Consider the following 144,179-nt stretch of genomic DNA (forward strand, 5'->3'; position numbering starts at 1 on the left):
AAGAAAGAACTGCGTGGGTTGTTGCAAGTCATCATCTGGTAGATCAGTTTGCGCACTTGACCCCGTCTTGTTGATCGTGACCTCAAGCGTGTTCCTCGTTGATTCATGTTTCCAGTCAAAGCTCAAAGTTCGTCTAATCACCAAGTGTCAGTTTGTCATAGCTCAGCAAAACCCCAGGCAGTTAGTTTGAGATGATGACATCGTGTTGGCCACTTTAAAGTTCCGATTAGAGGAAAAATTGATATAAAACGTGCGCTGACAAAGTATGAAGCAAAAGTGCAAGCTAGGCAGAGACAAAGGATTACTGTCACACATGCGCAGTGTGGGAAACCGGAGGTGATGTATATAAATGCTATAAATAGATGGGCATGTGCGTACTGTCTCTGCATAAACAACATTTTAACATAAATGATAAACTTACAATAAATGTTGAAATGACGGGCAACACCTTGGACAGACTCTCCAGCTTCCAAACGTCCGATAGCCTGGTTTCTCTGAATTTGAGTTAAGCGTGGCATTGAAATGGTGCGTTTTGGCGATTCGTTTTTTATGTTGCGTTTTTACTCGGGGCTTCCAAAATGCAACCAAAAAAATTTATTGCACTATCAGGCTTCACTACATGCTAAAACTCGTATCAATTTATGGTTCCGTGTTTGTTACCTATTTGCTTAAAACCACTTGTGTTTCTCTTGCGTGTGAGTATATGATTGGTTATTGAGATTGCTTTAAGATGTTACATCTGATTGCTTATTGAGATTTCTTAGAAATAAGATGTTACATCTGATTGCTCATTGAGATTTCTATAAGATGTTACATCTGATTGCTTATTGAGATTTCTATAAGATGTTACATCTGATTGCTTATTGAGATTTCTCTATGATGAGCCATTTGCTGGGTTACCAAGACGCTTCTAAGATGGTACATTTGATTGGTTACTGAGACCGCCCTAAGTTGATAACATCTGATTTGTTACTGAGATCTGTGCAAGACAATACATCTGATTGGATGGAACTAATTGTCTCCTTTGAGGATAGCACATGGAGCACACACTTATCTGCAGAGATACATATAGCAATAATTAAAGAGTTCAAAATTCTCCATGAAGATATGTTTGATTTCCAAAATAATTTAACTTACAAATTTTCTTCAACAACTTCAACGTGTTGTTTGAATTAAACCTTTATTGCAATAGTTCATTTCATATACTCTTAAAATATACTTGTACATTTTTCAAGATAATATGATATTACTAAGATGATACATCTTAACATGCTGGTATTTTGACAACACAAGTTTGTATAACAGCACTTGGATATCGTTCAAACAGAATGAGAACCAAGTGTCACAACTCTCACAAATATGCATAGCAGCACTTTCTTGTTGTGATAATTTAGTTACGGCTTCAAATAAAGATAATGTTTTAATATTCATAAAACATTCAACAAAGGCATTGCCCAACAAAATACCTTGTCATTCTCTTGCAGCCTTTGCGTTGACTCATAACCAGACTACCGGGTATGTGAAACTTTGCATCGGATTTTTGAGAACACAAATGTGTCAAATAATTCATTGATTGGACTTTTGACATGATGCAGAAGAGAAATTGTAACCCTATCAACACAGATAAAGACCCCTGTCAAATAAGATATTGTGACTGGATCATGTGAATTCCCTTTCATCCTGATTTTGTGCAAACAATACAGGTACATATGATAGGGCTGAGTACCCCAAGTGTATGACATGCAAACTGGGAGACTTAGCCGTGTCATAAGTAACATTGAAACAGTACAATGGCATGAGAGAGAGATACTACCACAGCGATAAGCAATGTTTGGCTTACCCTCACATTTTTTTTGCTAGCAGAAGACTTTAAGTTTATTACAGTACTGAACTGTCACATGTCCATTATGACCTATGACTTATACATGTTTAAGTACTATCCTCTCTTAACAGTGGGCAGCCTAGATCAAGTAATTGAACATAACACAACACCGCAGTCTCCTGTTGCCAGTGAGCCCAGTTGGTAAGAGGGGAGGTAACTCCTGTTGTATTTCTGTACACACAAGTGTTGGAGAGTGTTAAGAACTACCACAGCACTGTGTATTCTTCGTTACACAGGTTAAAGTTAGTCTCTATTATAACAATTAACAAATCTTTGTTACATTTTCATGTTCCTGTTTTCCAAATTCAAAGATACCCCAAATTGTTTCAGATTTTGTTGTTGTTACACAAGGGCACATACACAAGAATACAGATGTGAGTTGGTTGCATTACATAATGGACTTGGCCCTTAAACCTCCTGTACAATGCAACACATGCATTCCATGTGGTGACATGAAGCAAGGTGGCTAGAGCTGGCCGCTCCCTCACAGCAGGTCATGAAGGAGGATAGTTTACCCCTGCTGCTACATGGTGTAGGCCCTGAAGGAGGATAGTTTACCCCTGCTGCTACATGGTGTAGGCCCTGAAGGAGGATAGTTTACCCCTGCTGCTACATGGTGTAGGCCCTGAAGGAGGATAGTCTACCCTATCCCCACTCCACAACATGACATGCTGCTACATGGTGTAGGCCCTGAAGGAGGATAGTCTACCCTATCCTCACTCCACAACATTACATGCTGCTACATGGTGTAGGCCCTGAAGGAGGATAGTCTACCCTATCCCCACTCCACAACATGACATGCTGCTACATGGTGTAGGCCCTGAAGGAGGATAGTCTACCCTATCCCCACTCCACAACATGACATGCTGCTACATGGTGTAGGCCCTGAAGGAGGATAGTCTACCCTATCCCCACTCCACAACATGACATGCTGCTACATGGTGTAGGCCCTGAACACCTGGCAGCATGTTCTCCCTTGGCCATCTGCTTGTGACAACAACAGCCATTGCTTGAACCAAGGGGCATTCTCTTTTAGTTTTACATAATAAATATCATTTGAAAGGAAAGGAGACCTTATGATCCTACCAACTGGTGTACAGTAGATGGTTATCTGTAGGCAGTTGTTTACAGGAACTGAAATAATATCTCAAATAAACTAACAAATCTCACAAGATTTAAGTGTGACACAACTGGACAAATGCTGGTGTTCAAATTAGATAAGCAATATCAAACAGGTTTACAACAGTGTACTGCAATGAGACAGTTGTCTAATGACCTTGGTTTCAGAGCTTTCATTAGAATGCAAAGTCATCATTGTTAGGCATGATGTTATGAAGCAAACTCACTGTTTCCCCACATCCAGCTCTGTTGTAGCCACAGGCACAGTCTGTATCACTACAACTTGTACCATGAAGCATGCTAGGACTTGATGATCAACACAGTGGGATCATGTAAGCAAAAGTACTTGTTCATAGGTCAATTAGTACACATGTCTTAACTGTCAACTTGTGTAGAAAGGGACATAGCCCGACATCTATGTTCCTATCAAGTTATTATCAACATTGCTTGAAGAATGCTGTGTTGCTGTTGAGCCTTGTGAGGCAAGCTCTAAAAGAACTTGACCCCCTCACTGCCATCAATAAGCTCTGCCTTGCCTTGACTTTGTAGGGTCTTCAGCGCCCGTAGTAGCAACCAGTTCTCCAAACCATGGAACTCTGCGGCCAGATAGAAATACATTCAATCAATAATGATTGCAGACTTAAACTGGAAATATACATGTAATTATATAGGCTTTTATTGTAAACATTATACTACAGCATGTATATACATCACTTTGCAAAAGCCATATCATAATACAATGTTGTCAATATGATTCATCACTTTACAAGAGCCATATCATGGTACAAGCAGAGCTCCAGATAAGCTTTTGGTGTTGTAGGTATTTTACCCATGCATTTTAAAATCATTGGGTATCAGTAATTCTATCTGCGTATTCAAATTTCTGTTACCCACTAGTTTTTACACATGTGGGTATTTCAGTTAAATATTTAAAAACACTATTCATCTAGTCCCTGCAAACTGGTGTCGTGTGGGTTTGAGAGCTTTATAGGACTAAAAAATACCACGATACTTCCACACGAAAGTGTGATGGCAAATGATCATGATGTAACTGTCAACGTGGAGTTTGGCAAGGTTGTCAGAATGCCTGTTTATAATTTCAAAATAAGTTGCTGATTTGCTAATCGAATACGCAGGGTTACTTCACAATATTTTGATGATACGCACAAATTTTATTTTTGTAGCGTATCTGTAATGTTCGTTGCGTATTTGATACGCTTGGATTATATTTTACTGCGTATTTCTGCATTTCTGATGCGTATTTCACGCAGATACGCAGCTTATCTGGAGCTCTGTACAAGGCTGTCAATATGATTCATCACTTTACAAGAGCCATATCATGGTAAAAGAGCCATATCATGGTACAAGGCGATTCATCACTTTACAAGAGCCATATCATGGTACGAGGCTGTCTATATAATTCAACACTTTACAAGAGCCATATCATGGTACAAGGCTGTCTATATAATTCAACACTTTACAAGAGCCATATCATGGTACAAGGCTGTCTATATAATTCAACACTTTACAAGAGCCATATCATGGTACAAGGCTGTCTATATAATTCAACACTTTACAAGAGCAATATCATGGTACAAGGCTGTCTATATAATTCAACACTTTACAAGAGCCATATCATGGTACAAGGCTGTCTATATAATTCAACACTTTACAAGAGCCATATCATGGTACAAGGCTGTCTATATAATTCATCACTTTACAAGAGCCATATCATGGTACAAGGCTGTCAAAATGATTCATCACTTTACAAGAGCCATGTCACTATACAAGGCTGTAGGATACCTCACTTTACAAGAGCCACGTTATAATACAAGACTATCTATGTGACACACTTTTGCAAAAGTTTGCACAACAGTTGTTCCTACTGGTACTTGCAGCTGTACTAGGACTCTAGTTTGAAAACAGAAAATCCTGTTTCCAAAAATGTATCCATTCCTCTATCATGATAAATCATCTGTAATGCTCTAATGCAAAACAAAGTGACAGGACTGTAAATCTATCCACTGAGTTCTCTCACATATTCGAAGCTGTGGTTGGTTTTACTAACAGTGTATCTACTAAGGTTTAAAACAGGACCTCTAAGCACCATTGAGAGATGAATCTACTTACCTTGTGATGAGCTATCATCACCCTCACTTAGTTCATAAAATGTGCACACTGTATTTGTCATACTTCGGTCGCATATCTGCCAAAATAGAAAAAAAGACAAAAAATATATTAATATTATTATTTGAGAAACTATGATCATGCACTCTCTGTTTCTATAACTACCACCAGTCACTGTCTGTGTTGCTATAACCACCTCTTTGCACTGTCTGTGTTGCTATAATTCCCACCTTGCACTGTCTGTGTTGCTATAATTCCCACCTTGCACTGTCTGTGTTGCTTCAGCTACCATGATGCACTGTCTGTGTTGCTGAATCTACCACCTTGCACTGTCTGTGTTGCTACAGCTACCACCTTGCACTGTCTGTGTTGCTACACCTACCATGATGCTCTGTCTGTGTTGCTACACCTACCACCTTGCACTGTCTGTGTTGCTACAGCTACCACCTTGCACTGTCTGTGTTGCTACAGCTACCACCTTGCACTGTCTGTGTTACTACAGCTACCACCTTGCAATGTCTGTGTTGCTACACCTACCATGATGCTCTGTCTGTGTTGCTACACCAACCATGATGCACTGTCTGTGTTGCTACAGCTACCACCTTGCACTGTCTGTGTTGCTACACCGACCATGAAGCTCTGTCTGTGTTGCTACAGCTACCACCTTGCACTGTCTGTGTTGCTACAGCTACCACCTTGCACTGTCTGTGTTGCTACAGCTACCACTTTGCACTGTCTGTGTTGCTACAGCTACCACCTTGCACTGTCTGTGTTGCTACAGCTACCACCTTGCACTGTCTGTGTTGCTACAGCTACCACCTTGCACTGTCTGTGTTGCTACAGCTACCACCTTGCACTGTCTGTGTTGCTACACCTACCATGATGCTCTGTCTGTGTTGCTACACCTACCACCTTGCACTGTCTGTGTTGCTACACCTACCACCTTGCACTGTCTGTGTTGCTACACCTACCACCTTGCACTGTCTGTGTTGCTACAGCTACCACGTTGCACTGTCTGTGTTGCTTCAGCTACCATGATGCAAAGTCTGTGTTGCTTCAGCTACCACCTTGCACTGTCTGTGTTGCTACAGCTACCACCTTGCACTGTCTGTGTTGCTACAGCTACCACCTTGCACTGTCTGTGTTGCTACAGCTACCACCTTGCACTGTCTGTGTTGCTACAGCTACCACCTTGCACTGTCTGTGTTGCTACACCTACCATGATGCTCTGTCTGTGTTGCTACAGCTACCACCTTGCACTGTCTGTGTTGCTACACCTACCATGATGCTCTGTCTGTGTTGCTACACCTACCATGATGCACTGTCTGTGTTGCTGAATCTACCACCTTGCACTGTCTGTGTTGCTACACCTACAATGAAGCTCTGTCTGTGTTGCTTCAGCTACCACCTTGCACTGTCTGTGTTGCTACAGCTACCACTTTGCACTGTCTGTGTTGCTACAGCTACCACCTTGCACTGTCTGTGTTGCTACAGCTACCACCTTGCACTGTCTGTGTTGCTACAGCTACCACCTTGCACTGTCTGTGTTGCTACAGCTACCACCTTGCACTGTCTGTGTTGCTACACCTACCATGATGCTCTGTCTGTGTTGCTACACCTACCACCTTGCACTGTCTGTGTTGCTACAGCTACCACCTTGCACTGTCTGTGTTGCTACAGCTACCACCTTGCACTGTCTGTGTTGCTACAGCTACCACCTTGCACTGTCTGTGTTGCTACAGCTACCACCTTGCACTGTCTGTGTTTCTACACCTACCATGATGCTCTGTCTGTGTTGCTACACCTACCACCTTGCACTGTCTGTGTTGCTACACCTACCACCTTGCACTGTCTGTGTTGCTACACCTACCATGATGCTCTGTCTGTGTTGCTTCAGCTACCATGATGCACTGTCTGTGTTGCTGAATCTACCACCTTGCACTGTCTGTGTTGCTACAGCTACCATGATGCTCTGTCTGTGTTGTTACACCTACCATGAAGCTCTGTCTGTGTTGCTTCAGCTACCACCTTGCACTGTCTGTGTTGCTACAGCTACCACCTTGCACTGTCTGTGTTGCTACAGCTACCACCTTGCACTGTCTGTGTTGCTACACCTACCACCTTGCACTGTCTGTGTTGCTACAGCTACCACCTTGCACTGTCTGTGTTGCTACACCTACCACCTTGCACTGTCTGTGTTGCTACAGCTACCATAATTCACTGTCTGTGTTGCTATAACTCCAACCAACCTGTCTGTGTTGCTATAACCACCTCCTTGCACTGTCTGTGTTGCTATAACTCCCACCTTGCACTGTCTGTGTTTCTACACCTACCACCTTGCACTGTCTGTGTTGCTACAGCTACCATAATTCACTGTCTGTGTTGCTATAACTCCAACCAACCTGTCTGTGTTTCTATAACCACCTCCTTGCACTGTCTGTGTTGCTATAACTCCCACTTGCACTGTCTGTGTTGCTGCACCTACCACCATGCGCTGTCCGTGTTGCTATAACTCCCACCTTGCACTGTCTGTGTTGCTGCACCTACCACCATGCGCTGTCTGTGTTGCTATAACCACCTCCTTGCACTGTCTGTGTTGCTACAACTACCATGATGCATTGTCTGTGTTGCTACAGCTACCATAATTCACTGTCTGTGTTGCTATAACTCCCACCAACCTGTCTGTGTTGCTATAACCACCTCCTTGCACTGTCTGTGTTGCTATAACTCCCACCTTGCACTGTCTGTGTTGCTACACCTACCACCTTGCACTGTCTGTGTTGCTATAACTCCCACCTTGCACTGTCTGTGTTGCTGCACCTACCACCATGCGCTGTCTGTGTTGCTATAACCACCTCCTTGCACTGTCTGTGTTGCTATAACTCCCACCTTGCACTGTCTGTGTTGCTACACCTACCACCTTGCACTGTCTGTGTTGCTATAACTCCCACCAACCTGTCTGTGTTGCTATAACCACCTCCTTGCACTGTCTGTGTTGCTATAACTCCGACCTTGCACTGTCGGTGTTGCTACACCTACCATGTACACTGTCTGTGTTGCTACACCTACCACCTTGCACTGTCTGTGTTGCTATAACTCCGACCTTGCACTGTCTGTATTGCTACACCTACCATGATGCACTGTCTGTGTTGCTACACCTACCATGATGCACTGTCTGTGTTGCTACACCTACCATGATGCACTGTCTGTGTTGCTACACCTACCATGATGCACTGTCTGTGTTGCTACAGCCACCATAATTCACTGTCTGTGTTGCTACACCTACCACCTTGCACTGTCTGTGTTGCTATAACTCCCACCAACCTGTCTGTGTTGCTATAACTCCCACCATGCACTGTCTGTGTTGCTATAACTCCCACCAACCTGTCTGTGTTGCTATAACTCCCACCATGCACTGTCTGTGTTGCTGCACCTACCACCATGCACTGTCTCTGTTTCTACAGCCACCATAATTCACTGTCTGTGTTGCTATAACTCCCACCAACCTGTCTGTGTTGCTATAACCACCACCTTGCACTGTCTGTGTTGCTTTAACTCCCACCTCGCACTGTCTGTGTTGCTATAACTCCCACCATGCACTGTCTGTGTTGCTGCACCTACCACCATGCACTGTCTGTGTTGCTATAACTCCCACCTTGCACTGTCTGTGTTGCTTTAACTCCCACCAACCTGTCTGTGTTGCTATAACTCCCACCTTGCACTGTCTGTGTTGCTATAACTCCCACCTTGCACTGTCTGTGTTGCTGCACCTACCACCATGCACTGTCTGTGTTGCTATAACCACCATCTTGCACTGTCTGTGTTGCTACACCTACCATGATGCTCTGTCTGTGTTGCTACACCTACCATGATGCACTGTCTGTGTTGCTGAATCTACCACCTTGCACTGTCTGTGTTGCTACACCTACAATGAAGCTCTGTCTGTGTTGCTTCAGCTACCACCTTGCACTGTCTGTGTTGCTACAGCTACCACTTTGCACTGTCTGTGTTGCTACAGCTACCACCTTGCACTGTCTGTGTTGCTACAGCTACCACCTTGCACTGTCTGTGTTGCTACAGCTACCACCTTGCACTGTCTGTGTTGCTACAGCTACCACCTTGCACTGTCTGTGTTGCTACACCTACCATGATGCTCTGTCTGTGTTGCTACACCTACCACCTTGCACTGTCTGTGTTGCTACAGCTACCACCTTGCACTGTCTGTGTTGCTACAGCTACCACCTTGCACTGTCTGTGTTGCTACAGCTACCACCTTGCACTGTCTGTGTTGCTACAGCTACCACCTTGCACTGTCTGTGTTTCTACACCTACCATGATGCTCTGTCTGTGTTGCTACACCTACCACCTTGCACTGTCTGTGTTGCTACACCTACCACCTTGCACTGTCTGTGTTGCTACACCTACCATGATGCTCTGTCTGTGTTGCTTCAGCTACCATGATGCACTGTCTGTGTTGCTGAATCTACCACCTTGCACTGTCTGTGTTGCTACAGCTACCATGATGCTCTGTCTGTGTTGTTACACCTACCATGAAGCTCTGTCTGTGTTGCTTCAGCTACCACCTTGCACTGTCTGTGTTGCTACAGCTACCACCTTGCACTGTCTGTGTTGCTACAGCTACCACCTTGCACTGTCTGTGTTGCTACACCTACCACCTTGCACTGTCTGTGTTGCTACAGCTACCACCTTGCACTGTCTGTGTTGCTACACCTACCACCTTGCACTGTCTGTGTTGCTACAGCTACCATAATTCACTGTCTGTGTTGCTATAACTCCAACCAACCTGTCTGTGTTGCTATAACCACCTCCTTGCACTGTCTGTGTTGCTATAACTCCCACCTTGCACTGTCTGTGTTTCTACACCTACCACCTTGCACTGTCTGTGTTGCTACAGCTACCATAATTCACTGTCTGTGTTGCTATAACTCCAACCAACCTGTCTGTGTTTCTATAACCACCTCCTTGCACTGTCTGTGTTGCTATAACTCCCACTTGCACTGTCTGTGTTGCTGCACCTACCACCATGCACTGTCTGTGTTGCTATAACTCCCACCTTGCACTGTCTGTGTTGCTGCACCTACCACCATGCGCTGTCTGTGTTGCTATAACCACCTCCTTGCACTGTCTGTGTTGCTACAACTACCATGATGCATTGTCTGTGTTGCTACAGCTACCATAATTCACTGTCTGTGTTGCTATAACTCCCACCAACCTGTCTGTGTTGCTATAACCACCTCCTTGCACTGTCTGTGTTGCTATAACTCCCACCTTGCACTGTCTGTGTTGCTACACCTACCACCTTGCACTGTCTGTGTTGCTATAACTCCCACCTTGCACTGTCTGTGTTGCTGCACCTACCACCATGCGCTGTCTGTGTTGCTATAACCACCTCCTTGCACTGTCTGTGTTGCTATAACTCCCACCTTGCACTGTCTGTGTTGCTACACCTACCACCTTGCACTGTCTGTGTTGCTATAACTCCCACCAACCTGTCTGTGTTGCTATAACCACCTCCTTGCACTGTCTGTGTTGCTATAACTCCGACCTTGCACTGTCGGTGTTGCTACACCTACCATGATGCACTGTCTGTGTTGCTACACCTACCACCTTGCACTGTCTGTGTTGCTATAACTCCGACCTTGCACTGTCTGTATTGCTACACCTACCATGATGCACTGTCTGTGTTGCTACACCTACCATGATGCACTGTCTGTGTTGCTACACCTACCATGATGCACTGTCTGTGTTGCTACACCTACCATGATGCACTGTCTGTGTTGCTACAGCCACCATAATTCACTGTCTGTGTTGCTACACCTACCACCTTGCACTGTCTGTGTTGCTATAACTCCCACCAACCTGTCTGTGTTGCTATAACTCCCACCATGCACTGTCTGTGTTGCTATAACTCCCACCAACCTGTCTGTGTTGCTATAACTCCCACCATGCACTGTCTGTGTTGCTGCACCTACCACCATGCACTGTCTCTGTTTCTACAGCCACCATAATTCACTGTCTGTGTTGCTATAACTCCCACCAACCTGTCTGTGTTGCTATAACCACCACCTCGCACTGTCTGTGTTGCTATAACTCCCACCATGCACTGTCTGTGTTGCTGCACCTACCACCATGCACTGTCTGTGTTGCTATAACTCCCACCTTGCACTGTCTGTGTTGCTTTAACTCCCACCAACCTGTCTGTGTTGCTATAACTCCCACCTTGCACTGTCTGTGTTGCTATAACTCCCACCTTGCACTGTCTGTGTTGCTGCACCTACCACCATGCACTGTCTGTGTTGCTATAACCACCATCTTGCACTGTCTGTGTTGCTATACCTACCACCTTGCACTGTCTGTGTTGCTGAACCTACCACCTTGCACTGTCTGTGTTGCTGAACCTACCACCTTGCACTGTCTGTGTTGCTCAACCTACCACCTTGCACTGTCTGTATTGCTGAACCTACCACCTTGCACTGTCTGTGTTGCTGAACCTACCACCTTGCACTGTCTGTGTTGCTCAACCTACCACCTTGCACTGTCTGTGTTGCTGAACCTACCACCTTGCACTGTCTGTGTTGCTGAACCTACCACCTTGCACTGTCTGTGTTGCTCAACCTACCACCTTGCACTGTCTGTGTTGCTGAACCTACCACCTTGCACTGTCTGTGTTGCTGAACCTACCACCTTGCACTGTCTGTGTTGCTCAACCTACCACCTTGCACTGTCTGTGTTGCTCAACCTACCACCTTGCACTGTCTGTGTTGCTCAACCTACCACCTTGCACTGTCTGTGTTGCTCAACCTACCACCTTGCACTGTCTGTGTTGGTGGTGAATGTTGCAGCCAACACCAGTGAACATGGCCAGGCTCTGATCTAGTATGGGAAAGCATTTGACACACTATCATCCCCATGTTTTCATCCCAGACTTATTATATAAACAGACTAAGAAAGCATGAGTGCCATACCATCTATTCACCATCATGGACAAGGTATTACTTCATGCCATCATACACAAATGGGCGTCACCTACCCATCTATAGATAAGCTTTCCCCACTCCTCTGGTGTCCTCCACATTATTAAACACTGTTTCCGTGCTTTGTCTTTCCATTCTATATGACCTGTACAGAGAGAATATAGCAGACAATCAAACTTCTTTACAGAGTGCTATATACTCACAAAACCATAGTAACATATCATAGCATAGGAAGATTTTACTGATAGAATATACAGAAGGAAATGAATGTTAAAATATTCTATTGGTCACAAAACAAACATATTGTTCAAAAGATTTGTGATGAAAAGTTACATAGTTGCTTTCTAATAAGCATAGTTGTTCTTGAGGATACATAGATACATTGCCTTATGTGTGACTCTGCATATGTGGTCTTTTTTTTAACGAAAACAAAGGACACTACAATGATTAAATTGGTTTGGGAGACAGGTTGAATCAAGATTCACCATACTGGTAATAGTAACTTTGGTGCCATGTGCAGAGAAGTAATTCCATTGTGACATAATTAGGTCATGTATTACTTATTAATATTATATATGTCTTCAAGCCTTTTGGAATAAGTAGATGCTGAGGTTTAATTAATCCTTTGATACCTCATTACACCCTTACTCATTTGACACCTCATACAAATCTTTCTGGTTTTAAATGAAATATATCAAAATTGTGATAAATGATGATAACATGGGGTGCCATGATTCACTGGAGCATCAGTGCAACGTCAGTTTACACCTCACAATATGATATGTGATAAACCCATACAATCATGTTTTAGTTGTGCATTGATGCACAAAAAGTCAAATCTACTGCTTGTTGCGACAACCCAGAATGTTTGCTGCTGGTGTGCACATTACTGCATGACACATAATACTGATCCATATATGAGAACAAGTCTAAATCAACCAGTTGTGCATGTTATACACAAACTGGCTGATATCTACAACCTGTTGTTGAGCAAAACATCCTGCCTGAAGTAATGCAGTATGTATTAACAGCTACATGTAACATGACACCCCTAATGATAACATACAGCCAACATGCCTGAGGTTGTACAGTCACAGTCAATTATTCTCCATACTTATATTCCTTACCTCGCTTACTAAGTTCATCTAAGACGGTGTAAATACCATCAGTTGAAAGCTTCCCTGGGATTATGTTAAGGATGTCAAAATAAACAACAACATCAGAATTAAATGGCTGTGCTTTTATCCTGGCTGATAAATGTCTTGTAATGCTTTCAACACAGGACATTTCTTACACTTTCCAATGGCTACTGAGAACATGACAAAGAAATGGGTAAACATGTACTAACTGATTCCCGGCCCATCCTTCTTGAAGACTTGGTGCAGGCAGGCTGTCTACATCTATAATTAATGTGAGGACATATCACCTTCCACAAATAAAGATAGATGCTATACCCACACATTAATTTCTAATGTAAGAAAACATAAAACCGAAAGTTCCATGCCTGTATCTACATTAATAAGAAAGTTATATGCACTTCCTGTATAATGACACAGACCATCAATTTCAGCGAATCACATAGAGAGTGAGTGAGTTAATATTTAACGTCACATCGGCAATATTTCAGCCATGTTGTGATGAGAATACATATATTGAGATTCTATAAAAACCTGTCATCGATGGACAGTAAGGATATCACAGATGAATATTTAAAATTAGCATACAACCATAAAAAGATATCATTATATGTAACAATACATAATAAAAAAGGGCTATAGATCGCCAGTAGCTGAAGGTGGATCAACATGTTAGGGTCCATGGGGTCTTACAGTACCTTTGCTACCTGCATGGACCCAAGCCGGATTTACATCATCCCTTTAGGTTTTGGCAATTATTGTCACATTTAGCCAAGTTAAATGAACACATATTCTACGGTTAAAAATGTGGCAAAAAAATATTACTTTGAATGACGTGGTCTTACATACCCTCTCTGGGGGACAATCATTTTACATTACTTCAACCCCAATCAAGGGTACAGCCACTAACAATCCAACTTAACTTATTTCCTTCTACAAAATCTAAAAAGATCATTGATTAATTACAAAACATATGGTTCAAAATTTATTAAATAATTCTAGTTCTTTTAACAAACAATAATTAAATGGGAATTAATACAATTAATAAGAACCTTGACAAGCTTGACTGTGATTCTCTCATAACAAGGGATACAAAATGGAGGATCCTCACCTTTCAATAAATAAAGTGGCCAATACGATGCATTACAACCTCTGGACTGACAACCCAAGTAGGCCGAGTAACTGAAAGCTGGTTTAATTTGATGTAATTTATTGATACCTACTTGGGTGTCTATCTTGGAAATGTCTATCTGTTAAAAAATGAGATACAAAATTAGGCAAATGCCCTATCAATCCCATTTCTTGAAGATCTCTTAAAATTCCATGTTTCCAGGTCGTTTAATACGCTTTCTCTAAAACGAAGAATATTGATACCGTATGTTGTTTATTAAGGATAGCATTTTTTACAAATGAAAGTCTAACCAAGTGGTCAATGGTACTTCTATTTTTCTTAATCCACATTGAATATTTGTTAAAAGATTATTTGTTTCTGAATACCATATAAGTCTATTATTTACCATTCTGGTAAGTGATATTGGTCTATAATTTGCAGTATGATCATGGCCAGGTTTTGGTACTGGAATTATGACAGCATTTCGCCATGATGAGGGGATATTACCCGTTGTCCAGATATTACCAAGTAAAGTAAAATGTCTCTAAACAGTAATCAGCTAAATGTTTAAGTAATTGATAATGGATATCATCAGAACCTGTAGCAGTATCATGACCTTGCCATAAGGCGGTATGCAACTTATGAATGGAAAAGATTTCATTATAATCCTCACCATTATCAGAATTAAAATTATTTTTCTTTCTTTCTTCTTTCTAACTTTCTGAAATTTTGGGGTATAATTCGATGAGGATGAATGTTTAGCTGAAGTTTCTCCTAATTTATTTGCTAAATCAGATTTAGCAGGTAATAATGTGTCACTATCCTTAAGATGGTGAACACTAGATTTAGAACCTTTACCTTTAATCCTTTGCACCACATTCCAAACCTTAGACATAGGTGTTCTGGATTTGTTTTTCGAAATAGTTTCGCCAAGATTGGCGTTTATTCTGATTAAATGTACGACAAGCTTTTGCGTTTAATATTTTCAATTTATTTAAGTAATGGACAGTTGGGTGGTTTCAGAAATATTTTTCTGCCTTTTTCCTTGCTTTCCTAGCTTGTTTACAATCAGTGTTGAACCATGGTTTACGAACATGTGGATTTGTAGAGTACTTTGGAATACATTCTTGGCAATTTCATTTAAAACATCAGAAAAAAGCTGAATAGGATCAGCCACATCACTGCAACAATCAGGATTTATTTTGTTTGTGCATAATGTTTGAAATAAAGGCCAGTTAGCCTTTGTAAAATTCCGTATCGTTGAAGGTGGAATATCAGATGGATTTGTTTTAATGATAGTTGGGAAATGGTCACTTCCACAAATTCATTGAGAAGGTCAGAATCAGTTAGTGACAAATCAAGAGAAGAGTAGGTAGGTCCCAGTTGTAGGATGCTGATAAGTGCTTGAGTCATCATTAAATATACATAGGCCAGTATTAGAGATGAAATCTTCAAGTATATTACCTTTAGTGTTAGTGTTAGTACCACCCCAGAGTGGGTTGTGGCCATTTAGATCACCCATGATTATACAAGGTTTGGGGAGTTGATCATAGAGAGCTTGAAGATCAGACAGCTGAAGAGCTGATGAAGGCAGAATATACAGTGAGCACAAAGTAAAAACAACCTTCAAAGTAAGTCGCACTGCAGCGGCTTGGAGGTTGGTGTTAAGTATAACAGGGCTTTGGTCGACAATAATGCAACAAGCTGTGTGTCCTACGATGACGATGATTACTGTTGTCAGTCACCTCCATATCCTCAAGGGATCCATACTTAATAATAAGCTGGACCTGGTTATCTGCTCTTTTCGAGGCTCTGCCACTTTGATACTTTTTGGATGATTCTGTTTTTGGTTTGGGTTTGTTTTTTGCAACTTGTTTCACTTTAGTTTCTGAGTTAGAGTTAGCTGATAGAGATGATGATAGTTTCTGAGATAAAGATGAATGTTTATCACAAGAAGCCTGTGATTGAATGATTGTTTGTGAACTAGAGTTCTCTTGTTGAGGCCTAACCTCGACTGCTCATAAGTATTCAGTCTGGCAACCGACTGAATTCCATGAAACTGTCTTTGAAATGATAACAGGAGATGGCCTTAAAACAGAAACAGCATAACTTGGGCCTGACTTTTCTTGAGCAAGAACAATTTTCTTTGCATCCAGAAAAGATGTGTTACACTCATGCTTCATACATGAAATTCGATTGTAGCTTCCACGTAGGGCAATCTTTGGAAGATGAGGGATGATTGCAAGAGCAGTGTACTCAGGAAGGAGGTTTGTCACATAGTCTGCTATCCTCACATTTTCCACCACATCGATGACAGGCAGCTGGGTCGTAGCATGATTTTAAGCCATGGCCATACTTAAGGCAACAGTAACACCTCAGGGGATTTGGGATGTAAACATCCATCCTTAAGTTACAGCAGCCAGGATTAACCACTGTGTTCAGTTGTTACCGAAAAATCTACACACAAGTGATTAATATGCCACAATTAGAACAAGGCTTTGCCGAGATCTAATCGTGGCAGATTAATCACAAGTCATTTCAATAGTTATACAAATAGTTATACAAATAGTTATACAAATATTTACATTATTTTAATACCCTTGTAACATTATGTTGTTATTTTACTGCTACAGTTACATCCAAACTTTATTTTTTTCTTATTTTATCAGATTAGAAATTAAGAATTTCTGATCATAGGTAATTAAATTTTAACCTGACTCATACTAAATATATATTTTAGTGACCCGATCATATATGAATTTTTTGTAAAAAGCATTGAAATTAAAATTTGACATTGCTTATGTTGAGAAATGAGGTGAATGGTAAATGTTATAAGATGACCTCTTGTTGGTTGTTTCTTCATCATCCATAAATTCTTTACTTACCAAGTTCTGAAAATTTACACATTACACATTTGAATAATTTAAGGTGTCTGATTAAAATAGCGACACAGCTTTCCACTCTCAGGCAGCCAATTAGATTGTGTGAAAGAAAGAAACCACTGTACACCTTGTAATGGGAGAATGATACAGAAAAATTACATACCTTATTTTTTCATATGTCCAGTTTATCATCAAAAGAAATGCTGAATAATTATCTTTAAAATTAAGCTAGCTATGCATATTGGGGCTCTTTATCTGCTATGATAATATAACAGTTGCATTATTAAAGAAATGTGTTTTTTTCAGTAAACATGGTAAATAATTTAAAAAATCTTTGGTTTAAAGTATATACATGAGACAAACATAATTCTACATTTCTTTAATACTTTGTATTGACTGTTAATTCTGAAAATAATTAACTGTGATATTGAGTTTATACCTAAAAATGATAATATGAAATAAATTTGAGATGATCTCATCCTATCCAAAATACCAAATATATTTTAAGATGCATAAATGTAAATCATTATTGAAAAATAAAAAAGATTATTGTTTTTGAAAAAAACACCTAATAAGGTTGATTGGTGCCCACCATCTTTATCTTCATCATTTTGTCTGCTCCCTTTAAGAAATCAAAAAATATAAATACATAGATCTAGGTACTTCAACAAAACATTCAAGTTTAAATGTGGTAATATTTTTTTAAAAAAAAGAGTTTCTTAATTGGCCTCAAATAGTATGTTTAAATAATTGAAGTTAAGTTAAAAAAAAGAAACAAATAATTATAGGCCAAAATCAATGAATTATATTGATATAGATAAACTCGTACTGTTGAAAGGGGAAACAACTGCTGTGGTTACATCTTAGTCATGAGATGATCGGTCCGGCAAAGTTGATCGTTAAATGCATTACAATTGAGTATGTCTTTTGATACAAATTATTTAAGGTGTTTATTTTCTTAAAATATGAAATATAAGTCTCGATTATTTTAATATAACTATAAAATATGTTTTTGACGCTGGGTTACACAAATAATCGATCAGTTCTAGATCAACACTTCAAAATAACGTCACATTTCTTATGTGGTTGATGGTTATTTTTTAAAATTACCAAAAAACAATATGACTATTTTATTATTTTTTTTCAAGAATTAATTATCTGTTTCATTAGCTGTTTTATTAGTCTTGAAAACTCCCAGTAAAGAATTTCCCGGAGTGGCTCACCTGGTCCCGTAATATCGAAGCGGTATCTCACTTCAGTTACCATCTTCTCATTCTGCAACTGAATCTGGTACACTGGGAAGCCGAAATTCTCGATATATCTCCACATATCACATCTCTTCCACCTCCACAAATTTTCTCTTGGTCACCAACTTTCGGAGATGGAAACATTGTCACTATGGTAATGTTTTGACAGCTGGGGATTTCCTGTACTAGACAACCTTGGGTATCCCGATCCGAAAATAGTGCCGTCAATTTATTTTAGCTAGCCAATCAAAATGCGAAGACACAGCTCTCCACTCTCATCCAGCCATTCAGATTGGATAAATAAAAATAAAAACTATGAATAAACCACTGCTGGCGATTGGACAACATTGTAACGACTACATGAAAGTAGGTCAGTGCTACCTGGCACCACTTGTCATACATGCATACTCACATTCACATGTAACAACTACATGAAAAGAATTACACATATACATAGGAAAACGCATATTTGTGAAACACTTTAGGAACAACATTCCCAGTGTCCTTTACAGGAAGACATTACTAAGTTTCACTGACCTACAGTAAATCCTTTGAATGTTGGACAGCAAACAAACTGTAAGGGGGTGCTATGACCTTGAAGATGACCCTGACACTTACACTTGGCATGACATAATGATCAGTCATCAAAATTCCCAAGGCTATAAAAGAGGTTAACCGGTACATGACAGGATATCCCTGAGATGTCTAAGCATCATCTAAAACAAACAAACACTGAAAACACATAACCACTAAAGTAGGAACAGTTCTGCAACATGTTCTCAGACAATATTCTTGTGACTCCTTTGTTTTTACCCAACAAAGCAGATCTAGAAGTATTGTACTTCTTGACAATGTCTCAAGGATTCATATAATTAACCTGACCGTGTATAATGATCAGGGTCCACTTGCACAGAACAATCTTAGCACTACAATTACTGTAAATCCTTAAGATCGCAATCTTAGGCTACGGCTACAATCACCATCCACTTGCACAAAGTGATTGTAGGCTAAGATCATTACAGTGTATTCATGTTGTAGAATCTACCTTGCCCAGTGTATTCATGTTGTAGAATCTACCTTGCCTAGTGTATTCATGTTGTGGAATCTACCTTGCCCAGTGTATTCATGTTGTAGAATCTACTTTGCCCAGTGTATTCATATTGTAGAATCTACCTTGCCCAGTGTATTCATGTTGTAGAATCTACCTTGCCCAGTGTATTCATGTTGTAGAATCTACCTTGCCAAGTGTATACATGTTTTAGAATCTACCTTGCCCAGTGTATTCATGTTGTAGAATCTACCTTGCCCAGTGTATTCATGTTGTAGAATCTACCTTGCCTAGAGCATTCATGTTGTAGAATCTACCTTGCCCAGTGCATTCATGTTGTAGAATTTACCTTGCCCAGTGCATTCATGTTGTAGAATTTACCTTGCCCAGTGCATTCATGTTGTAGAATCTACTTTGCCCAGTGTATTCATGTTGTAAATCTACCTTGCCCGGTGTATTCATGTTGTAGAATCTACCTTGCCCAGTGTATTCATGTTGTAGAATCTACCTTGCCTAGTGTATTCATGTTGTAGAATCTAACTTGCCCAGTGTATTCATGTTGTAGAATTTACCTTGCCCAGTGTATTCATGTTGTAGAATCTACCTTGCCCAGTGTATTCATGTTGTAGAATCTACTTTGCCCAGTGTATTCATGTTGTGGAATCTACTTTGCCCAGTGTATTCATGTTGTAGAATCTACTTTGCCCAGTGTATTCATGTTGTGGAATCTACTTTGCCCAGTGTATTCATGTTGTAGAATCTACTTTGCCCAGTGTATTCATGTTGTGGAATCTACCTTGCCCAGTGCATTCATGTTGTAGAATCTATCTTGCCTAGTGTATTCTTGTTGTGGAATCTACCTTGCCCAGTGTATTCATGCTGTGGAATCTACCTTGCCCAGTGTATTCATGTTGTAGAATCTACCTTGCCCAGTGTATTCATGTTGTAGAATCTACCTTGCCCAGTGTATTCATGTTGTAGAATCTACTTTGCCTAGTGTATTCATGTTTTAGAATCTACCTTGCCCAGTGTATTCATGTTGTAGAATTTACCTTACCCAGTGTATTCATGTTGTAGAATCTACCTTGTCTAGTGTATTCATGTTGTAGAATCTACCTTGCACAGTGTATTCATGTTGTAGAATTTACCTTGCCCAGTGTATTCATGTTTTAGAATCTACCTTGCCCAGTGTATTCATGTTGTGGAATCTACTTTTCCCAGTGCATTCATGTTGTAGAATCTACCTTGCCCAGTGCATTCATGTTGTAGAATCTACCTTGCCCAGTGTATTCATGTTGTAAATCTACCTTGCCCAGTGTATTCATGTTGTGGAATCTACCTTGCCCAGTGTATTCATGTTGTAGAATCTACCTTGCCCAGTGTATTCATGTTGTAGAATCTACTTTGCCTAGTGTATTCATGTTGTGGAATCTACTTTGCCCAGTGTATTCATGTTGTAGAATCTACTTTGCCCAGTGTATTCATGTTGTGGAATCTACTTTGCCCAGTGTATTCATGTTGTAGAATCTACCTTGCCCAGTGTATTCATGTTGTGGAATCTACCTTGCCCAGTGCATTCATGTTGTAGAATCTATCTTGCCCAGTGTATTCTTGTTGTGGAATCTACCTTGCCCAGTGTATTCATGCTGTGGAATGTACCTTGCCCAGTGTATTCATGTTGTAGAATCTACCTTGCCCAGTGTATTCATGTTGTAGAATCTACCTTGCCCAGTGTATTCATGTTTTAGAATCTACCTTGCCCAGTGTATTCATGTTGTAGAATTTACCTTACCCAGTGTATTCATGTTGTAGAATCTACCTTGCCCAGTGCATTCATGTTGTAGAATCTACCTTGCCCAGTATATTCATGTTGTAGAATCTACTTTGCCCGGTGTATTCATGTTGTAGAATTTACCTTGCCCAGTGCATTCATGTTGTAGAATTTACCTTGCCCAGTGCATTCTTGTTGTAGAATTTACCTTGCCCCAGTGCATTCATGTTGTAGAATCTACCTTGCCCAGTGTATTCATGTTGTAAATCTACATTGCCCGGTGTATTCATGTTGTAGAATCTACTTTGCCCAGTGTATTCATGTTGTAGAATCTACTTTGCCCAGTGTATTCATGTTGTGGAATCTACTTTGCCCAGTGTATTCATGTTGTAGAATCTACCTTTCCCAGTGTATTCATGTTGTAGAATCTACCTTGCCCATTGTATTCATGTTGTAGAATCTACCATGCCCAGTGTATTCATGTTTTAGAATCTACCTTTCCCAGTGTATTCATGTTGTAGAATTTACCTTACCCAGTGTATTCATGTTGTAGAATCTACCTTGCCCAGAGTATTTATGTTGTAGAATCTACCTTGCCTAGTGTATTCATGTTGTAGAATCTACCTTGCCCAGTGTATTCATTCTGTAGAATCTACCTTGCCTAGTGTATTCATGTTGTAGAATCTACCTTGCCCAGTGTATTCATGTTGTAGAATCTACTTTGCCCAGTGTATTCATCTTGTAGAATCTACCTTGCCCAGTGTATTCATGTTGTAGAATCTACTTTGCAAAGTGTATTCATATTGTAGAATCTACCTTGCCCAGTGTATTCATGTTGTGGAATCTACCTTGCCCAGTGTATTCATGTTGTGGAATCTACCTTGCCCAGTGTATTCATGTTGTAGAATCTACCTTGCCCAGTGTATTCATGTTGTAGAATCTACTTTGCCCAAAGTATTCATGTTGTGGAATCTACTTTGCCTAGTGTATTCATGTTGTAGAATCTACCTTGCCCAGTGTATTCATGTTGTAGAATTTACCTTACCCGGTGTATTCATGTTGTAGAATCTACCTTGCCCAGTGTATTCATGTTGTAGAATTTACCTTGCCCAGTGTATTCATGTTGTAGAATCTACCTTGCCCAGTGTATTCATGTTTTAGAATCTACTTTGCCCAGTGTATTCATGTTGTGGAATCTACTTTTCCCAGTGCATTCATGTTGTAGAATCTACCTTGCCCAGTGCATTCATGTTGTAGAATCTACCTTGCCCAGTATATTCATGTTGTAGAATCTACTTTGCCCAGTGTATTCATGTTGTAGAATTTACCTTGCCCAGTGCATTCAAGTTGTAGAATTTACCTTGCCCAGTGCATTCTTGTTGTAGAATTTACCTTGCCCCAGTGCATTCATGTTGTAGAATCTACCTTGCCCAGTGTATTCATGTTGTAAATCTACTTTGCCCGGTGTATTCATGTTGTGGAATCTACTTTGCCCAGTGTATTCATGTTGTAGAATCTACCTTGCCCAGTGTATTCATGTTGTAGAATCTACTTTGCCCAGTGTATTCATGTTGTAGAATCTCCTTTGCAAAGTGTATTCATGTTGTGGAATCTACTTTGCCCAGTGTTTTCATGTTGTAGAATCTACCTTGCCTAGTGTATTCATGTTGTAGAATCTACCTTGCCCGGTGTATTCATGTTGTAGAATCTACATTGCCCGGTGTATTCATGTTGTAGAATCTACTTTGCCCAGTGTATTCATGTTGTAGAATCTACTTTGCCAAGTGTATTCATGTTGTGGAATCTACTTTGCCCAGTGTATTCATGTTGTAGAATCTACCTTTCCCAGTGTATTCATGTTGTAGAATCTACCTTGCCCATTGTATTCATGTTGTAGAATCTACCATGCCCAGTGTATTCATGTTTTAGAATCTACCTTTCCCAGTGTATTCATGTTGTAGAATTTACCTTACCCAGTGTATTCATGTTGTAGAATCTACCTTGCCCAGAGTATTTATGTTGTAGAATCTACCTTGCCTAGTGTATTCATGTTGTAGAATCTACGTTGCCCAGTGTATTCATTCTGTAGAATCTACCTTGCCTAGTGTATTCATGTTGTAGAATCTACCTTGCCCAGTGTATTCATCTTGTAGAATCTACCTTGCCCAGTGTATTCATGTTGTAGAATCTACTTTGCAAAGTGTATTCATATTGTAGAATCTACCTTGCCCAGTGTATTCATGTTGTGGAATCTACCTTGCCCAGTGTATTCATGTTGTGGAATCTACCTTGCCCAGTGTATTCATGTTGTAGAATCTACCTTGCCCAGTGTATTCATGTTGTAGAATCTACTTTGCCCAAAGTATTCATGTTGTGGAATCTACTTTGCCTAGTGTATTCATGTTGTAGAATCTACCTTGCCCAGTGTATTCATGTTGTAGAATTTACCTTACCCAGTGTATTCATGTTGTAGAATCTACCTTGCCCAGTGTATTCATGTTGTAGAATTTACCTTGCCCAGTGTATTCATGTTGTAGAATCTACCTTGCCCAGTGTATTCATGTTTTAGAATCTACTTTGCCCAGTGTATTCATGTTGTGGAATCTACTTTTCCCAGTGCATTCATGTTGTAGAATCTACCTTGCCCAGTGCATTCATGTTGTAGAATCTACCTTGCCCAGTATATTCATGTTGTAGAATCTACTTTGCCCAGTGTATTCATGTTGTAGAATTTACCTTGCCCAGTGCATTCAAGTTGTAGAATTTACCTTGCCCAGTGCATTCTTGTTGTAGAATTTACCTTGCCCCAGTGCATTCATGTTGTAGAATCTACCTTGCCCAGTGTATTCATGTTGTAAATCTACTTTGCCCGGTGTATTCATGTTGTGGAATCTACTTTGCCCAGTGTATTCATGTTGTAGAATCTACCTTGCCCAGTGTATTCATGTTGTAGAATCTACTTTGCCCAGTGTATTCATGTTGTAGAATCTCCTTTGCAAAGTGTATTCATGTTGTGGAATCTACTTTGCCCAGTGTATTCATGTTGTAGAATCTACCTTGCCCAGTGTATTCATGTTGTAGAATCTACCTTGCCCGGTGTATTCATGTTGTAGAATCTACCTTGCCTAGTGTATTCATGTTGTAGAATCTACGTTGCCCAGTGCATTCATGTTGCAGAATCTACCTTGCCCAGTGTATTCATGTTGTGGAATCTACTTTGCCTAGTGTATTCATGTTGTAGAATCTACCTTCCCCAGTGTATTCATGTTGTAGAATCTACTTTGCCCAGTGTATTCATGTTTTAGAATCTACTTTGCCCAGTGTATTCATGTTGTGGAATCTACTTTTCCCAGTGCATTCATGTTGTAGAATCTACCTTGCCCAGTGCATTCATGTTGTAGAATCTACCTTGCCCAGTATATTCATGTTGTAGAATCTACCTTGACCAGTATATTCATGTTGTAGAATCTACTTTGCCCAGTGTATTCATGTTGTAGAATTTACCTTGCCCAGTGCATTCATGTTGTAGAATTTACCTTGCCCAGTGCATTCTTGTTGTAGAATCTACCTTGCCCAGTATATTCATGTTGTAGAATCTACCTTTCCCAGTGTATTCATGTTGTAGAATCTACCTTGCCCATTGTATTCATGTTGTAGAATCTACCATGCCCAGTGTATTCATGTTTTAGAATCTACCTTTCCCAGTGTATTCATGTTGTAGAATTTACCTTACCCAGTGTATTCATGTTGTAGAATCTACCTTGCCCAGAGTATTTATGTTGTAGAATCTACCTTGCCTAGTGTATTCATGTTGTAGAATCTACGTTGCCCAGTGTATTCATTCTGTAGAATCTACCTTGCCTAGTGTATTCATGTTGTAGAATCTACCTTGCCCAGTGTATTCATCTTGTAGAATCTACCTTGCCCAGTGTATTCATGTTGTAGAATCTACTTTGCAAAGTGTATTCATATTGTAGAATCTACCTTGCCCAGTGTATTCATGTTGTGGAATCTACCTTGCCCAGTATGTTGTGGAATCTACCTTGCCCAGTGTATTCATGTTGTAGAATCTACCTTGCCCAGTGTATTCATGTTGTAGAATCTACTTTGCCCAAAGTATTCATGTTGTGGAATCTACTTTGCCTAGTGTATTCATGTTGTAGAATCTACCTTGCCCAGTGTATTCATGTTGTAGAATTTACCTTACCCAGTGTATTCATGTTGTAGAATCTACCTTGCCCAGTGTATTCATGTTGTAGAATTTACCTTGCCCAGTGTATTCATGTTGTAGAATCTACCTTGCCCAGTGTATTCATGTTTTAGAATCTACTTTGCCCAGTGTATTCATGTTGTGGAATCTACTTTTCCCAGTGCATTCATGTTGTAGAATCTACCTTGCCCAGTGCATTCATGTTGTAGAATCTACCTTGCCCAGTATATTCATGTTGTAGAATCTACTTTGCCCAGTGTATTCATGTTGTAGAATTTACCTTACCCAGTGCATTCAAGTTGTAGAATTTACCTTGCCCAGTGCATTCTTGTTGTAGAATTTACCTTGCCCCAGTGCATTCATGTTGTAGAATCTACCTTGCCCAGTGTATTCATGTTGTAAATCTACTTTGCCCGGTGTATTCATGTTGTGGAATCTACTTTGCCCAGTGTATTCATGTTGTAGAATCTACCTTGCCCAGTGTATTCATGTTGTAGAATCTACTTTGCCCAGTGTATTCATGTTGTAGAATCTCCTTTGCAAAGTGTATTCATGTTGTGGAATCTACTTTGCCCAGTGTATTCATGTTGTAGAATCTACCTTGCCCAGTGTATTCATGTTGTAGAATCTACCTTGCCCGGTGTATTCATGTTGTAGAATCTACCTTGCCTAGTGTATTCATGTTGTAGAATCTACGTTGCCCAGTGCATTCATGTTGCAGAATCTACCTTGCCCAGTGTATTCATGTTGTGGAATCTACTTTGCCTAGTGTATTCATGTTGTAGAATCTACCTTGCCCAGTGTATTCATGTTGTAGAATCTACTTTGCCCAGTGTATTCATGTTTTAGAATCTACTTTGCCCAGTGTATTCATGTTGTGGAATCTACTTTTCCCAGTGCATTCATGTTGTAGAATCTACCTTGCCCAGTGCATTCATGTTGTAGAATCTACCTTGCCCAGTATATTCATGTTGTAGAATCTACCTTGCCCAGTATATTCATGTTGTAGAATCTACTTTGCCCAGTGTATTCATGTTGTAGAATTTACCTTGCCCAGTGCATTCATGTTGTAGAATTTACCTTGCCCAGTGCATTCTTGTTGTAGAATTTACCTTGCCCCAGTGCATTCATGTTGTAGAATCTACCTTGCCCAGTGTATTCATGTTGTAAATCTACTTTGCCCGGTGTATTCATGTTGTGGAATCTACCTTGCCCAGTGTATTCATGTTGTAGAATCTACTTTGCCCAGTGTATTCATGTTGTAGAATCTCCTTTGCAAAGTGTATTCATGTTGTGGAATCTACTTTGCCCAGTGTATTCATGTTGTAGAATCTACCTTGCCTAGTGTATTCATGTTGTAGAATCTACGTTGCCCAGTGTATTCATGTTGTAGAATCTACCTTGCCCAGTGTATTCATGTTGTAGAATCTACCTTGCCCGGTGTATTCATGTTGTGGAATCTACCTTGCCTAGTGTATTCATGTTGTAGAATCTACGTTGCCCAGTGTATTCATTCTGTAGAATCTACCTTGCCTAGTGTATTCATGTTGTAGAATCTACCTTGCCCCGTGTATTAATGTTGTAGAATCTACCTTGCCTAGTGTATTCATTCTGTAGAATCTACCTTGCCTAGTGTATTCATTCTGTAGAATCTACTTTGCCCAGTGTATTCATGTTGTAGAATCTACCTTGCCCAGTGTATTCATGTTGTAGAATCTACTTTGCCCAGTGTATTCATGTTGTAGAATCTACCTTGCCCGGTGTATTCATGTTGTAGAATCTACGTTGGCCAGAGTATTCATTCTGTAGAATCTACTTTGCCCAGTGTATTCATGTTGTAGAATCTACTTTGCCCAGTGTATTCATCTTGTAGAATCTACCTTGCCCAGTGTATTCATGTTGTAGAATCTACTTTGCAAAGTGTATTCATATTGTAGAATCTACCTTGCCCAGTGTATTCATGTTGTGGAATCTACCTTGCCCAGTGCATTCATGCTGTAGAATCTACCTTGCCCAGTGCATTCATGCTGTAGAATCTACCTTGCCCAGGGGATTCATGTTGTAGAATCTACCTTGCCCAGTGTATTCATATTGTAGAATGTACCTTGCCCAGTGCATTCATGCTGTAGAATCTATCTTGCCCAGGGGATTCATGTTGTAGAATCTACCTTGCCCAGTGTATTCATGTTGTAAAATCTACCTTGCCCAGTGCATTCATGTTGTAGAATCTACCTTGCCCAGTGTATTCATGTTGGGGAATCTACCTTTGCCCAGTGCATTCATGTTGCAGAATCTACCTTGCCCAGTGTATTCATGTTGTAGAATCTACTTTGCCCAGTGTATTCATGTTGTAGAATCTACCTTGCCCAAAGTATTCATGTTGTGGAATCTACTTTGCCTAGTGTATTCATGTTGTAGAATCTACCTTGCCCAGTGTATTCATGTTGTAGAATTTACCTTACCCGGTGTATTCATGTTGTAGAATCTACCTTGCCCAGTGTATTCATGTTGTAGAATCTACTTTGCCCAGTGTATTCATGTTTTAGAATCTACTTTGCCCAGTGTATTCATGTTGTGGAATCTACTTTTCCCAGTGCATTCATGTTGTAGAATCTACCTTGCCCAGTGCATTCATGTTGTAGAATCTACCTTGCCCAGTATATTCATGTTGTAGAATCTACCTTGCCCAGTATATTCATGTTGTAGAATCTACTTTGCCCAGTGTATTCATGTTGTAGAATTTACCTTGCCCAGTGCATTCATGTTGTAGAATTTACCTTGCCCAGTGCATTCTTGTTGTAGAATTTACCTTGCCCCAGTGCATTCATGTTGTAGAATCTACCTTGCCCAGTGTATTCATATTGTAAATCTACTTTGCCCGGTGTATTCATGTTGTGGAATCTACCTTGCCCAGTGTATTCATGTTGTAGAATCTACTTTGCCCAGTGTATTCATGTTGTAGAATCTCCTTTGCAAAGTGTATTCATGTTGTGGAATCTACTTTGCCCAGTGTATTCATGTTGTAGAATCTACCTTGCCCAGTGTATTCATGTTGTAGAATCTACCTTGCCCGGTGTATTCATGTTGTAGAATCTACCTTGCCCGGTGTATTCATGTTGTAGAATCTACCTTGGCTAGTGTATTCATGTTTTAGAATCTACCTTTCCCAGTGTATTCATGTTGTAGAATTTACCTTACCCAGTGTATTCATGTTGTAGAATCTACCTTGCCCAGAGTATTTATGTTGTAGAATCTTCCTTGCCTAGTGTATTCATGTTGTAGAATCTACGTTGCCCAGTGTATTCATTCTGTAGAATCTACCTTGCCTAGTGTATTCATGTTGTGGAATCTACCTTGTCTAGTGTATTCATGTTGTAGAATCTACTTTGCCCAGTGTATTCATGTTGTAGAATCTACTTTGCCCAGTGTATTCTGCTTGTAGAATCTACTTTGCCCAGTATATTCATGTTGTAGAATCTACCTTGCACAATGTATTCATGTTGTAGAATTTACCTTTCCCAGTGTATTCATGTTGTAGAATCTACCTTGCCCAGTGTATTCATGTTGTAAATCTACCTTGCCCGGTGTATTCATGTTGTGGAATCTACCTTGCCCAGTGTATTCATGTTGTAGAATCTACCGTATATGACCGCGGATAAGCCGACCCCGTAGATAAGCCGAGGTGTTAATTTGACCATTGAAATACGAAAGAAAATGATATGACCCGCAGATAAGCCGAATCAGGAATTGAAAGACAAAAAACACTGCGAAGTCGGACTGCAAGACATGTGCCGGTACTCGCAGATATTCAAAAATATAAGATGAAAAACGTTGTAATTATATTGAAAAAGTCATTATTATTTCTAATAAAGATTTAACAAACCAGTCATCCACTTTCATAATGTGGGAAGCTGTTTCTCGTGGGGTTTTTTAATCTCATAATGATCGTTATAGTTGCCATCAACAACCAAGTGCCATTTTGTGAATCGGTGTATATAGAATTCTGAACCCGTGAGAAAATATATCAGCTGGAGCGAAAACTCGCAGTTTGAATTCAGCATCGTAAGCATGGCGTTTTCGTTTAAAACTCATGATGAAAATGTCAGTCAGTAAAAATATACCAACTTTTATAACCCCCTTTACACCACTATTGTATGTTAATCCAATTGAATTAAATAAACTATCATACTATGAACACATTGAATGACCATCACTTACTCACAGGCTTTTCCAGTTTATTAAACTAATCTCTCGAAAACAAAGGAATTAAGCCCCTACTCCCAACACGATCGCTAAGCACCCACAACTTGAAAATGTTTGTGTAAACAACATGACAATAGCAATCGGCCCGTTATTATCAATGCTGATTTCCTTGTGTACCGTGTTGCTTTAAACAACAGGAAGCAATCACAGTGGTCACCGTTTGTGACGTCACAGGAAACAGCTGATCACATGTTTTTGCAAATGGCGAACGGAATAACTCGCCAATACAGTTGTTTATTTGCCCCTTTCAATAAAGGTAGACACTTGTTCACTATCAATTTATAAACTTTGCAAAACGTACGTAATAGCTATTGGCGATTTTATCTCGGGATTATATATTATAGCTGTGAATTACGTATATTGTTACATGTAAAGATTGTGGAGTTGACGAAGAACGATAAACTTTGAACATTCAATTGAAAACTTATTATCGGAAGTAGTAACATGCATAACATTTTTTTAATAATGACAACATTGGTGTATAATAATAACTTTATTGATAATTTATAACAATAATGGCTCTAGTTGTGGCAACTTCCAAACTTTCGGGAAGTTGTAATCTATCGGACCGTCATTCAGGCGATGTTTCTGACAGATCACGATCTGAAAAATACTATCATGAAAGTGTATCCCGTGGATAAGCCGACCCCTTTCTACAGAATCTTTTTTCTGGTCCTCAAAATTCGGCTTATACGCGGTCATATACGGTACCTTGCCCAGTGTATTCATGTTGTAGAATCTACTTTGCCCAGTGTATTCATGTTGTGGAATCTACCTTGCCCAGTGTATTCATGTTGTAGAATCTACCTTGCCCAGTGTATTCATGTTGTAGAATCTACCTTGCCCAGTGTATTCATGTTGTAGAATCTACCTTGGCTAGTGTATTCATGTTGTAGAATCTACCTTTCCCAGTGTATTCATGTTGTAGAATTTACCTTACCCAGTGTATTCATGTTGTAGAATCTACCTTGTCTAGTGTATTCATGTTGTAGAATTTACCTTGCCCAGTGTATTCATGTTGTAGGTTCTACCTTGCCTAGTGTATTCATGTTGTAGAATCTATGTTGCCCAGTGTATTCATTCTGTAGAATCTACCTTGCCCAGTGTATTCATGTTGTGGAATCTACCTTGCCCAGTGTATTCATGTTGTAGAATCTACTTTGCCCAGTGTATTCATGTTGTAGAATCTACTTTGCCCAGTGTATTCATGTTGTAGAATCTACTTTGCCCAGTATATTCATGTTGTAGAATCTACCTTGCCCAGTGTATCAACGAAACCTGAACAAAGTATGATGCATACTACAGCGTTGCTGTGAAAGTGGACGACAATAATTGCGAACTCCTAGAGATTTCTCGTATGTATTGTCCTGTAGACAGCTTTGATGCAACATCATGGAGAACCGACAAATCACCGACCCACTTGACTGTGATATTCTGCGAGAACTTGATGAACTACTTGGTGAGTACGATAGACAAACATGTCAACAAAAACTATGTGTTGCGTACAAAAATGACGAGGGACTCCTAAATGATATTAGACTATCAATATACAATGTTGCGAAAGATAAATGTGAAGATTTTCCTGACGGGATGCTCATCAAACGAGTTAAGCGATCTGGACAATTGAAAACTGTTCTAGAAAAGTATGCTTCTGATGTGTACCTGCTGTATAGATACATACATGGATCCGTGCCAGCTCATGTGATACAGAGTGAAGTCATGAGTAAACAGAAAACTCGATCAGACGATCATGCAGATATAGAAAGTTCAGACAATAGTCTGAATAATAAGGACACTATGGCTCGTATGTTCACTAAATTGATGTGTTTTCATGAAGATATGTGCGAAAAATTCATGGATGTAAATGAGAACCTGCAAGATTTCAAATCTAAATATGAGAGTGACATGCGGGATATGATAAGTGCACTTGAACAAAAGAATGATGAAATCAAAATATATTACAGTGAAGTCCAGAAGCTCAAGTGTAATGTAGACAAAATGAAATCTGAAATCACTACGTTAAAAAGTGAAATCCAGAGGAAGGATGTTGACATTAAGGACATGAAAGACACTCTGAACACAACAATAAATGGGATAAATAAAACAGCCTGTGCAATTGATGGCAAGATTGACTGCATGAATACCAGGAACAAGCTACTCTATTCAGAGGCAGTTAACAACCCAAGCTGTGGCGAGACCAGGCCTCCAGTTCGGCCTAACTCAAGGCCATTCACTGCTGAAGGTAACTTCAGTCCAGGGTATGATGTAACACATCATGCTGTACAAAACAGCACAGTCACAACCTGCGCTGATATCCATCCACTACCAAGCCCAGAGGACAGCTTACTCTTTCTGGATGATAGCCAACCCCACGAGCACGTGCCCGACAAGATGAAACAAGCTGAAAACATGAGAGACAAGCCAACGTCAACCCAAGACAATGTATCTAGCCATCCTAAGGAACACCAACATTTAAGATCTGTGCAGTTTGGTAATCAGTGGAGACGATCTTTCACAGGTGTTGCTAAGTACAAGAACAGGAGACTCGTGATGTCATATGTGAGAGCAGACGAATCATTTGACATAGTGAAAGATGCTATCGTCGACTACGCCAAAGAACGGGGTGTGACAATTACAAATATAATTCTCCTACGACACTGGGAAGGCTCGAACCCAACCTATACCATCCGCATAGCAGTTCCTGTACAGTGTGCCAAGATAATATTGGACGACAACACATTCTGGCCCGAGAACGTGAACTGTAGAGAATGGGTTCCCCGTAACTCATGGTACTCTAATGATAAGCAAGGCGAGAGTGAGTATTAACTGTGATGCCTGATCATCCTGCAACTCTAGCCATCAACGTATGTACACTGATAACCCTACTCAACCTAGCTACATGGAACATTCGTGGGATCAAACATGGAACGGCTGAGCTGTGCAATAAACTCGACATATGTGACGTCGTGCTTGTTACAGAGCACTGGCTAGACAGGGAAAACTTACAGTTTCTGGAAACATTCCACGACAATTTTAATGTGTATTCGAAATCCAGCTGTGACTCTAACCAGCATCAGCGAGGTTCTGGAGGTGTAGCCATGTTTGTACGGAAAGGTGACTGGTGCAAAGTTACTCTAATTGACACCCACTACAGCCGCCACGTACTGTGCATTAAACTACACATCGGCACTAGCCATGTGTATGTACTGGGGACTAGACTGCCATCAACAAATGTCCTAGACAGTGTGTACTATGAAGAACTGTACTATGTTATGGAACTTTATGATATTCTCTCTCAAGAATATCCAACCTACCTTCTAGGAGACTTTAATACTGACATCAGTCATGATATCAATATGAAACCCAGGGCTAGGTGCCTATTACGACTGCTTTGCGAACGTCACCTTTATTCGGTGGTTCCACTTGATGAATACAGGTACACTTTCCATAGTAAATGTAACAAAGTAAAAACATTAATTGACTACGTCTTTATAGATATTGATTCACTAAGCAGTGTTACTGGATATGCCATAGACACTAGCATTCCGTATAACATCTCAGATCACCTACCAATACTCGTTTGTATTCGTCTCCCTGTAAATATTGGGAATTATCATGGAGAGAACCTAAACTGGACTAAGGCTAGTGAAATTGACCTAATGCTATATCGATACGAAACGGAAAACTACTTCCGCGACACTCAAATTAACAACGCTCACTTTGATAGCAATGCAGAATATATTGAATACTACTGTGACTTTATCACAGGTTCTCTACATGCCTCTGCCGCCGGTAGTATTCCATCCACACGCTTTAGACCCTATCTCAAACCTTACTGGAAGAAAGATGGTCTTAATAATTTACATAAAGAAATGCGAAATTATCGCCGACAATGGGTTACGAGTGGTAAAGTTAGAGACAAAAACGATGCTGCCTATGCAAAATATAAAGAAAGTAAACGTCTCTTCCGTAAGAAACATCGCCATGCTAAACACCAGTTATCTAAAGATAAATTTAATGAAATATACGCGGCAGCAGAAGTAGATGTCAAAGAATTCTACAAAACGACAAAACGCTACAAACGCTATAAAGGTAATACTGAAAAGCTTGTCTATGGCACTCAAACTTGTTACGAGGGAAAGGATATTTGCAACCTGTTTGGACTGTATTTTCATACACTAGCTACTCCTTGCCCTGATGTTAAATGTGACTATGCACATGCTCAGAATGTTAAAGAGCGAGTTGCTAATATTGAAACGATAGACGATATAGATAACGACACCAGATCTCCACTGCATTATCCATTCACTAAAGATGAAATCCATTGTGCAGTAAAACGACTTAAAGCTCGAAAGTCGCCTGGTCCTGACGGTATTGTAAATGAGCATATAAAGAAGGCTGGTAGATCTCTGATGTATCATATTGCCTTACTATTCAATGCCATGATCAACTTTGAATACATTCCAAAATCATTTTCTATAGGTCAAATTCTACCTATACACAAAGGCCATGGTAAACCAAAATATGACCCTGCCAATTATAGAGGAATAACAATGACGCCTGTATTAAGTAAACTCTTTGAAAGACTTCTTCTCAACAGAATAGAGTCGTGGGTAGATAATAACATAGAATTTCCCCATCCTTTGCAATTTGGATTTAGACGTCACTATGGTGCTGAAACGGCTGTACTTACGCTAACAGAAAATATTGCATATTACAATGAAAGGATGTCGCCCGTATACTGTGCATTCTTAGATAACGAAAAAGCATTTGATCGGGTATGGCTTGATGGATTATTTATTAAACTGTATGATATAGGAATAACGGGTAAACTATGGAGAATATTAAGGCTCTCCTACAGCTCTATGAAATCATTTGTATGTTTTGAAGGATTTAAGTCGGATGCCTTCCCCGTGAATCAAGGAGTAGGTCAAGGTAGAGTAATGTCCGCCTGGCTTTTCACGCTATTTATTAATGACCTCCTATATGAACTTGAAAACTCAGATTCTGGCTTAATTCTCCCATGGGGTAAATGCCCTGGGATCCTTCTTGCTGACGACACTACTTTATTGAGTATCTCAAATAAAGGCCTGCAAAATCTTCTTGATGTCGTTCAAAACTATGCTCACATGTGGCAGCTAAAATATAATGTAAGCAAGAGTGCAGTTCTATACTTTGGATGCCCAAACAATAAGGTTCAAACCACTAATGTATCAATTGGCGATATGCATGTTCCACAAATGAAATCTATTAAATATGCAGGTGTATATCTTAGTACAGATAAATCATCACTTGAACGTACAAAATCTGCATGTGAAAAGTTACGTGTACTCATCAACACTAACCATGACAATGGGCTGTACTTTGGTGGCCTGAATCCTTTATCTGCAGCACGTATCTGGGAGAGGGTAATCTTGTCATGTGGCCTCTATGGATGCAGCGTATGGGGTAAACTTCCTCTTAGAGTGTATGAAATGCTTGAAGTCGTACAACGTCAATTTTGTAAAAAAGTTCAGGGACTACACAGGCGCACTCCCAGTATTGTTGTATTGGATGCTATCGGCATCTTGCCACTACAGTATTACATAGATAAAAGAGCACTCAACTTCTTAGGAAAGCTATGCAATACAAAGTGTAACTGTGTTTTTAAAGTTATGTTTCTAGTTCGCCTGGGTCAATTTATGTGTACAGATAGTTTTACATGCAATGTATGGAGTAGAAAATCTCCGATATATAATATGCTACAACTTGTACAGAAGTATAACCTAAGTAATACACTTGTTAACTATGTCAATAATTGTCAATTTATTAAAAAGAAATGCTGGTCCAAGGCCGTGAATGATGCTATTAAATCTCATCGAGATGATGTATTTTATGTCCATCTTAATTCAAGACTCAGTCTGTCAAGATATGTTAGAATAAGATCAAGTACTGAACACTATCTCTGGAAACTAGCCCTGGAGAAGTATGACCATTTAACTAATATTGCAAGGCTTGTATTCTATGGATCAGCTGAAATTGTCTCTAGAGAATGCTATTGTAAAACTGTTGCCAATGATATTGTAAAGCACGTGTTTATGTCCTGCACGATCAATATGAATGACCGAAATTTACTTTTTAACACCATATGTGATATCATGGATGTAAATGTTTTTGTTAAGATTTGGGAGAAAGATGATGATATTATTCTTGCGTTCTTACTTGGTGGGTGTCCAATAGAATGTATTATGGAGCTAGAAAGAGATGTGTGGGCAGAAGTAATAATTAATGTAAGCCGCTTTATAAGGAAATGGCAACACCTGCTAGAAAACTTGTATGTTTATGCACATGTGTAAATATACTCCCAATTCATGTTAAACATGTAACATAACCATACCTGCATATTGTAATCTTCATTCAATTGGAGGAAATAAAGAATATCTATCTATCTGTTGTAGAATTTACCTTGCCGAGTGTATTCATGTTGAAGAATCTACCTTGCCCAGTGCATTCATGTTGTAGAATCTACCTTGCCCAGTATATTCATGTTGTAGAATCTACTTTGCCCAGTGTATTCATGTTGTAGAATTTACCTTGCCCAGTGCATTCATGTTGTAGAATTTACCTTGCCCAGTGCATTCATATTGTAGAATCTACCTTGCCCAGTGTATTCATGTGGTAAATCTACCTTGCCCAGTGTATTCATGTTGTGGAATCTACTTTGCCCAGTGCATTCATGCTGTAGAATCTACCTTGCCCAGTGTATTCATGTTGTGGAATCTACCTTGCCCAGTGTATTCATGTTGTAGAATCTACCTTGCCCAGTGTTTTCATGTTGTAGAATCTACGTTGCCCATTGTATTCTTGTTGTAGAATCGCTGAGATCCACCTTTCTTTTGGGTCACATTCGTGTCAGTTATTTTGTCTTCAGTTTATCATTTAATTAATCTTCAAATAAATACAAGATACTGAAGATAGAGTGCAAAATCATACGTTTGAATCTAAAAATCGAGTTGGACGAGGACACGCAGTTTTCATATATGAAATGAAAAGAAAATAATATTCATCAAACAAGCAAATACCCGTGACAAGACATTTGAAATTTGTGTAAAATATCCCATGATTAGCAAAAGTAAAATTCACACTTAAAAATAAATATCAATATCATTAATATGCAGTGAATATATATTAAACAACTGCTTTTTCAAAATATTATTTATTATTCTTATTTCCCATCCATGCTTTCTTGAAGCCCCCCTTCTTTCTGTGTTTTGAAAAGGTAGTCATAACATCCTTTGTAATGGTAGAAAAACAAAAATATGAAGGATACATTTAGGATTTTACAAAAAGCTCCCATAAATATATGTGTGTGAGTGAGTTGGGTTTAACAACGCTTTTAACAGTTTTCCAGTTATATCGCAGCGTGTCAGCTTAATGTGGGAGGACTGCCCCAAGTGATGCAGGTCTCAGACATTTACCACTTCGGTGAAACCCACGAGCATGGGTATGGCGCTGACAAACCTAGAAACATAGTCGGGGCGAACCGGGATTCGAACCCACAATCATAGGTTTCGGGCGTGCCCAATAGACATAACCCTGCACAGCGAATCACGGCGCCTTAGACGACTGGGCCACCTGTGCCCCCCCCTAAATATATGAAGACCATACATTGACGTGTTATGTCATAAGGGAATATTATATTTTTTTATCTTAATTTTCATAATAACTATGTCACTAAATCTGGAGCCAAGTTTATGAATGTAATTTCTTGTATTTCAATACCTTAAAAAACATAAGTAGGTATTTCTCTAGGTGCAATATCAAACAATTCCTAAATCATGACAGTATCAAGTCTGACAAAAATATATACCACCATTCTGGTAATCGTACCTTCAAATAATGTGGACCTTTCTTAAAACTTGCAAGGTGTGTGTTGTGTGTTGTAACCGGTCCACTTATTGTATGCGCAGCAAGCTTGCAAACAACTGTAGATAGGAGTCGAGTTTAACATATTGAAGGTTTTAATCTAAGCTAATATCGCAGTCTTAAATCCAAGCCGTCTTACAATCTCACTAAAATCAGTTTGTGCAAGTGGAATAGGACAATTGTATGGTGATTGTAGAGTTGATTGTAGGCGCCTAAGATTGATTGATACTAAGATTGTTCTGTGCAATTGGACCTAGGTGTTAAATAAGTGAGTGATTGAGTGAGTATGGGTTTACGTTGCTTTTAGCAATATTACAGCAATATCACTGCGGGGGACACCAGAAATGGGTCTCACACATTGTACCCATGTTGGGAATCGAACCAACACGTCTAGGCTACCCGACCGCCCCAGGTGTTAAATAAGGCAACAAAGGATACTGTCAATGGACTTGTTATAGAAGAGTGGAGAATTCTGTGCCTCTGTGACATCTAGACTGTAATTCTTGATGTGGCGATGGTAGCTTAGGATAAGGGTACACCATGCTTCCAGCTGTTTCTTCCTTGTTTCCTGATTGGGCTGAATGCTGGAACACCAAAGAGATAAACAAATTCAGGTATATATTGAAATGAACACAAAATGCCTCATTGAAAGGCTAGGTTATTTATCCCTATTGTGTCTGCACCTATTATGAATGACAAGAATAACAAGCATGAACAAGTGACAGAAACTGTGGACCATTCTTGAACCAATGAACAGGCGCATGGTGCTGACAGACCAAAGAACAAATTTAGGGCAAACTGGATCCCATCACCAGATCAAAACACATCTCCTGGATCCAACAACACTGATACATGAATACACTGGGCAAGGTAGATTCTACAACATGAATACACTGGGCAAGGTAGATTCTACAACATGAATACACTGGGCAAGGTAGATTCTACAACATGAATACACTGGGCAAGGTAGATTCTACAGCATGAATACACTGGGCAAGGTAGATTCTACAACATGAATACACTGGGCATGGTAGATTCTACAACATGAATACACTTGGCAAGGTAGATTCTACAACATGAATACACTGGGCAAGGTAGATTCTACAACATGAATGCACTGGGCAAGGTAGATTCTACAACATGACTACACTGGGCAAGGTAGATTCTACAGCATGAATACACTGGGCAAGGTAGATTCTACAAAATGAATACACTGGGCAAGGTAGATTCCACAACATGAATACACAGGGGTAAGGTAAATTCTACAACATGAATACACTGGGCAAGGTAGATTCTACAACAAGAATACACTGGGCAAGGTAGATTCTACAAAATGAATCCCCTGGGCAAGGTAGATTCCACAACATGAATACACTGGGCAAGGTAGATTCTACAACATGAATACACTGGGCAAAGTAGATTCCACAACATGAATACACTGGGCAAGGTAGATTCCACAACATGAATACACTGGGCAAGGTAGATTCTACAACATGAATACACTGGGCAAGGTAGATTCTACAGCATGAATGCACTGGGCAAGGTAGATTCTACAGCATGAATACACTGCACAAGGTAGATTCTACAACATGAATACACTGGGCAAGGTAGATTCCACAACATGAATACACTGGGTAAGGTAAATTCTACAACATGAATACACTGGGCAAGTTGGATTCTACAACATGAATACACTGGGCAAGGTAGATTCTACAACATGAATCCCCTGGGCAAGGTAGATTCCACAACATGAATACACTGGGCAAGGTAGATTCTACAACATGAATACACTAGGCAAAGTAGATTCCACAACATGAATACACTGGGCAAGGTAGATTCCACAACATGAATACACTGGGCAAGGTAGATTCTACAACATGAATACACTGGGCAAGGTAGATTCTACAGCATGAATGCACTGGGTAAGGTAGATTCTACAGCATGAATACACTGGGCAAGGTAGATTCTACAACATGAATACACTGGGCAAGGTAGATTCTACAACATGAATGCACTGGGCAAGGTAGAATCTACAACATGAATACACTGGGCAAGGTAGATTTTACAACATGAATACACTGGGCAAGGTAGATTCTACAACATGAATCCCCTGGGCAAGGTAGATTCTACAGCATGAATGCACTGGGCAAGGTAGATTCTACAGCATGAATACACTGGGCAAGGTAGATTCTACAACATGAATACACTGGGCAAGGTAGATTCTACAACATGAATACACTGGGCAAGGTAGATTCTACAACATGAATGCACTGGGCAAGGTAGATTCTACAACATGACTACACTGGGCAAGGTAGATTCTACAGCATGAATACACTGGGCAAGGTAGATTCTACAAAATGAATACACTGGGCAACGTAGATTCCACAACATGAATACACTGGGTAAGGTAAATTCTACAACATGAATACACTGGGCAAGGTAGATTCTACAACATGAATACACTGGGCATGGTAGATTCTACAACATGAATACACTGGGCAAGGTAGATTCTACAGCATGAATACACTGGGCAAGGTAGATTCTACAACATGAATACACTGGGCAAGGTAGATTCTACAACATGAATACACTGGGCAAGGTAGATTCTACAGCATGAATGCACTGGGCAAGGTAGATTCTAAAGCATGAATACACTGGGCAAGGTAGATTCTACAACATGAATACATTTGGCAAGGTAGATTCTGCAACATGAATGCACTGGGCAAGGTATATTCCCCAACATGAATACACTGGGCAAGGTAGATTCTACAACATGAATGCACTGGGCAAGGTAGATTTTACAACATGAATACACTGGGCAAGGTAGATTCTACAACATGAATACACTGGGCAAGGTACAACATGAATACACTGGGCAAGATAGATTCTACAACATGAATACACTGGGCAAGGTAGATTCTACAACATGAATCCCCTGGGCAAGGTAGATTTTACAACATGAATACACTGGGCAAGGTAGATTCTACAACATGAATACACTGGGCAAGGTAGATTCTACAACATGAATGCACTGGGCAAGGTAGATTCTAAAACATGAATGCACTGGGCAAGGTAGATTCTACAACATGAATGCACTGGGCATGGTAGATTCTACAACATGAATACACTGGGCAAGGTAGATTCTACAACATGAATACACTGGGAAAGGTAGATTCTACAGCATGAATACACTGGGCAAGGTAGATTCTACAACATGAATACACTGGGCAAGGTAGATTCTACAACATGAATACACTGGGCAAGGTAGATTCTACAGCATGAATGCACTGGGCAAGGTAGATTCTACAGCATGAATACACTGGGCAAGGTAGATTCTACAACATGAATACACTGGGCATGGTAGATTCTACAACATGAATACACTGGGCAAGGTAGATTCTACAACATGAATACACTGGGCAAAGTAGATTCTACAACATGAATACACTGGGCAAGGTAGATTCTACAACATGAATACACTGGGCAAGGTAGATTCTACAACATGAATACACTGGGCAAGGTAGATTCTACAGCATGAATGCACTGGGCAAGGTAGATTCTAAAGCATGAATGCACTGGGCAAGGTAGATTCTACAACATGAATACACTGGGCAAGGTAGATTCTGCAACATGAATGCACTGGGCAAGGTAGATTCCCCAACATGAATACACTGGGCAAGGTAGATTCTACAACATGAATGCACTGGGCAAGGTAGATTCTACAACATGAATCCCCTGGGCAAGGTAGATTCTACAGCATGAATGCACTGGGCAAGGTAGATTCTACAGCATGAATACACTGGGCAAGGTAGATTCTACAACATGAATACACTGGGCATGGTAGATTCTACAACATGAATACACTGGGCAAGGTAGATTCTACAACATGAATACACTCGGCAAGGTAGATTCTACAGCATGAATACACTGGGCAAGGTAGATTCTACAACATGAATACACTGGGCAAGGTAGATTCTACAACATGAATACACTGGGCAAGGTAGATTGGAACCTACGAGAAATGAATTTTATCGCTATTCCTGCCAGTCCCGAGACTCCAGCGGCTATTTCCATGCCGAGCACGATAGGCGCGGCGATTATAGTTGATAGTAAACCGACACCCGCTTCACCGAGTCCCATGCCAGCTGCTACAAGCGCGGTGTCAACTCCGTCCAGAGCATTCACGGCCCTGCGATACTTTTTATACAATCCAAGTCTCAACTCCCTATCCTTGTCTATTCGATGTTTTATGTCGCTTATTTGATGTAATCGAAATCCATCAACAGTTTCCATCTTTTCAATTGCTTCATCGAGCGCTGGATATAAACCCATAGTGTATATTACGATCATATAATAGTCTTTAATTGGTCTTGCTTAATTGTTTTGAGATTATACATCAACCTTATTACATGTATATTAAACAGCAAGAATATCTTAGTAAGAGAAATACTACCACTTTTAATAATTTGGACCCCCTCGAGGGTTGCAACGGGCGATGCTCCGATATGAATAATACTGCAACGTTGACGCTCGTGTTTCTGGAGCCATTTAATCGATAGACCTGGTAATATTTCGAAGGCATCTACCAGTACATCTCCGAACAAGACTTCAATAATAAGAGTAGAAATATTAGGTATTGCACTCAGGTTAACTTTAATATCTTCGAATTCAGTAACCAAATTTAAAGTAACACTTTTTAAGGCCGGACGACTATATAACATATGACCTGGGTTTTCTGGCAGGGGGGTAACTAACACACTTTTTCGTTTTGATGGGATATAAGCCGCGAGTACGATGCCACTATTATCTTAGTTAAATTATGTCCCTTACCCATCATCACATGAGGTGGGGTAATGACGATATTCAGTAGCCACTCGATGTTTGCGTCGACCATAGTCCATTTATTATCGTTGTTGCGAATAATATTGTGCGAAGTGTTTTTAAGGTGTCTACTAACGTCGACATCGCTTAAATCTTCTAGATTACCCGTGAATGTGACTTCTTTCCGCTTGTATACATTATCGTGTAAGTGTAAAGCGTATAACTTACCATTGGTACCGAGTTTCACTGGAATAGATCTGAGCAGAGTTGAAGGACTTTCTAGTTGAATATTATCCGTCGTACTGATTTGATCAAGATGGATGCACAACTCTTTATAGGGAACTAAATCGGGAAATTTAACCCCCTGATCTGATGTCTTGTATATTATGCCAATTAAGCGTGCAAATCCAAGTGTAACTGATAAGTTCGTGTAAATCTTTACATTCTTTTCTCCAGTGTCTAATTTCAGTAACCCATTCGACTCATTTTGTGTGAGACTAATTCCATTAGGCTTAAAAATTTCATCATTGAGTGAGCATACGCTGTAATACCCATCAGGTATAGTAATTATTTCGGGAATACTAACTCCATCAACTATATGTATCAAATTATTTCTTTTCGCAGCACTTATATTGGTCCACAGCGGGTAATACGTTACATCGCATAGAGCTACTTCGAGTTGTCCATCCGAGTTATCGATAGTATGAAGCAGTTCAATAGACTGACCATTTGTTATTCCCGGGAGTGTAACATACATATTAAATATACAATGATACTATATCACAACTTAAATATGGAATCAACCATTATTTATGATATGGAGTGTTATACTTAAGTATCCTATATGTACAGTTTTTTTTGTTTTTTTTTAATTTTTATTCAGTCATATACACAGGATACATAAGCACTCGGAAAGCAATACAGCTTTATGAATACAGGTACTTCTCAAAGGATATGGTACAGAGGAGGCCTAAGGCATAATCCACATCATGGTACAGATGAAGGCATAATCCACATCATGGTACAGATGAAGGCATATTTATGTATACAATTAAAAGATGCGGTATTTATGGTACATCAAATTATGTTGCAAACATCAAGTGAATAAGTTATTTTGCAGTTTGAGTAAACAAAGCCCATTTTCTATTAAAGGCAGAGAAGTCGTTATTTCTACGTGCAATATGATATTCAACATCATAGATACTTCTTATTGTGTTCTTAAAAGCAACAAAGTCAACATTTTCATTCTTAATACACTGGACAAAGATTAATCTGTTAGCAGCTACAATCAAATGGTTAATTAATACATCAGAGGTACCAAAGAGGAGCTCGTTGTCAGTTATAAGGATTTTTCTATGCAAGATATGAGTCAAGTAAATACAGAAATCTGACCAAAAATTCTTAACAACATGACATTCGATATAAACATGAAAAATATTTTCTTTGTGAGTATGACACATAGAACACTCATCGTTATCAATAAGTTTCATTCTTAATAACTAACGTTTAGTAAATATTACTTTATGAATAAATCTAAACTGGAAATCCCTGAGTTTTGTGTCCCTTAACCCATGGCAATATACACTGAATATTTGATTCCATGGAAAAGAGCATCCCAGCTGATTTTTCCCATTTCAAACAAGATTTAGGGAGAGGGAGGGAATTCCCTATCAGTTTATTATAAAACACTTTTGTTCCTTTAATAGAACGTGTAAGATCATAATTCCAAGGAGATACTGTGAGATTAGAAGAGGAATGTAGATTTTTATCAATATTTTGTCTCCAACTTCTTGGAATATTAAAAAACATACGGTTATAGTCGAGAAAAGTTCCTTTAAGATCATAAAGTTGTTGTAAACGTGGGAAAGGGATCCATCCGTTTTCATCATACAAGTCTTTTATCGTAACTATACCTTTTTTAAACCAGTCATTAAAAATTAATACCGGTTCTCTAAAATAATGGTTTAACCATATGGGTTGGGAAGCAATTTCTGCTTTTTCTAAGTCTTCAAAGTCATATGAATGCATAAAGTCACTCCAGGCTATAAGGGTATCTTTCCAGAACGGATTTACAATTTCCCAATTCTTGTGCAAACTGGCACCTAAAGTGTAGATATGAGCCAGCTGAAAACTAGCAAGGTCATAATTAACGTTTTTTTCACAATATCCTTTTAAACATGAAATTTTTAAAGATGATATAAATTTGGGTATATCAGTCATTTTCAATCCACCTTGACTATAATTCCTTTTCAAATAATCCCTCTTAATCTTATCTCTTTTGCCACTCCAAATAAAGTTAAAAAGAATTCTATTCAATTGATCAATAAAAGCTTTTGATGGATTTGGGAGAGCGAAAAAAATATGTACAAGGGTAGAGAGAATTAAGGTCTTAACTGTTATTTTACACATCAAAGACAAATTACGTTTTTTCTATTTGCTTATAATACCATAGATATTATCAAGGCGTTTTTTAGTGTTGATTACCCAAAGGTCTTTTAAGTCAACATTAAAACATATGCCCAAAACTTCAAAGTTGCCATCATGCCAATCTAGCTTTAAGTTAGGACAAAATCGGACTTTACTACCAGCCATACTGCCTATCCATATTGCTTTGGTTTTTTCAAAGTTCATTTTTAATCCTGAGATTTTGTAAAAAGTTTCAAGTGTATCCATGGCTGATTTTAATGATTTTTCCGAGCCATCTAAAAAAAGTTGGGTGTCGTCAGCATATTGGCCCAATGTGTGTTCAATATCGTGTAGAAGTATACCTTTTATATCTTCATTATTTCGAATCATGATACCGAGAATTTCAGCTACGAAAAGAAACAAATAGGGGGAAATTTGGTCACCCTGTCTACAACCTCTTTCATTCATGAAAAATTTAGAGAGGTAGCCATTTTGGACAATACAAGAAGAGGCATTAGATATGAGTATATGTATCCATTTAATCATATTTGGCCCAAAGCCAAATTTTTCCAGAACGAGGAAAATAAAATCTTTATTCACGGTGTCGAACGCTTTCTCAAAATCAATGAGTATCAACGTACCTTTTTTGTCAAGTCTCTTAGTTTCAAATATGATATCGTAAAGTAATCTAGTATTTTCACTTTAACATCTCCCAGGGATAAATCCTGATTGATTACAATGAATTAATTTGTTTAAAGATTGCTTGATTCTCTAGTAATACAAGAGCTTAAAAAAATTACCTGTTATATGTACAGGTTGGTGTTTTACATGTAATACAGAAATTTTGAGGTCTGAAATAATACCCCGCTTTAATTTTTTATATTGTAATGACGAGAAAGATTCCGTTCTACCGCTATTATATTTTTCATTTTTCACTGGAACACATCTGAGCAGAGTTGAAGGACTTTCTAGTTGAATATTATCCGTCGTGCTTTTTTTATCAAGATGGATACACAACTCTTTATAGGGAACTAAATCGGGCAATGTATCTCCATGTATTGTTATGTTGGGTTGTCTATATTTGAGGAGTGGTGTAACTCCAAGTGTAAATGATAAGGTATCGTAAAGAAATACACTTTTTTCTCCAGAGTCGTATTTCACTGTCCCATTCGAGTCATTTTGTGTGAGACTAGCTCCCAAAGGCTTAAAAAATTCATCATTGAGTGAGCATACGCTGTAATACCCATCAGGTATAAAATGGGGACGCTAATATATTCGTTTTCAATTATCCTTACCCCATTATTTCTTTTCACAGTATTTATATTGGTCCACAGCGGGTAATACGTTACATCACAGATAGCTACTTCGAGTTGTCCATCCGAGTTATCGATAGTATGAAGCAGTTCAATAGACTGACCATTTGTTATTCCAGGGGGTGTAACATACATATTAAATATACAATGATACTATATCACAACTTAAATATGAAATCAAGACACATTACTAATCTATCGATTATGGTAAATTCCTATGGTACTGATTTTTTCGTTAAATTCCCTGATATCTTTGGAAAGTACAGGGTCACGGCAACTAGCGATAAAATGGTGCACGATTGGTTTCACAATCCGATGCAATTTTGGCAGAATCAGTTAAACTTTGCCGTATGGTGTGCCACAACGGGATGTGGCGTATCTGTTAATGCCCCAGGATTTATGCTAAATAAGTCTGTTTTATCATTTCATGTGTACTATCAGATTAGACGTATACTTAAAGAAATTACTGCTCCATTACCGCAGGATCGAGCGTGGAATTCCACAAATAATAATTATGATAGGTCCGCGTATGAGCGTATTTGTCAGGAATTTAATGTTTCTACGAGTAAAGATTGGCGCATTAAAGGAGCAAACCATGGTCTAGGTGTTCTGTACGCAGAGGAAAAAATAACGGTCAAAGAAGAAAGCGATTATGAATATAAAGAACTTAATAAACTTCATGTTAATTTTAATAAGTTGTTGAGTACCAGCAAACTTTACACAAGAATATATGATCATTTGCATAAAACCGGTCATTGGTATAAAGGCTGGGAACTTTATAGTAACGATTGGAGAGGGGATATTATGAGTTTTAAGAGTGGGTCTATTTATATTGTTAAAAAATTTGTACAACTGAACGATGACGCTTGGAATGAATTTCTTAATGATAAAACGGAAAATAATTTTACTAACCCAGGATTTGTAAGAGTTAATGAATCGATAAGAACTTATGTGTGGGCATTTCTCGGTGCACAATCGCAAACACGAACGTCCATTATCGGTACTGGGACGGCGTTCGATGCGCAAAAACAGTTTGTCGCAAATGTGGAGGACGCCAATAATTCACCAGTTGACATACCATCATCTATAAAGCGTTTTCAAGATGTATTACAGTACGCTCAATCCAAAGTGGACTACGTTTATGCGCCGGGACTATACATGTCTCCGAGTAATATGGAACTTAAGATCGGTCAAGTGATAGGCTATAATAATAAAATTGTTATCGCTACAGATCAACAAAAACCAGGTATAAATTCAGATATTAACGTCGAATTAATAACGCAAACAATCACGGGCGAAAAGGGAATAGTCAAGCTGCAAACACCAACTATCCCTCAACCATCTACTAACGCACAAACATCTACTGACGCACAAGTGCCACCGCATATTGCAGCTAAAAATCAACAACATATCGATGAAAAAACAGCGCTTGTATTAGGTGGAGTCGCAGTTGGTTTACTCATGATTTGGTTTGCGAACTGATTTGGTTAAATAGTTCTTAGCGGATACGTACAACAGCCCTGCAATTGCTATGATCAGTGTCCACAATTTTTGACTAAGCCAAGTAGTGGTCTCAGCTAATAAATTCAAGAGCCAGGAAACAACACTCCCTATTATACCGGGAAGTGCGGCCGCGGCTTTCTCAGCGAGCTTTCCCAGTGCTGAACCTAATGCTTTTAAATGCTTTTTTATCCACTCTTTTATACCATCCGAAGTAGGCGGTGATCCGCCACCACCTGTGCCACCGGTTAACGCGAGAGTCAAAGTGGATATAATGAATCCCAATGCGGTTAAAATACTGGCAATTGTTATTCCCTGTTCTCTGAACAATGTTTTAATTTTATCGGCCAGTGTAGTGTCATCGTTGAGGACTCGATCGATAGTTTCTCGAATTCGACTGATTTGCGAACGAAGTGCCTCTCTATTACTGGAAGCAGCTTCGAGGTGGGCCGATCTTTCGTCTTCTAAGTTACGCAATCTTTCCGCTACGCGGCGTCTACTGAACTCATCGCCCGCCTGTTCAAGTTTTGTTTTCTCTTGAGCTATATGCTTGTCAATTTCGGATATCTTGGCCATATTATTGGTGAGTTCTCCCCGCATTGTTCGCATTGCCTTATCAAGACCTCGTAATTCCCTAATACTAAACTCCGAGGATGGTACCTGTAACGTGGAATTATCGTAGTAGGTACCCAAGATTTCTTCGAGTCCGTCCGAGGCCACCTTCGAGGAAGCTTCCAAATTATCTGTGTTACTGAGTTCTCCTCGCACAGTCCTAAGAACCTTAGTAGTCTTCGCGGAAAGTCGTGAGTAGTCTACAAAACCTAATTTATCACAAACAGTGCCGATACCGTGTTTACCGGCTATCGTAGACAAGGCTAGGGGCTTACGAGTACGAGAATGCATAAGATCAATATCTGGTTCGCCACGCAGTCGCAATATTCCTTTATCATCTATCGTAAACTTTGAATAGTCACGAACAATAGGGGTAACTTTGAAGTTATCGTAATAATCATTGACGGTTGATTGTAAAAGTTCATCGTTAAGATTCATAAAGCTGGTTTCATCAGTATCTTCGATTGGATTCTGGTTATCAAAGTCATCAAAGGTATCTAGATCAAAATCATCCATTTTTATATTAAACATAGGGTACATGTTTTCAATATAACAATGTCTTCGCAATACGGACGCAAGTTAAACCCACAACGTAGACTTCGAGATCCATTAGGGGTCAAAGCAATTCGTCAGTCTGTAACTATAACTAATAACCCTAGTACCATCGCTTCTGGTTCGCTTTCCTAATCTCGGCGCACACGATGTGTTAGTTCCGGGAACTGTCCGACTAGCATTTACGATTATTTTGACTTCTACCGACGTTAACAGGGAGCCCGTTCAGAACATAGGTCGTGCTATAGTTAAGAAAATCGCGATTAAAATTAGCGGTAATGAGGTTTTGAGTATCGACGATAGCGATGTATACTATTGCTACATGGATCTCTGGAGAATGGATAAAGAGCGGGAAAACTTACAGTACCAAGGTATTTGTAATAAGAACACATTGAGACTGCGCGTAGGTGCTGAAAATGGTGTTGATACCAACAAAGAAGATAAGGCCGTTGCCGACGCATTAGGTAACAGATTCTATATTCCCCTAGACTTTGAATTACTAGATTCCCACATGCCCTTTTATCAAGCATCCCTAGGCGATAGGTTAGAATACGAACTCACTTTTAATGACTACGGTAGAGTAATCAGAACCGGTGGTGAAGATGCTAGCTATTCCATTGACAATATCTCTCTGGAGTACGATATGATAACGGACCCCGAATTAGCCAGACAAATTCGTAACCATTATACCGGAAGTTTAGCCATTTTGTACGATCGCGTGCTGCGACATCGAAAGATCACGAGGGACAGAAAAGATACCATGTGGAATATCAATCTAAACGTACCCACTAGGTCGTTGAAGGGTATTTTAATGTTGTTTGAGGACCCCTCCGATGCGTTTAAAAGAAATACCAAGAAGTTCTACAATCCCAAGATTACAAAAGTAGAATTGACTATCGAGGGCGTTCCTAATCAACTATATAGTCAAGGAATGCTAGCGTATCACCAGTGGGATGAGATTAAAAAACTTCCTTCTATAAAATGCTCCCCGGAAGTTGAAAAGATCGTGAAAGATCTGTCTCTCTGGAGTGTATCGATGGGTGAATACCTCACCACGAAGTACGCGCTATGGCTCGACATGCGAACAACGGGCGATGACCAACTACACGGCAGTGGGAGGAGAATAGAAAATGCTAGCGAGGGTGTCACCATGCAGATAACGAAGCTCCAGGAAACGGCTGGTAAATTAAACATATATTTGTATGTGATTATGGATGCGCAACTTAATATACAGAATGGACGATTCGTGCAAGCAATCTATTAATAATCTTTTACCTAGAGATCCGCACTGCGCTATCATATGCGGGCAAACGGGCTGTGGAAAAGCAGCTTTTATTCTAGATATTTTAAGTCATTATAGGGACTTTTGATCATATTATTATTCTGTGCCCGACTATAAGCGTTAATAAAACATACCTATCGAGAGATTGGGTAATGAATGATGACGGGGTACACAGAGTCGATCCGGGCGATCGTTTACGAAACTGCCTCCGAGTATGTCACGAAAGATACAAAGGAGAATCAACCCTTTTCGTAATAGACGACTGCAGCATGAGTAAAAAACCCACAAAAAAGAAAGATATGCTTTCGTATTTAGCATTCTCCGGACGGCATACTCAGCATAGCGTTTGGGTACTTACTCAAAAATACAACTCTGTCCTGAAAGATCTGAGAGAGCAGACCAAAAGGGTAGCCCTGTTTCATTGCAAACACAGAGATTCATTCGAGGAATGTTTACGCGAAACTGATGTTATTCATACCAAGCTCGAACGAGATAAAGTCAGAAAACTGTTAGCGGCAACGAAGCACTGTAAACTCGTATTAAAAACCGATCAACCAGCTGCTTATGGAATTGCTTAGCAAAATGTAGCAAAATTATAGCAAAATGTAGCAAAATGTAGCAAAATGTAGCAAATTGAACATTAGCGGTTAATATGACATAATGTGGTTTGAAATCCTCATTCTTTCGGAACAGTTCATTATTACGGGTTGTATTGGATATGTCATATTATATTATGTTAGACTTAAATATCTCCTTAGGTATTACATTATGGAATGCGACGAACTCATCGAACAAATGCTCAAAGAATCTGAGCCTGATCAACATGTAGATAAATCTTTAGATAAATCTTTAGATAAATCTTTAGATAAACATAGAGAAAGACTCGCCGCTTTGGTAGCCGGGGAAAAATGTTCTCAATATTTCGGGGAAAATTATACCATCGAAAAAATTGATAACATGACCGACGAAGAGATTAAAAAACTGTACGCGCGTTACGAGTCTAGACTGGGAGCTACCATGACTAAAACGATAGGGTCGGCTATGTTACAATTGTACACAGTCGTAGCTAGTGCGTTTCTTCCTATCCCAGCAGAACATTGCATGTATTTATGAGAATCTCTAGAGAAAGACCCATTCATCGAACACGCTATAAGCTCAGTGAGCTGTGAGTTTTATCATAGATACGGAATGTTCTTAGCACCGTTCACCACAGCTTTAATAACGGCTAGGTATTGTCAATTTAAACATACGTGCCCACTTAATAAAATAAAGAACAAAGTTCAAATAAATAATGGAGACTCAACAGGTGACACAACAGATTGTGAACGAGAAAACAACTGCACAACCACAACAGATTGCGGAACAACGAGTGAATGAGGAACCACCACCAGTGAATGAGAAAATACTAAAAGCCAGAGTGACAAAGAATCCTTTGAAAATAGCCGCAGGAAGAAAGGGAGGACTGGCGAGGAAAGCGAAATTAATAAATAATTCAAATATTGATCCGATTAAAACATGGGCACTAGTAGGAGTTGCTGGTATAGCGGCTGTATGGTTCTTTTATAAGACCGGAGAAGAGAAAACGTCACCCCCAATGCAACAACAAGTTCAATTAGAGGTTAGCCCGCATATAATGCTATAAGAAGCATGACTACTCCAGTTACAGACGGTAAAATGTTGGTAAACGCGACGTATCATTCAGCGGTGGTCACCGGCTTGGCCATTGGCTATGCCCGTATGGCTAAAATGATTACTAAAGCCACACCTCCCAAGCTAGATTTTAATAGTTATGATATACCAATGATGATTCTGGATATTGGATTAGCAATGGCAACGAAGGATATGCTCATCAAACAAGGGCTTATCCCGGAAGACATAATGAAGTAATTAATTAAACATTTGAATATATTATATTCATATAAACCATGGCAACAATTGCGATTATATTTAGATATAGCAAATTATATGCCCTTCAAAGGTGGATCTTATATAGATTTACCCCCGTATTATAAGGAGAAAAAAGCCATAATTAACGTAAAAAATAAATCCAATGACTGTTTAAGAATGATGATAAGATCTGCATTGTTCCCCGTAGACAAAAATCCGGATAGACCTTCTAGCTATCCCCAAAACGATGGACTCAACTTCGATGGTATAGACGAACCTAAACCAATATCACAAATTGATAAGGTGGAAAAGCAAAATAATTTAGCTATAAATGTTTTCGGACATTCTAAAGGAATTGTTGTACACAGGATAAGCTCCGCTCCGGAAAATATCCCCAGAATCAATTCATTTCTGATCGAAAAAGATGGTAAATATCATTATACGTGGATAAAGAGTTTAAACAGGCTATTATACGATCAAACTAAATATAAGGGAAAGAAATATTTCTGCGAAAGATGCCTACATGGGTACAGCAGACAAGATCTATTAGAAGCGCATAAAGAAGACTGTAGAGGTGTTGGACAGACCGCTATCAGGATCGATATGCCTAAAGAGGGAAAAAATATATTAAAATTTGAACATTATTGTAATCAAATGCCAGTACCGTACGTAATTTACGCCGACTTCGAAGCGCTTATCAAACCCATAGAAAATACCAACCATAATAATCAAGATAGTAGTTTTACGTACAAAACTCAAGAACATATTCCTTGTGGGTTTGGATATACAGTTGTAAGGTATGATGGGAAAACAAACACTCCCGTGATTTGCAGAGGTCCCGATGCAGCGGGAAAGTTCCTAGAATATCTACAAAATGAAGAGAGAATAATCAGGGAAAATTTATCGTGTAAGAAACCCATGTGTATGATGAGGGATGATTGGAGGGCCCATAAGAAGTCAACAAGTTGTCATGTTTGTAATAAACCCCTGAATGGGGATTCCGTAAGAGATCATTGTCACGTCACGGGTAATTATCATAACGAGTGTAACTTGAAACTAAAAATGAACTCTCAAACAATACCCATCCCCGTTGTGTTTCATAACCTTAGGGGATACGATTCACATCTCATTATGCAAGCTATCTCAAAGACCGACGGCGGTTTAACGTGCATTCCTAATAATATGGAAAAATTCATATCGTTCTCGTTGACTAAACCTATACATTATAGGGACAAGGATGGGAAATCTAGAATAAAGCAGAGTAATGGGCTTAGATTCATAGACTCCGTACAGTTTCTGTTATCTTCCCTGGACAATTTAGCTAATGCGAACAATCCCGATGACTTTGCGATAACAAATCAATATACCGATAAGATAACTCGTCATTTGTTGCTGAGAAAAGGTGTATATCCTTACGAATATATGGATGATTGGTCTAGATTCGAAGAAACTGAATTACCACCCCTTGAATCATTCTATAGTAACTTAACAGAATCTAAAATAACAGATGCCGATTATAAACAGGCTCTGACGGTCTGGGATAAATTAGGTTGTAAGAATTTAGGCGATTATCACGATCTGTACTTAAAAACCGATGTACTGTTTCTCGCCGATATATTCGAGATATTTAGAAAGACATGTTTAAAACAATACGGCTTGGATCCGGCATGGTACTATTCCAGTCCCGGACTATCGTGGGATGCATTTTGAAGAAGACCGGCGTAGAACTAAAACTACTCACAGATTACGATATGCACTTGTTTATTGAGAAAGGATTAAGAGGTGGTATTTCGATGGGCTATGAGTCAACCTTTACCCACGGGTGGTTTTGAGTGGGTCAATGATATCCATAATATCAATGTGAACGATATCCATAATATCGATGCGAATAAAGGGTACATACTAGAAGTTGACTTGGAATATCCAAGTTCGTTACATAAAGATCATAACAGTTATCCGCTAGCTCCCGAAAGATTAATGGTTAATAAAGATTGGATGTCGGAATATCAACGCTCCTTGATGGGTAATAGTAGGTTAGCTAACCTAGAAAAACTCGTACCAAATTTGATGGATAAGACAAAATATATAGTTCACTACAGAAATCTCCAGTTGTATCTATCGTTAGGTATGAAACTTAAGAAAATACACAGAGTTCTAAAGTTTGATCAAAGTCCTTGGATGGAGCCCTATATAAGGTTGAACACAGATTTAAGAAAGATAGCTACCAGCGATTTCGAAAAGAATCTTTATAAGCTCATGAATAACTCAGTATTTGGTAAAACTATGGAGAATCTAGGGAAACGTGTTGATGTTAAATTAGTCAGATCTAATGAGGAAGAAAGACTCAGGAAACTTATAGCCAGTCCGGCTTTCAACAGAAGCAAGATATTCGATAACGACTTAGCAGCGTTGCATATGCAGAAGAGTAATATAAAATTCAACAGACCGGTGTACGTCGGTATGAGTATTCTCGACTTGTCAAAACACTTAATGTATGACTTTTATTACAACGAACTTAAGAAGCAATACGGCGATAGATGCGAGGTGTTATATACCGACACAGATTCTTTTGTGATGGAAATACAAGCCGAGGATGTGTATAAAGATATGGCAGAAAAAATAGATATGTACGACACGAGCGATTACCCAAAAGATAATCCACTGCACAGCGTAGTAAATGAAAAGGTGTTTGGTAAGATGAAGGATGAATGTGCTGGGACCCCTATAGAGGAGTATGTCGGATTAAGACCTAAGATGTATTGCATACATGAAGTCCGATAATGGGGAGATAAGAAAAGCCAAGGGTGTTAAGAAGTATGTTGTAAAAAAGCATATCAAACACGAACAGAATAAAGAATCATTACTCAACGGTAGAACGTTTAAACACGAGATGAACTCTTTAAGAAGTTACAATCATAGGATATATGGATTAAGAATGAACAAGACATCATTATCCCCCTTAGATACAAAGAGATGGATTGATAATGATGTAGACTAACATTTAGTTAGTTGACTCTAAAAATAAAAAAATTCCCTATGCTGTGGAATAGAGCTAGCTTGAGCTGGCTAGACTTGCTTTTGTATGCATTTCTAGACTATTATTTTTTCAAAAAATAAATATATTCCACGGTCATGGTGCAGGACTAATAATGATGGTGTAACTACCTATGCCTATGGTTATGGTGGTAATACCGTACCGTCGGGAACTATGAACAACTCTTCTCGTACAAATGCCCTACCCGGTAATAAAGAATAGGCTCTCCTTCTTTCGTAACCAATCGACTAATGTTATATGTCTTAAGGGACCATATGGGATCGGTTGCGCGACATAGGCCTCCTTCGAGTTCACCGGCCTGGTATAAATATCTTACCCTTACTCTATCCGGAAGTTTTCGTTCTTTGCCTCTCCTCGGTGCTGAAGATTCGGAAGTCACGCATTTCATTTTAATAGCATCGGATGGTTTCTTCCCTATTAATCTCGTTACTTCATTATTCAGCGCTGATACAACGGCTGATAATCGTGTCACCCATTCGGTTGATCTCAATCGCTCGGATTTCATTTCGATCCCATACTGATAGCCAAACAAACGTTCCGCTAATGTCCGGTTAAATCTTTCGACGATAGCTTGACTGCGGTGGGCCTCTCTTTCACCACGCCTGATTTTGACATCGTGCTTTGTTAACAGTTTAGTTATCGATCCCATAAATTCACAACCGGGATCTACTTGAAATAGCATAGGCCATTTTAGTGGTCCGCGTTTATATATGCGACTCAGTGCATTAGCTACTTCTGTTGAATCTTTCGAAGTTAATGGCTCAGCCTCTTTGTATCGACTAGCCACATCCACTACTGTTAAAGCGTATTTATACGTTTTGCGTTTTACCTTATCGTGGGGAAGAAACAAGAGGTCAGCCTGATGAACTTCATTCGTTGTAAAAATATCAAACTTCTTCCTCGGTATATAATGCGGTGCTGGTAAGTATATTTCCCACATCGCTTGTTTCTTTAACCAATCCTTGGTCACATCTTTAGATACCTTAGCCGCGGTGGCTAATTTTTTTATTGCTCCTACACCTTTCCAATATCCTCGTGGGCTATAGTAAATTTTATTCATTATTATTTAATATTGATGTTTCGTTTAATACAACTTATGACTATCATTGAATCGCATAATCATTTTGGCATAAAAAATGCCACCTGTAGTAGCAGTATAGGTATATAAATCCGGCTCCAGTGGAAGTGGTCCAGAACCACTATTACCTATACTACTACATGAATATCCTGGGCAAGGTACACTCTACAACATGAATGCACTGGGCAAAGTAGATTCTACAACATGAATATGCTGGGCAAAGTAGATTCTACAACATGAATGTACTGGGTAAGGTAGATTCTACAACATGAATGCACTGGGCAAAGTAGAATCTACAACATGAATACACTGGGCAAGGTAGATTCTACAACATGAATGCACTGGGCAAGGTAGATTCGACAACATGAATACACTGGGCAAAGTAGATTCCACAACATGAATACACTGGGCAAGGTAGATTCTGCAACATGAATACACTGGGCAAGGTAGATTCTACAACATGAATACACTGGACAAGGTAGATTCTACAACATGAATACACTGGACAAGGTAGATTCTACAACATGAATACACTGGGCAAGGTAGATTCTACAACATGAATACACTGGGCAAAGTAGATTTTACAACATGAATACACTGGGCAAGGTAGATTCCACAACATGAATACACTGGGCAAGGTAGATTCTACAACATGAATACACTGGGCAAGGTAAATTCTACAACATGAATACACTAGACAAGGTAAATTCTACAACATGAATACACTGGGCTTGTGGGTTTGAATCCCGGTTGCCCCGATTATGTTTCTAGGTTTGTCAGCACCATACCCGTGCTCGTGGGTTTCACCGAAGTTGTAAACGTCTGAGACCTGCATCACTTCGGGCTTTCCTCCCACATTAAGCTGACACGCCGTGATATAACTGGAATACTGTTAAAAGCGGCGTTAAACCCAACTCACTCACTACATTACATACTAAACAAACTCCATTGAGTTACATACTAAACAACCCCCATTGAGTTACATACTAAACAAACTCCATTGAGTTACATTACATACTAAACAAATTCCATTGAGTTACATTACATACTAACCAAACTCACTCACTACATTACATACTAACCAAACTCACTCACTACATTACATACTAACCAAACTCCATTGAGTTACATACTAAACAAACTCCATTGAGTTACATTACATACTAAACAAATTCCATTGAGTTACATTACATACTAAACAAACTCCATTGAGTTACATTACATACTAACCAAACTCACTCACTACATTACATACTAACCAAACTCACTCACTACATTACATACTAACCAAACTCCATTGAGTTACATACTAAACAAACTCCATTGAGTTACATTACATACTAATCAAACTCCATTGAGTTACATACTAAACAAACTCCATTGAGTTACATTACATACTAAACAACCAATCAACAACAAATAAACAGGTGTAGGATTATATCAGGAAACACTGAAGACAAGAAGAGAGTAGTAATTGTTGTAATATATGCAACTTAGTTGCCTGAAAAATTTGTGTTGTTGCTGTTTTCAGTATATGAAGTGAACATCATTGTTGCAAAACAAATGAGTACATGTATTTGCTGAATGCTAAAGTACAAACATGTTTACTTTAATGGTTTGTTGATTATGCCCCGCCCAAAATAAGTTTTCCAGGGGATGCAGAAACGTGTGTTTCAGTTCCAGAGCATAACTCATACACCATACAATATTTATTCATGAGCCTTGTGCTATTCGGGAATAATGCATCACAATGCTTTGCAGACCATTGTGATGTCATTGGTTACCATGACATCACAATCAAATGACATCATGAATGGCTCTGCTACTGAAGCTGTTAGCAGTCCTTTTTACACTTAAGACACTGCTTATTACTGTCTAAAAACTGAAAAAGTTGGAAGAATGATGATGGATGATAAATAAAATCTCACCCACATGTCTTTTGATTTCAAATATATCAACACTCGGCAAGCCTCAGAGTTTTCCCACTTTTATCAACTTGTGTTGATATATTCGATATCAAAAGATACACCGGTGAAATTCTCTATATATAGGACATAAACAATGTTTGATTAATGCACATATTAAAAAGGGCTAGGGATATTAATAACTTTATCTTCTTCTTCAGTTTACCCCCCCAATAGTTGATAGTATACAATAACCATATAATGGCAAACCAGTGTTTCACTTACGACCTCAAATATGTAATATTTATTTTGATATTATAGGTCTTTTGATATGACATTATTAAATATCAAGCTATGAAACACAGAAAAAGGATTGTAATCAATCTCAGTCATCATATTATACATGCTATCCGAGATCCAAAAATGGTTTCACTGCGGGGATACTTCAGTGTTCCTGTTTACCGGTAATAATCCTACCAAACTGGCTCCCACAGGAGATATTGCTTTGGTGAGATCAAGCGCTATCTCCATTGAAGATATCGCTACAATGAAATTGCATCACAATGCTTTGTAGACCAAGTGATATCTCCTCAGGGAGCCAGTTTTGGATGATAAATATATTTGTTGAACCAAGCCAGCTTGTCTGTTACCATCAGGGTTTTCCCATGTCTATTTTTAGTGCAAGGAAACAACTTCCAAGTTAAATACATCTTTGCAGTGACTTGAAAAAAAAGAGAGAAAATTGTGACTGATCTTTGTGTGAATGACGTGTAGATTTAACTAAGTTACTTCAGAGATGATGTCAATGCATTGAACATGATGTGGAAAGAAATAAAACTAGGTCATTTTCATACGTTTTTTAATTTGTTGAAAGTTGGGACTGACAAATATTTAGAGGGGACTGGTATTGGGAGTTGCCAGTACACTGGGACTGGCAGTTTCATTTTTTCTTTTTTTTTTTGACCCCGCACTCAGCAATATTCCAGCTGTATGACGGCGGTCTGTAAATAATCTAGTCTAATCGAGTCAATAATCGAGAATCCAGTGATTGACATCATGAGCATCAATCCACGCAATTGGGATCGATGACATGCATCAAACCAAGTCAGCGAGCCTGACCACCTGATCCCTTTAGGCGCCTCTTATGACAGGCATAGTCGCATGCATGGTTGGCAGTTTCAAAAGCCAGCAGCAACACCGTACTTCTTTCTTATTAAACTATAACCATTCGGGGTATTTCCAAATAATGACATCCAAGTTGCTTCCACCGTTTTTTTATGTTTGTTTAGGTTGGAAAAATTAATTAACATGCACCCTTTGTAATATCAAAATCTTCATAGATCACGGGTAAGCAATCAGTGTTCAGAAATGTGTATAGATACTGCCTCAAAGTTTATTTACTAGGAGTGTGCAATGTAAGTAAAACCTAAATATTTTTTACATTTGTAATACTAATCCTGCATTACTAATTAATGCTGCTAAGGCAATTTTCTTGACCTAGGAGACAGAGCTGTAAGAGGTCCTGGCTACAGAAACGGTTGCACCTTCCAAGTTGTGTGGCTTCCACCCTCCACAGCTACCCCACGTGACAGGACGTGACCTCACGTTGTATCACATCACTGCTAGTGCGGATATCTGAACTTCGCAGAGAGGTAGCACAGTGATGGGAGGGCACATTAGACATAGTAATGCAGGATAAGTATACAAATGTAACAAATATTTAGATTTTACTAAAAAAATTTTACTTATCCTGCATTACTCCATAACGCATCTGTATCAGACGGTATGGTGGAGGGTAAATCTCAACAAACGAAACCCTTGCAGGAAGACACAATTGTCAAATGATCGTAAAGCGGAAAAAGCATAAAAAACACTGTGACAGTAGGGCTGGTTCAATAACATAAGAAATGAGGATACGTCCATATACACAAATTTGTAAAATGGAAGACAGCGTAAGCTAAATTCTTACATACTGTGTTACCGATTCAAAGCTGACGAAAAAGCTTGAAAAATTCCTCTCACCTGGTGTGTCATAGACAGTGCTATGGGAAAAGGGAAAGCTGGCTGCGGACAGGTTGAGTTCATTATTTGTGTCGGGGGTTGGTAACCTTCTGGGCTACAACCAAAGGGCCAAAATTATGAATGTCTTCAATGTTTTCAAGAACCACATCGTGAAGATAACGGCTTGCCAAAACTGTGTTGGACCTCCAAAAGCATCCTTCCATGATTGCACTAATAGAACAGTTGCTGTATAATGCCATGGTAGAGGCTACCTCCCTGATCTCGTGAGGATTGTTCACTCTTGATGGATCAAGTTTAGCAAGCACGTAAGCCTGCAGGATGACTGCATGTAACCGTAGAGATATGGTGTTGCGACTAACTTTGGTCATGGACGTACAGGATATCGGAATGAATAACCATTTCCGCGAACCACGCTGAGTTTCAGAGCAGCGGATGGAAACTTCTAGTGCGCGCACTGGGCACAAGACGAGATTGGTGGAATGGTGAAGGAATGATTAGGTTGGCCTGGAAGTTGATTTTTCGCTTTAAAAACCCAGCACAGCCCAAGATGTACCACTCCCTGCATACCATGCTCAAAACGGACACAGGTGATGTCAAGTGTGTGTAACTCACTCATCCGCACCGCAGTGGCTAAAACCAAGAGAAAAATTGTTTTCTTGGTGAGGTCATAAAATGAGGATGTGTTGAGGGCCTGTGGGGTGAGGTGAAATGGGGTTTAACGTCGCGTCCAAGATTATTGCACTTATATAGCGACGTGCATGTACGTGTGTGTGTTTGTGTGGCTGCTTGTACTAGTCCAGACTGATGCCGATTTATAGTGCTAGCTCACTGAGATACCATGCCACAGTTTAACATGAATACCCCACTCAGACACAGTTTACTGACTCCGAGCCGACCAGTCCTTGTTTTAGCCCCTTAATGCCGAGCGCCAGACAGGGTCACAACAAGTACCATCTTTTAACGTCTTTTGGTATGACGCGGTCGGGGATTGAACCCCGGACCTTCCGCTCTCCAGGCGGACACTCTACCGTTAGACCATGGAGGCAGTCTTGAGGGCCTGTAGTTCTGGGACCTTAGACATTTTGCCACTTCCCTTAATGGCCAACACTGAATTAAGCACTACCAAATACATTGTAATGGTGCTACCTTTCAAGTGTCTTTTGGTATGTAAGTGTTAGAGGTATTCGGCTAAGAATTGCAGTGATGCTGCTGTGGGATCTTGATTTTTAGCCTTACAAAAGGTTTCAAATGAACCCTGGTAGCGGGAATGATGTGCCAGAGCAATAGTCTTAGCTGCCCGTGCCAATTAGCCCTTAACGCTCTACGCCTTTTTAAGACAAGCCAAGCATGCGGATGAAGTGAGTGAGTATGGTTTTATGCTGCTATATTCAAGCAATATAACGACGGGGGACACCAGAAATCAAACAGTTATCATTGTGTATAATTCTAAGAATACTACCTCTATTACATCACAGCCATAAATTCCCATTTTGGCAATAATCACGATAAAATCTTTACATTTTTTCAACAGATGTCCTCTTCACTTTCCAACAACCTTCATCAAGTAGATGTAAGATATATTGGGGAGGTGGGAGGGACTATTTCCTGATGTAATAGAGGTAGTATTCTTAGAATTATACACAATGATAACTATTGTTTGATAATTCCTGCGAATATCCTACCTCTATTACATCATAGCCAGTATTTACCAGAGGGACAGGTGGAATCTGTCATCTAGTACTCCCGGATGATTGGCAGCAGTGAAGTAAGGGAAACATCGGCGAAACGGGGAATGAATCAATGCCAGACTTCCTGATTTCACCCTTGGCAAACCTGCAGAAGACTTGGCACTTGTGACGTCCTTCACGTTATTGTTACCTCATAATTGTTACCCGTTTTGGTGATATAGGACCTTATTTCTGATGTTTCTCTCCTGTTCTGAGAACATCTATGACATCACTTCAGGTTAATCTTTCATTGTGACATAGATATATACTTGTTGCTCTATAGCCAACAGCATATATACTTATTCTTCACGTTAATTCCGGTTCTGAAGTCTTCCACGATGACACCTCCAGTAGTTACACATGTTACGCCGAGAGACTAACAATGTAATAACCCTATCACCTTATGATCCCAGATGTTAGCCAATGATCCGTCCAACCTAGTTGACATAGTGTAAAAGCTAACTTACCTTATGATCTATGATCCAAGATGTTAGCCAATGATCCGTCCAACCTAGTTGACATAGTGTAAAAGCTAACTTACCTTATGATCTATGATCCAAGATGTTAGCCAATGATCCGTCCAACCTAGTTGACATAGTGTAAAAGCTAACTTACCTTATTTTTTGGTACTTTCTGGGATCTTCACCCCGCCTCTAAATTCCACAGAACAGGGGTGGATAGGCTACGGAGTGACTATAGCCTGGGCCGCCACCAAGGGCCCCAGGGAGTATGGCCACTATAGATCATGTTGTACGTCTCATAGATAAAAATGAGTAAACGTATTGTGGGATCTCCATTGACAGCTTGATACCACTTGTTCAATGGAAACTGAATTCCATGAGGCCAGACTTGTTGCTAGTGCACGGATTTCATGAGCCTTGCAACTTCCCCATTTTGGTGTTGAGAGCTGGGCCCGGACATCCCCTGCTAACTTATGGATAGGGTGTCGACCTGAAGGGCTAATGGATCTGGGACTGGGCTGACGTAAACGGGAAGTCGATAGTTTAAGCATGTGGCAAACAAATCCAGGTGAGGAGTATCCCACGTCGAGGTTATCCACTTGAATACTTTGGGGTGGAGAGTCCATTCTGTGGGTACAATCTTGTTTTTCCACGATAGGCAGTCTGCAAGTATGTTTACTTTTCCCGGTATGTGCCGTGCTTCTATCCTGCAACTCACTGAGTCTGCCAAGGCAAATAAAAGCGTAACCTCTCTCAATGAAAGTGCTGATCTTGTGCGCTCTTGATGTTGTATGTACGTTACCATCGTGGTGTTGTCTGTAGCTATCAGAGTGTCCTTGATTGCTTGGACAATAGCTCTCATTTCCAGACAATTTATGTGTAATTTTTTGTCTTGGTTTGACCACATTGTGATGTTGTCCATATGTGCACCCCAACCTTCGCTTGATGCGTCTGTATATAGATGGTGTAACGGAAGGGGGTACATGAGAGGGATGCCTGGCATGACATTTTGACGCCGAAGCCACCATAGTAGTTCCGATAGCTGGTTGTGAGGGGGTTGTATTGCGTCTTCCAGATCCATATTTCTGGTGGTATTCATCCACGCTTGTAGTCGACGTAACTGAAGTCTCCCTCTGTAAGTAAGATCTTGGAATGATGTCAACATACCTAGGCAAGACATCCATCAACGACATGACCTGTTGGGTAGGTCAAGAGCACACTGAATTATCTCTATAGCTTTCAGATATCTGTCCTCTGGAGGTTATAAAATGCCTTTTGAAAGTTGAAACCTCGCCCCTATGTGCACTATGTTTGGAGTTGGTATTAATTCTGACTTGACGGGATGTACCAGGAAACCCAAGTGAGATAGGAGTTGAATCAGAAATATTGTGTTCTGCTTTAACTGCAATAAATCTTGAGCGGTTGAGAGGAAGTTGTCTATATAGCCTAAAGCCTTACAAGATTTAGATGAGCGAAGCCGATGGTAGGGGTGATAATCCGTGGAAAGAGCCATTGCTCTATTGTTATTCCGAATGGAAGCATGTTGAATTCAAACCTTAGACAGTTTACTGCAAAGCGTAGGTAAGGTCGACAACTTGGGTGAATTGGCACATGCAGGTAGGCATCCTGTGGGTCCAGACTGACTAGCCAATCTCCTAGTTTTAGGGAATTGCGTAACTTTTTTACTGATTCCATTTGAAACTTTGGTGGATGTACCAGGTAGTCTCTGTTGAGTACCTTTAAGTCTATTATCATGCGCATCTTTGTAGAGTTCTTTATGGGGACCGAAAAACTGGAGAGTAAAAACCATTTGTAGTGTCTGACTTTCGGAGGATGCTGATGGCCCCTTTGTCTAGTAGTTCTCATATATAACTTGTGGCCACTAACTTGGCTCCTACTAGATGAAAACGTCGACCTTTGGGGTGGACTACAAGCTCCGGACGCTGTTGGAAAAGGAGTTTGTACCCTCTTTTTGCCACTTCGATCAGCCAATGGTCGTCTGTAATTTTCAGTGTTTTGTGACAGACGATCAACAACTGGTCCAGCGGTAGGCGTTAAGTGAGTGAATTAGCAAGATAAGATGAACTTTGTTAACAGGTATTCGAGGTCCATTCACATAGCAAGGTCGACAGGATTTGGCGGGGAGAGATTCTTGGGTGTGGAGAGTCACGCCCGGTGGTTACCTCTACCTCTGGTATAGGATTGACTACGACCTCTGCTTCTTTGGGACTCATGTCTCCCTCGGCTTGGTCTGGAATGGGATGAATTCTTCCACGAAAAGACTCACGTCCCGACATAACATGTCTGCGCTTAGGCAGATCCGTGTGACTCTGGGTATCTGCCAACTGCTTTTCATGAAGCTAAGATGCCAATGAGATAGTAGATAGTCTGATTGGTGGTGTGTGAAATCTCATCAATCACAGAGGTTAGTCTGTCGTTGAAGAACTGGGGCGCCAATATCGACTGAGACATCAAACTTTGTCTTAGTGGATCTGAGATATTGTGTCTAACCTGTTGAATAAGATGATTTCGTTGAATAAGCAGGAATTGTATGGACATCCACACCTGTGCAGTTTGAAGATCTTCGTGCATCTTCAATTTGTCATCCAGCGCACTATGAATGAAACCAACTTGTTCCAAATTCCTCTCAAGTTTTGTGTCACAAGGTTTGCCAGCAAATTCCTCACAATTAACATGGGGAAGTACATGTCTGATGCCTGCTGCAAACCAGTTCATATACGTGCTAATGTTGTTTATCATCTGATTATTAACGTTGTCAAATTCTTTGAATTTGTTCATCTCATCATTCATCCTGGTATTAGGGTGTCTAACCACATCAAAATAATCATCATCAATGGTAGGAGATGTGGGGAATGGACAATTGTTAATTTTATAGCATTGTCTCCCTTTGAGAGGATAAGGAATGCTGAAGGCTTTACTGGTAGAGGCGTTTAACTCTGCATTCATTTTTGCAACCACATTTTCAGTGAATGATGGATAAGGAAATGTATGAAAACCTTCACTCTTTTCTACAGGATTTTCATAACCAGCCTGTTCAATAAGCACCGGATCCTCTGTCTCATTGCTTGGTGGCTTGACAGATGGGATTAATTAATGGATTTCATAGATAATATCTCTAAAAGAGTAGTCGTTTGGTTTGAACTTGAGAGTATTATTAGCATCCTCCTGAGAAGCACCCGTAAAATCCTCTCGGTCGTTCTTGCCACTGGGGTGAGACGTTATCACATGGTGTATAGTAATCTCTCTGCTTCGACTCCTGGCTCAAGCTGCACAAGGAATTTGCTGTAAAACTGTCATAGCAACGAGATACAGCCTAGCTATAGGCGCGATTCTCACGTGTGACTGTGGCTGAGGGAGCACACTTTTTGTATAAATGGGAACCTTTAGCACGATTTTCCCCACTATAAGGCGTGTAAGGTTGATATGCCCATCTGGTGTTTATCTTGTGTTCTCTTGATACATGTTTCTTTTCCCGAGAAGCATGTGGTGAGGTAGGGCTGTAGTGACCACTCTCCCTAGATACAACGTGTATTTTCTCCTGTGAACTTTCTGACCTGTGACGATGTAAATGGGACTTTTGTTTGCTATCTGAATCATGTGATCTAGATCTTGTCAAATCCTTCAGAGCAGCATGTTGTTTTAGCTTATTTATATCCTGTGATATAGCTTGGAAAAGTTTGTCAAACATTTTGGACATGGTTGTGGTCAATGAATGAGACCATTCACTCATACTCAAGGGGGAGAACGGAATAGATTTGGGCTCACATGTTTCCTTAAAACCATGAGTGACCAAACTACCCATAACACCGAGGCATAAGGCTGCGGTCCCAAGACCAGAGCTGGATGCCTGCTCCTTAGTTTGGGGCGGGTGGGTCTAGTAACGTGATTTTACCGCAACAGGAATAACTGGGTTTTCTTTATACATCAACCCTTTGGTGTCCGTGTGTTTCTCTGAGGAAGTCAGTTTACCAGAGAGAGAACACTTTTCCACATTTGATTTAGATTTAGTTCTGGTTTGGGGAGAGATTGATGTAGACTTTTTGTCCTATGATCTAGTCTTCCGCCTGGAGTAAGACTTAGGACAATTTAGGGCTTTAAAGGTCTTGTCAAATTTTTCCCTTGATGAGTCTCTGCAGTACGTGCATCTTGATCTTGGAGTGCACATGCTCTTTCTACAAGTACTACATCTAGGGTGAGGGTCCCCGATGGCTTAATCAACTCCGCAGCCTGAGCAGACTCCTGATGACGGTAGTGGGGAGGCATCCATACCCCACAATATGTAAACTAAATCTACCAACTTACGTCAACGAACTTGCTTCTTATACCACTACAAGCTTGCCTGTCGTAGGTCATCTGCTGCAAAACTTGATGATCGTAGCTTGTCTGCTATAATCCAATGACGATCGTAGGTTGACTGTTGTAATCTTTTAGATCTTGTACTAGCTGTGAATTATTATCCAATACATGTTTGGATTGATGAGCAAAACGTTTTGCTTGTTGATCCAACACACACTGGAAAGAAGTGATGTTTTCCTGCCTTGTGCATGCGCAGATGCAGTTTGACAAAGGATAGGGTTTACCTCAAAACTATGGGATAATTGGTAGTGAAGAGGACGTCTGTTGAAAAAAATCTAAAGATTTTATAGTGTGATTATTGCCAAAATGGGAATTTATGGCTATGATGTAATAGAGGTAGGGTATTCGCAGGAATTATGGTCTTCACACATTGTACCCATGTCGGGAATCAAACCCAGGTCTTAGGCGTGACGAGTGAACGCTTTAACTACTAGGCTACCCGACCGCCCCCATGCAGATGAAACGTGCCTGATGTTGGGTGAGGTAGTTTGCTGTGAGGGTGGATGAGTAGATTGGACCACTCCGGGAGGGGTAGTGGATTGTCTTCTGCAAGGTTTTTGAGATCAATGAACCACCCTCTCGCCGGTCACCAAGGTGAGACCAAAGTCAGAGCAAAGCTCTTTGTTTCTTTGATCTTTTGTATCACCCTGGCAAGTAGTACAGGTGGCAGAAAAGCATACGCTTTTAGCCCTTCCCAGGGGATACTGAACATGTCTACCGCCAAAGCCTGAGCAGGAGTGTAAAAGCTCGGTGTCAATGCTGGGGCATGTACAATCTCTACAGCTCTTTACTTCAACAATATGTCTTTGTTGGATTTTAGAAGCAGATGTTGCTTGCTTGAATAAGTTCAGGGTGGAGGAGCTGTGGTAAACGGTGGAGCTACCTATAAGTTAAGGCTGTGGCCGTAAGAGCACAACGTTGAGTATGAAGATGTCCTTCAGTACGGCCCATTCTGCAAGAATAGGCTCAGTCTCCTACCTATGGGGGTGTTGACAATTGGGACAACTGGGAGTTGGAGTTCCCAGTCGTGATTGTCCAACACCTCTTATCACTGCCCTTGCCCTCGAATTTACCACTGAATTCTGGGACTGAAAAGAGCCTTATGGCTTGCCTCTAATACGTCCTTTACCACGAAAGGAACCCTGGTCCTGGTCCTTGAGGCACGAGTGTCTCGGTTTATAATTGCCCAACCTGCCCGAGCGCTGGGAGAAAATTACCTTGAGCATGATCTCATCCCGAGTGTAATTGGAGACCTCAGCTTGTGTTTCCGTGACTTGGTCATTGAACAGAACGCTAGCTGACCATGGCTGACAGAGGAGATTGCCCTTTAACTCCAAATCCTAGTTGGAGAGCCCTAAGTGACCAAGCCTGCCATAACGGGTGATCTCCGCTAAGGCAGCTCAGAGGTGGTTCCTAATGTGGTCGATCTGACATTGTTGTGTGTCAACCTCAGTCAGAATAAAGTCTATTCAGTTTGGGTTAACCTCAGATAAATCCTCCTCCATCGCACGAGTTGTGGACGCAAGTGTGGATAAAGGTTTTAGTACACGCCTGATTTCAGACACAATGTAGGTGAATCTGGAATCTGGTACTTTGAGCGTGGTTGGTCTCGAAGAGCCTCTCTGTAAGTCCTCATCCAAAGCATGTGCCTGATCTGCTACAGCAAAGACATGGAGAGGCAAATCATCCTTCCTGAATTTTGGCACTTTGAATGATGGCGTAAGCATAAGCCTTGTAAAATCTAGCGTCCTAACCATATCCTTGAGCACAGGATCCACTGGTATCGAAGTGGGCTGTGACCAAATGGTATCCCTCTTATCGACCGCATTACCTGGGGAGGGCACAACTGCTACCCACTCAGGCATTTGCGATAGGCTAAGGTGAGTATTCCATTCAACAGAGGACTCTCAATCCTCGCAGCCTGATACGTCCTATGAATCTGAATGGTGGTGACATGCTCTCCTCATAGGTGGGCAACTTCTACTATTGTGTGTAGCTCTTGCTCTATCAGAGTGCTGCGAAGAAGCGCCTGGTGAGAGTGAGCCATGTGACGACATCTGTGTGATGATTTCAAAGGAAGTCCATTTATCGTCATTGTAAAGAGAGTGTTGAAGGTCTATGAGAACTTGTCTTGGAGCTGGGTGTGGCAACTGACTGTGAGGGTGCATCAGCTGTTTCAATATCCCGTGTTATCCAAACACTAATTATAGAGACAACAAGAATCGCGTCTGACTTGACACTTTACTCTCGGAGGCCATGATCTTAAAAAGCCCTGATGTACAGGGATCAGTTATTGTACTGGATTGTGATATGATAGGGAGCAGTCATTACCCGATATTGCAACATCCCTTCTTCTTTAAGAGTCCATGAGTCCATTGGAAACTTTGGCACACACTCCTTATTAATATCAAAATTATACTGGCATGGAAGTCAGTTTACATTATTTTGAATTAACGTTTAGGGTAGCCTTCATGTTAATAAAGCTATTAAATTATGAAGGCCTTATAACTGTAAGTGAATCAAATTAGTGTCCATGACCTTACTGGTCTGTAAACATTCACTCACATTAAAAGAATAGAATGACTGTTAAATGAGGCTTCAACATATAATTGTTGAACTTGAGCACAACTGTACTCTACACAGTAAAGTCTCTGAGATGTTTGGGCAACTTCACTGAACGGCCACTTCTGGTGGTAGTAGGTGGTGTAGTCTGTGCTTGCTTCATGATAGTCGTCGGTCTGTCAGTCTTCGTCGGAGTCACAGGTGGAGTCACAGGAGAAGTCTTCTCATTACTCCTGCTACTGGTAGGACTGTTAGATGGCATAAGCTTTTCTCTTGACATTAATGGCTTTCTGAATCTCTGTTCACTTTCAACTTTGACAGGTGGTTGATTCAAAGAATGTTGTTCAGCTGTTTTCCTCAAATGTACACGGTTACGTCGGAGTATTCCTGTAGGTGTGTCTACCTCATAGCTTCTCTCGTCAAGTCTCTTTAGCACTGTTCCCTTTTTCCAAACCTTGTCATTCATAGTGAATGGCTTCATCCTAACAGTATCACCTTCTTCTAGTGGCGTTAAATCTTTTGCTGATTTGTCAAAGGCTGACTTCTGTTTCTGCTGTTTCCGACAAAGTCTTTCCCTTTCACCGTTCACTGTTCTCGGCTTCAGCAGAGTTTCACTTGTTGGAAGGAGAGTCTTCGATCGTCTGTTCATAAGTCGTTGCACAGGACTAGAGCCGAGTCCCTGAGTTGGTGTATTTCGGTAGTCCAATATTGCCATATACTGGTCATTTCCACTGTCTTTTGCTTTCCGTAGTAGTTTCTTCGCAGTCTTTACCGCAGACTCTGCCTTTCCATTGGCTTGACTGTTGTGAGGACTTGAGGTTAAGTGCTCTATGTCCCAATCAATGACAAATTTGTGAAACTCCTCCGAGTAGAACTGAGGTCCGTTATCACTAACCAGCTGGTCCGGAATCCCATATCTGGCAAAGTGTGCCTTTAGCTTCTTGATAACTGTAGTAGACTTGGTGTCTGACAGGCAGTCCACTTCCCAGAAGTTACTGTAGTAATCCACGGTTATCAGATAGTCCTTATCATTAAGTGTGAACAAATCTGATGCCACTTTTTGCCATGGTCGTTCTGGTACTTCAGTGGTCTGTAGTGTCTCCTTCTGCTGGTCTGCCTGGTATTTGCAGCACAACTCGCAAGTACTGATGTACTGTTTAATGTCATCAGACATGTGAGGCCAATACAAACTCTCTCTTGCACGCCGTAAACAACCTTCGATCCCTAGGTGAGAAGTATGGATCCTGGTTTTCATTGTTGTTCTCAGGTTGTGAGGTATGACCAGCCTTTCTCCTCTGAATATGAGACCATTTTGTACTGTGATCTCGTCTCTACAGTTGAAGTATGGGTATAACTCCATCGGCAAAGCGTCTCTTTCCTCTGGCCACCCACTTAACACGATTTGTTTGAGTTTCTGCAGAGTTTCATCCTTTTCAGTCTCTTCTCTGATCTGCTTGATCCTGTCATCTGTTATCGGCAAAAACTTTGCCATGTTCACCTGACTGAAAGGCTCTACAATCTTTGGCTCTGTGCTTGGCAAATATGCTCTTGACAATGTGTCTGCCAAAACAACATCTGCACCTTTCTTGTACTTGATAGTGGCGTCATACTGTTGCATAGCCAGAATCATAGACTGTAGTCGTCTAGGAGCACAGTTTAAGGGTTTGCTGGTTATTGCTTCTAGTGGTTTATGATCATTTTCCACTGTAACTTTCCGACCAAATGTGTATGTGTGGAACTTTTGAAGTCCGAAAACAACAGACAGCATTTCCTTTTCAATCTGTGCATATCTGGACTCAGTCGGTGTTAGGGCACGGCTAGCGTATGCAATTGGCTTGTCTTGTTGTAACAGCACAGCACCTAGTCCAGTGGAACTTGCATCACACTGCAGTGTCAGTTCTTCAGCTTCATTGTAGTATGCCAATACTGGAGCTTCCGTAACCAGTTTTTTCACTTCAGTGAAGGCTTTCTCGTGTGCCTCCATCCATGTCCAGTCCATGTCAGTATGTGTTAATTGTCGAAGTGGTAGCATTACCCCTGACAGATGAGGTAAATATCTTGCAAGGTAGTTGACAAACCCTGAGAAGCGTTGAATGTCCTCAACATTCTGTGGTGCTGGCATTTCCAACACAGCCTTTATTTTCTGTGGGTCACACTTAAGTCCCTGATCAGTGATGATGTGACCAAGAAAGGTAACCTCTTTTCTGCACAACTTAAGTTTCTCCTTCTTCAACTTGATACCAAGTTTCTGACAACGCTGCATAAGGCATTCCAGATTCTTGTCATGGTCAACCTGCGCTGTCATCTTGTCATACCCTGAACCATAGATCAGGATGTCATCCACAATACATTTGACACCTGGTAGTCCTTCCAAAGCTAGGTTTAAGCGTTCCTGGAAGATTTCAGGGGATACACTAAGCCCGAATGGTAGTCTGGTCCATCTGTACCGACCAAACGGAGTTCCAAAAGTACATAGCAAACTGGATTCGAGATCAAGTTCGAGATGCCAAAATCCAGCAGACAAGTCACATGTACTGAAGACCTTCGCATTTGTCAGATCAGGCAACACTTCCTCGATCGTAGGCAGCTGATAATGCTCACGACGAAGTGCCTCATTTAAGCGCTTGGGGTCAATACAAATTCTAATTCCCCCTGATTTCTTGGGTGCTATCACTAACGAGCTAACCCAATCTGTTGGTTCATCCACAGGTACCAAGACGCCAAGTTTCATAAGACGATTTAGTTCTTGTCTCAATTCCTCTCTCTGTGAGATAGGCACTCTGTTCTGATGTGAGACGCTTGGGGTTATTTCCGGATTCACCTGCAGGTGTACTTTGCCAGGCAAGGTCCCAAGTTCCCGTTCAAAATTTTCAGAGTAAGTCTTAATGATAGCCTCAGAATTCCTCTCTTTGACTAATGTTGGTCCTGGCTGTGAAACTGAACAAACGGAAACAAAGTTGTCCACATTCACTGTTAGCAGTCCCATCTGCTGCACTGCTTTGGAACCCAACAAAGGTACAAGATGATTTGTGTCATCGGACACAATCACAAATTCTACACTGTAAGCCTTCTTGTTTTTGGGGTTTTGAATCAGCAGTCTTGTTACACCATCAGGGTGTACCAGTGAACCATTCCACATACGAAGCATTTTCGAAGTGGGTGTGACATCAGTATCAGCATTAAGTAATCTCCTTGGTAAAATGTTTACTGATGCTCCACAATCCAACTGGAATTTTACATTGGTCTCATGCTCCACAATCATCTGAGCGAAAATATCTGAGCCTGCTTTCTTTCCAACCTGGTTGCAAACTTCAACATCTGGATCCAATGACACACTGCTGATCACCTCAAGACAATCATCTTCCTCTGCTCCACTGTCTTCATCATCTGAGACAGAGTGAATCTTGCTAGCTTTGTTACCATGTCGACAACATTGCTGATAATGATTCTTTCCCTTACACAGGGTACATGTCTTTCCCCAGGCTGGACATTTGCGTCTGTCCATAATGTGTTTGTATCCACAAAACTTGCATAGTTGTAAAGATCCTACCTTCTGTGACATGCTTGGCCCTTGTACAGGTTGAGATTTACCAGTCCTCTCTCTATATTTATAAGACTTGTTTCCTGCTGAATGTCTGCTGACACGGTGTACATCTTCAGAATTCATGGCTTTAATTCTTACATTGGTTGCTTCAGCACTTCTGCATATTGCAATGGAAGATTTCAGTGACAGCTTAGTTTCCTGTAAAAGCCTTTTCCTGGTGTTAGGGTCTCTGATCCCTGTCACTATTTTGTCCCTTAATAGTGATTCACGTAGACATTCACAAAAGTTACAGCTCTTTGAGAGTGTGCGAATAGCTGTGAGGTATTCCTCAAAACCTTCTCCATCTGCCTGTACACGATTGTTCAAAATGTATCGTTCATACGTCTCATTAGTTTCTCCAATTGTGTATGAATCAAACTTGGCCATAATAGTAGTCACATCCCTGTGCTCTTCCGGCAAGAATTCCATTGCATTGTAGACTTTTAGTGCATCAGTTCCGATAGAATGCAATAAAGCAGCAGCTTGGTAATTCATTGGGTAATCATCTAGTTGTGAAACAATCACAAAGTTCTGCCACGCCTGTTTCCACATTCTCCAATTATCTGCCAAATCACCCGACATTTTCAGCGGCAATGGAGGTGTCAAATTCGGCAATGGCATTCTCCTGCCATGCGGTATCTGCACGCCCACGTGGTCGTCATGTCCGCCCGGTTCACGTTCTTCCTGACCATCCATAATGTTCATCAGTTAGGAAATCGAATGTGAAATTCGACAAAATGCATAATTAATCCAGAATCATCAAAATCCTGTAGTCGCAAACCACGTGCGAAACTGCCGAGGTCCGACATTACTCATTCGCTTGGAGAACTGTCCCATCCGTGTAGGCACCCAGCACTACTGACAGCGTCAATTCTAGCGGTAAACATCAACATCAAGTTAATTCCGCACCGTTGCCACCATGTTTCAATATCCCGTGTTATCCAAACACTAATTATAGAGACAACAAGAATCGCGTCTGACTTGACACTTTACTCTCGGAGGCCATGATCTTAAAAAGCCCGGATGTACAGGGATCAGTTATTGTACTGGATTGTGATATGATAGGGAGCAGTCATTACCCGATATTGCAACATCAGCAGGGGCAGGGCCATCCCGGGAGTTTCGAGAGGGTCGCAATCTGCGAGGTCTCGAAGGTCCATGAACCAATTCTAAGCCGACCACCAAGGCGCATTCAAAAGCAGAGATAGATTCTCTGTGTGTTTGATCATTTGTAGGACCATGGTAAGCAGTACAGGTTGAGGAAGATCATATGCTTTTAGGCCTATCTAGGGAACACTGAAGGAACACAGAGGATCCGGGAGCAGGGATATGTAGGTTCAGAGTTGGTGATTCTGGCTGGTGGCAAATGTTGGTTTGGGTTTTTATCAACGGTGCACCATACATTCTGCATGTGAAACATCATCGGTGACGTAGGATGCATCTCCCAAATATTGGCCACTGCTGCAATGGTGGCAAGCGACAGCTAAATTTGAAGAGTGCAGTCAATAAAATGTGAGTGAATATGCTTTGAAAGATATTTGTTGACATAAACAGAAAATGAAATGATTTTATTAGAACGTTTATGATTTTACTGCGTACTGGTCGTACATCGCGAAAACAGGTGAAAATGGGATATAAATAAAGAAAAAATGAACTAACAATGAACAAAGCGCATTAATTTTCTTATCGTTTTTTAAAATATGAGGTGCCGTTGTCGCACAACAATAGGTAGCAATTTTCGACCGATGACGTTTTACTGAGGTGCCGATTTAGCCTCCACCTCCCTGTAGTGTAAGTGATAGTCTATTATTCTGCATTTCACAAATGGGTGCAGGCTAAAACGGCACCTCAGCAAAACGTCACCGATTTCTCTGGCGAAAACGGCACCGCATTTGGCGGAAACGGCTACTATGTGACAGGCGAAAACGGCACCTCTATTTCTAATAATGATAAGAACGATTTATGTACAATGTAGTAGTATATCTGATTTATGTTATTTGTTACATATTATTTGATGTATTTACATGTTATTTCCAGTTGTTCACAGATAATTACATACATTCACATATATACAATATATATTTTATGGCCGCTGTCAATACACTGAGAGGAAAGGCCTTGCGAGCATGGTATAAGATCAAAAGTTCACTGAAATCAACTTCTCATCTCCCAGCAGACATTCTCATTCGCTTGTATAATGTCTTAATTGTACCCATTGCATCATATGGAGCCGAGGTATGGGGCTGCAGTCTTCTAAGACCCCCGCATGAAATGTATCATAACTGGTCGAAACAACTATGTAATGAGATCACTATCAAAATAGCAAAGCAGATTCTAGGAGTTCTTTTTGTACTGTCCAAATTATCAGAATGAAAGACAGATACTTCTTAGAAGACTAGACTTACAAAACTGCTAAATTGATAATAAAATCTTAGCAAATATCCTGAACCCCTGTCCTGAAAGAGGAAAATATGTTTCACAAATTATCTCCGACATGTTTATTAAAAGAACCTCTCTTATAGACAACATCTAGATATGACCTTATTTTACTTCAAGGCATGTTATGTTTTCACAATAATTTGAGTTGCGTATAGGCTAAGTTGGAATATAGTTGGAGTAGAGGCTAAATTCTAATGTAAACTAGTTGTAACATTTCACAATTATTGGTGTTTGCAAGCGACCATGTTAGTTTAATATCATTTATTTTATCAAGGTTAAAAAAAAATAGGGTGCCGTTTTCGCCAGGCAATAGTAGCCGTTTTCGCCTGAGGCGAGGTGACGTTTTCGCCAATCGGTGCCGTTTTCGCCAGGTGACGTTTTGCTGAGGTGCCGTTTTAGCTATAACCCTCACAAATGACCGAAAATTGGACAAAACATTTACCTAATGGCTGTCAAAGCATATATATATTTACAAGACTGCAATAACCGGACATATCTACATTTCCAACGGCATACTCTACACCACAACATGCACCACAGTAACGTTTCATACATACGAAAAAAACGGAGGGAATTTGTATTGCCACGGGTAGTCGAACTCTGCCATTTCCGTGTTGTGTCCCTTCTGACATAAACAATACTTTTCTATAGATTGGTTGTGTGAAACAAAAGCTAATTTTGTAACATGGTTTAAGTAAATCGAAATTTGAAGCCTACATTATATAAGGTGTATTTCAGTTTGTAATGTTGTTTTCTTTATTATTACATTATGGGGGACATTCACTCAAACTTCCGGTTCCGGTAGGAAATATGTTTGCGTTCTGACATTATCGTCGACTTCATAACGCCATATATTCGTGTTTATGAAGAAGGTATACTGTTGTTTGGGGAAGTTGAAACTTGTCGAAATGGGATTTTGGAAGAACTAAGTGGTATCCATATATTACTGTCTGTTCATGTGAAATGTGAGCATTATTTTCCATCGAACTGATATTGATCATATTGCTGACACAGTCACAAAGCTGTGTAATCGTATTTGTTATGTAGTTTCAAACAGTTTATCGATGACCTGAATATCAGAAAGACTACCCGTCCGTTCGGACGCGCAACATAGGGTTCATCAACTGGAAATGCTTTGAGCACCTGAAAATAATAACAATTTTTGTTCTTAGGAAAAGCTCTTTGGGGCACTGATCTACAGCATTTTACCGAGACTGGTTGTTGCCTTTGTTATTGTTTTTTTGCTGTGAGTAACCTGATGATATCCCCCAAATCTCAACTAGTTCGTGATCTGTGCTGCACCCCCATTAAGCACAGTTTTCGCTTTTATTGATAGTATTAGAGTGTATCGTCACATTGATCAGCGAAATGAAATACAGTTTTGTCTTGGAAATAATAAGGAAATGTAGGTATCTTTGTTGGGGGGTAGCAACGGTAATGGTGCCAAAGTCACTTGCTTTTATTGTGCGATTTTCGTTTACTTTATTTTGACTTGCCACACAAAGTAAATATTTCGCCAGAACATTGCTTTTTGTATTGTGTGCTATATGTTATAGTGAATGTGTGAAATGACTCAAATATATTAAACACCTGAATATTCAGTTATTTTAAAACTTGACTGAAACATTTGCCCATTTAATTTATTATGATAATGAATTCCAAACGTTTTTATGTTTAGTTTCATCACCAATTGACTGTAAATGATAGATTTAAACATGTTAAAGAAAACAAAACTCAAAGTACATTTGTATATTTTTATAATTCTAATCCTAGCATAATTAGTCTTTTGTGATGTTTGAATGGAGGGGGGTGAAATTGCAAACAGCCATACGTTTGCGTTGTTAGAATGATTTGACGGTTGGGGAGTAGAAGTAGTGATGTCATGGGAGAAATGACGTATGTTGTAAGAGGTGAATGTTTGTAAACAAATGGTAAATAGGGATATTTACTTGTAGTTATTATGTGGAGCTGACCATAAACCGATTTAGCTAAATAATGCTAAATCATATTAAATAAATGGACAGATTTTTCAAATTTTTTTTAAAATGAAATATTTGAACAGTTTATAAATTACCCGAGTGAATCACATTTTACACATTGACTATGACATATACATGCCTACAAATGAAAAAAGGCTTGTGAAAACAACAAGTTAGTGTTGTCTGTCTCGCATCAAAGAAATTCTCAGGAAAACATAGAGGAACAAGAATGATTCTGTTCAATGCTACAGCAAATGATTGAAAACAAAATGAAAATATAGTAATTACAACTGACCAAAGTTATATCTATAATATTAGGCAGTTATGTTGTGCAAGGAATGTATCCGTAAATATCCACACAAAGGACAATTACCCATTCATCTGCAGCTGTACTAAGACACTTGTTCGATGTCACTTGATGTTGTAACAATTTAATATTTAAAAATAGATGGAGCGTTTTGGGATATTATTGTGTCATCAACTGATCATGTAAGTTTGTTTCAGGTGTTTCACATTGGTGTCAAGTCTCATTGGTCAGCTGAGATAGCACATGTGACAATTATTTTCATGATGTCCACAGTTCTTTAAAAAACTCCATTGAGATAGGTAACCATCATCATTCAACGTAATCGGCTAATGCTTAGAACAAAGTATGTTGTTTTTAACATAGGCACTTCGCACCCAGATATGGGTGTATTCCATCTGGATTAGTAAGCCTACACATACAGTAAACTACGGTTATTACGAACTCAGACGGACCACTAATTATTGTTTCTTTATATCTGTCATTTGTTATACACATTTCAACCATCATCCTCATCGTTAATTAAGGATGTAATTTGAGGACAAGGTGTCAGTACTTGAGTAAATCAATTGCCTTCAATTGTTTATTGCCACTTTGAACAGCCGCACGTTTTGATAGGCAGATTAGTGACACCTGAGGAGCTCAATCTAACATTGTTGTTGACAGAGTCCACATGGGACCACAGAGAGAATTCACTATATCCGTTATTTCGTTATAAGCGTGTTCGTTATATCCATCAATTTTATATGATAAAATATACAGCAAATGTCCAGGACCAAACAAACAGTTTGTTATGTCAGTCAGTTCATTATAAGAAGTGTTTATTATAAACGTACCGGTAGTTTACTGTACATGTAAACACTTCCTTTTGAAAACCACTGTGCGAGATAACAGTGATTACTGTAAATCACATCAAACAACACAGTTTATATGTTTATTTTGATGGCATTAAGGAAGTTCAAAAACAATAAAATAATGGTACCAACAACAGTTGACTGATTTTTATGCGGAGAAGATGTCAACAAACTTGAAGGCAGATGACAAGACAAAGGTTGTTTATCTAAAGAATGTGACGAAGCCTATCGGTGTGCGTTGGGTCGTGTCGGCCTTTGACGAAGTATTTCATCGGTGGCCTCTGTCTGGACTGCTGGAGTGGTCAATGATGCCTAGTTTGACACAAGTGGGTAGAATTCTTGACCCCGGAAGTGATAACTCACTGGATGCCTATTGTGTAATTCCTATTCTTTGAATGACATTGTTATACACTTGGTACAACTGCTCAGTAAACTATCTTTGTGTTTATATTCAAGTTGGTGCAGTGAAGCCGTCTTATTGTTGATAGTCATTTTGGAGACTTAAATGTGGAGTTTCATTAATGCGAACAAAGAACACTCACATTTTTTGCATTTAATTCACGCTCGCATTAATTTCAAGATTTACAGTTATAAATCAATCAATAAATTTTGGTTGATGGATGTTTTTTATAACTCAACTGATCATTCCTCTCTTGCTGCACTGTCATGTACATATTACATAACATACAAATTTCACCCCACTTCTAACCTGGATTTAGATTGAATAATTATCCCAGACATAAGAAATGCCAAATGGGAACCTTTGTCAGGTAATCTGAGTGGTGCTACCACTAATTATACCTGTAATATATTCATTAACTAAGCATCAAGTGAATGACGACAAATACACAGATGTAGGGTTATACCAGGAAACATGAATGAGAACAAGGGAGTAGTAATCATATTATCCACACAAATCTGAAATCCGAAAACGCTTTCACTACAGGGTTACTGTTTTTAATTGAAATAAAACCATCGGGGGCATTCCCAAATAAAGACATCTGATGAGCTTCTAATGTTCTTTTGTCTGTTTAAGTGGATGAAATTGGTTAATATGTGCCCTAAATAATATCGAAATCTTCATAGATGATTGGTAACCAATCAGTGTTATGAAAATGCATAGAGATGTTGCCTCAAAGAGTATTTACGCTGTCCTTACAGATTGTATCCCAGTCTCTTGTCATGTCAGTTAAGTTAGCCAGCGAATCAAGTCACTGTTGCAGTTGTTAAACTTGTGGTAGTATATCTATATATAATGCAAACCAATAAGTAAAGCGCTCTGAAAGGCTTTCAACAGGTCGCTTCTTATTTGAGACTAAGAGTGTTTGTTTGCAAACAAGTGAAAATGGCTTCAGAAAAATTTGGAAACCAATACTAAGGAAGTAATATGTACATTCCTAGTATACTTCAATCTAGCCAAAATGGTTGATGGTATCTAGCATACTTCAATGTAGTCAAAATGGTTAAGGTCACTGGCATACTTCAAACTAACCGAAATTGTTGTAGGTATGTGGCATACCTTAATCTGGCCGAAAGCCAAAATTGTTGAAGGCATCTGGCATACCTCAATCTGGCTGAAAGTCAAAATTGTTGAAGGTGTCTGGCATACTTCAGTCTCATTAGTCCATCCAAAATATAACTCCATAATTCTCGCCCTGTTTCGGCAAGGGTGGAAACTGGACTGTTATAGTCAGTTAACTCCCTTGCCTGGGAAAGATGTGTCTGATTCATGACCTTTTGAACATGCTGATCAGGTTGCCAGTGAGCTGTTCCCACTTTGGATAAGAAGAATATGCCTGTGTGATCTATGTTTGTCACAGGAAATGAACTGATGCTTGTGCTATTGACTGCTGTTTTGTCTGGTCCAGTCTGCAATATACGGGTTGCTGGGATGTAGTTTGACATGACATTATCACTTGCATGAATGTCTTAGTACTCTTATCATTGCTTACATGAGCACAACTGCCCTTTGGTGTCATTGTAGAGCATCTGCCCGGAGAGTGGAAGGTTCAGGATTCAACTCTGGTCCATGTCATACCAAAAGACTTTAAAAGATTGTACTTGTTGTTACCCTGCCTGGTGCTTGGCATTAACAGGCTAAAACAAGGACTGGTCAGCTCGTAGTCAGTATACTGTGTCCGAGTGGGGTATTCATGTTAAACTGTGGCTTAGCACTATCAACTTGGCACTAGTGCGGACTAGTGGCAGCCACACACACTCGTGCATGCACATTGCTATGTATGTGCAATAATCTTGGAAGCAACGTTAAACCTCATTTCGCCTTCCATTAGATTAGCACACTGTTCTAAATAATCTTTATGCTAGAATTAGAATTTTGAAGAATTTTAACAAGGTTTGTGCTGGGATTTTCAGTATCCCAACTATTGAAATTATTGCAATGCCAGTGGTGTTGATGTGTACATGATGTTAATAATAAGGTGTCCTTTATTTCCAGCATGATCACTTTATCTAAAAAACTGAAGCAGCAGAGTCAGGCTAAGAAAGATGCAGCTGAAGCCGAGATACCCAGAAGGGTGTCAGTACGAGACAAACTACTAGTCAAAGGTGAGGGTAGCCCCATCATGCTTTCACAACTGCTGCCATCTAAGGCTGGATCAACTCATCAAAATAACAAGAAAAGTGAAGGACCTGGACAGTAGAATCCATTATCAATCTGCGGGTGTGCTGTTAAAATAGTACCATTTGTGTTTTTGATATGGTTGTTTCTGTACACATGAGGGAATGTATTTTATCCATCAACATCAACAGCATTGGAAATTAACTTAAAATAGGTGCTAGCATAAAGGGCAGGTGTGTTGTAACTATTGTTAGTTCAGGTGAAAATAGACTAGCCCAGGAACCTGCAATGAGAAAAGTGAAAACCCCACAATATTTCATGTGTAATGTAGTGCAGGCCCATCTTTCAGCACTAGCCAACTCAATATGTTTGCTGGCTGTCTCTCTATCTACTATCATTTACCCTACCTGTGCACTATCTAGGACAAGAACAGTAGTCATACTAGGGAGTGATTTGAATAATTTGTCGAGTGGCCCGTTTTTGTACATCATGGATCCTAGCCTATTGTGTCTGAGAGCCACAAGGTTGTAGATTGGGCTGCTGAAATAAACTGACAGAGTCCTTGTGGAATTGACAGATGAAGTTCATGTGGGACTTAACTCAGCATCTTGGGTTCTCTGAAAACGTCTATTAATCATGAAATCACAATTTTGGCAATTATCAAGCTATAAAATCTTTAGATTTTTCAACAAAAATAATTCTACATCGTTTTCTCCCAAAACCAAAAAAAATAAATCAAAATCAAATTTGGAGAAGTATTATCTCTCAGGTAAACTGACTTCCTCAGAGAAACACACGGACACCAAAGGGTTAAAGTATGAACAAAACCCGTTTTTTCCTGTTGAGGGAAAATCACGTTACTAGACCCACCCACCCCAAACTAAGGAACAGGCATCCAGCTCTGGTCTTGGGACCGCAGCCTTATGCCTCGGTGTTATGGGTAGCTTGGTCACTCATGGTTTTAAGGAAACATGTGAGCCCAAATCTATTCCGTTCTCCCCCTTGAGTATGAGTGAATGGTCTCATTCATTGACCACAACCATGTCCAAAATGTTTGACAAACTTTTCCAAGCTATATCACAGGATATAAATAAGCTAAAACAACATGCAAATCTATGACCAGATCTAGATCACATGATTCAGATTGTAATAGAAAGTCCCATTTACATACACGTCACAGGTCAGAAGGTTCATAGGACAAAAGATGCGTTGTATCTAGGTAGAGTAGTCACCATAGCCCTACCTCACCCCTTGCATCTCGGGAAAGGAAACATGTACCATGTGAGTCTCATGAAAATACATACTATTCTTCCAGCCAGGCATATCAACCTTATCCGCCAAAGATTGAGGTAAAACATGCTAAAGATCCCCAGTACAAAAAGTGTGCTCCCTCAGCCACAGTTTCATGTGATAACCTTGTCAATAGCTCAGACAATTTTGAATGACCTAGCTATTACAGTTATACAGCACAATCCTTGTGCAGTTCAAGCCAAGGGTTGCAGCAGAGATGAAAGCATGCACCACGTGATGCCGAGTGTCAAGAGGCCGGGGGGGTATACTACCCAGAGGATTTTATGGGCCCTTCTCATGATGAATACAGTATACTCATGTTTAAACCTAACGACTACACATTTAAAGATATCATTTATGAAATCTATCAGTTGATCCCAACTGTCAAACCACCAAGCAATGAGGTAGATGATCTGGTGCTTATTGAATGGGAGGGTTTTGAAAATCCTGTAGAAAAGAGGGAAGGTTTTCATACATTACCTTATCGTCATTCACTGAAAATGTGGTCACTAAAATGAATGCGAAAATAAACGCTTCTACCAGCAGAAGTTTTAGCATACCTTACCCCCATAAAGGGAGACAATGCTATAAAACACACAATTTTCCGTTCTCCACATCTCCTACCATTGATGAGGAATATTTGGATCTGGTCAGACTCCCAAATACGAGGATGAATGTCGAGATGAACAAATTCAAAGAATTTGACAATGTCAGTAAGCAGATGATAAACATTAGCACGTACATGAACTGGTTTGCTGCAAGCATCAGATAGGAATTTGCTGGCCAACCTTGTGACACTAAAGTTGAAAGAACTTGGAACAAGTTGGATTCATTCATAGTGCGCTGGACAGCATTCTGAAGATGCACGAAAATCTTCAAACTGCACAGGTATGGATGTCCACACAATTCCTGCTTACTCAAAAGGTTGGACACAATATCTCAGATCCACTAAGACAAAGTTTGATGTCTCAGTCGATATTGGCGCCCCAGTTCTTCAACGGCAGACTAACCTCTGTGATTGATGAGATTTCACACACCACAAATCAGAGATTCCAAACTCTACTATCTCATTGGCATCTTAGCTTCATGAAAAGCAGTTGGCCGATACCCAGAGTCACACGGATCCGCCTAAACGCAGGCATGTTATGTGGGGAGTCTTTTCGTGCCTCTACTTGGAGCGGTTCATCCCGTTCCAGACCAAGCCGATGCAGGTATGAGTCCCAAAGAAGCAGAGGTCGTGGTCAATCCTATACCAGAGGTAGAGGTAGCCGCCGTTTATGACACTCTACATCCAAGAATCTCTCCGCCAAATCCTATCAACCTTGCTATGTTAGTAGACCTCGATTACCGAATACCAAAATTCATCTTAAAGCCTACTGCAGGAGCAGTCGGCAGTTATCTGTCACTATACATGGATAATTGGAAGTCAATTACGGACGACCATTGGCCGATTGAAGTGGTAAAAAGAGGGTACAAACTCCTTTTCCAACAGTGTCCGGAGCTTGTAGTCCACCCCAAAGGACGACGTTTTCAAGTTAGTGGCCACAAGTTTGGCTATATGAGAACTACTAGACAAAGGGGCCATCAGAATCCTCCAAAAGTCAGACACACTACAAATGGTTTTTACTTTCCAATTTTTCTGGTCCCCAAAAAGAACTGCATGATAATAGACCTAAAGGTACTCAACAGAGACTACCCCCAAAGTTTCAAATGGTATCAGTCAAAAGGTTGTGCCTATTCGCCCAAGTTGTAGACCCTGCCTACACTTTGCAGTAAACGGTCTAAGGTTCGAATTCAACCTGCTACCATTCGGAATATCAAAAGCGCCATGGCTTTTTACACGGATTATCACCCCCATCATCGGCTTTGCTCATCTAAATCTTGTAAGACTCCATGGCTATATAGACAACTTCCTCTCAGCCGATCAAGATACAGCAGAGTACAATATTTGTTATTCAACTCCTATCTCTTATGGGTTTCCTGGTACATCCTGTCAAGTCGGAATTAATACCAACCCCAGACATAGTGTACATAGGGGTGAGGTTTCAACTTTTAAAAGGAATTTTATAACACCCAGAGGACAGATATCTAAGAGCTATAGAGAGGATCCAGAGTGCCCTTGACCAACCCAGCAGGTCACGTCGCGGTGGATGTCTTGCCAAGATCTTACTTACAGAGGCAGACTTCAGTTACGTCCACTACAAGCGTGGATGAACACCACCAGAGATATGGGACTGGAAGACAAATACAACACCCTCACAGCCAGCTATCGGAACTACGATGGTGGTTTCTTCGTCAAAATGTCATGCCAGGCATTCCTCTCATGTTCCCCCCACCGTTACATCATCTATATACAGACGTATCAGGCGAAGGGTAGGGCGTGCATGTGGATGACATCACAATCCAAGGAATTTGGTCAATTCAGGAAAAAAAGTAACACATAAACTGTCTGGAAATGAGAGCCATTATCAAAGCAATCAAGCCAAGGTCTCATCTACTACACCACTCGTCAGTACTGATAGCTACAGACAACATCAAGGGGGCACAAGATCAGCACTTTTGTTGAGGGAGGTTATGCTTTTATTTGACTTTGCAGATTCAGTGAGTTGCAGGATAGAAGCACGGCGCATACTGGGCAAAGTGAACATACTTGCAGACTGCCTATCACGGAGACACAAGATTGTACTCACAGAATGGACTCTCCTTCCTGAGGTATTCAAATGGATCACCTCAAAGTGGGATACCCCTTATCTAGATCTGTTTGCCACATGCCTTAACCATCGACTTCCCGTTTACGTCAGCCCAGTCCCAGATCCATTAGCCCTCCAGGTCGACACCCTATCCATAAGTTAGCAGGGGATGTTTGCCTACGCCTTCCCTCCTTGGTCTCTCCTGAGCAGAGTATTAAGGATGATCGAGGACACTGATTGTCATAATTCTGACAGCTCCAGCATGGCCCAACAGAACGTGGTTTCCAAGACTGCTTCCACTACTCATAGAAGGACCTCTCAAACTACCAGAACGTCCCGATCTCCTCCGCCAACCACAATTGTACGTAGTTTACGGCAGCCTGGCAAATCCCCACCTTCAACCCTGGAAACTATCGCGGCAAAGATGCAAGTTTCTCTAAATCAGCTTCAGAAGCGGTTGCTAGCTCATGGAGCCCAACTTCCTCAGCTATCTGTAACGTTAGATGGAGAAACTTCTGCCAGTGGTGAATAGAAAGAGGTTTGCATGACGAAACTATAACAATACCTACAGTGGCTGATTTTCTACTTCACCTGAGAAATGAGAAAAGACTTAGACATGGTACAGTTACTCGCCTCAGTTCTACAACATGATGGTCTTTTTGTGGGCTCTCACCAAGTCAACTCAAGAAATCGTTTTCACTGGAAGATATTAAAATCCCACACACTTTCCCAAAATGGAATTTATCCATCGTACTGTCTGCCCTGATGGAGGCACCATGTGAACCAACATCAGAGGCTACACTTTTAACAACTTCTGAAAAGACTTCTTCTTAGTGTTAGCTACAGTTCCAGAGTGTCTGAGATTCATGCTATTGATATCTCATCTATTACGCATACACAAGACTGGAACATGATATCGCCAAAAACCAGGCATCAGCATTTGGACCTCTAGGTCATAGACATTATTCTATTCCATCTTAGAGCAAAACAGTGGATCATCCAGATAGACTATTATGCCCCATCAGAGCTCTGAAATACTATATTTCAGCTACGCAGATCCACAGAAAGAAAGGAAAACGGCTCTTTCTCTCTTGCAAGCCTTTGTCAGAAAAGGACATTACTAAGGCTACTGTGGCAGGATGGCTTAAGAACACTATATCTGATAGTTATCGTCAAGCCCAGCTCTCAACACCAAAATGGGGAAGAAGCAAGGCTCATGAAATCCGTGCACTAGCAACAAGCCTGGCCTCATGGAATTCAGTTTCCATCGAACAAGTGGCATCAAGCTGTCAATGGAGATCCCACAATACGTTTACTCATTTTATCTAGAAGACGTACAACATGATCTAGAGGACTATACTCCCTGGGGCCCTTGGTGGCGGCCCAGGCTATAGTCACTCCGTAGTCTATCCACCCCTATTCTGTGGAAGTAAGGGGGTAGGGGATGTGAAGATCACAGAAAATACCACAAAATAAGGTAAGTTAGCCTTTACACTATGTCAACTAGGTTGGACGGATCATTGGCTAACATCTTGGATCATAGATCATAAGGTGATAGGGTTATTACATTTTTAGTCATTCGGCATAACATGTGTAACTACCGGAGGTGTCATCGTGGAAGACTTCAGAACCGGAATTAACGTAAGGGATACGTATTATCACCAATGTGTAACAGGAAACATGTCATCAGTGGGAATGTATGTCATTATCATACCTGAGGTGAGATAAGTATATATGCGTTTGGCTATAGAGCAACAGGTATATATCTATGTCACAATGAAGGATTAACCGGAAGGGATGTCATAGATGACCTCAGAACTGGAAGTGACGTCATAAATGACTCAAGTGATGTCACAAAGAGAATGAACAAAAGTGTCGCCATAGATGTTCTCAAAACTGGAAGTGGGGTCATGAAAGACCTCAGAACTGGAGGTAAACTTCATAAGTTAGGTCATATATCACCCAAAACAGGTAACAATTATGATGTCATAGTTTTCTTCAGGTTTGCCAAGGGTAACATCAGAAAGTTAGGCATTGGTTCATATCCCCATTTCTTCTATGTATTCCCTTTCTTCACTGCTGCCAATTATTCGGGAGTACTAGATGACAGATCCAACCTGTCCCTCTGGTAAATACTGGCTCTGATGTAATAGAGGTAGGCTATTCGTAGGAATTATCAAACAATAGTTACCATTGTGTATAATTCTAAGAATACTACCTCTATTACATCATAGCCATAAATTCCCGTTTTTAGCAATAATCACACTATAAAATCTTTAGATTTTTCAAAAGACGTCCTCTTCACTGCCAGTTTTCCAAATAGTTTTGAAGTAGACCCTATCCTTTGTCACACTGCATCTGCGCATGCGCAAGGCAGGGAAACATCACTTCTATCCAATAACCTTCATCGACTAGATGTAAGATATATTGGGGAGGTTGGAGGGACTATTTCCTCATGTAATAGAAGTAGTATTCTTAGAATTATACACAAAGATTATGATTGTGGGTTCAAATTCAGGTTCACCCCGATTATGTTTCTAGGTTTGTCAGCACCATACCCGTGCTCGTGGGTCTCACTGAAGTTACAAACATCAAAGACCTGCATCATTTCGGGCTTTCCTCCCACATTAAGATGACATGCTGTGATATAACTGGAATGCTGTTAAAAGCGGCATTAAACCCAACTCACTCACTTGTAAAGCTGGAAGTAGCGTCCTTCTGTCTAAAATTGCATGTAATACAAAGAACAGCTTTGTTTGCTTCGGAAAGTTTATGTCTTTTTCAGGGCTCTGCATATATATTGTTGAGTTCAAAATAGCATCAAGTGGAATATTGGGCCATATATTGTTGCTTTATACTAACTTTAAATTGTTTAAACATTTTTCTCATACATTCTCACCAGGGCACCTTCTCCATCCTTCTGGTGACTTTTCGTTCATCATAGCAGATGTAAATATCATGTCACTCTTGGCATTAGTTGTCACAGTTGTCAACTTCAGACTTGTCAGATTATCCTCCTCCTCTTCTGGTTGTAGGTGGGTCCTGTTTCTTCATTGTGTTCCCCATCAGTGAGTGGTAGTAGCTGGGTCCTGTTTCTTCGTTGTGTTCCCCATCAGTGAGTGGTAGTAGGTGGGTCCTGTTTCTTCATTGTGTTCCCCATCAGTGAGTGGTAGTAGGTGGGTCCTGTTTCTTCGTTGTGTTCCCCATTAAGGAGTGGTAGTAGGTGGGTCCTGTTTCTTCATTGTGTTCCCCATCAGGGAGTGGTAGTAGGTGGGTCCTGTTTCCTCGGTGTGTTCCCCATTAAGGAGAGGTAGTAGGTGGGTCCTGTTTCTTCATTGTGTTCCCCATCAGGGAGTGGTAGTAGGTGGGTCCTGTTTCTTCGTTGTTTTCCCCATCAGGGAGTGGTAGCAGCTGGGTCCTGTTTCTTCGTTGTGTTCCCCATCAGTGAGTGGTAGTAGCTGGGTCCTGTTTCTTTGTTGTGTTCCCCATCAGGGAGTAGTAATAGCTGGGTCCTGTTTCTTCGGTGTGTTCCCCATCAGTGAGTGGTAGTAGGTGGGTCCTGTTTCTTCGTTGTGGCTGGGTCCTGTTTCCTCATTTTGTTCCCAATCAGGGAGTGGTTGTAGGTGGACCCTGTTTCTTCATTTTGTTCCCCATTAAGGAGTGGTAGTAGCTGGGTCCTGTTTCTTCGGTGTGTTCCCCATTAAGGAGTGGTAGCAGCTTGGTCCTGTTTCTTCGTTGTTTTCCCCATCAGGGAGTGGTAGTAGCTGGGTCCTGTTTCTTCGGTGTGTTCCCCATCAGTGAGTGGTAGTAGCTGGGTCCTGTTTCTTTGTTGTGTTCCCCATCAGGGAGAAGTAATAGCTGGGTCCTGTTTCTTCGGTGTGTTCCCCATCAGTGAGTGGTAGTAGGTGTGTCCTGTTTCTTCGTTGTGGCTGGGTCCTGTTTCCTCGTTGTGTTCCCAATCAGGGAGTGGTTGTAGGTGGACCCTGTTATTTTATTGTGTTCCCTATCAGTGAGTGGTTGTAGGTGGACCCTGTTATTTTATTGTTTTCCCCATCAGGGAGTGGTTGTAGGTGGACCCTGTTACTTTATTGTTTTCCCTTTCAGGGAGTGGTTGTAGGTGGACCCCGTAACTTTATTGTGTTCCCTATCAGTGAGTGGTTGTAGGTGGACCCTGTTACTTTATTGTATTCCCTTTCAGGGAGTTGTTGTAGGTGGACCCTGTTACTTTATTGTGTTCCCTTTCAGGGAGTGGTTGTAGGTGGACCCTGTTACTTTATTGTATTCCCTTCCAGGGAGTGGTTGTAGGTGGACCCTGTTACTTTATTGTGTTCGCTATCAGGGAGTGGTTGTAGGTGGACCCTGTTACTTTATTGTGTTCCCTTTCCGGGAGTGGTTGTAGGTGGACCCTGTTACTTTATTGTATTCCCTTCCAGGGAGTGGTTGTAGGTGGACCCTGTTACTTTATTGTGCTCCCCATCAGTGAGTGGTTGTAGGTGGACCCTGTTACTTTATTGTGTTCCCCATCAGTGAGTGGTTGTAGGTGGACCCTGTTACTTTATTGTATTCCCTTTCAGGGAGTGGTTGTAGGTGGACCCTGTTACTTTATTGTGTTCCCTATCAGTGAGTGGTTGTAGGTGGACCCTGTTACTTTATTGTGTTCGCTATCAGTGATTGGTTGTAGGTGGACCCTGTTACTTTATTGTGTTCCCTATCAGGGAGTGGTTGTAGGTGGACCCTGTTACTTTATTGTATTCCCTTTCAGGGAGTGGTTGTAGGTGGACCCTGTTACTTTATTGTGTTCCCCATCAGGGAGTTGTTGTAGGTGGACCCTGTTACTTTATTGTGTTCCCTTTCAGGGAGTGGTTGTAGGTGGACCCTGTTACTTTATTGTATTCCCTTTCAGGGAGTGGTTGTAGGTGGACCCTGTTACTTTATTGTGCTCCCCATCAGTGAGTGGTTGTAGGTGGACCCTGTTACTTTATTGTATTCCCTTTCAGGGAGTGGTTGTAGGTGGACCCTGTTACTTTATTGTGTTCCCTATCAGTGAGTGGTTGTAGGTGGACCCTGTTACTTTATTGTGTTCGCTATCAGTGATTGGTTGTAGGTGGACCCTGTTACTTTATTGTGTTCCCTATCAGGGAGTGGTTGTAGGTGGACCCTGTTACTTTATTGTATTCCCTTTCAGGGAGTGGTTGTAGGTGGACCCTGTTACTTTATTGTGTTCCCCATCAGGGAGTTGTTGTAGGTGGACCCTGTTACTTTATTGTGTTCCCTTTCAGGGAGTGGTTGTAGGTGGACCCTGTTACTTTATTGTATTCCCTTTCAGGGAGTGGTTGTAGGTGGACCCTGTTACTTTATTGTGTTCCCTATCAGTGAGTGGTTGTAGGTGGACCCTGTTACTTTATTGTGTTCCCTTTCAGGGAGTGGTTGTAGGTGGACCCTGTTACTTTATTGTGTTCCCCATCAGTGAGTGGTTGTAGGTGGACCCTGTTACTTTATTGTATTCCCTTTCAGGGAGTGGTTGTAGGTGGACCCTGTTACTTAATTGTGTTCCCTATCAGTGAGTGGTTGTAGGTGGACCCTGTTACTTTATTGTATTCCCTTTCAGGGAGTGGTTGTAGGTGGACCCTGTTACTTTATTGTATTCCCTATCAGTGAGTGGTTGTAGGTGGACCCTGTTACTTTATTGTGTTCGCTATCAGGGAGTGGTTGTAGGTGGACCCTGTTACTTTATTGTGTTCCCTTTCAGGGAGTGGTTGTAGGTGGACCCTGTTACTTTATTGTATTCCCTTCCAGGGAGTGGTTGTAGGTGGACCCTGTTACTTTATTGTGCTCCCCATCAGTGAGTGGTTGTAGGTGGACCCTGTTACTTTATTGTGTTCGCTATCAGTGATTGGTTGTAGGTGGACCCTGTTACTTTATTGTGTTCCCTATCAGGGAGTGGTTGAAGGTGGACCCTGTTACTTTATTGTATTCCCTATCAGTGAATGGTTGTAGGTGGACCCTGTTGCTTTATTGTGTTCCCTATCAGGGAGTGGTTGTAGGTGGACCCTGTTACTTTATTGTATTCCCTTTCAGGGAGTGGTTGTAGGTGGACCCTGTTACTTTATTGTGTTCCCTTTCAGGGAGTGGTTGTAGGTGGACCCTGTTACTTTATTGTGTTCCCTATCAGGGAGTGGTTGAAGGTGACCCTGTTACTTTATTGTGTTCCCTTTCAGGGAGTGGTTGTAGGTGGACCCTGTTACTTTATTGTGTTCCCTTTCAGGGAGTGGTTGTAGGTGGACCCTGTTACTTTATTGTGTTCCCTATCAGGGAGTGGTTGAAGGTGGACCCTGTTACTTTATTGTGTTCCATATCAGTGATTGGTTGTAGGTGGACCCTGTTACTTTATTGTGTTCCCTATCAGGGAGAGGTTGTAGGTGGACCCTGTTACTTTATTGTGTTCCCTATCAGTGAGTGGTTGTAGGTGGACCCTGTTACTTTATTGTGTTCCCTATCAGGGAGTGGTTGTAGGTGATCTACCTCAGACCTTTCAGTCTCGGTTTCTAACTATTACTTGACCTTAGTTAGTTTGTCTAGTGTTGATGATGTGTAATTTTTTACCTTATCCCCCATTACTCCTTAATGCATTCACTACTCACCTTTTGACAGAAGTGAATGTGTGATTGATCCTGCTGAAGAAAGAAAAGTGTTGTTCCATTCTGAAGCAGGACCCTCCCAGTCACTAGCTGCCACACCACCTGAAAGTGGTACATGACAGATTTCTTCATATCATTGTTGGTCACCGTACAGAACACATGTGCTGCTAATTGGTCCTCAATTTTCGTTATTTGCTGTCCCTGTGACTTTCACTGCTTCTCTTAAAAACACCCCATATCCTTCAGGCACCTGTGCCTACCTATCTGCATACTACAGTAGCGCCTTCAGGGTCTTACGCACCACCAGTGTTTCTGGTGAATAAACTTACCCAAGCGCGTGCTATTCCCCAATCGCCTGTAGCGTCTCCGGCGTCTCTTGCAGTCCCATCTACAGCTCTGGCTACACCAGGGGTGTGCTTGGGTACTCCATCATCATCTCTGGTCATGTCACAGGACTCATTGTCCCCCAGTACGGCTTCTAGACGATCTTTCAATGCATCTAACTCCAAATGGCGCTCCAGGAGCCGTTCTCCTGTCCACAGTTAGTAGTAATATCATTTGGACTCCTCAAAGGTGTCAATAGCTAAATTGCTTGACAACCCCGTTGAGTGAGATATGCATCTAGGTATTGCTGGGATGCCAGACTGGATGGCTGACCCTCTGTCAGCGGTAGCGCCTTTCCCTGGTTCAGGCGTCAACAAGAGGGACACAATCTGGTTGCACCCTACTTCCATTCCACCTGACTCCATGTTAAAGTATATGGTCAGAGCGCTGGATGGGGATTTTTCCAAAACACGCCTTTGGGGTAGCAGACCAGCTCATGACTTGGATGAGGATCTCCATTTGATGACAGGCTCGTCCATGCCTATTACCATCAAGATCCCTGACAGCTCTTTCGCCTTCAAAGAAATGGAAATCAGACGGTCCCTAAAACCCTTGTCAGCCATTGCCTCATCTCATGCTATGGACCAAGATTTTTCCGTAACCAATGCCAATAGGATCAATCATTTCCAGATGGTGGTAGATTTCCAACAAAGGCAGATTGAGATTGACATTTGACATGTGCAATATCCTTAAGGCGGCTTTAGCTGAGATTACCGCCACCTGCCATCTTGGGTATCTGGCCTTATCTAATTGGGATTCTAAAGTTAAGCACTGGCTGCTCCATCAGCCATGGTGGCCCACTACATTATTTAATGGCCAAATCACTAAAACACATACTCAAGATGAGACAGCACTAAAGACTATGGAACATGTATCCAAGAACCTTGGTCAACGTGCGTCGAAGTCAGGGAATTATCGACACAGAGGCTCATTCTTCAATGACCAGACCACCAATCAGCCCTCCTTTCGTGGCAAAGGACAAGTCAGGGGTCAAAGCTCCTATCAATCTTGATAGGGTAGTTCACAGGCTAGGAGCTGGGACATGAGGGGGAAACATTGAACCAGTGGACAATCACTACTGGGTTCTCCCACCTCCAGTCATCCCAATAGTCGACACACCAGTAGGTGGGAGACTAGGCCTGTTTTGGTGAAATTGGATTGGTATCGCAGACATCATAAGGTACAGGTATTGCTTCAGCTTGAGTGCAGAGCCTCCGTTGACAACAGCACCAGAGCTGTAGCTTTACCCATCAGTTGTTGGGGACCAACATACAGACCTTGTTGCAGACCCCAACTCTAACACCAGGGTTCTATTCTCCCATTTTTCTCATTCTCAAGCAGGATTCTACATGATGCAGATGATACACAACCTTGCACTGTTCAACAAACGTTACCTAGAGTGTCCTGCATACTTTTGTCTCATTACCTTGAGTCTGCTCAGGGACAGCATCAATGCTTACTATTCCCTGTTCAGCGTCGACCTGCAGGATGCTTACCTGCATGTGCCTATTCATCCCAACAACCAGCAGTTCCTCAGGTTCCAGTTCCAGTTCCAGTACCAGTGAACGGTCGTACCATTTGGCATTTCAGTGGATTGACCACTGCATACTGAATCATCTAGTAGCGGTGATCCTAACCCGTCATTGGGACTTCACCAGGTGCTTGCTTTATCAACTTGGTTGGATAGTCAACAAGGTGAAGTCGGAAACTAATCCCATCCTACTGATTCAAGTTCATAGAAGGGCTATTTCAGACAGATCTAGACCTCTTATCAGTGCCAAGGGACAGATGGATAAAAATCTTACGCCATCTGTACCCCACCCTGCAGCAGCCCATCACACTTCAATAATGGCAAGTGCTTCTGGGACTGCTTACGTCATCTCAGGACTTGACGATCAGGGGTCAGTTGCAATTACGCCTGGTTCCTGGTTCCTCAGATCAGATGACAGGACCTGACCATATCCATCGCTCTTCCGGTCCATCTCAAGACTCACCTCAATTGGTAGACAGTAGTGTCAACGTCTTAGTAGGTGTCTCCTTAACAGAGTCACCCCGACGTCCCGCCTGTTCGTAGACACATCTCTGCAACATTTGGGTGCACATCTAGAGGACCAGACAGCATCAGGGTTGTGGTCCAGCGCACAGTGCACATTGCACATCAACAATTTTTAAGTTGGAGGTGCTCATACTCGCAATGATACATTGGGAGGAGCACCTTCAAAACACCCAACTCGCCATTTCCACTGACACATCTCGGTGGTCTGGTGCCTGCAGACTCACACTCACACTCTCTGCTCAAACAGACGGTCAGGTTTTTCAACCTGATGGATCGACTGGGTCTTCGCTTCCTGGTCCATCACATACCCAGTTGTCAGAATGCCATATCCAGGCCAGACAGAGTGGTGCCCACAGAGTGGAAACGCCACCCAGAGGCATTCCATCTCATTCGTCAGAGCCTAGGAAACCCAACATCGACCTATTCGCAAAATCCACAGGCCTTGGCAGTCGATGCACTAAGCATCCCACGTGAGGGGTTAAAAGCATATGCTTTTTCACCCCCAGTACTTCTTCCCAAGGTGATGCAAAAGATAAGGGCAACCAGGAGCCTCGCTCTGATTTTGATTGTGCCTTGGTGGCTGGTGAGAGGGTGGTTCATGGACCTAAGAAACCTTGCAGGAATAAACCACTACCTCTACCGGGTTGGCCCAACCTACTGGTACATCCACACAGTAGGCGACCACACCCCACACCAGGCAGGTTTCATCTACATGCCTGGTTCATTTACAAAGAGCCCTAGGTAAGAAAGGCTATTCGGCACAAGTTTGAGACCTGTTGTAAAGTAAAGGCTCAAGATTCCACTAAAGCCTCACCTCAATTCTTGGCCGAGTATCTTCTACACTTGCGTACCAAATGACACTTGAAAGGTAGCACCATCACTACCTATTTGGTAGCTTTAAATCCAGTGTTGGCAGTACCAGAGGATTAAAAAATAACCAAGATTCAGGAACTGCAAGCTTTATTACGCTCATTTAGGCTTGAGGATTTGAAGGCCAAATTTCGTCCCCCTGTGTGGGATTTGAATGTGGTACTTTGGTGTTTGCGGGGAACTCCATTCAAGCCTCTCCACGCAACTTCATTCTTCAACGACACCAAGAAGACAATTTGTCTCTTGGCAGGAGCAAAGGCAGCAAAAGTGAGCAAGATTCATACACTTGATATCATTCGTGTACGCTTTTGGATTTTATAGCTGAAAACCAGTTGCCAGGACAACCTGATCGTTCTTTCACTATCCCACCATTATGATCCATCATGGGAGTGGAAGACGAGAATGAACTCTTATTATGCCTCTTATTATGCATAACAAGTTTTCATCCAAGACTGGCTGACACAAAATTTTAGTCAGGAGAGTTTTTATTGAGTACACATCAGAAGGTATTCAAGCCTCCATACTGTCAGATACAGATGCATTAAGGAGTAATGCAGGATGAGTAAAAAAATCTGGTTAAATCTAGATATTTTATATATTTATATACTTGTCCTGCATTACTACATCTAAAGGCCCACCCATCACAGACCTGCCTCCACACATGATCTTGAGATATTTAACGTGTCACCAACAGTAACATGGAGAAATTGGTTATCTACAGTAATATGGAGAAATCAGTTATCTACCACGGCCGGTGTGACGTGACAGCTAGTGATTGGGAGGGTCCGTCTTCAGAATGGAACAACACTTTTCTTTAAATCACAGCTTCACTTCTGTCAAAAGGTAAGCAGTGAATGTATTAGGGAGTAATGCAGGACAAGAATACAAATATAAAAAAATTCTAGACTTTATTAGTTTGATTATCTAGAAATTAGGTATTGTCAGTCATCGAAAACATATCTATCTCAAGTACTGATAGATTATCTATCTTTGCTCATTAAGACCATACAAAATTTATCATTCACACATAGGAAAATGTTCATACCATCCCTAAGTTTTACAGCTTTATCAGATGTCATTCAGACTGTTGTTTTTGGTTTTGGTTTTTACAGAGGTGCAAGAAATGGAAGAAAATCTACCCAAGACATGTCGTGCTCAGTTTGATGACATCAATAAAATACACAAGTTCTCACTAATAATTTGTCCAGATGAAGGATTTTGGCAAGGTGGCAAATTCAAGTTTCATATAGATGTGCCTGAGGACTATAATATTGTGGTAAGTATTGACCTACATCACCTGTATTAAATATGTCAGAACATGTAGAACAAAGAGACTACTGATGTACAGATATCACTCACCTCATTTTGACTTGTAATGGAATTGGGGGTCACGTCTATTGCGTCCCCATGGCTCGCCAGAAACCTATGATTGTTGGTTCGAATCACAGTTCACCGTGATAATGTTTCTAGGTCTGTCAGCACCATACCCATACTCATGGGTTTCACCGAAGTGATAAAAGTCCAAGACCTGCATCACTTCTGGGTTTCCCCCTACATTAAACTGACACCGTGATATGGAATATTGTTCAAAGTGGCATTAAACAAAACTCACTCACTCTAATGGAATTTCTTATCATGCTGGATAATTTATTGCGTTTAATTTGTTTAATTTGTTTCTTTCAGCCTCCTCAGGTTATCTGCAGTACAAAAATTTGGCATCCAAACATCACGGAGAATGGAGAAGTATGCCTCAGTCTCTTGCGACAGAATTCCTATGATAGTATGGGTGAGTTGTCCACCATTGATGACACCTGAATTTTGGTCAAGCACTTGAAAAAACAAGTTTCAACATGGCATCAGCCTTTTTTGAAGACCAATTATCAATACTTTCCTGTCATGATAGTGTGCAGTTTGCTTCTTATCTTTCATATTCATGCCACAGAGTGAAACAGCTCTTCTGAACGCACCCCAGAAGTCGGTCAACCATTATGAGTTAGCCGCCCTTGAACTTCTGCTTGCTTCAAATCACCACGCGCTACATACATGGTTTTGCCTAGCTCATTGATACCCCTTCTAACTGCATCTATACATACTTAAATATACACTTAAGGTTGTTTTTTGTTGCTCACATTGTATTATTCTATTCCTGTTTATTCAGTTTCGCAATGTTTTTTTTCAAGGGCAGATCCAGCATATAAACAAGAGAGGGGTCCAAAATATCAAAATCCTCTCCCAGATAATTTTACTGCCAACAACATAATACATTTGGTTTTCATAAGGGGATGGGGGTCTGGACCCCCCTTCTGGATCAGCCTATGTTTTTGTTGTTTTTGCTCATCTTTTTTTGTGTTACAAATTGGTCGTCCACACTGCATAGTCCAGTTTTTGTGCACCTTGTCTTTTTAATGCATTATATTATGTATGCTTCCATTACATTGTGTTTTCATGCTTGTTTTGTGGGTTGCCTTTTGGTAAGTCCTTCGGACCAACTTTGTTGTGGCCACAATCATCACATTGTCATCTACATCTGTCTGCATGGTATCTTCAACCCTGATGATCTCCACGCTGGCAGTTTATATCTGGGCCTGTAAGGGAAACGTCTATATCTGCATCTCCATCATTGATACTGCATCTGAATTGACCTGCATCTGCAGTGAGCAGCTGAGTCTGGATGTTCTCCTTTCATCTGCTGTAGCACATGCATGCCTTACATTCGTCAGTCTACATGGCAATGGCAATTACCCCTGGTTACTGAACATTGTCACACTTCACATGCATGTCTTACATTCGCCAGTCTACATGGCAATGACGATTACCTCTGGTTACTGAACATTGTCACACTTCAGATGCATGCCTTACATTCGCCAGTCGACATGGCAATGACGATAACCCCTGGTTACTGAACATTGTCACACTTCAGATGCATGCCTGACAATCGTCAGTCTACATGGCAATGACGATTACCCCTGGTTACTGAACATTGTCACACTTCAGATGCATGCCTTACATTCACCAGTCTACATGGCAATGACGATTACCCCTAGTTACTGAACATTGTCACACTTCAGATGCATGCCTGACATTCGTCAGTCTACATGGCGAAGACGATTACCCCTAGTTACTGAACATTGTCACACTTCAGATGCATGCCTTACATTCACCAGTCTACATGGCAATGACGATTACCCCTGGTTACTGAACATTGTCACACTTCAGATGCATGCCTGACATTCGTCAGTCTACATGGCAATGGCAATTACCCCTGGTTACTGAACATTGTCACACTTCAGATGCATGCCTTACATTCGCCAGTCTACATGGCAATGACGATTACCCCTGGTTACTGAACATTGTCACACTTCAGATGCATGCCTGACATTCGTCAGTCTACATGGCGAAGACGATTACCCCTAGTTACTGAACATTGTCACACTTCAGATGCATGCCTGACATTCGTCAGTCTACATGGCAATGGCAATTACCCCTGGTTACTGAACATTGTCACACTTCACATGCATGCCTTACATTCACCAGTCTACATGTTTGTTTGTTTGTTCTTTAATACCACATTCAGCAATATTCCAGCTATACAACAGCGGTCTGTAAATAATCAAGTCTGGACCAGACAATCCAGTGATTGACATCATGAGCATCCATCTACGTAATTGGGTTACAATGACATGCATCAACGAAGTCAGCAAGCCTAACCACTCATCCCGTTAGTCCTCTCTTATGACAAGCACAGTCAACTTTTATGGAAAGCATGAGTTGCTGAAGACCTATTCTACCCTGGATCTTTACGAGTTCTGTCTACATGTCAATGACGATTACCTCTGGTTATTGAACATTTTCACACTTTAGATTCATTCCTTACATTCGCCCAGTTTTAAAGAAAGCAAGCACATGGAAGACTAATTCAGCCTTCATTATGCTGTAGTTACATCACATGACGTCAGTGTCTTAGGCTGTGGCTACGCTTGCAGGCTCTCCAAACCTTACCAAGTGTTCAAAGGTGTCCTTTTTCACACGTTGTTGCCAAGTCACCTTCCATTCGACAAGGCTATTAAGTTAAGTCGTTCACTCGTATCCAAAGAGGCAAGGCATGATGCCAACCCTGGGGGTAGCAGTTGTCCTCAGGGTTTGGGTTCCCGTCACTCCCCAGGCTCCTCCTGTAGAGGCGCACATAACTCGAATACTATTCAAAGCAGCGTTAAACCCACCTCACTCGCTCACTCCGTCCTTGGTCAGACCTTGATCTGACTGATCTTCTCATACCATTAGACTGAACCCTGTGTCTCCATCTCCAGTGGTTGACAGACTTTGTTCACATTTATCACCTGTTCATGGAAACCTCCTTGCAAGATTGGAGAGTTTTCCCAGTTATTCAGACTAAGGCGGGTGTGTGGTCAGTAGACACACCATTCAGACCTGGTAACATTTTTTTCAACACAATGTGTTACTACCGATGGGGGTTACTCATTCTTGTCCTCTCTTGGATTTTGACATTCTGGTTTTCACTACCTGAGCAACTGTATTCCATTCCAACGCTAGCTTGTCATTGTTTGCTCTGTACATATTACTATATCTTAAAATACCTCTGACATCACATGGTTTCTCTGACAGACTGGGCATTACATTTCCACACGTTCCCTTCATGACCAGTGGATGTCATCTGCTGTCTATTATTAATTGATCATCAATGTAATTGACTTTGTTTATGGTAACACAAAACTGCCTGATCGCATCTGTATTAGTGATGCTTAGTAGTCTTATCACATGCATGTACGTACGATCGTTGGTCCCAGGTAATCACAACTTCAGTACTAGTACTGCGTCACATAGAAGCAACACAGCTTTTATATTCACGAAACCTGTAGAGCATAGTTACCGGTATGCAACATTCTATCATTTCATATCCAACTCATTTATGTTCTACACTTGATATTTCCATTTGAAAGCTTATAGTGAGTACCGTGTGTTTACATTCAGTACTACAGCCCATGCGCACTACATGCTTTTTCCGTTTGTGAACAAGCCTCCTTTTAGTTACATATTTTGACATTCAGTATTTCCACTCATACGCAATAGTAATGTTGTCGGTAGCTCATTGTTCTTTGGCATTTCCTGCTATAGATTTGGTGGAAACTAGATAACATGTTAGCATGGTTAGGTGGGAGAAAAGTACATACTATTTTCAGTCAACTGATATTACACCACACAATATCATGATATCCTAAGTCTACAGTCTTGGGGAGTGTTATTTGCTCACTAATGAGTGAGGGAGTGAGTGTGTGAGTTTGATTTTTACGCCGCTTTTAGCAATATTCCAGCAATATCACGGCGGGGGACACCAGAAATGGGCTTCACACATTGTACCCATGTTGGGAAGCGAATCTGGGTCTTCAACGTGACGAGTGAACGCTTTAACCACTAGGCTACCAAACTGCCCCCAGACTAATGAGAAAGTGTTTTTAGATTTCAAAGGTAAGGCACATCACTTATATTTATTTGGTGAAATGTCAATATTTCATGATTTACAATATCTAAATACATTGAAAAAATATTCCCAGCAGTAAATATTTTAGAACCTTGAACTGCAGCACTTCTTCTTTCAGGTTGGGCACCTACAAGACACTTGAAGGATGTTGTGTGGGGATTGAATTCATTATTTTCAGTAAGTGCCTATACTTATTCATTTGTTGTCAGCAAGTATTACAAAATATACCTGAATGGAATACATTACCATTATTCTGTCACCAGATCAATTTTCTAAAATTATTTACATGAAATTCAAGATATTGATATGGTGTGAATATTTGATGTTATCTTGCAATATCATGAAGAGAAAAATATCGATATTCTCACTCATTCTGATGGGTTGATGCTCTGTTCTTTTCAGGACTTATTAAACTTTGATGACCCATTGAATGTAGAAGCTGCTGAACATTATGCTAGAGATAGGGTAAGTATGTGACTATCTACTGTCATACTTCATTGGAACATTATGCAAGAGACAGGATCAGTTTGTGACTGTCTACTGTCATCCTTCATTAGAACATTATGCTATAGATAAGATCAGTTTGTGACTGTCTACTGTCATCCTTCATTAGAACATGATACTAGAGATAGCATCAGTATGTGACTGTCGACTGTCATCTTTAGCTGGAACATTATGCTAGAGATAAGATCAGTATGTGACTGTCTACTGTCATCCTTCAATAGAACATTGTGCTAGAGATAGGATCAGTATGTGACTGTCTACTGTCATCTTTAGCTAGTACATTATGCTAGAAATAGGTTCAGTTTGTGACTGTCTATTGTCATCTTTAGCTAGAACATTATGCTAGAGACAGGATCAGTATGTGACTGTCTACTGTCATCCTTCATTAGAACATGATGCTAGAGATAGCATCAGTATGTGATTGTCGACTGTCATCTTTAGCTGGAACATTATGCTAGAGATAGGATCAGTATGTGACTGTCGACTGTCATCCTTCAATAGAACATTGTGCTAGAGACAGGATGAGTATGTGACTGTCTACTGTCATCTTTAGCTAGAACATTATGCAAGAGATAGGTTCAGTGAGTGACTGTCTATAGTCATCTTTAGCTAGAACATTATGCTAGAGATAGGATCAGTATGTGACTGTCTACTGTCATCCTTCATTAGAACATTATGCCAGAGATAGGATCAGTATGTGACTGTCGACTGTCATCTTTAGCTAGATCATTATGCAAGAGATAGGGTAAGGATGTGACTGTCGACTGTCATCCTTCATTAGAACATTATGCTAGAGACAGGATCAGTATGTGACTGTCTACTGTCATCTTTAGCTAGAAGATTATGCTAGAGATAGGATCAGTATGTGACTGTCTACTGTCATCTTTAGCTGGAACATTATGCTAGAGATAGGATCAGTATGTGACTGTCTTCTGTCATCCTTCATTAGAACATTATGCTAGAGATAGGTTCAGTATGTGACTGTCTACTGTCATCTTTAGCTAGAACATTATGCTAGAGATAGGATCAGTATGTGACTGTCTACTGTCATCCTTCATTAAAACATTATGCTAGTGATAGGTTCAGTATGTGACTGTCGACTGTCATCTTTAGCTGGAACATTATGCTAGAGATAGGATCAGTATGTGACTGTCATTCTTCAATACAACATTGTGCTAGAGATAGGATCAGTATTTGACTGTCTACTGTCATCTTTAGCTAGAACATTATGCTATAGATAAGATCAGTTTGTGACTGTCTACTGTCATCCTTCATTAGAACATGATACTAGAGATAGCATCAGTATGTGACTGTTGACTGTCATCTTTAGCTGGAACATTATGCTAGAGATAAGATCAGTATGTGACTGTCTACTGTCATCCTTCAATAGAACATTGTGCTAGAGATAGGATCAGTATGTGACTGTTTACTGTCATCTTTAGCTAGATCATTATGCAAGAGATAGGGTAAGGATGTGACTGTCGACTGTCATCCTTCATTAGAACTGATGCTAGAGACAGGATCAGTATGTGACTGTCTACTGTCATCCTTAGCTAGAACATTATCCTAGAGATAGGATCAGTATGTGACTGTCTACTGTCATCTTTAGCTAGAACATTATGCTAGAGATAGGATCAGTATGTGACTGTCTACTGTCATCCTTCATTAGAACATTATGCTAGAGATAGGTTCAGTATGTGACTGTCTACTGTCATCTTTAGCTAGAACATTATGCAAGAGATAGGATCAGTATGTGACTGTCTACTGTCGTCCTTCATTAAAACATTATTCTAGTGATAGGTTCAGTATGTGACTGTCGACTGTCATCTTTAGCTGGAACATTATGCTAGAGATAGGATCAGTATGTGACTGTCATTCTTCAATACAACATTGTGCTAGAGATAGGATCAGTATGTGACTGTCAACTGTCATCTTTAGCTAGAACATTATGCAAGAGATAGGTTCAGTTTCTGACTGTCTACAGTCATCTTTAGCTAGAACATTATGCTAGAGATAGGATCAGTATGTGACTGTCTACTGTCATCCATCATTAGAACATTATGCTAGAGACAGGATCAGTTTGTGACTGTCTACTGTCATGCATTATTAGAAGATTATGCTAGAGACAGGATCAGTATGTGACTGTCTACTGTCATCCTTCATTAGAACATTATGCTAGAGACAGGATCAGTGTGTGACTGTCTACTGTCATCCTTCATTAGAACATTATGCTAGAGACAGGATCAGTATGTGACTGTCTACTGTCATCTTTAGCTAGAACATTATGCTAGAAATAGGTTCAGTTTGTGACTGTCTATTGTCATCTTTAGCTAGAACATTATGCTAGAGATAGGATCAGTATGTGACTGTCTACTGTCATCCTTCATTAAAACATGATGCTAGAGATAGGATCAGTATGTGACTGTCTACTGTCATCTTTAGCTGGAACATTATGCTAGAGATAGGATCAGTATGTGACTGTCTACTGTCATCCTTCATTAGAACATTATGCTAGAGATAGGATCAGTATGTGACTGTCTACTGTCATCCTTCATTAGAACATTATGCTAGAGATAGGTTCAGTATGTGACTGTCTACTGTCATCTTTAGCTAGAACATTATGCAAGAGATAGGATCAGTATGTGACTGTCTACTGTCGTCCTTCATTAAAACATTATTCTAGTGATAGGTTCAGTATGTGACTGTCGACTGTCATCTTTAGCTGGAACATTATGCTAGAGATAGGATCAGTATGTGACTGTCATTCTTCAATACAACATTGTGCTAGAGATAGGATCAGTATGTGACTGTCAACTGTCATCTTTAGCTAGAACATTATGCAAGAGATAGGTTCAGTTTCTGACTGTCTACAGTCATCTTTAGCTAGAACATTATGCTAGAGATAGGATCAGTATGTGACTGTCTACTGTCATCCATCATTAGAACATTATGCTAGAGACAGGATCAGTTTGTGACTGTCTACTGTCATGCATTATTAGAAGATTATGCTAGAGACAGGATCAGTATGTGACTGTCTACTGTCATCCTTCATTAGAACATTATGCTAGAGACAGGATCAGTGTGTGACTGTCTACTGTCATCCTTCATTAGAACATTATGCTAGAGACAGGATCAGTATGTGACTGTCTACTGTCATCTTTAGCTAGAACATTATGCTAGAAATAGGTTCAGTTTGTGACTGTCTATTGTCATCTTTAGCTAGAACATTATGCTAGAGATAGGATCAGTATGTGACTGTCTACTGTCATCCTTCATTAAAACATGATGCTAGAGATAGGATCAGTATGTGACTGTCTACTGTCATCTTTAGCTGGAACATTATGCTAGAGATAGGATCAGTATGTGACTGTCTACTGTCATCCTTCATTAGAACATTATGCTAGAGATAGGTTCAGTATGTGACTGTCTACTGTCATCCTTCATTAAAACATTATGCTAGTGATAGGTTCAGTATGTGACTGTCGACTGTCATCTTTAGCTAGAACATTATGCTAGAGATAGGATCAGTATGTGACTGTCTACTGTCATCCTTCATTAAAACATTATGCTAGTGATAGGTTCAGTATGTGACTGTCAACTGTCATCTTTAGCTGGAACATTATGCTAGAGATAGGATCAGTATGTGACTGTCATCCTTCAATACAACATTATGCTAGAGATAGGTTCAGTTTGTGACTGTCTACAGTCATCTTTAGCTAGAACATTATGCTAGAGATAGGATCAGTATGTGACTGTCTACTGTCATCCATCATTAGAACATTATGCTAGAGACAGGATCAGTATGTGACTGTCTACTGTCATGCTTTATTAGAACATTATGCTAGAGACAGGATCAGTATGTGACTGTCTACTGTCATCCTTCATTAGAACATTATGCAAGAGACAGGATCAGCATGTGACTGCCTACTGTCATCTTTAGCTAGAACATTATGCTAGAGATAGGATCAGTATGTGACTGTCGACTGTCATCCTTCATTAGAACATTATGCTAGAGACAGGATCAGTATGTGACTGTCGACTGTCATCCTTCATTTGAACATTATGCTAGAGATAGGTTCAGCATGTGACTGTCTACTGTCATCTTTATCTGGAACATTATGCTAGAGATAGGGTAAGTATGTGACTGTCTACTGTCATCCTTCATTAGAACATTATGCCAGAGATGGGGTAAGTATGTGACTGTCTTCTGTCATCCTTCATTAGACCATTATGCTTGAGATAGGATCAGTATGTGACTGTCTACTGTCATCCTTCATTAGAACATTATGCTAGAGACAGGATCAGTATGTGACTATCTACTGTCATCTTTAGCTAGAACATTATGCTATAGATAGGATCAGTATGTGACTGTCTACTGTCATCTTTCATCAGAACATTATGCTAGAGATAGGTTCAGTATGTGACTGTCTACTGTCATCTTTAGCTAGAACATTATGCTAGAGATAGGATCAGTATGTGACTGTCTACTGTCATCCTTCATTGAAACATTATGCTACTGATAGGTTCAGTATGTGACTGTCGACTGTCATCTTTAGCTGGAACATTATGCTAGAGATAGGATCAGTATGTGACTGTCTACTGTCATCCTTCAATAGAACATTGTGCTAGAGATAGGATCAGTATGTGACTGTCGACTGTCATCTTTAGCTAGAACATTATGCTAGAGATAGGTTCAGTATGTGACTGTCTATTGTCATCTTTAGCTAGAACATTATGCTAGAGATAGGATCAGTATGTGACTGTCTACTGTCATCCTTCATTAGAACATTATGCTAGAGATAGGATCAGTATGTGACTGTCTACTGTGATGCTTTATTAGAACATTATGCTAGAGACAGGATCAGTATGTGACTGTCTACTGTCATCCTTCATTGGAACATTATGCAAGAGACAGGATCAGCATGTGACTACCTACTGTCATCTTTAGCTAGAAGATTATGCTAGAGATAGGATCAGTATGTGACTGTCTATTGTCATCCTTCATTAGAACATGATGCTAGAGATAGCATCAGTATGTGACTGTCTACTGTCATCTTTAGCTAGAACATTATGCTAGAGATAGGATCAGTATGTGACTATCTACTGTCATCCTTCATTAGAACACTATGCTAGAGATAGGTTCAGTATGTGACTGTCTACTGTCATCTTTAGCTGGAACATTATGCTAGAGATAGGATCAGTATGTGACTGTCTACTGTCATCCTTCATTAAAACATTATGCTAGTGATAGGTTCAGTATGTGACTGTCGACTGTCATCTTTAGCTGGAACATTATGCTAGAGATAGGATCAGTGTGTGACTGTCATCCTTCAATACAACATTGTGCTAGAGATAGGATCAGTATGTAACTGTCTACTGTCATCTTTAGCTAGAACATTATGCTAGAGATAGGTTCAGTTTGTGACTGTCTACAGTCATCTTTAGCTAGAACATTATGCTAGAGATAGGATCAGTATGTGACTGTCTACTGTCTTCCATCATTAGAACATTATGCTAGAGACAGGATCAGTATGTGACTGTCTACTGTCATGCTTTATTAGAACATTATGCTAGAGACAGGATCAGTATGTGACTGTCTACTGTCATGCTTTATTAGAACATTATGCTAGATACAGGATCAGTATGTGACTGTCTACTGTCATCCTTCATTAGAACATTATGCTAGAGATAGCATCAGTATGTGACTGTCTACTGTCATCTTTAGCTAGAACTTAATGCTAGAGATAGGATCAGTATGTGACTGTCTACTGTCATCCTTCATTGGAACATTATGCTAGATATAGGATCAGTATGTGACTGTCTACTGTCATCTTTAGCTAGAACATTATGCTAGAGATAGGATCAGTATGTGACTGTCTACTGTCATCCTTCATTAAAACATTATGCTACTGATAGGTTCAGTATGTGACTGTCGACTGTCATCTTTAGCTGGAACATTATGCTAGAGATAGGATCAGTATGTGACTGTCTACTGTCATCCTTCATTAGAACATTATGCTAGAGATAGGATCAGTATGTGACTGTCTACTGTCATCTTTAGCTAGAACTTAATGCTAGAGATAGGATCAGTATGTGACTGTCTACTGTCATCCTTCATTGGAACATTATGCTAGAGATAGGATCAGTATGTGACTGTCTACTGTCATCTTTAGGTAGAACATTATGCTAGAGATAGGATCAGTATGTGACTGTCTACTGTCATCCTTCATTAAAACATTATGCTAGTGATAGGTTCAGTATGTGACTGTCTACTGTCATTTTTAGCTAGAACGTTATGCTAGAGATAGGATCAGTATGTGACTGTCTACTGTCATCCTTCATTAAAACATTATGCTAGAGACAGGATCAGTATGTGACTGTAGACTGTCATCTTTAACTAGAACATTATGCTAGAGATAGGATCAGTATGTGACTGTCGACTGTCATCCTTCATTAGAACATTATGCTAGAGACAGGATCAGTATGTGACTGTCGACTGTCATCCTTCATTAGAACATTATGCTAGAGATAGGTTCAGCATGTGACTGTCTACTGTCATCTTTAGCTGGAACATTATCCAAGAGATAGGGTAAGTATGTGACTGTCTACTGTCATCCTTCATTAGAACATTATGCCAGAGATGGGGTAAGTATGTGACTGTCTCCTGTCATCCTTCATTAGAACATTATGCCAGAGTAGGGGTAAGTATGTGACTGTCTTCTGTCATCCTTCATTAGACCATTATGCTTGAGATAGGATCAGTATGTGACTGTCTACTGTCATCCTTCATTAGAACATTATGCTAGAGACAGGATCAGTATGTGACTATCTACTGTCATCTTTAGCTAGAACATTATGCTATAGATAGGATCAGTATGTGACTGTCTACTGTCATCTTTCATTAGAACATTATGCTAGAGATAGGTTCAGTATGTGACTGTCTACTGTCATATTTAGCTAGAACATTATGCTAGAGACAGGATCAGTATGTGACTGTCTACTGTCATCCTTCATTAAAACATTATGCTACTAAAAGGTTCAGTATGTGACTGTCGACTGTCATCTTTAGCGAGAACATTATGCTAGAGATAGGTTCAGTATGTGACTGTCTATTGTCATCTTTAGCTAGAACATTATGCTAGAGATAGGATCAGTATGGGACTGTCTACTGTCATCCTTCATTAGAACATTATGCTATAGATAGGATCAGTATGTGACTGTCTACTGTCATGCTTTATTAGAACATTATGCTAGAGACAGGATCAGTATGTGACTGTCTACTGTCATCCTTCATTAGAACATTATGCTAGAGATAGGTTCAGTATGTGACTGTCTACTGTCATCTTTAGCTGGAACATTATGCTAGAGATAGGATCAGTATGTGACTTTCTACTGTCATCCTTCATTAAAACATTATGCTAGTGATAGGTTCAGTATGTGACTGTCGACTGTCATCTTAAGCTGGAACATTATGCTAGAGATAGGATCAGTGTGTGACTGTCATCCTTCAATACAACATTGTGCTAGAGATAGGATCAGTCTGTGACTGTCTACTGTCATCTTTAGCTAGAACATTATGCTAGAGATAGGTTCAGTTTGTGACTGTCTACAGTCATCTTTAGCTAGAACATTATGCTAGAGATAGGATCAGTATGTGACTGTCTACTGTCATCCATCATTAGAACATTATGCTAGAGACAGGATCAGTATGTGACTGTCTACTGTCGTGCTTTATTAGAACATTATGCTAGAGACAGGATCAGTATGTGACTGTCTACTGTCATCCTTCATTAGAACATTATGCAAGAGACAGGATCAGCATGTGACTGCGTACTGTCATCTTTAGCTAGAAGATTATGCTAGAGATAGGATCAGTATGTGACTGTCTACTGTCATCCTTCATTAGAACATGATGCTAGAGATAGCATCAGTATGTGACTGTCTACTGTCATCTTTAGCTAGAACATTATGCTAGAGATAGGATCAGTATGTGACTGTCTACTGTCATCCTTCATTGGAACATTATGCTAGAGATAGGATCAGTATGTGACTGTCTACTGTCATCTTTAGCTAGAACATTATGCTAGAGATAGGATCAGTATGTGACTGTCGACTGTCATCCTTCATTAGAAGATTATGCTAGAGACAGGATCAGTATGTGACTGTCTACTGTCATCCTTCATTAGAACATTATGCTAGAGACAGGATCAGTATGTGACATTCGACTGTCATCCTTCATTAGAACATTATGCTAGAGATAGGTTCAGCATGTGACTGTCTACTGTCATCTTTAGCTGGAACATTATCCAAAAGATAGGGTAAGTATGTGACTGTCTACTGTCATCCTTCATTAGAACATTGTGCTAGAGAAAGGGTCAGTATGTGACTGTCTACTGTCATCTTTAGCTAGAACATTATGCTAGAGATAGGTTCAGTATGTGACTGTCTATAGTCATCTTTAGCTAGAACATTATGCTAGAGATAGGTTCAGTATGTGACTGTCTATAGTCATCTTTACCTAGAACATTATGCTAGAGATAGGATCAGTATGTGACTGTCTACTGTCATCTTTAGCTAGAACATTATGCTAGAGATAGGATCAGTATGTGACTGTCTACTGTCATCCTTCATTGGAACATTATGCTAGAGATAGGATCAGTATGTGACTGTCTACTGTCATCTTTAGCTAGAACATTATGCTAGAGATAGGATCAGTATGTGACTGTTGACTGTCATCCTTCATTAGAACATTATGCTAGAGACAGGATCAGTATGTGACATTCGACTGTCATCCTTCATTAGAACATTATGCTAGAGATAGGTTCAGCATGTGACTGTCTACTGTCATCTTTAGCTGGAACATTATCCAAAAGATAGGGTAAGTATGTGACTGTCTACTGTCATCCTTCATTAGAACATTGTGCTAGAGAAAGGGTCAGTATGTGACTGTCTACTGTCATCTTTAGCTAGAACATTATGCTAGAGATAGGTTCAGTATGTGACTGTCTATAGTCATCTTTACCTAGAACATTATGCTAGAGATAGGATCAGTATCTGACTGTCTACTGTCATCTTTAGCTAGAACATTATGCTAGAGATAGGATCAGTATGTGACTGTCTACTGTCATCCTTCATTGGAACATTATGCTAGAGATAGGATCAGTATGTGACTGTCTACTGTCATCTTTAGCTAGAACATTATGCCAGAGACAGGATCAGTATGTGACATTCGACTGTCATCCTTCATGAGAACATTATGCTAGAGATAGGTTCAGAATGTGACTGTCTACTGTCATCTTTAGCTGGAACATTATCCAAAAGATAGGGTAAGTATGTGACTGTCTACTGTCATCCTTCATTAGAACATTGTGCTAGAGAAAGGGTCAGTATGTGACTGTCTACTGTCATCTTTAGCTAGAACATTATGCTAGAGATAGGTTCAGTATGTGACTGTCTATAGTCATCTTTAGCTAGAACATTATGCTAGAGATAGGATCAGTATGTGACTGTCTACTGTCATCCTTCATTAGAACATTATGCTAGAGATAGGATGAGTTTGTGACTGTTTACTCTCATCCTTCATTAGAACATTATGCTAGAGATAGGGTAAGTTTGTGACTGTCTACTGTCTACTGACTATGACACGGTGACATTCAATGAAATCAACATTTACACAAAAGCATTTACATTTCTTTTTGCTGTTCCAACAGCAACAGCAATATGTGTGTAAATGTATTTTAACATTTTGTTTGCTTGTATATCTTTTGTCACAATAAACAATTACGTTTCCAATCCTATGTCATTTTACAGGAAGGATTCAAGGCCAAAGTTCGAGACTACATATCCCAGCATGCAAAAAGATAATGACAGACTTTGTAGGTTGTGTTACAGACTTGACCCGCTTCCAGATACTCTATACTTGTACAGAAATATAACACCTGTAGAAGTGGTTGTAATCATGGCAACATCAATTATAGATCTCGATGGAAAAAAGCAACTTACTAATTCAATGTTGCCATTTGTACTGAAGCATGGCTCTTTTGGACATGGAAATGTGTATTCTGAAAGTGAACAGCGAAGAACATCTGTATTTTGAAAGTGACAAGTTGGCAGCATGTTGTGTGTTTGTGCGACCTTGTGATACAGCTTTATGGCAGAGCTATGAGATGCAGCGAGCAGGTGGGAGGTATCAGGAGATGCAACCCTCCCAGAACTATCATTTTGTATAAAGGTTATCTTGTATCAAGACGATGGATTTGTTAGCTATGATTATGTTCATGTGTAAGTGATTACATGATGGAATGAAACCTTAACTCAGCTACTTTCTCAAATGTTGTTGGACTGTTTGGGATTTGAGGACATGTACAGTGAAATGGTGACTGTTTCTGTGTTAGACAAATTTGATGCAAAAATGATGCATTAATTTCTCGAGAATGGAAAGATGGAATGAGTTAGTGAAAATAACTGGATAACCATCATGACAGGTTGTTTTTACTTTTCATTGTGCCAGCAATTCGTGGTCACCTTCATTTTGTTTTTGCTAACTGAGAATCAGCCAAATATTTGTTATGCTTTTGCCACTTGCCACTCACCCATTGAAGAAATTAGTCACAAGATAATGCAGAAATAACATTGCACAGCTTTAACATCTTCACATATAGATTATGGGTAGTTAGGGCTCCAGCTAAACATGGGCTTGAAGCCATGTTTGCCTTGATTATGTCTCTTTGTTAGTCAGCACCTACTTGTGCCACTATTCTCCTACATCCCTTCATATAACTGTAATACTTATCAAAGTGACGTTTTACCAAACCCACCCATTCATGTAGTTCAAACAAGAGAGCGATATCAGAGATGTGATGAAAACTCTGTGTTGTCACTCAATATGGTATGAAGCAGTATTGTATGAAAAATATGCTAATGAACGCTGCATCATTGTGGTAGCTTGTACCATGTGCAGGAGCTATTTTACCTCATGCAGGATGTGTCTACTTGCATTTGGTTATTTTGATACAAAGATTTTCTGTTTGTTTCTTTCTTAAAAAGCGTGGTCTCCTTTTTTTACACTTGTGACAATTGTGTGGACGATACCTTATTGTAAGCACACATTTTGTACTGTTGTCATCCCAACATAATAAACTCCTTCAAGTATTTGCCCTAGTGATGGATTATCGCTTCCCAATGCTGTCAGCTTAACCAACACAAGGATCTGCTGCTAGTGTAAGGACTTTATGTAACTCAACATGCAACTGTCAGCTTAACCAACACAAGGGTCTGATGCTAGTTTAAGGACTAGATGTGACACAACATGGGACTGTACGCTTAACCAACACAAGGATCTGCTGCTAGTGTAAGGACTTTATGTAACTCAACATGCAACCGTCAGCTTAACCAACACAAGGATCTGCCGCTAGTGTAAGGACTTGATGTGACTCAACATGCGACTGTCAGCTTAACCAACACAAGGGTCTGATGCTAGTTTAAGGACTTGATGTGACACAACATGGGACTGTACTCTTAACCAACACAAGGATCTGCTGCTAGTGTAAGGACTTGATGTGACTCAACATGCGACTGTCCGCTTAACCAACACAAGGATCTGCTGCTAGTTTATGGACTTGATGTGACTTGAAGCAGCATGGGCTAGGCCTGGCTGACACCCCGGCGAAGATATCTGTAGCAGCAGAGGCTAGGTCTCACTGACATCCCGGGGAAGATATCTGTAGCACAAGAGGCTAGGACTCGCTTACACCTCTGGGAAGATATCTGTTGCACTGGAGGCTAGGACTCACTGACACCCGGGGAAGATATCGGTAGCACTAGAGGCTGGGACTCACTGATACCAGGGGAAGATATCTGTAGCACAAGAGGCTAGGACTCACTGACACCCTGGGGAAGATATCTGTAGCACTAGAGGCTAGGACTCACTGATACCCTGGGGAAGATATCTGTAGCACAAGAGGCTAGGACTCACTGACACCCTGGGGAAGATATCTGTAGCACTAGAGGCTAGGACTCACTGATACCAGGGGAAGATATCTGTAGCACAAGAGGCTAGGACTCACTGATACCAGGGGAAGATATCTGTAGCACAAGAGGCTAGGACTCACTGACACCCTGGGGAAGATATCTGTAGCACTAGAGGCTAGGACTCACTGATACCAGGGGAAGATATCTGTAGCACTAGAGGCTAGGACTCACTGATACCAGGGGAAGATATCTGTAGCACAAGAGGCTAGGACTCACTGATACCAGGGGAAGATATCTGTAGCACAAGAGGCTAGGACTCACTGATACCAGGGGAAGATATCTGTAGCACAAGAGGCAAGGCCTCGTTGACACCCAAGGAAGATGTCTGTAGCACAAGAGGCTAGGTCTTGCTGACTCCCTAGGGGAAATGTCTGTAGCACAATAGGCTAGGTCTTGCTGATACCCAGGGAAGATATCTGTAGCACAAGAGGCAAGGCCTCGCTGACACCCGGAAAAGATGTCTGCAGCACAAGAGGGTAGGTCTTTCTGCGACCAATCTTCCCAAGGCAAGGGAGTTAACTGACTTTAAAAGTCCAGTTTCCACCCTTGCCGAACCGGGCTTGAATTCCTTGGCTCGATCGTAGCGCCACCAATGGCCGTTACAAGTTAAGTCCCTTCTTTGCCGCTCCTATGGACCAATCAAAATTCCACCTCTCGTATCACTTGCATTTGTTTCAAATAATGGCGGCGCCCAGTCAAGACGATCTGATCGATAATCAAGATCAATATTGTGATAAAACAGGGTTTACATCGCGAAGTGCATCAAATCACGTGAGCATGTTGATTAAAAACTTTGAAAAGATTTGGAAAATATCTGTTGAGAACGAGGTGGCGGTGCACATGCTGTGCAAAAACCGCAATCGACCGAAATCTGCATGACAGTTTACGAACCGGATTTCGATTTCGGTGTGCGATTTTGATTGGACTATGCATAGACTCGTTAGTCGATAATACCAGCCTAGCTCGGCAAGGGTGGAAACTGAACTTTTATACTCTCTTGCCTCGGGAAGATGGCTGACACCCAAGGGGAAATGTCTGTAGCACAAGAGGCTAGGTCTTGCTGACACCTGGTGAAGATGTCTGTACAGTGGTGGATCCAGGTAATGAGAAGAATAGCTCAACATTGAACATATTTGCCACGGTAAATGTTGGCTAGATAACTTCTGCAGTGGAAAACGCTTTGTGTGCAGAACATGTTCTGGACATGTCAAAAGAATAAGCAGTGAGATGTTTGTTACTTGATTATCACAGGGTTAATACCCGTATGTTTGCAACCTATTTCACAAAGATTTACAGGTGTATTCTGAGTTGAGGGCATTTTTTTCCTTTATGTTTTTTGCATTTTACTCAGGATTGTTATTGTAGGTCTGATAAACATGCAGATAATTAGTGTTCAATAATCATATTGATCATCTTCATACAATTAGGGATGAGTTTGCAAAGCTATTCCATTCAAATGCCTGCAGAAAAGATTTTTATATTACTGTTTTACTTGATTTTTGTGGATTTTTTTATATTGGGGGGCACTGGTGGCCCAGTCATCTCAGACGCCGTAGTTGAATCCTTTGGGCGCTCCGGAAACCAATGATTATGGGTTCGAATCCCAGTTCGCGGTAGTTCTGTTTCTTGGTTTGTCAGCACCATGCCGGCATCTATGGGTTTCACCAAGAACTGTGTGTTGCAAATGAAGCTCTAAAGACGTTAGTTCTCAGCCTCTTGTGCATATGTGAGACAATGGGCATGAGACCATTCTTTTTTCATTTCTGCTTTAAGTAAAAAAGGATCTGTTTTATCGGAAGCACTCACACTGAAAGTAATATTTGCCTCCATCACACTCACTTTGACACAGATACGTTTGATTCTCATCCTAAATTGTATCTTTTTGTTTGTTGTTTAACGCTGCACTCAGCAATATTCCAGCTATATGATGGCGGTCTGCAAATAATCAAATCTGGACCAGACAATCCAGTGATTGACATCATGAGCATCAATCTACACAATTGGGATATGATGACATGCATCATGCAAGTTAGCAAACCTGACCACCCGATCCCGTAAGTTGACTCTTACGACAAGCATAGTTGCCAGTTATGGTGCTAAAGACCTGTTCTCTACCTGGATCTTCACAGGTCCTTAAATTGAATCTAACCATTTAGATAATTGAAGATGTTTTGTTTATGATGTATTGTCTTTATAGCATGCAAGTTGATGTTTGGCTAAGGCCGTTGTAATTATGTGTAAAAATGTACATGTACGGTTGAACTAATCATTAAATGCTATTACAAGTCCCTGTTCTATGTGTTCACTTCAATCAGGTCATTATATGTTATATCGCAGGAATCAAATCTGCATTGTCTGCCAATGCAGTCACATGCAGCTCATCACCATCTTGTCAGACAACCCCTGTCCCCACCCTGCAGTGTCTGCCAATGGGTATCGTAAGTCACATAGAATACGTCAACAGCTTGTCAGACAACCCCTGTACCCACCCAGCTGTGTCTGCCAGTGGGTGTCGTACAGTCACATACAGTTCGTCTCTATTTTGTCAGACAACCCCCCATCACCCCAGCAGGGACCCAGGGTAGAATGTGTCTCCAGCACCCTATTACTGGGTGTAAGAGGCGGCATTATTTTTCATTTGCACATTTTAAAAAAAGTCTCCCTTGAGCTTTATTTCATGCTATTGACGTGGTCAATTTTAATTCTGATGTTATTGGACAAATAGACCAGTGTCATATTACACTCATACACATGCAGACTTTTGAAATGTATATTATGAAACTACAAAATCTACAATTACTAAAATATTTCTATATTTGCCTTGAGTGTCAATGCCCAGAAGGCGGTGGCTCATCGGCCTGTCTGGTGGAACATTTTCTTGATGCTTCTACTTGAGTATACCCTATTGGTATCCTGGGTGTCGCGTGTCGGAGACCCACACGCCTATGACATCGTCATCGTTGATACTCTCTGTTGGGTTTGGGAGCCAAGAAGGTGAAACACAATCACTACCACTATGAAACCCCCAATAAAAAAACGTTCTCATGCTTCACATGAGTGGTTAGATAATGAGAATGACAATCTGAGGACACCTCCGGTTACATTGGAAAATTGGCCTCGATTCTTGGCTATCTCGGCTCCGGATGACACTCCCCTAAAGCTAAATCCTTTTGTTGTTGGCAAGGCTATACAAGGTATGGCTTGAGATGTCAGATGCCAATAGCTTTAGCAGTGGATACTTGTGCAAATGTAGGCGACACAAGCAAGCAGTTAGCCTTCTTTCAATTACAACCCTTGCAAATGTTTCAGTTGTTGTTTCCCCGCATATGTCCCTTAATAGCAGTAAGGGAACAGTGCGAGGCAGAGGCCGATTCCTTGCTCATATGACCGAGAATGGCGTTTTGGAAGAACCGCAAAGCCAAAATGTTATGTCTGTGAAACGCCTGTCTTCTAAGAGAAATGTTGAGGTCCCTAAGACCAATACCTACTTTCTCACTTTTTGTCCGCCAAAAATTCCCGATTATTTTACAGCAGGATATTGCAACATCAAAGTTGATATGCACATCCCCTTACCCACTGAGATGCTTAAAGTGTCATCATTATGGCCATGGTTCGAGAACATGCGATAAGCAAGCTGCTTTTCACCGCTGTGGTGGCAATTGTGCAGACAGTGCTGCGTGTGACAAAGATCCTTCATGTGTAAACTTTGGCGGTAATCTTCTAAAGACTGTCCTACATTCAAACGTCCAAAAGTCCAAAATTGTAAAAGTAAAACATGAACGGAACATCTCAAAATGCGAAGAAGATTGTTCTCGGTGAAGAACAGGCCAATTTCAGACAGACTACCCCTTGACGAACACTGAATTTCCCGAAGTCATCTTACTATCTGCCGATTCAACAACTCTTTTGGAAACCGCCAGTTCACACACAACTTCTCAGGACAAATCATCATCTCAGTCAAATCCAAAAACGAAAAATCTGGAACAAATGTTTAAGTATTTGAAAACAAACCCAAACCAAGAACAGAATCATTAACAAAAGGATCGAAAAACCAGATCCAAAGTAGGGATCCCTCGAGGACATAGATTTGTCTGACAACAGCAACCACAGGGATAAAGGACGGGGTAGATCCCCAATTAAACTTCCGAGGAGGTAATATCTTCACATGTTGTACACTGGAACTGTAGAGGACACAATTTTAATAGTTTACAACCTTTCATTCAAGATTTCAATCCATAAGCGTTATGTTTGCAAGAACTATAGATAAAATGCCCAGACAATTTGATTTAAGACATTATGATGCCTATCATTGCTTCTCTCCTCCAGGTGAGTAGGCTACTGGAGGATTTTCTAGTTTGGCGAGTCAGAGCACCATTCACAGTTATGTTCCACTTAATACCCATCTTTAGGCAGTTGCAGTCCGTGTTACATATTGCATATTGTTTTTACTTTGTGTTCACTGTATATTCCGCCATCATCGTCTCTACGTCAGTCTGATCTTCAGGCCCTTTATGACCAACTCCCTAAACACAGCATTACCATGGGAGATTTCAATAGCCATAATCCACTTTAGGTCAGTAGTAACACCAATACAAAGGGTAAGACACTCTAGGGTTTCTTCTCAAATAATGATTCATGTATTTTTAGTGATGGCTCTGACACATATCTACATCCTGCAACTGGCTCATACTCTTCTCTAGATTTATCTGTTGTTGATGCCAATCTGTTTAATGAATTCGAATGGTCAGTCCACAATGACCTTTGTGGAAGGGACAATCGCCCTACTGTAAGTTAAACCATAAATCCAACTGTTGTCCCACCATCATCAAGACGGAAGTTTACAAAGTCCAATTGGTCTTTATTTTACACATTATGCACTGAAAAGCTAAAGCCCGAATTATTTTTGAATGTTTATTATCCTATTCAAGTTTTTTTCTGATGAATTAAATATAATTGCTGATGAATATATCCCGAAATCCTCTACGGTTCCACATATTCGTAAACCATGTCACCATGCCAGTCTATAACTTAAATCAATTTCAAATTTCAAATGCAAAGCCTCGTCGCACATTTAAGCAACATAAACGACAGTCATGGCAAAGGTATGTTTCTAAAATAACATGAACACTTATTTCTAAGGTTTGGAATATGGTGTTCACCATCTAAAGGAGGGTAACACTCTTCTAACAGATAAATCTGATATTGCTAATAAATTAGGTCAAACATTAGCTGAACATTTCTCACGATCCAATTATGTATCAAACTTTCAGAAATTTAAGTAACCGCCAAAAAAGAAAAGAAAATTAATAATAAGCCAGATAATAGTGAGGATTATTATAAAATCTTTTCCATTCATGAGCTCCATACCGCCCTTGGGCAAGCTCATGATACTGCTTCGGGGCCTGATAGTAATATTAATTATCAGCTCCTCAAACATTTACCTGAATCGTGTTTAGAAACAATACTAAATATCTTTGACAATACTTGGACTTCTGGTAAGTTTCCATCATCATGCCGAAATGCTGCTGTCGTTCCTATACTTAAACCTGGTCGAGATAATACCGATCCCTCTAATTGCAGGCCAATATCCCTTACTAGCTGAGTTTGTAAAACCATGGAACGTATGGTAAATACTCGTTTTGCTCGGTACCTGGAAACCAACAATCTCATTGCTGACATTCAATGTGGTTTCCGCAAAGATGGAAGTACCATCAATCATTTAGTACGTTTAGAATCTTTTATTAAGAATTCCATACTGTATCTATCTTTTTCGATTTCGAAAAGACATATGATACCACGTGGAAGTATGGCATTTTTAAAAAAGATCTTCATAATTTTGGTTTAAGGGGCCGTTAGCCTCAATTTATAACTCAGTTTTTAAAAGATAGACAATTTCAAGTTCGTGTGGTGTTTTTAATACTCCCCATAAAGAACTCTATAACCAAAAAAACACCTCAATTCGGTTTATTTCGTAAGTGTAGGCCATCGGCCCATAGTTACATTTGTATTTACAATTACAATCTCGTAAAAGTAACGCCCAAATAAAGGAAGATACACACTCCAACTTTAGACCTTTGTAATATCAAATCTCTTTTTTCTTGACAACACCCCACCTTTCTTAAAAACAACCACCTTGGTTTTACCCGAATTGACGTCTAAATCATAATCGTTACAATACTTTTCTAGAAAAAACACATCTTACACCCATAGGAATCATAATACAATCTAATCTTTCTGCTGTCCATGTTAATCTTGAAAATAGAGCCCCAACCAAACTCCTGTCTTCTCCACCATGGCAGCAGGGAAAACCAGGGTGGATCTAACATTAACTAAGTTAAAGAAATCTAATACAAACCAACTAATTTATCAACAAGAATATAATCAATTAAGAAACACATATGATACTTACAAATCTATATTTACAGATGGATCCAAGGATGGTGACGCAGTTGCCAGCGCCACCCTCATTGGATCCAGGACTATATCGTCAAGACTACCAGATAACTGTTCCATTTTTACGGCCGAATCAAAGGCACTAGAGTACATTTGTAAACAATCCAAACACAAACAATTTATTTTCAGATTCTCTGTCCTGTCTTCAGGCAATACAAAATCAGTCTTGCAAACATCCACTTTCAATCGGAATTCTTGAATTATATAATTATCTTGCTACAGGCCCATACGACTTCTAGTTTTGTTAGTAACCTATGTAACCTATGTAACCTATGTTGGAATCATTGGTAACACAAGTCTGTGACACCACTTCTTATTTCATACAGTGATTATAAATCTGTGATCAGATGTGACATCAGAGATATTATGCAACAGAAATGGGACACCCAAGTAGGTATCAATAAATTACATCAAATTAAGTCAACTATCAGTTACACTTACTTGGGTTGTCAGACCAAATTTGATGTCGCATTGTCCATACACGATATACACGTGAATATGTATTGCGAGGTGAGGCTCCTCCATTTTGTTATTATCCCTTGTGATGAGAGAATCACCGTCAAGCATGTCCGACTTGACTGTGCTGATTTTTCCATCACAAGGGCTAACTATTTCAAGGTTTCAGCCATAAAGAATCCTTTTAATACTATTAGTTATCATTTAATTATTTTTCTTTTGTTTTAGAAATAAAATTTTTTTATGTTTTATTTTAAAATAAATGGCTTTTTAAAAATGGTAGAATGAATTTAATCTCAAATCGTTAATGACTGTATCCTCGAAGGGGGTTAAAGTAGTGTAATATTACTGTCCCCGTGAGAGGATATCGGTCATGTCAGTCAAAGAATATTTACATCTACGCTTGTAAACGTAGATTAGTTGTCATTTTAATTATGGCTAAGATTACGTACAATCGCCGGCGACTGAAGGGATGGTGTAGATCCTGCTGGGGTCCATGCAGGTAGCAATGGTACTGTAAGTCCCCATGGTCCCTAAGTATAATGATCTACCTTCAGTGACTGGCGATCTATAGCTAGTTTTTGTCATGTATTGTTACGTATGGTGATATATTTTCATGGTTCTATGCTTGTTTTAAATAAAATCTGTGATAAGTCTAGTTAACCTTCGACGACAGATTTTTAAACTGTCTTTGAATGTAGTAATTTATTTCGTCACGCTGAAATATTGTGATGTGGCGTTAAATTTTAACTCACTCACTCACAACAGCTCATCACCATTTTCAGAAAACCCACGCACACACCCTGCAGTTCGGTGTCGTAAAATCACATACAATACGTTACCATCTTGTCAGACAACCCCCGTACCCATCCTGCAGTGTCTACCTATCCACAGCACCCCATTGCTGGTCGTAAAAGGCGACCGAATTGGGCAACCTGTTTGCCGTGGGTTGCGTCTATGTGTCGGCGGAGGAAGGGAGTCTGGTAGTTGAGGGCACTGGTTCCTGGAACTGTGTTCCTTTGCCCAACACACTACTTTGACCCTTACTTCGCCTAGACGGGTTGTAGGATGGGCCCGGTCTTATCAATCGGCTGGTCATACCAAGCCCTGTGCGTAATATTGTAATATGTACACTGTGTTGTATTTTAATGTATATTTTGGTCTTGGCCATGCATAACTTGTATAAATTGCCTAGAGTCTTACGCCAGAAGGCGGTGTTTCATGGGCCAATCTGGCGATGTTGACCTCTGTATTCTGTATGTCTCCAGTTTCTTGTCATGGACTGAACCTGCTTGGCACTACATCTGGTAGATAATTATAGCTATTCAAGTCATATTTAGTGGAGTATAACATCCCTGTTTCCCTGGTGTTTGCATGCTGGAAATCCGATGCGCTACAACACTGTCCTTGTTGACACTCCATGGTGGGTGGGGAGCAGGTATGCTGAAACACTTTTCTTTCACCATGTCTACCCAACTACCTGGTTCAATTCGCAACAACAAAAAACGACGCCTTGAAGATGATGATTCTGGGAACATTCCCAACAAATATGATTCATGGTCCCGATTCCTGGTGATCGAGGCTGCTGACAAACTACCTTTAAAATTGAATCCGTTTGCTATTTCAAAAGCTATTAACGGACATTGTGGAGAAGGGAAAAATGTCACTCGTCTCTGTAGTGGTTCTATTCTTGTGGAGTGTCTGAAGAAACAGCAATCTCTAAATCTCTTGTCGATCAGTCAGTTTGCAAATGTTGGGGTTGCTGTTTCAGCACACAAGACTTTAAACTCCAGTAGAGGCATTGTTCGAGACAGAGCTCGATGCCTTTCGGACATGTCTGAACAAGAAATTGTTACAGAGTTAAAGGATCATGCGGTGACAGCTGTTAAACGTTTCACCAAAAAGGTCAATGGTGTTATCACTCCCCTTAACACCTATCTCTTCACATTTGATAGACCAAGTATCCCTCGTTCAATTAAAGCTGGTTGTGTTAATATCGGAGTGGAGGTGTATGTTCCCAATCCACTCCGGTGTTATACTTGCAAAAAGTTTGGCCACTGTTCAAAATCCTGTGATCGACCTCATGTTTGCCAGCGTTGTGGTGGTCACCATGACAGCACTGAATGTAGGGCAGATGTCAAGTGTGCCAACAATGGCCAACATGAAGCCTGGTCACAGATATTGAAACTGAAACACAACAACAACATTTCATATATGGAAGCCAAAAAGCAAGTAGCTAATCAGTTGCCATCAACTTTAACATATTCTGCTGCAGTGTCTCGTTCTGTTGCCACTTCATCAATAGAATGTCAGACTGAGTTGACATGGGTTCACTCCGTTCAACCAGGTGAAACAACATCTGTCATTCAGCCCAACAAATCAGATTGTCAGCCCAGTACATCATCTTCAGAATCACAGACTGATCGACAATCTTTACCTATTATTGAAAAACCAGGAAATGTTCACATTTCAAAGACAGAAAGAAAAAAACTAAACAGACAACATCTTAGGACACCCTCTCCTTCAGAGGTGCCTGTCCATAACTCCTTTGGGCCTTTGGATATGGAGGTAACTCCGTCTTCACAGGCCAGTGCTAGGAGTTCTTCACGCTCGCGTGTGAGGTCACCCATTGAGCCGCCATGACTCAAACGCCTCATTTGATTCAGTGGAATTGCAGAGGACTCAGGAAATCTTTTAATGACATACAATTGCTAATTCAGGACTTTACACCATCAGCACTGTGTCTCCAAGAGACTTATCTTAAGCACAACGATGCATTTGATTTAAGGCAATACAATTGCTATCATTCGTTTTCAACTGTAAACCAGGTGATAAAGCTACTGGAGGTTCTACTATATTGATCAGGCAAGGCATCATCCATAGCACTGTTCCCCTCAATACAAATCGTCAAGCTGTAGCTGTCCGACTTACATTGCACATTGCACTTACTTTGTGCTCCTTATATATTCCTCCTTCGAATACTCTTCAGCAGGCTGATCTCTATGATCAGTTGCCAAAGCCCTGTATCATCATGGGTGATTTAAATGGGCATAACCTTCTATGGGGAAGTCCAAATACAAACAGAAAGGGAAAAGTGCTTGAAGACTTTATTTCTGACAACAATCTCTGCATATTTAATGACGATTCAAACACGTATTTACATCCTGCTACAGGTACATATTCAGCACTGGATCTGTCAATCACAGATTCAAACCTTTACAACGAATTGGAATGGTCAGTTCATGATGACCTTTGTGGGAGTGACCATTTCCCTACCATCCTTAAAACTGTTAACCCTACTGATCGTCCACCAACAACACGATGGAATTTTACAAAGGCTGATTGGTCATTATATGAATTATTATCCACTGAAAAATTAACACCTGCCATTTTTCAACATGTTCAAGATCCGATACAGTTGTTTTCGGACATGTTGAATGAAATTGCTGATGAAGCAATTCCAAAGTCCTCTGAAATTCCACATATTCGTAAACCATGGTTTAACAACGAATGCAAACAGACAAGAAAATATAGGAAGAAAGAGGAAAAGTATTTCCGCTGCCATCCTACAGTCCATAATCTAGATAAGGTCAAAATTACAAATGCCAAGGCACGACGTGCTTTTAAACAACATAAGCGTCAGTCTTGGAGGAACTATGTCTCCAAAATAAATTCCCGCACACCCATATCCAAGGTGTGGAATATGGTACAAAAATAAAAGGCAAAGGTTCAAAATCATCTGTTCACCATCTTAAAGAAGGTGACACGTTTTAATGGAGAAACGTTAGCAAAACATTCTTCAACATCTAATGTCCCGGAGTTTCAAAAATTTAAGAAACAACAGGAAAAGATAAAAGTAAATTTCACTTCTGATAATGGTGAAGACTATAATGAAGTCTTCTCATTACATGAGCTACATACCGCCCATGGGCAAGCTCATGACACAGCAACGGGAGCTGATAACATACACTACCAGCTTTTAAAACATTTACCTGAATCATGTCTGGAGACACTTTTAGATATATTTGATCAAATATGGACATCAGGGATTTTTTCTCCTTCATGGCATAACGCCATTGTAGTCCCAATACCAAAGCCTGGCCGTGATCTTACAGATCCTTCCAACTATCGACCTATATCCTTAACAAGTTGCGTATGTAAAACCATGGAACGAATGGTGAATAATAGATTAATTTGGTATCTGGAAACCAATAATCTAATTACAAATATCCAATGTGGTTTCCGAAAAATCGAAGTACTATCGACCATTTTGTACGTTTCGAATCCTTTGTTAAAAATGCTATTGTAAATAAACAACACGCAGTATCAATTTTCTTTGATCTTGAGAAAACATACGATACTACGTGGAAGTATGGCATTTAAAAGGATTTACATGATTTTGGTTTGAGAGGTCGTTTACCTCATTTTATATAACAATTTTTAACAGACAGACAATTTCAATTTCCACCCTGTCTATCTGGTGTCCCCCGCCGTGATATTGCTGGAATATTGCTAAAAGCGGCGTAAAAAACCACACTCACTCACTCACTCCACCCTGTCTGACCATTATAATCAGGATCAGGTTGTCCCACAAGGCAGTATTTTGTCTGTTACCTTGTTTAGTATTAAAATAAATAGTCTGTCCAAGGTTTTAAGTGATTCAGTGGATGGATCACTGTTCGTGGATGATTTTAATGTATCTTCTCGTGGTAAAAATATGCATACCATAGAGAGGCAGTTACAAATCTGTCTCAATAAAATTGACAAGTGATCTCTCGAAAACGGGTTAAAATTTTCTAAGTCTAAAACCAACTGTTTACACTTCCGCAGAAAATATAAGCTGCATAAAGACCCTGAATTATTTTTGAATGGCATCCCTATCAAAGTTGTAAAAGAGGCCAAATTCTTGGGACTCATCTTTGATAGCCATTTAACTTTCTTACCACACATTAATTCACTTAAAGCTTAATGCCTTAAAGCACTGGATTTGTTGAAAGTTGTATCTAATTCAAAGTGGGGAGAGGATCAGACAACCCTCCTACACTTATACAGGTCACTGATCCGTTCAAAACTTGATTACGGCTCCATCGTCTATGGTGGAGCCTGTAAAAGTAATTTAAAAAAACTTGATACTATCCATCACCAAGGACTGAGGCTTTGCCTTGGAGCCTTTCGCACGTCTCCTATTCCAAGTCTGTCTGTTGAAGCGGATGAGCCTTCTCTTAAACAACGTCGACTGAAACTATCTTTACAGTACATCACTAAATTATATTCCAATCAGTCAAATCAAGCTTTTAATTGCGTATTTAATCCTCTTTACGAAGATATTTACAATAAGAAAACATCTCTTGTTCCACCACTTGGAATAAGAATTAAATCAGTCGTTTCTGCTGCGAAGATTAACTTTCAGGATATAGCTCCCACACAACTTTTTTCATTGCCTCCTTGGCAAATGGTGAGGCCAACTGTAGACCTCACATTAAATAGACTTAAGAAATCTGATACAAATCCACTAATTTATAAACAAGAATACAATCAATTAAGAAACACCTATGACACTTATAAATCTATATTTACCGATGGATCCAAGGATGGTGACGCAGCTGCTAGTGCCACTGTCATTGGATCCAGAACAATATCTTCACGATTACCCCGATAATTGTTCCATATTCACAGCAGAAGCTCACGCAATTTTAACAGCACTAAAATATATCAAGAACAAATCCAAACACAAAGAATTCATTATTTTTTCAGATTCACTTTCGTGCCTTCGGGCTATTAAAAATATGTCTTGTAAACATCCAATTTTAATTGAAATTCTTGAGTTATTTAATGATCTTGCGACTGGCCAATATGACATCGTCTTTTGTTGGTTACCAAGCCATGTTGGTATCACTGGTAACACATTGGCTGATGCTGCTGCTAAAGCAGCACTCAACAAATCTGTGACACCACTTCTTATCCCCTATACTGATTATAAACCTATGATTAGATCTTACATCCGTGATCTGATGCAAAAGAAGTGGGACACCCAAGTAGGTATAAATAAATGACATGAAATTAAACCAAATATTGGTTACACCTACTTGGGCTGTCAGTCCATATTTGAAGAGGTCATTATGCGACGATGTCGTATTGGCCATTCGGGATATACACATGAGTATTTGTTAAACGGTGAGTATCCTCCGTTGTGTATCCCTTGTGATGAAAGAATCACGGTCAAGCATGTCCTGCTTGACTGTATTGATTTTTCCATCACAAGGGATAAATATTTCAGTGTAAAAACAGTGAAGGACCTTTTTAGTAAAGTTCATTCTCATTTAATACTATGTTTTTTAAAAGAAATAGACCGTATTCATAAATTTTGATGTATTTACTGTATTGTTTTAAAAATTGGTAGTGCAAAATTCATAACTTAGATTGTTAGTGGCTGTACCCTCGAGGGGGGTTTAAGTACCGGAAAATTATTGTCCCCCTAAGAGGGTATGTAAGTCCCATATCATTCGAAGTATTTTTCTTCATGCCAGGCTTTTAGGCGTAGAATATTCGTGATTTTAATCTTTGGCTTAATTGGTACACTGTCGCCAGTGACTGAAGGGATGATATAAATCCTGCTGGGGTCCCCATGGTCCCTAGTATGATGATCTCCCTTTAGTTACTGACGACCTCTAGCCCATTTTTATATTGTGTTGTTCACAAATACTTATGAGTTTTATATATTCTCATCTAGTTTTAAATCGACTCTGTGATACTCTAGTTATTGTACTGTCCATCGTTGACAGCTTTTTATATTGTCTAAATATATGTATTATTAATGAACTTCTCGTCACGATATGGCTGAAATACTGCCGATGTGACGTTAAATCTTAACTCACTCACTCACTCCTATGGGTGTCGTACAGTCACATACAGTTCGTCTCTATTTTGACAGACAACCCACGTACCCACCCTGCAGTGTGTACCTTTGGGTGTCGTACAGACACATACAGTTCGTCTCTATTTTGTCAGACAACCCACGTACCCAACCCTGCAGTGTGTACCTTTGGGTGTCGTACAGTCACATACAGTTCGTCTCTATTTTGTCAGACAACCCACGTACCCAACCCTGCAGTGTCTACCTTTGGGTGTCGTACAGTCACATACAGTTCGTCTCTATTTTGTCAGACAACCCACTTTCCCACCCTGCAGTGTGTACCTATGGGTGTCGTACAGTCACATACAGTTCATCTCTATTTTGACAGACAACCCACGTACCCACCCTGCAGTATCTACCTATGGGTGTCGTACAGTCACATACAGTTCATCTCTATTTTGACAGACAAGCCACCTTTAAGTGTCTGCCAATTGGTTTCACACAGTTACGTACAATATGTCAGCTTCTTCTCAAAGAACCCCTGTACCTAACCTGCAGTGTCTTTGCATCAGTGGCATATTAAGTTGTGATGGGCTCTGTGCTTCTACAAAGATATCAAATGACGCTTCATTGCAAATCTTCAAAGTAATGTGATTACATACCCCTTGCCGAAAATGTGTCACCAAATTATTGTTAGAAGGGTCCTGACGGGTCTTCGAGTAGTCTAGCATGGGTAGGTTTCAAATGCCCCCGGCCAGGGGAGATAACTTACGTCTTGACTTAGGTGATGATAAATATCGTCTTATTCAACGAGTGGACAATAGCAGTTAACCTAGATGTCCGTTATCGATGGGTTGGAATTACATGCCTATAGCTTTCACTGCCCACTCGACTGTGATGCGAGGGATGAACTCTTAAAAAAAAATATGTGACACCTGCTACGAGTTGATTATCAAATTGAAATGCAAAGGTTAACAAACCAGGTTTGTTTGTTTGTTTAACACAGCACTCCGCAATATTTAATCTATATGACAGCGGTCTGTAAGTAATCGAGTCTGGACCAGACAATCCAGCGATAGATAATATGAACATCGCTCTTCGCAATTGGGATACGATGACATCCATCAACCATGTCAGCGAGCCTGACCACCCATTCCATTTAGTCTCCTCTTACTATAAGCATAGCCGCCTCTGAGGACAAGCATGGGTTGCTGAAGACCTATTCTAACCCGGATCAGAAAATAACCACATTAATCAACAAATAACAAATATAATTTGAAACACACATGATTAGGTATACAATCATAAAAGGTAATACAATGGGTCAAAATATGTGTCAGCAGCAAAATAAACTGAGGGGCAAAAGAAAGTATACCGAGTTGTTGTTTTTAACTATTGCTAAATTTGATTATGGCAATTTACCCGCCGCTCATGTCTGCAAGAGTAAGTACAAGGTAATCTGTGTAAGAAAATAGCTTCAATGAAGACTGGCTTATGAAATGAATTTGCATGACCCGTACCATGTTTAAAATATTGTAAATTTGTTAGGAAAAAAAGCAAATTTATTGATAATCAAAGATAAGATGTCGAAGTAGCCATCAGCAATTGTGTCTTATGCGATGTTTTTCAATACATGTTTTGAATATAATATCGCCAACTTAAGATATTTGCAATTGAAAATCATACATATACTGGATGAAATAGACGCAAAACTAACTGGTTAATTGAAAGTAAGTATGTGACATTGAACATGGACCCGCGTTGAAAAGTGAACCGGGAGTCAGTATTCAACGTTGAAAACATACCCGGTCTCAATTTTCAACAGACAAGGGTCAATTTTCAACAGTTGAAAAGTGACCCTGTCAGCTTACCAAGTCGTTAAATAGTGACCCGGGCCTCGCGTTGAAAAGTGACTCCGTTGAATTATGACTTGTGGTTTATTCTGCTAACCAGAAGACTCTGTTATCTTTGGCAACATGTCTAAATTGGTGCAAATATGTCCAAAAATGTGTACTAATTCAACCCTTACGCCACAGTGGTTTCAATGGGGCACCAGTCTTCGGGCTGAACGAAAGTGGCCCGGGTGGGTGCATGTATGTTAGAGCAAGTATGTGGGTGCATAGAGAGACTGAGAAACTGGTGTTTCATCATTTTGAAGATTCTTCATTCCTTGAAGTGTTCTAAAATGTTTGTCCTCCAAGTTGCCTAAAACATCTACATGTATATGTATATCTTTTTCAGGAACATATTTACTAAAATATATCAGATACATTAACTTCCAAAAGTTCTCAGATTCATCGTTTTTATTACAAATCTCAGAAACAAAATTTGAAGTTCTTCGATGCATTTGTCACATGAAATATTAAAACAATTTATCATGCTGTCAAGAACAATCGTCATATGTACGCTCATCCGTCTACTTCGCGTCATCAGAAAATGTTCTCAGAAACATATAGCCTCAGAATTCAAACGAGTAGGAAGCGTATTAGTGTCACAGTGGAAAATGTCTGCAAACATCTACGTTGATAATACTTTCAACTACGTTTTCTATAGTTTCATCTACGTAGATGATAATCCTAGTAAATGATACTTTCATATACAGATAATTCTTTCATCTACTTACGTTGTACTTTCATATACGTTATTGTTTGTGGAAAAATTTCCCCGTGGCACTAATAGGCTTCCGTACAAACGTTTCCTTAAAAATCTGTACTATGGTTCTCAGGAATATCGACACTCAAAAGTAGTGAAAAAACAAAGTTCCCTGGGACAAACATGTACATATGTGACGTTAAAATAAACCTAAATGTTTTGGGAATCGGAAAAATCTATTTTCGGAGTTCCAAAAATCTAAGCTAGACAGTTTCCTGAAATAACCACCTTTAAGTTTTCCATGAAAGATCTCTACTGTAAGTTCACTAAACGTCATATACATCGATTTCAGATACATAGATCAATGCCTCTGAATCATAAATCAGCGAACTAATTGCTCTCAGATCAATCAGTACCCTTGATGTTCCGAATACGTATCACCGCTGTGATTAGCAGTATCGGGATCGTTTTGGCAGTTTCTCCGGAAGATCTTCCCAGTCACAAAGGAGATTGAACAATGTAGCGTCGATGTCCGATATTACTGACTCTGTACCTGGGTCACTGAAGTGCAGATCCGTAAATTTGTACACATACACATGAGCGCTGCTATCCAGACGGCGCATTTTGACTTCATCCTCATAGTTGTCACAAACTATTGCGTTCAGAGTGTCATCAGAAACGTAGTTGGTGTATTTCTTGGGATTGTAATTTTTTACACCAAAGTATGGTTGGCGGACGAATTGTTCTAATTGTGGTTCCTCCACACTGAGAACTGGAACAAAGTGAGCGCAAACATTACTTAGATAGATGCACTTTTCAGGCACTGAACTCTCATTAACCAATGTTTGGTACTTGAGCCATGCAAAGTTCGTCAGTCCATCCTTCGTACCGCACTGACTGTACACATAAATGGTCGTAGTCATCATCGTGGCAAATATACTGATTTCTACATCCGAACCCCATGTTCCAATGCTTGACATGTTTGCTTCATCAATGTAGCGATTGACGGGTCTCGAGTCAACTTTCCTCATCAAGTCTTCTTGATCTGCCATGTATTTCAGAATGTGATTTCGAACAACCATGTGAAACTTTTTCACACCAAACAACAGGTAGCTGAATGCTCTGAACAGACAATTCCCATCGCCTCTCATTGACACAGTTCCTTTTGGCTTACAAGATCTGTCCATTGTAGTTAAACTATTTTTAACACTGATATTAAAGTATGATGCCTTCTCCTCTTGCCAGGTATCGTCCACTGGATAAAACGGTACATGGTCCTGTATACTCTCAGTTCGCACGAACGCAACTTTCTCTGAGGAACTCGGCCAGCTTGTACTATCCACTCCAGAACTCGCTTCATCCTCTGTTTGTTGATTTTTTTTGGAAATGTCGTCTGGAACGTTGACAAATTCATCGGGTGACCCTTCTTCTGGTCGCGGTGCACTAACTGATGAGAGTTCCATTTTTCTCTTTTTTGGGGGGGAGCTTCTTTTCATCAAGTCCAGGAACCCTGCAACTTCTAGTGCGCATAGCCGATCTTTTGACCCCTTCCTTGTAGGGAGAACTTGATGGCGCAATCCTGTTCTTAGAGGTTAACGGAGGTGGTTTTCCTTTGAAGTCATGATCGTGGCAAGGTGTCTTTGATGTTATTGTGGGTGAAGTTGTCACAGTAGAATGTTGCTTGTCTTCATCGTTTGAGGACGCCAACGATTCTCCATTCTTCTCCGAGGCAAAATATGTTTTTAGTCTATTTCCATTGACTCCTGCTTTCATACCAACGAGTCGGTAAGTTCCGTTCTTTAGTATGGCTTTAATTTTGTGGGGTCCAGTCCATTTCTCTTCGAGTTTTCCTCCCTTTCTCGTAACTCTCCGAGAGTATGTAAAAGAACGCTGTCACTGGGTTTGAACGTGCACTGTTGAATCTTGGAATCGTGCAGCCGCTTTTGTTTTTTCTGAGCTTTCTAAATGTTCTTCTTTGCGACTTTTCGCGAGAATGACAAAAATCGAGGAAAGCCTCACTCCGTTTCATCAATGAGGACTCCAAAGAATCATCACCATCACGATAGGTTTGGATGTCAAGTTCCACAGGAAGTCTTGCCTTCCGTCCATAAACAAGCAAAAATGGATCTGATTTTGTTAAACATGTTCTGCGGTACGATATGCAAGAAGAACATAAGGAAGTTGATCATCCCAATCATTCTGTGCTGAATTAAGTATTGTTGTCAACATCATGCAAAGTGTTTTATGAAATCGTTCAGTATGGCCTCCGGTTTGTGGATGATACGGTGATTCAACTCTGTGATCGATGCCCATAGCTTTGCAAAATCTCTTATTCAAATCATTGCAAAACTCCCTCCCCTGGTTGGTAATAAGTTTATCTGGTACACCGTGTCTGCAAACAAAATGGACAAAACAGGACTGTTTCAGCTGACTTATTCGGAACTCCCTCTGCCTCGACCCACTTAGTAAGATAGTCCGTGAAAACCAGAATATACTTGTTTCCTGAAAAGAAAAATGCATATTTTAAACCGAAGTACTTCTTCAAAAGGTTAGTTTACAGTTAGCACGAGTTTTTGGCAGTAAATATCGACCATAAGCTGTTTTCGTCACAGGATATGGTCATACGTTTAAGTATGAATGTCTGCAAACTTAAGATGGTTTCAAATCTTTATGGATGAGTTTGTAGTTCAATCTTGATTTGTGAACTAAGCCGCATGCTGGGCAGTGGGCAAATGAAGCTTGTGATCTATGATGTGTCACATACATCACGTACGGTTGGTGCTGTTACTAGGGAGTCGTCATGTAGCGTATTAGATATGCGCCACAAGTTAATGCTCAGCATACTAGGGGGCTAGTTTGCAGTTGAAGATCGAGGCACCACGTGAATCATATTTCAAATTCAAAGCCATGTTACAGAACATATAATACCCCATAACGAAAACAGCTTATGGTCGCTTTTTACTGCCAGATACTCAGGCTAGATTACAGGGTACGGACACATTCATTAAGAGAGACAATCTTTAAAAGACAAATAGAATATTATTAAATGACAACAGACTTCTTATTTAAAAACAAACAAACTTGTCAACCTGTCTGTATGCAATCAATCAAAATATAGTTTATTTTCAAGGCCACAAACCTGTATACATATGGTATCAAAATGTGTAACCCACCTTTCTCAGTTTCTTCAAGTGGACCAATCATGTCCATTCCAATCTGACTGAATGCAGTTTCAGAAACAGGAACAGGTTGAAGAGGTTTCTTTGCCTTCTTTATACTTCCTTTTTTCTGACACTGACTGTATTTAGCTACAAAGTCTTGGACCTGTTGGAAGGAGCCCTTCCAGTAGTACCTCTCTCTGGCTTTCTTCCAGCTGCAAAATAAAAATGCACAAATATTACAAAATTTCTAGCAGAAAGTACGGGTACAGCATTATACAGCCAGTTGCAATAACAAGAGTGATACCGGTGTTGTTGATTACAAAGGTCTAAGCCTAACCCGGAAAGTCTTGTCTACAAACAATATAACAGTCTTCCACCTACCTAAGTCTCGAGTTGAGAACCACAACAGCATTCAGTTGTCCTGGTTTACGATATCTGTCAGACGTTGACAAAAAGGAAATGGCAGTCTCAAGTGTCTGCACCTCACGACAATACACATGTCCATTTGACATTGTGTGTGGGGGTGGGGGTGAGCACTGTTCCCTGAATGGTCACAGTTGATTATCCAAAAATATTATCTACAATCTGGAAGTCGTAAATAGAAAGGGGTACACCGAAAATGTCCCAAACCCAAAACGTCCCCATGCATAAAATGTTCATAGTGGTAGTAGTATAGGTAATAGGGGTTCTGGCTCACTTCCACTGGAGCCGGATTCATATACCTATACTGCTACTACAGGGGGGATTTTTTATGCCAAAATGATTATGCGATTCACCGATAGTCATGAGTTTAAGTTAAATTGGCTCTAGCTCACCAATACCTGGGGCCAATCATTGCTTCTATTAGTATAAAAATGATGATGCGATTCAACGAAAGTCGTTTTAAAAGAAATATCAATATTAATTAATAATGAATAAAATTTTCTATAGCCCACGAGGATATTGGAAAGGTGTAGGAGCAATAAAAAAATTAGCCACCGCGGCTAAGGTATCTAAAGATGTGACCAAGGATTGGTTAAAGAAACAAGCGATGTGGCAGATATATTTACCGGCACTGCGTTATATACCGAGGAAGAAGTTTGATATTTTTACAACGAATGAAGTTCATCAGGCTGACCTCTTGTTTCTTCCCCACGATAAGGTAAAACGCAAAACGAATAAATACGCTTTAACAGTAGTGGATGTGGCTAGTCGATACAAAGAGGCTGAGCCATTAACATCGAAAGAATCAACAGAGGTAGCTAATGCACTGAGTCGCATATATAAACGCGGACCGCTTAAATGGCCTAAGCTATTTCAAGTAGATCCCGGTCGCGAGTTTATGGGATCGGTAACTAAACTGTTAACAAAGCACGATGTCGAAATCGTCCGTGGTGAAAGAGAGGCCCACCGCAGTCAAGCTATCATCGAAAGATTTAACAGGACATAAGCGGAACGTTTGTTTGGCTATCAGTATGGGATCGAAATGAAATCCGAGCAATTGAGATCAACCAAATGGGTGACACGATTATCAGCCGTTGTATCAGCGCTGAATAATGAAGTAACGAGATTAATAGGGAAGAAACCATCCGATGCTATTAAAATGAAATCAGTGACTTCCGAATCTTCAGCACCAAGGAGAGGCAAAGAACGAAAACTTCCGGATAGAGTAAGGGTAAGATATTTATACCAGCCCGGTGAACTCGAAGGAGGCCTACGTCGCGCAACCGATCCCATATGGTCCCTTAAGACGTATAACATTAGTCGATTGGTTACGAAAGAAGGAGAGCCTATTCTTTATTATTTTCAAGATGGACCGGGTAGGGCATTTGTACGAGAAGAGTTGTTCATAGTTCCCGACGGTACGGTATTACCGCCCTAAGTAACCATAAGCGTAGGTAGTTACACCATCATTATCAATCCATCTCTTTGTATCTAAGGGGGATAATGATGTCTTGTTCATTCTTAATCCATATATCCTATGATTGTAACTTCTTAAAGAGTTCATCTCGTGTTTGAATGTTCTACCGTTGAATAATGATTCTTTATACTGTTTGTGTTTGATATGCTTTTTTACAACATACTTCTTAACACCCTTAGCTTTTCTTATCTCTCCATTATCGGACTTCTTTATAGAATACATCTTAGGTCTTAATCCCACATACTCCGCTATAGGGGTCCCAGCACATTCATCCTTCATCTTACCTAACACCTTTTTATTTACTACGCTGTGCATTGGATTATCTTTAGGGTAATCGCTCGTGTCGTACATATCTATTTTTTCTGCCATATCTTTATACACATCCTCGGTTTGTATTTCCATCAACAAAGAATCTGTGTCGGTATATAACACCTCGCATCTATCGCCGTATTGCTTCTTAAGTTCGTTGTAATAAAAGTCATACATTAAGTGTTTTGACAAGTCGAGAATACTCATACCGACGTACACTGGTCTGTTGAATTTTATATTACTCTTCTGCATATGCAACGCTGCTAAGTCGTTATCGAATATCTTGCTTCTGTTAAAAGCCGGACTGGCTATAAGTTTCCTGAGTCTTTCTTCCTCATTAGATCTGACTAATTTAACATCAACACGCTTCCTTAGATTCTCCATAGTTTTACCAAATACCGAGTTATTCATGAGCTTATATAGATTCTTTTCGAAATCGCTGGTAGCTATCTTTCATAAATCTGTGTTCAGCCTTATATAGGGCTCCATCCAAGGGCTTTGATCAAACTTTAGAACTCTGTGTATTTTCTTAAGTTTCATACCTAACGATAGATACAACTGGAGATTTCTGTAGTGAACTATATATTTTGTTTTATCCATCAAATTTGGTACGAGTTTTTCTACGTTAGCTAACCTACTATTACCCATCAAGGAGCGTTGATATTCCGACATCCAATCTTTATTAACCATTAATCTTTCGGGAGCTAGCGGATAACTGTTATGATCTTTATGTAACGAACTTGGATATTCCAAGTCAACTTCTAGTATGTACCCTTTATTCACTTCGATATCATTATTATGGATATCATCGACCCATTCAAAACCACCCGTGGGTAAAGGTTGACTCATAGCCTATCCGTACAAATTGTTAGCGTTGAGATATAATAAATGCGTGTCGGGTTTACTCGGATCGTATCCTTCCACTAATTTATTATTAGCCTTAGAATACCTTTTAGCTGCCATCGATATACCACCTCTTAATCCTTTCTCAATAAACAAGTGCATATCGTAATCTGTGAGTAATTTTAGTTCTACACCGGTCTTCTTCAACAATGCATCCAACGATAGTCCGGGACTGGAATAGTACCATGCCGGGTCCAAGCCATATTGTTTGAAACATGTCTTTCTAAACATCTCGAATATATCGGCGAGTAACAGTACATCGGTTTTTAAGTACAGATCGTGATAATCGCCTAAATTCTAACAACCTAATTTATCCCAGACCGTCAGAGCGTGTTCATAATCGGCATCTGTTATTCTAGATTCTGTTAAGTTACTATAGAATGATTCGAGGGGTGGTAATTCAGTTTCTTCGAATGTAGACCAATCATCCATATATTCGTAAGGATATACACCTTTTCTCAGCAACAAATGACGAGTTATCTTATCGGTATATTTATTTGTTATCGCAAAGTCATCAGGATTGTTCGCATTAGCTAAATTGTCCAGGGAAGATAACAGAAACTGTACGGAGTCTATGAATCTAAGCCCATTACTTTGCTTTATTCTAGATTTCCCATCCTTGTCCCTATAATGTATAGGTTTAGTCAACGAGAACGATATGTATTTTTCCATATTATTAGGAATGCACGTTAAACCGCCGTCGGTCTTTGAGATAGCTTGCATAATGAGATGTGAATCGTATCCCCTAAGGTTATGAAACACAACGGGGATGGGTATTGTTTGAGAATTCATTTTTAGTTTCAAGTTACACTCGTTATGAGCGTCTCCCCGATAATTACCCGTGACGTTGCAATGATCTCTTACGGAATCCCCATCCAGGGGTTTATTACAAACGTGACAACTCGTTGACTTCTTATGGGCCCTCCAATCATCCCTTGTCATACGCATGGGTTTCTTACACGATAATTTTTCCCTGATTATTCTCTCTTCATTTTGTAGATATTCTAGGAACTTTCCCGCTGCATCGGGACCTCTGTAAATCACGGGCGGGTTTGTTTTCCCATCATACCTTACAACTATATATCCAAACCCACAAGGAATATGTTCTTGAGTTTTGTACGTAAAACTATTATCAGTATTGCTATGGGTGGTATTTTCTATGGGTTTGATAAGCGCTTCGAAGTCGGCGTAAATTACGTACGGTACTGGCATTTGATTACAATAATGTTCAAATTTTAATATATTTTTTCCCTCTTTAGGCATATCGATCCTGATAGCATTCTGTCCAACACCTCTACAGTCTTCTTTATGCGCTTCTAATAGATCTTGTCTGCTGTACCCATGTAGGCATCTTTCGCAGAAATATTTCTTTCCCTTATATTTAGTTTGATCGTATAATAGCCTGTTTAAACTCTTTATCCACGTATAATGATATTTACCATCTTTTTCGATCAGAAATGAATTGATTCTGGGGATATTTTCCGGAGCGGAGCTTATCCTGTGTACAACAATTCCTTTAGAATGTCCGAAAACATTTATAGCTAAATTATTTTGCTTTTCCACCTTATCAATTTGTGATATTGGTTTAGGTTCGTCTATACCATCGAAGTTGAGTCCATCGTTTTGGGGATAGCTAGAAGGTCTATCCGGATTTTTGTCTACGGGGAACAATGCAGATCTTATCATGGCTTTTTTCTTCTTATAATACGGGGGTAAATCTTTATAAGATCCACCTTTGAAGGGCATATAATTTGCTATATCTAAATATAAACTATCGATTTTATCCACACCCCAACCCGAACCTCTATTAGTCCAGCGTTCTAAAGTTTCCTGTATTCTCTGAATTGATGTATCTAATGATGCGTTTATAGTATCGGATTCAGTTATAACTTCTTGATTGCTACGGAAATATGGTTCGGTATATTCGGTGCTATCGTCTGTGTTACTTTTACTCAATGTCATTTTAATCGTCAGCTGGTATTTTATACTATGTAAATCATCTAATTCCTCGTTAATTTTACTCGATATGATGGGCTTAATATCGTTAACATCCATGTTGGAATTAATATCCATCTTCCAACCTCTTAGATATTTACCAACGCCGGCGGATGTTGGTACAAATATTAATTCTTGTTGTTTATTCTCAACATCATTATCATTATCATCATTATCAATATCATCATTATCATTAGGTTGATTATTATCTAGTAAAGCGATCAATTCAGCTCTTCTCATTCGAGAATAACCTCTCAGCCCACTGTTTCTCGCTCGAACTTTGAGTTCTCTAACAGTCTGGGGTTTGTTGTATTCCAAACCGAGTAAATCAATCAATTCAGCTTTTCTCATACGAGAATATCCACGTAGGACACTTTGCTTTGCCATAGCTTTTAACTCTCTGACAAAAACCATTGTGGTTGAATGGTATATGCAAAATGAGACAAATGTCTAATTGGTTGTTTTCATATATCTAAATACGTATTCTCCCCAACCTATTCCTCTCATTGATGTAATCTCTCTTCCTAGCATAAATAATCTGGTTCCTGACCCTATCAGCACCGTGTTTCTTACATAAACAATAACGACCTTTGACCCCTATCCCGCATTCAGAACACTTATAGTTTATGTGTCCGCGCCTGATGTAATAATTGTGTATACCGCAGTAAATTTGAACACAGCGTCGGTTACAAAGAGTTGTCTTACCCATGAGTGTAAACTTGCAGTTATTCATGGTATATACATCTATCATATCATTTGTCTAAATGCAAATCACATCTACACTAGGCGAGATATTGATTAGGCTATTTATGGATCGCTCTAAACAAGGTCATAGCCACAGCTGTCACTCTGACTTATGCATAGCCACAGCTGTCACTGCGTATTCATGGTATAGCTGAAAATCAATACAGCAGTCAATCCCAACATGATAAATTTTACCTCTCGGTTCTTTTGTTCCTCTGACGGTGTATAAAACTCATTGTTGGTCTCGGCATTGGGTCGAGTTTTTTCCCAAAAACGAGGAAGTATTCGTGCATGGCATATTCGACATCCTTAAACGTTTGAATTGAATGTCCTTCCTTAATCAGTTGTTCATGAATAAAGTCTAATCTCTTCATTCTCTGCTGTGTATATTGCAACTGGGCTGCTTGGTATTGTTCTAAAGCTTCATTATGTCGTTTACGCTCCTCTTCAACTTCTTTAGCGTTTGATTCCCTCATACTGGAAAATAAATAATTACTCCCCGAAAAAGCTAGAGCATTAACAACAGCTCCACCGACCATCATCGCAATTGTTGCCATGTTTAATAATATAAAATATTCAAATGTTTAATTACTTCATTATGTCTTCCGGGATAAGTCCTTGTTTGATGAGCATATCCTTCGTTGCCATAGCCAATCCAATATCAAGAATGGCCATACCTATGTCAAATCCATTAAAATCTAGCTTGGGAGGTGTGGCTTTAGTAATCATTTTAGCCATACGGGCATAGCCAATGGCCAAGCCGGTGACCACCGCTGAATGATACGTCGCGTTTACCAACATTTTACCGTCTGTAACTGGAGTAGTCATGCTTCTTATAGCATTATATGAGGACTAACCTCTAATTGAACTTGTTGTTGCGGGGGGGGGGTGACGTTTTCTCTTCTCCGGTCTTATAAAAGAACCATACAGCCGCTATACCAGCAACTCCTACTAGTGCCCATGTTTTAATCGGATTAATATTTGAATTATTTATTAATTTCGCTTTGCGCGCCAGCCCTCCCTTTCTTCCTGCGGCTATATTTTTGGGGTTCTTAGTAACTCTAGCTTGTTTTTGTGTTTGTGGTGCATTCACATTCTCATTCACTGGTGGTTCCACGTTCACTTGTTGTTGTGTGTTCACTTGTTGTTCCACAATCTGTTGTTCCTCGTTCAAAATCTGTGGTGTCACCTGTTGTGATTGTGTCTCCATTATTATTAAGTGGGCACGTATGTTTAAATTGACAATACCTAGCCGTTATTAAAGCTGTGGTGAACGGAGCTAAGAACATTCCGAATCTATGATAAAACTCACAGCTCACTGAGCTTATAGCGTGTTCGATGAATGGGTCTTTCTCTAGAGATTCGCATAAATACATGCGATGTTCTGCCGGGATGGGGAGAAACGTACTAGCTACGGCTGTGTATAGTTGTAATATAGAAGACCCTATCGTTTTAGTCATGGTAGCTCCCAGTCTAGACTCGTAACGCGCGTACAGTTTTTTAATTTCTTCGTCGGTCATGTTATCAATTTTTTCGATGGTATAATTTTCTTCCAAATATTGGGAACATTTTCCACCGGCTACCAAAGCGGCGAGTCTTTCTCTATGTTTATCTAAAGATTTATCTACATCAGATTCTTTGAGCATTTGTTCGATGAGTTCGTCGCATTCCATAATGTAATACCTAAGGAGATATTTAAGTCTAACATAATATAATATGACATATCCAATACAACCCGTAATAATGAACTGTTGCGAAAGAATGAGGATTTCGAACCACATTTTATGTAATATTAACCGCTAATGTTCAATTTATCATATTTTTTGCTATATTTTTATATTTTTGCTATATTTTTGCTATTTTTGCGATAATTTTGCTATATGTTGCTACATTTTGCTATAATTTTGCTAAGCAGTTGCTACAATTTGCTACATTTTGCTACATTTTGCTAAGCAATTGCATAAGCAGCTGGTTTACAGTGCTTCGTTGCCGCTAACACTTTTCTGACTTTATCTCGTTCGCCCTTGGTATAAATAACATCATTTTTGCGTAAACATTCCTCGAATGAATCTCGGTCTTTGCAATGAAACAGTGCTACCCATTTGGTCTGCTCTCTGAGATCTTTCAGGACAGAGTTGTATTTTTGAGTAAGTACCCAAACGCTATGTTGAGTATGCCGACCGGAGAATGCTAAATACGAAAGCATATCTTTCTTTTTTGTGAGTTCTTTACTCGCGCTGCAGTCGTCTATTACGAAAAGGGTCGATTCTCCTTTGTATTTTTCGTGACATACTCGGAGGCAGTCTTGTAATCGATCGCCCGGATCGACTCTGTGTACCCCGTCGTCATTCATTACCCAATCTCTCGATAGGTAGGTTTTATTAACGCTTATAGTCGGGCACAGAATAATGATATGATCGAAAACGTCCCAATAATGACTTTCTAAAATATCTAGAATAAAAGCTGTTTTTCCGCAGCCCGTTTGCCCGCATATGATAGCGCAGTGCGGATCTTTAGGTAAAAGATTATTAATAGATTGCTTGCACAAATCTCCCATTCTGTATATTAAGTTGCGCATCCATAATCACGTACAAATATATCTTTAATTTACCAGCCGCTTCCTGGAGCTTCGTTATCTGTATGGTGGCACCCTCGCTAGCATTTTCTATTCTCCTCCAACTGCCATGTAATTGGTCATTGTCCGTTGTTCGCATGTCGAGCCATAGCGTGTACTTTGTGGTGAGGTATTCACCCATCGATACACTCCCGAGAGACAGATCTTTCACGACCGCGTTAACTTCCGGGGAACGTTTTATAGAAGGAAGTTTTTTAATCTCATCCCACTGGTGATACGCTAGCATTCCTTGGCTATATAGTTGATTAGGAACGCCCTCGATAGTCAATTCTACTTTTGTAATCTTGGGATTGTAGAACTTCTCGGTATTTCTTTTAAACCCATCGGAGGGGTCCTCGAACAACATTAAAATACCCTTCAATGACCTCGTGGGGACGTTTAGATTTATATTCCACATCGTATCTTTTTTGTCCCTCGTGATCTTTCGATGTCGCAGCACGCGATCGTACAAAATGGCTAAACTTCCGGTATACTGGCTACGAATTTGTCTGGCTAATTCGGGATCCGTTATCATATCGTACTCGAGCGAGATATTGTCAATGGAATAGCTAGCATCTTCAGCAGCAGCTCTGATTACTCTACCGTAGTCATTAAAAGTGAGTTCGTATTCTAACCTATCACCTAGGGATGCTTGATAAAAGGGCATGTGGGAATCTAGTAATTCAAAGTCTAGGGGAATAAAGAATCGGTTACCTAATGCGTCGGCAACGGCCTTATCTTTTTCGTTGGTATCAACACCATTTTCAGCACCCACGCGCAGTCTCAATGTGTTCTTATTACAAATACCTTGGTACTGTAAGTTTTCCCGCTCTTTATCCGTTCTCCAGAGATCCATGTAGCAATAGTATACATCGCTATCGTCGATACTCAAAACCTCATTACCGCTAATTTTAATGGCGATTTTCTTAACGAAAGCACGACCTATGTTCTGAACGGGCTCTCTGTTAACGTCTGTAGAAGTCAAACTAATCGTAAATGCTATTCGGACAGTTCCCGGAACTAACACATCGTGTGCGCCGAGATTGGGAAAGCGAACCAGAAGCGTTTGATTCTGATCGATGGTACTAGGGTTATTAGTTATAGTTACAGACTGACGAATTGCTTTGACCCCTAATGGATCTCGAAGTCTACGTTGTGGGTTTAACTTGCGTCCGTATTGCAAAGACATTGTTTATATTGAAATTATGTAACCCTATGTTTAATATAAAAATGGCTAATTTTGAACATAATGACTTAGATCTAAGTACCTTTGATGACTTTGATAACCCAAACGAAGAGGGTACTGATGAAACCAGGTTTAGTAGTCTTAACGATGAACTTTTACAATCGTCCGTCAATGATTATTACGATGCATTTAAAGATGATACCCCAATAGGTCGTGACTATTCAAAGTTTACGATAGATAGTAAAGGAATATTGCGACTGCGTGACTCTCCGGATATTGATCTTATGCATTCTCGTACTCGTAAGCCCCTAGCCTTGTCTACGATAGCCACTAAACACGGCATCAGCACTGTTCGTGATAAATTAGGTTTTGTGGACTACCGACGACTTTCCGAGAAGACTACTAAGGTTCTTAGGACTGTGCGTGATGAACTCGTTAATACAGATGATTTGGAGGCTTCCTCGAAGGTGGCCTCGGACGGACTCGGAGAAATCTTAGATACCTATTACGATAATTCCACGTTACAGGTACCATCCTCAGAGTTTAGTATTAGGGAATTATGAGGTCTTGACAAGGCAATGCGAACAATGTGGGGAGAACTCATCAATAATATAGCCAAGATATCCGAAATCGACAAGCATATAGCTAAAGAGAAAACAAAACTCGAACAGGCGGGCGATGAGTTCAGTAGACGCCGCGTAGCGGAAAGATTGCGTAACTTAGAAGACGAAAGATCGGCCCGCCTCGAAGCAGCTTCCAGTAATAGAAAGGCACTTCGTTCGCAAATCAGTCGTATTCGAGAAACTATCGATCAAGTCCTCAACGATGACACTACACTGGCCGATAAAATTAAAACATTGTTCAGAGAACAGGGAATAACAATTGCCAGTATTTTAACCACGTTGGGATTTATTATATCGACTTTGACTCTCTCGTTAACAGGTGGTAGTACAGGTGGTGGTACACCGCCTAACGATAAAAACGGGATAAAAGAGTGGATAAAAAAGCATTTAAAAGCAATAGGTTCAGCACTGGGAAAGCTCGCTGAGAAAGCCGCGGCCGCACTTCCCGGTATAATAGGGAGTGTTGTTTCCTGGCTATTGAATTTATTAGCTAAGACCACCACTTGGCTTAGTCAAAACTTGTGGGGGTTGATCGTAGCAATTGCAGGGCTGTTGTACGTGTTCGCTAAGAACTATTTAACCACCAAATCATGAGTAAAACAACTGAGACTCCACCCACTACAAGCGCTGTTTTTTCATCCATATGTTGTTGATTTTTAGCCTCAATATGCGGTGGCACTTGTGCGTTAGTAGACGGTTGTGCATTAAAAGATGTTTTAGTAGATAACTGTGGCTTGACTATTCCCTTTTCGCCCGTGATCGTTTGCGTTATTAAATCTACGTTAATATCTGAATTTATACCTGGTTTTTGTTGATCAGTAGCGATAACAAGTTTATTCTTATAGCCTATCACTTGACCGATCTTAAGTTCCATATTACTCGGAGACATGTATAGTCCCGGTGCATAAACGTAGTCCACTTTGGATTGAGCGTACTGTAATGCATCTTGAAAAACGCTTTATAGACGATGGTATGTCAACTGGTGAATTAATGGCGTCCTCCACGTTTGAGACAAACAGTTTTTGCGCATCGAACGCCGTCCCAGTACCGATAATGGACGTTCGTGTTTGCGATTGCGCTCCGAGAATTGCCCATACATAAGTTCTTATTGATTCATTAACTCTTTCAAATCCTGGGTTAGTAAAATTATTTTCCGTTTTATCATTAAGAAATTCATTCCAAGCATCTGTTGTATCGTTTGGATGCACAAACTTTGTTATAATATAAGGAATGCCACTCTCAAAGTTCATACGATCTGCTCTAAACTGTTTACTCGAGAGAGCAAAGCCTGAAGGGATCACACCCTCTTTAATTAAATAATCGCTTTTATCTTTAATAGTTCTTTGTCCATTGTACGGAATACCTAGACCATGGCTAGGTCCTTTAATGCGCCAATCTTTACTCGTAGAAACATTAAATTCATTACAAATAAGTTCGAA

The 144,179-nt window shown here is 40.2% G+C and overlaps 2 protein-coding genes across 5 annotated transcripts; one reads left to right on the plus strand and one right to left on the minus strand.

The window, feature by feature from the left end:
* Positions 1 to 1,140: 1,140 nt before the first annotated feature.
* LOC124121616 (vacuolar protein-sorting-associated protein 25-like) lies at positions 1,141 to 75,908 on the minus strand. The gene is made up of 6 exons (XM_048382527.1): positions 75,835 to 75,908; positions 38,135 to 38,280; positions 13,251 to 13,304; positions 12,180 to 12,268; positions 5,132 to 5,207; positions 1,141 to 3,597 (listed from the first exon to the last, which is right to left on the minus strand). Exons 1-6 carry the CDS (start codon positions 75,882 to 75,884, stop codon positions 3,491 to 3,493), a joined length of 522 nt encoding a protein of 173 aa, XP_048238484.1. The 5' UTR covers positions 75,885 to 75,908; the 3' UTR covers positions 1,141 to 3,490.
* Positions 75,909 to 76,065: 157 nt separating this feature from the next.
* On the plus strand, positions 76,066 to 112,074 carry LOC124124387 (NEDD8-conjugating enzyme UBE2F-like). 4 transcript variants are annotated; one of them, XM_048382639.1, is made up of 8 exons: positions 76,075 to 76,242; positions 77,761 to 77,862; positions 80,870 to 80,979; positions 96,033 to 96,196; positions 96,604 to 96,706; positions 100,536 to 100,594; positions 100,820 to 100,882; positions 110,732 to 112,074. In XM_048382639.1, the coding sequence occupies exons 3-8, from the start codon at positions 80,871 to 80,873 to the stop codon at positions 110,783 to 110,785; spliced, it is 552 nt and encodes a 183-aa protein (XP_048238596.1). In that variant the 5' UTR covers positions 76,075 to 76,242; positions 77,761 to 77,862; position 80,870; the 3' UTR covers positions 110,786 to 112,074. The 4 variants fall into 4 exon arrangements, with proteins under 4 accessions (XP_046343489.1, XP_048238596.1, XP_048238597.1 ...); XM_048382640.1 differs by having other exon boundaries at positions 76,075 to 76,149; XM_046487533.1 differs by lacking the exon at positions 77,761 to 77,862 and having other exon boundaries at positions 76,066 to 76,149.
* The last annotated feature ends 32,105 nt before the right edge of the window (positions 112,075 to 144,179 follow it).

The sequence above is a fragment of the Haliotis rufescens genome, unplaced genomic scaffold (assembly GCF_023055435.1).
Source record: "Haliotis rufescens isolate VD_foot unplaced genomic scaffold, xgHalRufe1.0.p SCAF_4, whole genome shotgun sequence".
NCBI lineage: Eukaryota > Metazoa > Mollusca > Gastropoda > Lepetellida > Haliotidae > Haliotis > Haliotis rufescens.

Excerpts from the sequence above, each read along its gene's own strand:
- LOC124121616 (XM_048382527.1), bottom strand. The coding sequence starts at position 75,884 with ATGGCAGAGTTCGACTACCCGTGGCAATACAAATTCCCTCCGTTTTTT. Across the intron at positions 12,269-13,250 it reads AGATGAACTTAGTAAGCGAG|GTCATATAGAATGGAAAGAC; the intron begins GTAAGGAATATA and ends CTCTCTGTACAG. Across the intron at positions 5,208-12,179 it reads GAAAGCTTATCTATAGATGG|ATATGCGACCGAAGTATGAC; the intron begins GTAGGTGACGCC and ends CTATTTTGGCAG.
- LOC124124387 (XM_046487533.1), top strand. The coding sequence starts at position 80,871 with ATGATCACTTTATCTAAAAAACTGAAGCAGCAGAGTCAGGCTAAGAAA. Across the intron at positions 96,707-100,535 it reads GAATTCCTATGATAGTATGG|GTTGGGCACCTACAAGACAC; the intron begins GTGAGTTGTCCA and ends TTCTTCTTTCAG. Across the intron at positions 100,595-100,819 it reads GATTGAATTCATTATTTTCA|GACTTATTAAACTTTGATGA; the intron begins GTAAGTGCCTAT and ends TGTTCTTTTCAG.